This window comes from Scophthalmus maximus, chromosome 21, assembly GCF_022379125.1.
Source record: "Scophthalmus maximus strain ysfricsl-2021 chromosome 21, ASM2237912v1, whole genome shotgun sequence".
NCBI classification, from domain to species: Eukaryota; Metazoa; Chordata; class Actinopteri; order Pleuronectiformes; family Scophthalmidae; genus Scophthalmus; species Scophthalmus maximus.
Genome location: NC_061535.1, coordinates 1,785,860 through 1,907,755, shown reverse-complemented (window position 1 = coordinate 1,907,755; position 121,896 = coordinate 1,785,860). Strand labels below are relative to the sequence as shown.

Below are 121,896 nucleotides of genomic sequence, written 5' to 3'. Positions count from 1 at the left end.
AAATGGTACTGACATTTTGATCCCCTCGGAAATAAATGAATACTGGCTTATGAAGAATTATCTCAGGGAAGTCTCAAGAAAGAAACAAACAAACAAATTACAGCTGCTGGAGCTTCAGGATCCAATTATTCTCCAATTATGCCTGGTTCCTCTGAGGAACTGATAATACCACATTAAGCACACGCACACAAAAAGTTTTTTAAAAGTATTATCTGCCATAGTGCAAGTTTGATCAGGAGTGTGGATATGATGTGTGGGAAAACTGCTTTCTCACAAATATTAAGTCTTTCCCCCGTCTAACTGGATGGATATTTTTCGTGGAGTGAGGGAAATACACCAATAATCTTAGAATAACAGCATGTGATCGCTCATCGTTGTCTATAGATTAGAAGTGGATGAGCTATATGGGAAATTAACCCCTGCATATGCAATACTCTGTTTAATTAAAGTATGTGTCTTGCTAAAAGGAAAATAAAGTTATGATAAAAAATCATATTATCTGATCTGTAATTACACATAACTCATATACAAATGTGTGCGACCAGATACATCTTAAAATCTTTTGAAATGATAGAGGGAAACAATCGGACATTCCTCCTGCTTGCTTTTTTTTGGTCAGGGTGGAAGTTAAATCAAGTTAAAACAAAGAAAGGAAGCTGGAAACTTTAGGAAAGGAGGAATCCTCTACTGCTCATGCATAATTAAGAAGGCTTGCCGTAGCACAAATTTAAAGCGTTGGCTCATTTATTATTCATGGAAGTATGCGGCGCTATTTGATTTTGGTTTCAGCAATAATACAGAAAACAAAGGCGACAGGTAGCGTCATGCTGGAAAGAGGTTTGGCTTTGTCAAGTCTAACAGCCTTCACCTTTTCAACAATGATCCTTGATTAATTCAGTGGCAATCCACAGGTTTTATGTGTTAAATTTATACTCGCACATACAGTATGCACTGATCATGCTGTATGATGAAAAAATGTCAGACACACTTGATCATACTCACCCCTCAGCCCTAAAGGAGATCAAAACTAGAACCTAGCTCCTCCAAATTCTCTCACCACCCACATACAAATGGCCTATTTAAGCCACCGTCTTCCATTTATTCCACTTTATTTGCTATATGTCAGTGACGAGCCTGGTCTCACCTTCTATTTTCTCCAAATCCCTAAATGGCTCTACAAGCTTGTCAGGCAATCGACCACCGCAAGCAGTGGTAGTTTGTTGTTGTCCAATTCCAATTCCAGATACTGCATAGTTTAAATCTTTTGAGATTCAATCGTTGTCAGGTAGCCTGAGCCCCAGATGGATGATGAATGAGCCACATGTCTATAAAACAGCAACGGTGACACAGAATTCCATTTTCAGTGGAAAAGAAAAAGGAGGTTGAGACATATGAGGCGGTCATGGAGCCAGGTAAGCAATAATTGCTTGTGTCACTTTGAGTAACTTGGCTGCAAAGGTTTAGCCATCACTGAGATATGTAAAAGAAATAAATCGGCTTGTAGAAACAATGGAAATGTTTGAAATGTCAACCAAATCCAAGTCCACAGTATACCAGTTGCTGTTCAAAATCCATGAGATCATGGAATCTGCTTTTTTGTTTGGTTTCTAATCAAATAACCCTTTTAACCTATGGCCTTAACATTTCTAAATAGAAATTAGAATAGGCAATATTGTCAGTCAATTCAATTCAATTTTTATTTGTTTCGCACCAAATCACAACATATACATCATCTCAAGGCATTTTACATATTTGTTTCTGTGAGTCCTCACAGAAAAACTACAAAGTTTCAGATTACAGTTTTTTTTCTTTTTTACTGATTTAAAGTGCAATTGGACCTTTGTTATGTTGCTTATTATTTAACAGTTATGAATGCTGTATTCATATGGTCTCAAAATCAGTCCGTTGTGATGCAAAGAAGATACACTGAAACTTGCTGCATTAATGGACATCATAACAAATTTTAGTAACCCTCATCAATAGTTAGCCTTCATTGTGTTCTTTTACGTTCTTTACTTTCAATTCAATTTCAATTCAATTATATTTGTATGGCGCCATATCACAACATACATTGTCTGAAGGCACTTTACATAGTGAGGTCAATATTACAATATTACAGGGAAAACCCAACAAATCCCACAATGAGCAAAGCACTTGGCGACGGTGGAGAGAAAAAACTCCCTTTTAACAGGAAGAAATCTCTGACAGAACCAAACTCAGCTGTGGTTGATCATCTGTCTCGACCGGTTGGGGTGAGGAGAGAGAGGAGGAAGAGAGGAGAGGTGGGAGGAAAGAGGGTGAGAGACAGTAGGAGAGAAGAGAGAGAGAGGACAGTTGTACAACCGCCGCTTTAATCTCTACCAGACTGATACTTATAATTAAAAAATACAATTATGTTGTTGTTATTATTAGTGATGATATTAATCATATTAATGATAATAATAATAACAATAATAATGACTGGTTTGGGTCCTGCAGCTCCGGGGTCAGAGATACACTAGGAGAGATAGAAAACACAAACAGGGTTAGTGACATGTACTGTAAACATATCGGGGGATAGGGGGGTTGTATAACAGTTGCTTTAATTTCTACCAGACTGATACTTATAATTAGTGAAAACTTGACACTTATAAATACAATGATGTTATTAATAATAATAATAGTAATAATAATAATATTAATGACGGGTTTGGATCCTGCAGCTCTGGGGTCAGATCTACTAGGAGAGAGAGAAAACAAAGTCAGTGACATGTAATGTAGATACATGGGGGCAGAGAGAGAGAGAAAAAGAGGGAAAGGAGAGAGAGAGAGAGAGAGAGAGAGAGAGAGAGATTTGATTTTTGAAAAACAACTTTTATTAAAAAATTCACCAGCATTTTTACAAATGCACTTTAAAAGTGAACTAAAAAAATCAAAGAATGCATTAAATAAAAAAAAGTCACCAAAACACAGATTGAAATGTGCGGAAAAGGGTCTCCCGCAATCGGGGGTTCCGGTCCCATGAAGATAGTCCCGCAGCGTCCCTTTTTCTTCACTGTCCAGTCTTTTGTTTCACAAAAGAATGGTTCAGAATGGTCCTGGTGTGGCGGGCCGACCTCAGGCCCAGCAGAGAGGCTACTGCCTCCGTGTTCTGGAGACCAGGACCAGCAGCCTCCACGATCCCCTCAGCATTGTCACGCCAGCTCTCGTCCGCCTCCCGGTGAGTCTGGCTCTGCTGCCATCGTGGAGATCCAGCCGGGCCCCCCACACCAGAGGCTCCTCCAGGAGCCAGAACAGAGATGCTGCAGGTTCCAGTCTGGTCCATTTAAAAAGTTTCCATGCTTTAAAAGGTCCTTGATAAAAATGAGGCAGTTTACACAAAGGGATAAAACCACAGTCCACTAAAAACAATGAAGCATCGAGACTCAGACCTGCTACCCCCCTTAAAAAGGTGCTGGCTACTGGCCCCCAGACGACATCATCATTTCCAAAGACATGAGGAGAGAAACACAGTAAATACGATACAAAAGTTGAGACCGACAGCAGACGGACCGTCTCACGTGTCCTCATCCTCCTCAACATTTAAAAGCTCAAGTTTGATCCTCCGAATCAGATTCTTCAATTTGTAGAACTCCTGCTCTGTGAAGCCTCCTTCACCTCTAAGGTTCATCTGAGCTCTCATTGAGGAGAGAGAGAGAGAGAGAGGGAGAAGGAGAGAGCGGAAGAGGGAAAGAGATGCTCATGATTTAAGTTCCCCCAGCAGTCTAGGCCTATAGCAGCATAATAAAGAAATGGTTTATTAAACACCTGAGCAGCTCTAACTATAAGCTTTATCAAAGAGGAATATTTTAAGTTTAACTTTAAATGTAGAGAGGGTGTCTGCCTCCCTGACACAAACTGGGAGCTGGTTCCAGAGGAGAGGAGCCTGGTGGCTGAAGGCTCTGCCTCGCATTCTACTTTTACAGACTCTGGGAACCACAAGTAGTCCTGCGTTTACAGAGCAAAGTGATCTATTGGGATAATATGAAACTATGAGCTCTGTAAGATATGATGGAGATTGATTATTGAGGGCTTTGTAGGTTAGGAGCAGGATTTTGAATTCTATTCTGAATTTTACAGGAAGCCAATGCAGAGATTCTAACACTGGAGAAATATGATCTCTTTTTCTAGTTCCTGTCAGAACTTGTGCTGCGGCATTTTGGATTAGCTGGAGGCTTTTCACAGACTTATTGGGGCATCCTATCAGTAAGGAATTACAGTAGTCTAGTCTAGAAGTGACAAATGCATGGACTAGTTTTTCAGCATCCTTTTGAGATAGGATGTGTCTAATGTTCTTGATATTGCGCAGGTGAAAGAAGGCTGTCCTAGAGACTTGTTTATGTGTGAGTCAAAGGACATGTCCTGGTCAAAGGTAACTCCAAGGTTTCTCACAGTAGAGCTGGAGGCCAAGGTTAGTCTGGTTGGTCCCAGTACAGAACCATGTGGTACTCCATGTCTCACTTTTGTATGAATGGAAGATTTGTTATTAACGTTAACAAACTGAAATCTATCAGATAAGTAGGACTTAAACCATTCTAGTGCTGTTCCTTTAATACCAATGTGTTCTAGTCTCTGTAACAGAATTTTGTGATTGATGGTATCAAATGCAGCACTAAGATCCATTCCATACTAACTGACCCTGCCATATAATCAATATGACTTTAGGGGTCAGCGTTTGCCAGTGGAGCCTCTGCTAAGGCTGCCTGACTTAAAAATCAGAGGATTATGAAACACTTAATGTATTTCCAATCTCCCCGGCGATGGATGGAGATGGAACCAATTTGTTCCCCTGTTAAGTGAGAGAATTAAAAAAGCTTCTGGGTTCACTTCCTTGAGCTCCTCTTTTTTCTACAATCATGAAAACCCCACCATGAATTTATTATTGGCGCAATTATGCATCCTGCGGGTAAAATGAGAAGACAAGGCAATATTACTCAATTCAATGAGCTGTGGGGCAGTTTAGAGTTTAAAGTGTTTTTTTATTTCTGGTTTTCATACCTTGACTTATCCTTGTAGCACAGACAGTGGAGTCAATTTACAGCTTCAAACTAAACCAGGAGTTGAAGTCACATGTTGTGGGAAAACTAATGTGACCTGTTATTAGCCAAGGTGTGTGTGTGGGGGGGGGGGGGGGGGGGGGGTTAGCTAGGTTTAGCATGAAGATTGAGAGCAGGGAATCAGATAGCTTCTCTCTGTCCAAAGGTTAAAAATATCTGCATACGTTGATGAGATACATTGTGTCAGTTAATGAGCGTTATAGACGCCGATGGGTGGATTGTTTTGACATTTAGAAGCAGCCAGGCAAACCCTTGTACCCTGCTTCCCCTATTATCATTATTATTATGATTTTTTGGATACAGGTGAAAGTGGTCGATTTTATCATCTAACTCTCAGCAAGAAAGCGAATGAGAGCAAAATGTCAAACTATACACCTGTAGAGCAAGAGATTTGCCCTCATTCTGCAACACCTCAGTCACAGCAACACATTTTTATGATGATGGTAAACATGAATGTTAGGCATACTGCAACTATAACTACATAACACATCAGTATGACAAGTTAGTAAAGTTCAAGCCAATAATGCTAAACTATGCTGCGTTATTTTTGCTATACTGAAGACCCATTATCTCTTTATCTTCTGTGAAGTTGCCTTGCTCACTATTCATTTGTTCATATGATGATAAAAAGAGTATACTACTATATACTACTCGCTCGATGTAATTGTTGACAAGGTGTGGATTGCCACAGCATTACAAATCACCGTCCAATGGTTCTATTGACCAATTCAAACCTTTTAACTTCCCCCATCTTGAGAGGGCTATAAATTTCTTAAATTTATGCCTGCCTCGCGTCGACTTTGGCACAAACGAGAGGATCCCAGAGAGGATTGTGGGAATCCCAATCACCTCACGCTGTGACTCTAAATAAAGGAAAACGGGCAAACTCGTCCAGATGCATATAGGCTAATCAAAGATGGGGCCACCCGTGCCTGACCCCATCTTCGATAAGCCTATATGCATCTGAACGAATTTGCAACATTAGGTTGCAAAATATGACAGTATAAAGTGCAATTAGGCCCCAATTAGAAAGCAACAGCAGAGCATAACGTTGGCAATCTGTTTCCTTCATCGCGGCATGATTCACTCAGACAGAGAAATCTAATCTTCCTCTTGTGGCTTGGACGCACGGGTCGTAATCCTATGAACACGACGATGATGATGATGACGACGATGATGAAGATGACCGACCGTCGCACATCCATTTGTCTCCTCTGAGAGACGAAGAAGTAGGCGCAAGGGGTCTGTGGGCGGGAAGCGCTCTCGGGTAGGAGGAGCAGGGGGAGGAGAAACCTCTGGCCGTGACAGTTGCCACTCTCCCCGGGGTTCTTCTTCTTCATCACCATCATCATCAGCAGCAGCATCATCATCAGCAGCAGCTTCATCTTCACGAGCTGCTGAAAGCAAAAGCAGAGGCAGTAGGAGGGTCCGTCGACGGCTCGGGGAGCGAATTGAGCGGCACGCATCTCCGAGGGTCGCTCCACTCGAGTGGGGGCGGAGGGGGGGGGGGGGGGGGGGGGGAGATGGGGCAACAGCAGATGCGTTCAACCAAATGTGAGGATCAAGAAATCGGGGGAGATCTTTATTTATGACACGAGTTCGCGCATTCAACGGGGACTATTTAGACAGCGACAGGTAAGACATTTAACGGTATTATAAATAGGACCGTCCTAAAAATATATATACCAGTTTTTACACCAGTGATACGCTAAAAACTGCACTATAGATTTTTAAAAAATTACATGTAAATTCAATATGATCATCTAAAGGAAAAGCTATTCGCTATTCTTCGTTTTTTGGGGGGGCTCAAATCCCCCTTCCTCCCCGAAAATATCATCATTTGATCTGCTAAAAGAATGATGAAAATACAATATTTCTAATCATTGTTAATGGTTAAAAATTAACCAAATTTTCTTTTCTTTTTTCCTTTCACGCCAACAATGCCACCAAAGGATCAAGTTTTATTAATGTATCAAAAACGAGGAGCAAGAGGAGGGGGGATGAGAGTACCTATCTGCCCCCTTGTGGTTTTTGATCAACGCTTTGTCCGGTTGGCGAAATGACTGTGACTAGAAGAAAAAAAATCTTGGAAATACTAACAGTACAAACATGACAGATTATTATATTAATTTCGTTTTTTCGTGTTTATTCTAATATAGGCTATAATTAATTCCGTTTTTAAGGACATTCTGTCATCGAGTGTTTCAACCAAATGGCATTATAGTGGAAGCATCAGAAATATCTCACATGACTACTCCATACATTTTAACCCTTTAACGCAGATTTTTTTTAATCCCAGGGTTTGCTAATTTATGGTCTGCAACTCCATTCATCTTTTAAGTGGCCCACATTCTTGTATCATCCCCTCTGTGGTTTCCTGTTATGTAATTTCACCCCCATTAGACTGCATCAGCCTCAGAATGTTTGCCGCTTGAGTTTGCAGGGTATATCTATATATATATATATCTATATGTGAGTGTCTGTGGGTGTGTGTGTGTGTGTGTGTGTGTGTGTGTGTGTGTGTGTAGAGGGGTGGATAAAAAAGAAAACAAGACCAGAGGGCAAGAATATTTTATTTTGTTTTATCAAGATTTGCACTGAAACGGTTTTCACTTCATTTTCCAGATTATACACCCCCGAAGCCTAAAGAAACATGGATGTACCTTCATCCTCACTCCAGTACGGATCAAAAAAGAGAGTTAAGATTCACCCAAACACCGTGACAGTGAAATATGCCACTCACTTCCCCCAGCCTGGCGATGAAGGGTACGATGACGCACCCTCTTTTGAGGAATTCGGCGCCTTCGCAGAAGCCAATGTGGAAAAGAGACTGGTGTCGGACACCAAAGGGGGCAGGACTTTCTTTGGAACCTTGGAGACCCAGCCGAAGCAGCCAAGTGCGCAAAGGGACAAGGGGGTCGGGGGTCAGCTGGCTAGCTTCGGCGAGGCGAATGTGTTGGCCTCCAGGGTGACCTGGATGGCTTTGTTCGGGGCCGCGGCGGCTCATGGTTGCGTGGCACTGATCACTCGTTTAGCGGCCGACCGCTCTAAAGTGCCCTCCCTCGAGCTGCTCTTCATCCGCTCCGTGATCCAAGTGCTGTCCATCCTGGTCGTCTTCTACTACCAGGAGGCCCCATTTGGCCCCAAGGGCTACCGCCTGCGTCTCTTCTTCTACGGCGTCTGCAACGTAATCTCCATCACCTGCGCCTACACCTCTTTTGCCATTGTACCACCAAGTAACGGCACCATTATGTGGCGTGCCTCCACCACAGTCTTCAGTGCAATACTGGCCTTCCTGCTCCTAGATGAGAGGCTAGGCTACACCGATGTGGTCACCGTGGTGGGCAGCGTGTTTGGCCTGTGTCTGGTCATGGTGCCAAACGTTGCCGACGAGGAGAAGTCCAGGCTGAGCTTTTGGAAGGAGGCCTTTGGCTACACAATGACAGTGATGGCCGGTCTGACAGCTGCCCTCTCCATGATCGTCTACAGAGCCATTAAGGAGCGTGTAAGTATGTGGACAGCACTCTTTACCTTCGGCTGGACGGGCACAGTGTGGGGGGCCTCCACCATGTTTATCATGCAGGAGCCCATCATCCCTCTGGACGGGGAGACCTGGGGCTATTTGATCGGGATCTGTATCTGCTCCACCGTGGCATTCTTGGGAGTATACTACGCTCTGAACAAGTTTCATCCAGCCTTAGTCAGCACCGTGCAGCACCTAGAGTTCGTGGTCGCCATGCTCCTCCAGCTCATTGTTCTGAGGATGATCCCATCCGTCTACGACGTCATCGGAGGCCTGGTCATCATGATCAGTGTGTTCACGCTGACGGGAGTGAAGCTGTACAGAGTGAGCAGGGCCATTCGGCAGGATTACCAAGAGATCCTCGACTCACCCATCAAATGAGTTTAGATACGTCAGTCTGTTTGTTTACAATCGTGCTTGGTCGTGCAACTTAACGAATGTCTGGGTCTTCTCTTCATCTGATGATTTTGTATTGTTGTGTTGTTGGAAGAGTGCCAGTGGTGTAAACTAATGTCTTAATATCTGTGCGTGAACTTAATGACAAATGTAATGTGGTGACCATTTCCCCGTGATAATATTGATTTTGATGTCAAATTGTGTCACAGACCAAAATGTCAGGAAAAGGGAAAAAAAGAATCAGTTCAATTATTTTGTGTGAATTATTTTGCGCCAACCTTTTAAATCATATGGAATCTGGTCTTTTGAGTGGCAGCGTAAGAACATCGTTTTATTGATCTACACCTTTAATCATCATAACATCAACAGGGTGTGTGGCATCCCTCTGTTGTCTTGCTGCCACACTGTGTAAATGTCAGCCCAGAAATCATGCATACAACATACAAGGATTGAAAGAATAAAAAATAAATACCACCCACCTTTTCCTAAAACATCTGGCATTGATTTTGTTCTCCTCAATCTCTTGCTTGCCTCTTTACGATGTCTTCCCATGAGGCCTTTACGTGCTGGGATAGATACAAAAAGAACTTCTACATTTACAAGCAGATTCTTCACGACTCTGGGAGATCAAATAATTTCTATGCCCAAGAAAACCATGTACAATGTCCTCCCATCTATATTTTGTACACCGCCTGCACCTTTCACTGTTTTTCTCACTGCCTCTCACATATGTTCTGGCCCCATCAGCCAGTCGGTGTACTTAACACCAGTGATTACACCCCTGGACGCTGCCTCTGTTTGCTTTCAGACCCATATCAAGCTAATACCCAGAGGCAGGTGCGCTGTGTTGAATTAAAGTCTCCTTTAACAACATGAGACCGCATGTGCTTTATCCGTAGCGGGACAACTCAGTGGCTCACCGGCAACATTTTCCTTTCTCTGTGGTCGATGCAGTGCGCGGCTGCAATTTCCCTGAGGCCCAGCAACAGCGACGGTATGAAATAAGGACATAACGATGATGCAGTGTGGATGGAAGAGGACATTTTGCATGTTCAGAGCTGACACAACATGTATGTTTCACTAGTGGCCCAGCAGGTGGCATTCACAAACCTCTTCATTACTCAGGGAGCTGGAGTTAGCACAAGTAAGCTACTGTAATGCTTTATCACAGTAAATTATACATTTTTTTAGTGGTGTATCGAGTGGTTAAAAATAGTAATCTGAGGATATTTTTACATCGAATCAATTTTAACACGTGATATAGCACGCTTGATCCAAACACCTCTCATTTAGGCAGATATATTTTTACAGATATAAAGCTGATCGCACACTAAGCGTAGCCATTAATGTTGAATGTTTAACATATTCACACAGAAAGAGGAAGTAATCGGGCTTGTGGTTATGCAAGTGAAGTGCTTCTGAAATCAAATAAGTTTGTGCAATAAAATAAAGTGGTGAGTAAGCACCAATAATTTACAAACCAAAAGGTAAACCACCGCCACCGTGAAACCAATAATTATGTGAAACTGTCTTTTACTTTGGAGGCACGTTCTGTCAATTTAGTCACATTTTTCTTTAAAACCAGGGTAGCCAGTTTATATTTCAAACTAAAAAGAAGAATACGCTAAGATGGAGTGGATTCACGCTCCACTATACATTGTATTATATCATTTTGTGATAAGGTTTTGGTTGCAGAAAGCAGAATACGATGTGGAGGCCCATCTGTTTGAGCAGGAAACAGACTGCATCCTGCAGAGAGCTGCACAACCTTCCAAATTACTCTGCAACTCCTGTCACCACAAACGTGTTTATTAGACGTATCATCACGTGTGTGTGTGTGTTGCATGAGGCAGATGACAGGGTAATTTGCTCATACACACCAGGAGAACAAGACGTTGTTGGCTGCAGCAAACATTCATCATTGATTAGGAAAAGGAGGTGCTATTTGGAAAATATTTTCAAACTCAACATTATGTGATTGTCTACACATTCACGATAAGAAACTTTTCGTTATCATAATCATAATCAGGTTTATTGGCACATACAAGGACAGTTTTCTCTGGTTCAAATTGCTCTCAGTGTACTTGATAAGAAAATAGACATAAAGCTAAAAAACAAGGACAACAAAATCTGAATAAATAGGTTTTGAAAAGTGGTACAACGTACATATGGTATATAGTGCAAAGAAGCAATAGAAGTGGTGCAGTGAAATAAGGAATAAATACTGTATAAATATACGAATGGGATGGATCAATATATACCTTTTATGCTGTACACATTTATATATATTAATTGCAGCATGCAGGATTTATATTGACAATTGATGCAGTACAAATCAAGCATGTTTTTTTCATTAAAAATAAACAGACTATTTAAAAAAATATATACAGCACAAAGTCTTTGCATAAGTCCCACTCAGTGTGTATAAGGCTCGAATGTAACAGCTGACTCTGAGGCAAAAGTAAATAAACTAAACATAAAAGCCATAATAAAGTAGAAAGTAAACCATAAATGATAAGACATGTGTAAGTCTTCATACACACGTTTCGTTTCTGATGGTGATTGGCTTGATCCTTCAGCCCCTCGAAATATCTCAGCATCAAACATCAGCAGCTGCAGTGTGATTGACCGACAGCACCGCCGTCCAATCGGACGGGAGTGGATTCGTCTGCGGCCAATCGGTTGCGAGCGGGAGGGGCCCGGGGCGTCGGAACAGCTTGTGTGGCGGCTGCTGCTAGCTTTAGCCTAGCCGCGCTGCCGAGCGATGACATGCTTTGGCACAGAAATGCTATTCCACCGGGGCACCGCGGCGGCGTCTCATCGGCTAGGCTAGCTCGTAGGAATGGAAAAAAATCACCGGTTGCTTGCTAGGCGCCTAGATACCATTCAGTGTTTTTGTGTGATGCTTCTTACACATTAAATATCCCCCCCCCCCCCAAAAAAAAAGGAAATAAGAGAAGGTGGCCACCAGCAATCAGGTAAGACGTCGTACGGCTCGAGCAGGCGTATGAATCTGAGCTGGCACTTGACGGTGGAAGCTATCCGTTCCGGGGCTCCGCTTGAGCGTCCCCCTCACGAGATAGCTACGGGCTAGCCGCCTGCTACGCTTCAATTCGCCGATTGACGTTAGAACTCGCGTCGGCTAACGGGCGGACCGCGAACCCAGACAAAACCCCCGTCTGTCGCCGTGCCAACATGGCCAACCCTGCTGTTACCCGGCTGGCTAACGGTCACACTCAGGGTTTTTTTTTTTCCCTTCTTTCTCGGGCACGTTAACGTTAGCCAAGTTGGGTTAGCGCGACACGCTGTCAAAGCTCGAGTCAGAAGATAAAAGCTCAAATCCCCAAAAACACCCCAAACTGCTGCTAGACAGCCTTTCGACCGTGGGTGCGCTTCATTTCGTGTCGCGCACCACGTTAACGCTTTTTTTTTTTACTCCTGAGATCGAAACGTCCCCTGCGGCACCCGCGGTGAACTGCAAATAGCAGCATCTGATTCGCTGCATTCACAGGGTCTCGTTGTGTCTACCGATGCTTGTGCTTGGTGCTTCTTTTTTTTTTAACAAATGTATAACTAAATCTTGAAGCTAGAGCAGGTGGGGGTTGTGTACTAATTCGGGCCCATGACCATGACGTGAGCATTACAGTAACGTGATGGTTTCCTGTACCTATGTCAAAGAACCTTAAATGGTAATTGTAGTCAGTCCCATCACCTCTCCTCTCTGTCCCCCAGTATGATTGCATTTTGTTGGTGCAGTGGAAATAGGGATTGTTTTCATCATTGATCTCCCAAGCTATTACATTTTACAAATCATCATCATAATAATAATAATGATGATGATAGTGATGATGATCTATAAAATGTCAATGAAATCTATCCATCTACCTTGGACTCAGGGCGAGGTGTTCTGATGACCGACAGTGCCGAAGCCAGAGATATATTCTGTTTTATGTTGATATAAAACATCAAGAAGAAGGAAAAAAAGGCAATCTTAACATTGGCACGCTGGCGGTAAATTACTTGATTGTTTTGTTTCCCCCAGATTTTATAAATTATTTAAACGGTCGGTCAGTTCCCTTAAACTTTGGCTCATTTCATTTTCTGTCAATCAGTGAAGGCTTGTGGGAACATGTCTGTGTCTTTCCACCTACAGTATGTAGGGAAACCAGTAATATGCAGGCAGATGAACTCTGCCAATGAAGTCATTTCTGTTTTTCTTGCACATGTTTTAGATGTTTTTTCCTCCTAATATTGTTTGTGGCGTGCACAACCGAAGTCAGACTAAATGTCGTGCTGTCAGCGGCACAATGGGGCGGCGAAGCTCTAGACTCGTTGGCAAGCTCCTCTGGCTCAGGTTTGTGTAACCTGTTACAAAACCTGAAACAATTGTCAGATTGATATTCTTTGGCGGTTTTATCTCGCGGTGAATTGAAGGCATCTGGTTGGTTGGATCTGAATGATTCTAAGATGGGAGCATGTGTGTCTTTCCAAATGCCATGGGGGGGTCTTTTTTGCAGCTGCTGAATAGTAGAGTTTCTGTAATTATTGTCACACTGACAGCCCTCTTCACAGTCTCTCATTAAGGTTTCAGGGAGGTGAGAGGGGGAGAGAGACGTTTGGTTTTGCTGGAGCTCTTCTCTTGGTGGGAGTCTCGAGGGAGGGTGGCCACAGTTCGCAGGGAGAGAAATGGCGGAAACCTGCTTCACCAGCATGAGTTAGTCGAAGGCTGATTTGTGTTTTTCTCGAGACTCGAGGCCAGAGACATGAAAGTGTCCATTAAGAGATGTATGGTTCCCCCCCGAAGTAAAGCTTTAGTTATTCAGCTAATTCATGTTGATATTGCGGAGATGCAGCACCAATTCACTTCATCTGTGTCCTATTCATAGCTCCTGTTTCTCTGGGATAGACTCTAATAGCAACCTTGTTTGACTGTCATGACAGTATAATCTTATGAATATGCAGTGATGACAGTGCCTGGCTACAGTTACCAGTGGCCTCCAGCAGCCAAATCTATCCCCACAACCCGTAGGAAAGAAACCAACTGTGTATTTTCACACTGGCAAAATTACTAATGCGGCTGAAAATGTTCCTGGTCAAATGACAAGCTCGGGAATCTAGTCAGCATTTGGTTTCTAATGAAGTTGTGAAACTGGGGGGAATTTGTTTCTGCAATCATGCCTCTTCTCTCCATCTCCATCACCTCAATTATTGCTTAAGCTCTTTTCCATTTTCTCATTTTCTTTCTTGATTTTGTTTTTTTTCTCCTGTCTCACACGTTTGCCTTTGACTGCCCATGCATGATGTAGGCATATTTGAACAGTCACCGGCGACAAAGGTACTTTTTGTATGTTGGCTCATGTCACCTGTTGGAAAAAGGAACGTAGCCCCTTATCAAGGTACAAAGAGCAGGGGCAACAAGGGGAAGAATAAACAGTAAGCACTTTTTTCTTTTCTTACTGTTATCAGAATCAAGCAGACATGACAACTTAATGAAGCTACGTTCAGCTGTTAAATGCATGCAAAAGCAAAGTCAGTGATGATATTCCTCCCTACTTCTGTGAAACCTAAAATGATATTTGCTAACGTTTCTCATTTGGAGTTTCGACTTCCTTTATTAGCTCATCATGGTTCAGGGTTTTTCGTTCAGTGGTTTTTGGCAGAGATCAAAATGAGGATGCGTGCACTTGAAACCACAGCTGTCATTGTGATAACAGAAGTTGTTGTGTGACCATGACAAAAAAAAGGCAATGTTGTAAAAAATGTGTTCTTAGAAATATTGATGAAAGTAGGCTTATGAAGAGCAGTTGCAGTGTGATTTCGCTGAAGCTATATTTAGTCTGCCCACCTCTGCATATTTTCGTGTGGATCTGTTGAACCAACAGTTGGTGCAGCCTACTGTCTACTTCACTCTACCGCGTCCTTGACCACAGACTCACCAAGTGAAACTATACAGAAGGAATTTTTTTTCAGTAGCTGCAATGACCTCAGGATATTGGCGGTCCACAGGTAGCTTATGGCCCAGAGGCATGACTTGTCATGTTGATGTTCTTTTGATCTGAACACTCTGACTCCCGCTTACTGATCCCGGCTCGTTTTCTCTTGATGCTTTTTATTGGAAACTGTATGACAAGCAAGCCTACGAGAAACCGTCTAAGGCTTTGAGTCTGTGGTCCTGTCATCAAAATTGTTGGTTACATGTAGAGAACCTTCAAATGGTGGCTTCATCTTATCACATTATGTGGAAATATACCAATTAAAACATCTAAAGAACTGTTTTTTGGTAAATTGTTTAGAATAATATAACATATGGTAAATTGACTGTTTATATGGTGCTTTTCCAGTCTTACAGTACAAGTCACATTCATTCAGCGCTGCTATTTACCGCGCTTTTTCATACACTGCCAAAATAAGCGACAGAAGACATTTCGTGTTAAGTGTCTTGCCCAAGGACACGTCGGCAGGCTGACTGGGGGAAGCTGGGATCGAACCACCGACCTTTTGGTTTGTGGACGACTTCGCTAGCTCCTGTGCCACAGTAGCCCATATATGATATAATGCAAAATGTAACAAGACACTTTAAATATTCTCTATGCTATGCTAGTGCCTGGGTCCTGTTTACCAAAGATAATATTATTTATATATTTATTTGCTGTTATAATCTGAGCCTGGCTTTAATGTGTTCGGGAAACTGAATTATCGAACTGTCAAGCTACAGACAGTTTTTTAAATTTTCTTGTATAAGGGGTTAACATACACTGCACACATTGACTGGCCCTTGTGTGCGGCCAGAGCCTGTGACTTTTATGCTCTCTTTGTATTTACATTACAACATAAGAGAAGTTCAGCTGTACTCCGTGTAGTTGTTTGAATGGAAAGAAAGAAGATTAAAAGAAAAATCGATCGGCAGTAGATGCAAACAATACCATTTGTGTTATTCAATGAAGTTCAGTTTGACGGATTCTCAGTCACAACTACAGTTTTAGCCACCACATGTAAAAACAAGTGCATTACAGCTTTTGACAGCAGCTGGCAAAATCAGACTGTAGAACTGGTCAAACAACAACAAGACAGCCAACCATAAATTTTTTGACGTACTAGAAGTCCAACTGATCAGCCGGATGACTGACTTTACAGTATTGAAACCTGCCTTTGTGACGTTTCTCTAACTCAAATAACAAATAAATTCAGGCCAACTCTAAAATCAGTCAGGATTGATCGTCATTGTCAGTTTAGTTTTTTTCCTGATTATAGCATCTTAAAAATAATTTTGATAGGCTAACAGCGTTTTTCTTTGTGAAACCTCCATCCTATTCATGTCCAAGTTCTGTCCTGTGCAGGGTTTAACAACACGCAGTGTCATCTGCCAGTGTCTTGTTTGACACCATCACTTGGGGGTGCCAAAGTTGAAAATTCTCTTGCTGTGCACATGAAGGCTATAAAGTAAAACGGTACGAGAATCATACTCTCACTAGAATATTGTAAGAGAAGGCTTAGATTGATGGAGAACAGTCCTCCCAGTGTTTTAATTTGTGTTAAGGCTATCTCACTCCGGCCTCACGGAGGTAAACGTTTCTGGGCACTCGCTCTCTTTCTTGTTGTTGATTCGCACACAGACCCCAGATTTTTGTGGCATCACCATGCAATGTGGAATGCCTCCCGTTCTCGAGATGCTCATAGACGAGTTCTAACACGTGGCTCTTCCAGACTAATGTCCCAAGTGGCTTGTTTAGTCCTATCGTGACAGCACCCTAGGGCTCATATTTGCCAGGATGTACAGAGTCCAAGAGGAAGCCAGTGTATCCATTTCATCACTCTGACACTGGCTGTCTGGGATTATTATCTTGCGGTTTACAAATGATCTGCTATTTTGACTGCAGCAATAACTTTTTTTTCCAGAAGTTTGCAGTTGCAACAAGGTGTACAGCAACCAGTACATTGGGCATCATCTGTTTTACTGACTCCTTAATGCAACTAATAGTTCTAAGTAGCCCGACAGCACACAAGATCAAACCACAAACAGCTTTATTTCGCTGTAGTACTGGATGTTCGGAATCCTTCTGCTTTGTAAACTTGAATTGGTCATAGGGAAATCTCCTGGAGTTCCCAGACTTGGTGAGGCAACATGAAGGTTTATTTTGTTGCAGTTGTCTTGATCCCAGAGTGCTTGGATGTGTCCATCATTGGACCCGATAGCTCTAAGCAAATAGGCCACGCAGGGCAACAACTGGCAACAGCCGGGTGTGGATACGTATGTGTCGGCTCTGTCGGCTCTGTCGGTGTAGGTGGGGTCTGAGGAAATGGATCCTTTCTTTCACAGAGGTATAATGTTCTGGTTGGTGTCTGTTTACAGAGACGATGTAAGTATTTTCATACGGGAAGGCCTCCTGCTAGTTAGAGGTGATAATTAGTTAATATGTTAATTTTGTAAATGTCCAGTTTATTCTGGCAAATAGTTATGCTGTAATACTTTAATATTTGTGTAGTAATACATTATTCTGTGTTTCTTAAAAGCACTTTGGTGATTTTCTATGGTAGATGATAAGGATGCTTTGGTTGACTTTTCTGGACTGATTCGCATCAATAATTTTATTGTAATTTATTTTTATCAGCAAACAACCCACATAAAAAACCCAATGAAAGCCACTGCTTTTCATGTTTTGTCTTCCTTGTAATGTTGAGTTTTTCTCACCATTCCAAACTAGTAACGTGTGCGTATAAGAGCTGCAAAGACTATTCCTAATTATTCGCCAACTAATTTGATAATCGATTAATCGAAAGTAGTTTTTAGGAAATAATGAGTAAAAATTCTCTGATTTCAGCTACTTCAATGTGAATATTTTCTGGTTCTCTTTGCCTCTATGACTGTAAACTAAATATCTTTGGATTGAGGACAAAACAAAACATCATCTTGGGGTTTTGGGAAACACGATCGACATATTTGACCATTTTATGGACCAAACAACTGATCGATTAATTGAGAAAATAATCGTTAGCAGCAGCCCTAGTTCTGCTAATGCATAGCAAATGATGTGAGGTCTGTTTGAGCATGTTATTAAAAAAATGACAACGTTGCTCTTTCTCAAGAGAAAATGACCTTTGGATGACTGGATTAAACATTTGTAAGTCAGATTTTTTTGTTAAAATTTTATTATTGTCATCTGCTTCATGTTTTCTGGCATCTCGTTTTTCTTTTTTCAGTTCATCACTGCAATCTGTCTGTGCGAGTGTGGCTTCAGGCCTGTGTAATGGACAATATGCATTCGCAATGAACTGGGAAGTGAAAATGGGGAAGTGGAAACCATTTTCAGTTTTGTTTGTTTATTTGCCTTAAATTATATAATGATCGTTTTTTATGATTATTTATGTTCAGTAATGACTCTCCTCTGATGTGTGTGGGTGCTCAACCTCTCAAGCCACCCTGCAGATGTTTACAAGGACTAGTCTGTGATGAAAGTGGAAAGTACTTTGCTCTAGAGCAGGAGAGGAGGTATTAGGTTATATGTACATTTTTTGGATTAACTTCATGAATATTACTTTTAGCTTTTGAAAATAATGAATCTGTACAGTAAGTTTGAGTGGCCTGGCTAGGGACTTTTCATTTTGTGTCTAATTTTGCCATGCCACATATTTCTCGCTGTGACATTTGTGTGTGCTTCTCACAGATTTGTTTTGAATGTAGTAACCCTAACCCTAGCCTTTTGATGTGAAGTGGGCCCAAAAGAAAGCCTGAAACTTCTGGTGTTGGTTGTTGCTATGAGAGAAAATCTCTGGCAATTATCAAAGGACATGAGCCACGGTCTATTTTAGGCCATTCCCAACTACTGAGGGTGATCCCGAGGGGTGGATAACCAACTGCTTTCACACAGTCATGAGCCTTTCTGGATAGCCCAATACTCTGGAGGCCCCTCTGTCTCTGATTGAGTTTTAATATGATTCAACAATAAAGTTTTCTAATGGATAAAAAGCATGCGTTCTCTTGGCGACACCGGTCCTGGACTTGAGCTCCCATCCTTTAAATGAGATGCATCATCATCAATGCAAAACAAGGATAAGTTATCTGGACTTGGGGGGGGGGGGTCAAGCCTGCTCTCTGTCAGATTGCATCACTTTCCCATCATCCGGTCACCTTTGTGTCCACATTTCCTGTCTCACAGCTGGCCTGCCAAGTCTCCCATGACCCTTTGCTGCTATGCTGCTGTTTTGTTTTGGGAGAATCTAGGACAGCTGGGGTGAGATGCAGTCTCATGGTTTTTAGTTACCGCGGGTCGATGTGGAGAAGGGAAAAAAAAAAGAGCACAAGCATGTATTCATCGGTGTGCGTCGCCGTCCGCCACTGTCCCGTTTGCGGAGCTGCAGACCTGCCCCGAGGCTAAAATGTACGTTTTGGTGTAAGTAGGAGGAAGTGCAGCCGTGCCAGAGGGGCTGAGCGAGCAGCGAGCACACAGAGCACATTCCAGAAGGCAGCAGAGCCCTGTGATTTTAGCAGGCTGTCACAGGGATTAGGTTACTCTGTCTGCCTCCGTGAGCTCATGCTGTTGCTGTCTCAGTGCCTCAGCAATCCTGCTGAGCAGCGGTACGTTATTTGCTCTCGCGGTGAAAAGACAATGATCCACATATTGTCAGATTATACAGTATCCAGTTGTTGCAACTTCATTCTCACCAAGAACCTCTTGTCAGGCTGGTGCATATCTCTAGTGGTGTCTCTCTATCATGCATTACCAGATAGACCACTGGGTGTGCTCTCTCACTGGGTTTCCACTTGTGTGTGTTTTTTTTTTTTCCCTGCCAAGACACGAGGGGTTTGTGGGAGCAGCTGTAGACTGCAGGATGTGGTGAACTTGTTTCATAGTAACATTGAATTCGCAAAAGTTGCTCTCTGCACATCTTCGTTACGCCACCGATGTGCAGTTGTTGTGGTCTTTGGCCCGCACCGTTGTAGTGTCACCTCCTGTACATTTTATTAACTAGAAGCAGAACACCACTAACCTTTTAAAAAAAGAGTGAGAGATTTGTGGTCTTCTGCTGATGGGAAACAGTGGTGATCAGTGTTGACACTTGAGCATGAGTGGGTTACTGATTGTAACACTGGTCGACCTGTCACTGGCCCACAACTGCTGCTGTGGCAGTAGATAAGATGGACCCACTTTATCAGCTTGGTATTTGGGAGTTTACAGTACTATGTATTAAGACACAGGACTATATATAGACACATGTATATATACTCCCTTCTCCTTTGTAAACCCAATTTCTCTCATGGTATTATCGCCACGCATAGACCGCAATCTTTTGTTATCGGCAAATTTAAATCTTTTTACCATATGAGTCAGATCAAACATAAAATACAGCCTAATATCACTGAGCCTTATCATTTGAGCAAAAATGCAGAACATTGCAGTTCCAGCTTTGCGTGTGAGAATTTGCTGCTTTTCTGATTTATATCATTGTCAATTTAAATTCTGACATAACAAGAAATGTGTAGCTTTCACTTTGCCTTTGGTAAACCATCTGATATTTAGACCTAAAAAATCTGATTGATTAATCCAAAGTATAATCCAGAATTGATAATGAAAATAGTAATTAGTTGTTCAAATAAACAAATACATTAACTGTTATTAAGTTACCTGAGTCAAGTTCTCCCACCGTAGTGATCGGTGATGTGACTGGTAGTGAGACACTCATTTGCTGTGTTATGGGAGCTGTAACAAAGTCAGCTGCTGTTGAAACAGTGTTAATGCAAGTGGAAGTCTTCCTGCTGCTGTTTCAGGTGGTGCAACACTGGAAAGCTCATGTTGTGAAGCAGCTACAAGATTATATTTTTGGTTAATTAAAAACAAAATATCAGTCTGGTTTCCCTTGTCAACCACAAAGTTCACACCTACAGATCCTATTTTTGCTTAAAGTTGCAGTGCCACCCGCTAGGACGTCTCTTAAGATGTCGACGAGTGATATTTACAAACTGCACTTGCAGTGTTCTGTGGTGCGGTCGATTTACAGAGCCTGGGCTGAGTTGAAAACCCAGATTTTTTTTCGGCGCACACAGAACCGACAGCTAACGGACCGGGAGGAAATAGTTTTACAAAACGTGTTTTGCTCTAGAATCGTTAGGTGCCCCTTTAATGTTTTCTGGCCATGTTATTTTCCTTCCTCAAAACATCTTTATAAGTAGTAGGGCTAGGGCTGAACGATTTGGGGAAAATATCTAATTGAGATTCTTCTGACAGATATTGCAATTTGTGATATCACACACACAGAGAGAAACTTTCTCTGTTAGCAGTTTGTCTCTGTTGCGAGGGAAAAGTTGTGGCATTTTGTAACCTCATGGTGCCTACATGAGCCATTTCCATATGGAGTAACAGTCGCAGACGACTATGATGTGGTACTATGCTAGATGGGGCTTGGGCGTCACTACTTTCACTGACTTTTTGGCCGTACACTCATCATGTAGCGGGCTGTGGTGCTTTTTCAAGCGCTGATACATGTTGGTGGTGTTGCTTTGGGACGTTTCCACTGTTCCAAGACATGCTTTGCACAATACCTTCTTTTGTTGCACATTGTGGTGAGTGCATACGCATTCGACTTGGGGAGCCCGGGTCAGATGTGCTGCATAACATATTTGTCTTTGCGACCTGCAAATCGCTCTTTCAAATCTCAATTTCGATTTGAAAATTATTAATCGTTCAGCCCTGATAAGTAGTTGGTCATTATAAAGTTAATAAGCTATTTGAATTGAGGAAATTATTCATGACATCATTTCATCTCTGACAAATGTTTCCAAATTGGCAACTGAGTCCTGCATACTTTCAGTTCTGCATTGCCCCTGAGTTGTCTGCAATTCTGGTTTAATTTGAAGAGAACTCCTTTGATTGTGTAAAAGTGAGGACGAATAGAAGAGTAAAACAATCTAGATTTTGTTCAGACGTGGTAAACCGTCCTCTCTAAGGCGGTGGTGTGCCGTGGTGATGGATTGGGCAACCTGTTGATTCTTCTGGGCAGCAGGGTAAACGGAGACCCACAGTGGGCGCAAATGTGACACCATTTGAGCAGTTTGACCTGTCTGACCTTGTGTCTAGTGTTTTGGAGTGGCGAGCGGCCGCGGCTCAGTCTGCAGCTGCGTTATTGGCTCAGAGCATCTGTCGCCTAACTTTTTGATCCTCCCCTCACATCTGCACTGTCGTAAGTCACTGCAGTGTGAATGTGCACTTAGTGGTGAGCCACCCTAGACATAGGGGGGCGTGATGGCAATTAAAAGAAGTGAGACCGGGATGCAATGTGTTCTTTGAAACTGGGAGATAGCTGGGGAAGGGGCAGTCCTACGCTGCTGATTCTGTCATGCTCTGTTCGGGAGAGAAAAAAAGATTCTCAGGGAGGGATGTTGTAAATGGAGACGGAGTGCACATGCACACTTCTCAGCCTCTTTGGCAGACAGTTATCCAGCCCAGCCCAGGGAGTGGAGAGTTCGTTGCCTTTGTCTTAGAAGCAGCACTCGAGGAGAAAATCAGATCTTTGTTATTGTGTGCCGCTCCCTAACATGCCTCCTAGTGTTCATTAATTTAATAAGAGTTGGAAAAGGAGCAGGTAATGACATGCTGTGAGATGAAACCGCACTATACACCATTATAATGTTTTTTCTGAAATAAGTCAACAACACCCACATGGGGAATTACATTATAGCTTTGGACACACTACACTACACTACACTCTCGTGGTCTTATCTATAAATAAGGGGGATATGAGATGTGACCTAAATTTTGTTTTATGAAGAAATCGGCTCACGACCCATGCTTATGTTTTGTTTATTCTACTTCTCTCTGTGCTGCCGAGATGTTAGCTTGACCTCCCTCTCCTCCTCATGTTTGCCTAAGATCAGGTTGTGGGCCTGTCTCAGGGCCAGCTGCAGCTGAAACCAAGCCGCTGCTTAAAAAAAAAAAAGAGAGCTCTCAATCAATGAGGTCAGTGCGAAGTCAGTTAGGGGGGAAAAGGTGAAACTCCATCCACTCCCATGACATCAGAGCAGCTCGGCAGCAGCTTCAGTCGAGCCTCCCTCCCTCAGCGCCGACCCCGGGAAGCTGTAGTATTAACCAAAGCGTAGCCCGACCGCGCTGACAGCTAACGCGGGTCATGAGACCAGCTGTTGTGAATATGCTCATTGTTGAACGTGAACAAGTTTTGCTTGTGGATCACAGTGCTCTCAAGTCATAATTTCAGATAGCCCGGGGAACTTAAAATTCTCGTGTATAGCAGCACTGCAACAGTGGAGTCATGCTTTTTAATGTAGTTCACATGATCACTGCATTTGAAGGCTGCACACGTAGGATATATTTATAGGCCATAGCTAAATTTAAAATAATATCCTACCTCATTAGTGCTCAGCGTGAGCCTCACTCCATTACATATCCACACTGCTGACGCACACCGCCCCATTTTCTTTACTTCGTCTTTGACAGTAAACTTTGCCATCTTCCTGGCTCCCAGGTTCGATGCCACACACAATAGACAATTGTTGGACTGCTGCTGAGAGGAAATCATTCCGTCTGTGAATTAATGAAGAATGTGGATGCCGAGAGATTGGTGCTGTACTCTCTGGCAGCCTCCAGTGCAGAAGACCGAAAAGAATAGTCATTTCTATGTGTTATTTCAAGAATACAATTGGTGGTGGGGGGAGTTGTATCTGAGGAGACTAAACTGTGGAAGAGGAAGCTGGCATTCCGTCAGAGTTCTGGCCTGGCTGTATTGTATTTGGATAACGCTGTCTGTATCTTGGCACACTGTGAAGACCATAGACACAGTGGCTAGCTTGTGTCCGACGGTTAAGACACAGAATATGGATACGCAGACAAGTTTCTGTGTATTTTTCAGAAACATTTTTAAGATTATATTGTAATTCCCTTGCATTGTCTGTGTTGTGTTTCTAGGTCGGCAGAGACGTATCAGAGACCTTGAAGTTCTCAGCTTTGATGCAGCACAGGTACAGCCATCTTATTTCCAAACAGTTTCTAAATTTGCTTTTGGTTTGTCTCTCTTGCTGAATAATCGGGTCTGGAGCAAAACAGCAATAACATGTGTATGAAGGTTGTGCAGACCGTAGAGGATCCTGGTAGTATTAGTCCACAGTGAGGTTAATTTCTTTCTCTTGTTTATGTATTTAAATACTTATTATTGCAACAGAACTTGGGGGTAAAAACCTGCCATGCTCAACACCTACCCTGACCAGTTTCCTGAGAGAAACCCTGTTTTGTTTAACTACAGGAGAAAGTGTGCCATGGTGTTGTCCTCATTATTTTAGATGATCGAAATCGGGCCAACTTTATCACCACTTCTTCTTCTGCACATCGCCCAACAATGGCCAAGATTTCATTGTGTAGTAGAACGTTGATGCCGATCAACTATTTTAAATTGCCTATAATGCAAAACATTCATTCTCGTTGTCGTCTTCTCTGTCTCTCTCCATCAGTGTACCTAGTGCAAGATGACGGAAGAGGTGATTGTCATCGCCAAGTTTGACTACATGGCCCAGCAGGACCAGGAGCTGGACATCAAGAAAAACGAGCGCCTCTGGCTCCTCGACGACTCCAAGTCCTGGTGGAGGGTTCGGAATGCCACCAACAAAACGGGCTTTGTGCCGTCCAACTACGTGGAGAGGAAAAACAGCGCCCGGAAAGCTTCTATTGTCAAGAACCTCAAAGATACACTCGGTAAAAAAAACAAAAAACTTTTATGGCTTCTTCAATTCTACTTTTGACAGTTTAATAATCATTTTCCACCGTTCTTGTTTTTTTTTTTTATTTTCGAAGCTTACAAGACGCGGGTTAGTAATTTCTATATCTTCAGTCACTCATAACATCTTTTTGACTGTAGGCCAACTTAACTTTGTCTCATGCACAGGAACCGAAACAAAATCGTGTCACAGAGCGCCTGCTTTCTGGAACTGCTCTGCATTCGTTTGTTTCTGACCACATTGTTGTGGTATTTTGATGTACTGTCTACCAGCATCCACAGGAAGATGGTCTCAGGCAGGTGTCTGATTGGCTGAAATGCTGTAAGCTACTTTTTTTCCCCCCTTACAAAGATATAGTGTCTTGACAGGAGTGTCTATAGTTTAGTGTTTCATGCAAGGCATGACCTTGAAGGCTTGGCGCAGGTAAGGCTGTCACATTTAAAAAAAAAATTTATTTCAAAAGCCTCAATACGAATTGAATTTTAGCTTTGCAACTGTGGCACTTAAGAAAAAGAGCTAATTTGTTTTGTGTCAACAAATCTTAAATATCTCCGCTCCCTTGTTTGTGTGTACAACAGAGGATTTCCTCCCGCTCATTATATTTATGACTGGAATCTTTGCGGCACAGGTGTCGTCTCCACTGTCAACACAACGGTAATATTTCTGGGCACTGCCATTTGCTCAGGGGCTTTGTAGTGCCAAAAGCGAGCCACACGTAACTGTGTATGTAAGCCAAGGTTACCATGTGTCTCCACTCAATTCTTCTCGACATTCATGATAATTTGGGACACACTCTCTGACCACTGCTGTCCAGTCAGACAGCTTGCCGGTTGTTTTGACTATGATTTCTTTCATTTGATCGTTTCTCTTATGTTGTCCGGATAAAATGTGAAGATCTTGTTTATTAGTTTCTGACGCTTGTTTTCATACCTAACCTGTCCTCTGGACGTCGGGGAACAGTGTTTGCTTTGATACGTAATGTTTGTTTGGCTCAGATACTCATTGGATTAGGTTAAAGGTCGTGTGTGTGTACCAGCATTTACCACTGTCGACGAGTGATGTTTACAAACTGCAATGTGGCACCATTTTTTTGTTTACGAATTTACGGAGCCTGGGCTGAGCCGAAAACACCGATTTTATTTGGCATGCACACACAAAAGCGACAGCTCACAGACAGTGAGGAAATATTCACTGACTTTTACAAAATTTGTATTTCTTTAGAATCATTTACATCCCCTTTAAGTTAATCAAGCCGCGCCAAATTTCACACACTCAGTTATCAGTGTGTTCAATATGTTCTTCAAGATCAATCCTAAATCTGCCCTATGTCCAAATCCATGTAAAAATGGAATGAGTTCTTTCTAGGCCCGTATCCCTACGTTCCACCACGTTCCATGGAAATCCATTTTTTGTGTAATCCTGCTGACAAACAAACAGACAAGGGGCTATGACGTAACCTCCTTAGCCGAGGTTATAACATAAGATCAAACCGCACTTGTGAGACGGACAAAGAGTAAGCCTCATCTCCTTTTGATCATCTTTGATACAGAGGTAATGACACTCCTGCAGAGGGTGAACCCTGCAAGGAAGCCCTGGGCCCCACGGTGTCTTTTCCCCCTCAGAAAGGACTGAAAGTACCGGGGGTGTTCTGACTTCCGAGTACTGCTAACCAGAAGTGTTCCATGAATTTATAGCTGTATCGCATAAATGCAGTGTTTGCAAAAATCCTTATCTGTTGGACACGGGATCTGCGTCTTCCTGTTTGCTGCGTGTGCCAATGTTGTGGTAAGAGGAGACTGGTAACATTCAGGATTCAGGGGGTGCTGTGTGCTGAAATGCTCTGATGATAAAGAACAGGAAGAGGCCCCTTGATGGCTTTCTATTGACTGCTCGTTCATGTTTTTGACTTTAGCTGTGTTGCTGATATTACACTTTATAAAAAAAGACTTGTCATATTCGTTATCACTTGACTCAAGCATATAAATTCTTTTAACTGCTGCACTTTGAGTCTGTTTGGCGCTTAGGAGTGTACAGTACTTGTAAGTGTCTGTATCTGTCCATTTAATGTGTGTGTGTGTGTGTGTGTTTGTGGTTGCGTTTGGGGTCGTGCACCACAGCCATGAGCCTCCCAATAACTTCCCACCTGTCACTACAGCCATTGAGCAGATAACCTCAGGTAAACAGCTGCATGAAACACGTGCGCACGCGCGCACACACACACACACACACACACACACGCCTAAAAACATACAGGCTCAGGTCACACTCACTCACACGTCCAATAAAACAGACTAATGGAAAACATTAGTTAAGGCCAAACCAAGCCTTGTTAAACACTAATGCAATCGTACTTCAACTTCATGCGTCGTAGTTTATGATCTATAAGTCTGTTTAGGAGACTGTATGGGTTTTTATGTTTTTCATGTACATGTATGCAGACCTGATGACGACGACCACACTGACTTATGTTATGTGGGAGGAAAAAAACATCCATCTCCCTTTCTTCTTTTTTTTTTTAAACCGAGCCCGTTGCTGGGTGTGGAATGGTGTCATCGTTAGAAAGAATGCGCAAGGGTATGATCTGTCTGCAGATGGTTGTGTTTTGCCGTGCGAGTGCCTGTGTGTGAGGACTCATGTTCCCTGGGTTTGTTGAAGAGTTATGAGTGTGTCTCTACAAACAACTGCAGTCATGTGACTGAGCACTCACTGACTCACTCCCCACAGATCTCACACAGATCTATACATTTTTTTATTTAAACCATCACCCTCTTGTAAATATCTACTGACGCTTATTTTCTGTAAAAACAGCTCCTTTCTCTATTTCTCTCTGCTTTCATCTCTCTTCCTTTTCTCTTTCTATCAGTCTAAGTCTCAAACCCCCCTCCCTCCCTACTTCTTTCCCTCTCCATGAGGCCTCTGTACTCTGCCTTCCAGAGTTGGACCGGAGGCCTCTCTGTCCCGCTCTCTCATTGGCTAAGCACGACCACATGGTCAAGGGAGTGGGCTGTCCCTGCTCCGCTGTCCACCCAGCTCACTGGGTGTTCCAATGGAATAACTCTACAGCTGCAGTGGGAAGAGAGCGGGGCCGGGGGAAGAGACAGAGAGGGAGAGACGGCGAGCCCAAAATGGACATGGCTAACCTATTCAAACATTTCTTTCGTGAGTTTTCAACTTTCCTCGTCTCCTGTCGCGACTCAAAGTAGCTCTGTTTTCTGTGTTGTTGTTGTACAAAGTGTTGAAAAGAGCCTTTTTTCTGAACTTTGAGCAGTCCTTTTTTTTCTCTCTCTCTTGCTATGTTGGAGTGGTTTTCGGAGGGGGGTGTTTCTGATTTTTTTCTTTTCTTTTTTCCCCTCGCTTGGGTTGTTGGTTACTTTCAGCTTTAGTTTGGTCGAGCGATGTGTCACATTTAGCGCAGGCGGAAACTGAGTAATGTACTAACATGTTGTGCTGGCAGGACGGGGAGAGGGAGAGGGTGTCTTAACAGCTTTTGAGGCTGTGTCTGTGCGAGCGGCTGCAAAGACTTGGGTGGATATGCTTTTGAAAAGCCTTCTCCTGAGCTGAAGCCTGTAATTGACTCAGCAATCCTTCTCTGTCTCTTTCTTTTAAACACACACACACACACACACACACACACACACACACACACACACACACACACACTTTTGTCCTAGTGAGTGGGCTGCAACTCGGTGGATTACATTATCATGCTTGAAGACCCCGTCTCCACCCTGTTTGGGAATATCTCAAGACGTAGCCAAAGTCTGTTTTCCTTTATGCTACCCTCAGGGCGAGTTCGCTCATTCTGGGAGGGTCACACCCCCACCCACCCAACCCACCCACCTCCAGTCATGAGCTACAGTCGAAGGGACATGGGGTGCTCATGTAGAACACTGTAGTCATTGTGCTGCGAGGAGGAAGGGGTTTCATTGCTGATTGATGGGACCTGGACTCCCATCTCTCCTGCACCTCGCTTGGTTATCAGAGGAATGTCACTACTCGGGCCGCTCCATGGGCTGTGGATACTTTACAGTCACACCGCCAAACTTCTTCTTCAAAAGGCCCTGGCACGCAACCATGCTGTAATCTCGCCTTGTAACTGTCGAGTGTTACGTCCTGCCTCTGTCTGACATCCCCACTGGTGTGTGTGTGTGTGTGTGTGTGGGTGTGGGTGTGGGACCGGCCGACGGGTCTGTTGGCAGTCTAAAGGATCCAGAGAGTGACACGGAGATGAGCTAACAAACCTTTTCGCTTGTGTAAACTGAGCGCTGCCGGTCGTCTCTATCTCTTCCTCTCCCTCTGCCGATCCCCTCCCTCTCTCTGTTTTCCTGTTTCTCAGCATCCCCAGTGAGCGGAAACGCTAATTTCAGCCACATTTCTCTGTCCGCGCTGCGGAGGAGTGCCGGGCCCAGAGAGGAAGTGAGAAGTCGGGAGGAAGTTGAATCATTGTGCCGGGACGGTCCTCCGTCCCACACTCCGTCTTTTTCCCAACTCCCGCTACTTTTTCTCCAAACCACCGCTCACTATTTCCTGACAAGAAAGGCAAAAGAACCCATCGTAATATAGAGATTGGAGGGAGATTTGTCAACATCACTAAGATGTTGTTCTCCGTGTAAAGCTCCAGTCATCTTTGTTTTCCTGTGTCTTTTGACTCAGATCCTCTTGTCTATGGAATTCACTTGTCTGTGGAGCTGCAAACAATTATCCTCGTTATCAATAACTGTGCAGATTATTTTTTTCAATGAGTAGATCAATTATTCAGTCAACAGAATATATACAGAAAATATATATTTAAAAATCATCACAAGTTCTGAGTACTGTGGTCATATTGTTTTGTTTTGTTGGAGTTACAGTCTAGAAATATTTGCTATGGTCATACAAATAGTAAGGAGAACAAGAAAATATTCCCATTTGAAAAGTAAAAATTACTCGCATGATTAATGGATTAATAATGAATAATTTGACTCATCTGATTTTCTCATTTTCAGATTTTAATGCATTCGTAGCTTTCTGAAAGTAGTAACATTCTGTTAAAAGTAGAGTTAGTTTGTGTTGGGTCGAGCATTACTTTTTTTTTAGCTGAATATCAAACCGTGATACATTTTTGGAATTGATCATGTGCCCGCTGTGCCAAGTACTTGAAAATCGCCAGCTTCCGAAAACTTGCATCACGTGTCTGATCAGCGTAGTACTTTATTTTTTTTTTCAAATCAGTTAATTCCTGAATTCCTGATTCCCTTATTGACCATTTTAATGTAGCTATAGTTCATATGTGGCAGTTCTTGTTTAAACAAAATGTTACATTTAAGGACTTTAAGGAAAAAAAATTTAAGTTTCATTTTTTGTTCCGATACTATCGGCACTACCGTCGAAGAAAATCAATTATCTCTTGCTATAACTTTCACACCATTGCACCTGCTTCCACAAATACTAACAACTTAAAGTTTTTTAAGTTTGCTCTACACATACTGAAGAATGAAAACTATATCAGCAACCAAAGTTGAGTCACGAAAAGCTGAGATACAGTTATTCATTCGAGGGGAATCCCGGACCAAGTGCACCTGTGCTGGACAAATTGCACTTTAGATTTAGGTCACCAGACTAGAGGTTAAGGAAAAAAAAAAAAGTGAGAAATTACTGTCAGCAAAAACACTTTGATTGTTCGGAAACAACTGGAGCTGGACTTTCTAAAGTGAGCCCATCATTCCAGTGTTGCTGAGGTGATGCACAGCTACACATATACCGGTAACCTGTTTGTTTTACCATCAGGACAATAACCCTGCTCCGCTCCGCCACACAGACTGATGGCTGCCTGCACCTGATGACTCAGATAGCTGCAGTTGAAAGAGTTGTGCTCGTTTCCTGCGCAGCCATCAGTCAGCCATGTTAGCAGCTTGATTGAAGCTTTGGTCTTGAGAGGCGGTCCCAGCCCTTCCCCTCTGAAAAGAAAAGGCTCACTTGTGTGCAGGTTCCCTTTAGTTAGTTTGATTCACATTGTCTGACAGCATGTGTGTCATTCCATTTAATGTGCAAGTCTCATACTTCACCATATGGCGCAGGGTCACATGTCTGGAGAGGAGCGTGTCTATGTTCCCTCAGCCCTATGTTCCCTCAACCCATACATATGGCTGTTCCCTGTTTCCTCAGCCCTGTGTTTCCTCAGCCCTGTGTTCCCTCACACTAACCTAGGACCTAATTTTGATATGAAGATTTAATAGAAATGAGGGGACCCCGTCCGGAGAATATACAAGTGGCACAGTTATACTTGAGGCGTGATCGTGCTACATATTCTATACGTAGTTTAGGCAACTTGGACGTGATGGTGACGTGTTGTGCGTGGCTCTAGAACATTGAGGCGTATCACTGCTGCTGAACTTGTCCCAGTGATCGTGTTGTGTTCAAGCAGCGGGATGTTCAGGCGCTGTCAGACAGCCTGACGCGGGGTGTTGTCGTCCACAGAGGAAGAGCACTGGAATGGAGGGAAGCCGAGGGGTCGAAAGGGCCCTGGCAGACAATGGATGGCCGGCCAGTGTGGAGAGACCAGCACTTTAAAAAACAAAACAGTTCCATTCTATCACTGGTAGCCGAAAAAAATCTCCCCAGCACTTTCTTCTCCTCCTCCTCTTGTGCCTCATCTGTAAACAAAAATGTATTTCTTTTTTTTCGTAGGGGTCTTCGTCTTCCACCATCTGACGCCACGCGATTTCCCACGTCCTCCTCTCAGGAACTGCACAGGAAAAAGCATGTGACATAGAAAGAGAGAAACGATTCCAGAGAACGCAGGACTTTTCTCTCCTTTCTCTTCCTGTCTCGTAACCCCTCAGAGCGAGCAGTGGCGTAGCTTATTGTGTTTCAGAGGTAGCACCGAGCTGCCACATCTGTATACACTCATTTAACGTCGTCGTGCAGTCGGTTAGAGGTTAGGGTCACATATGAAGACCCTGCCTTCCTCTGCCAGGGAGGAGTTTGGGGTGGGGGCTAAATGTTGTGTATTTTTAGGGGGGGGTTTGGTCCTCCGCCAACTACTTTAACTTCCCTTTTCCTGACACAGTATTTGACCTCTTGTATACCGTTTAATCCTGTTCTTCTTTTTTTTTGAATGCAATACAGGGTTTATGATTGTTCTGCCAGGAGTGGCATCCTCTCTTCTTGTATGCAGTCAAACGTACTGTACAGCGTCTTGTCAATAACGGAGTGTCTTGTCGATGTCAGCGTAATTAAAAAGTCCAAAGATTCGGCGTCACTGAACTCGCTAAGCCTTGGCCACAGTATAAAGAAAGTGCACGCAACAATCACTCGCCGTCGGTCGACGTGAATGCGGCCGTGTCCAGTAACTAGCAATGGTCCGTGCTCGTGTTCTCCGGTGAGATAAGAGCCTCTCCTTTATCGTCAAAGGAAGCACTAACTGACAGTTCGTCCACTTGGCCACACAAGTGAATTGTCAGCAGTTTAACCTTCAGCCGCATGACGGATATATATATATATATATATATATATATGAGAGAGAGAGAGAGAGAGAGAGAGAGAGAGAGAGAGAGAGAGAGAGAGAGAGAGAGAGAGAGAGAGAGAGAGAGAGAGAGAGAGAGAGAGAGAGAGAGAGAGAGAGAGAGAGAGAGAGAGAGAGAGAGAGAGAGAGATTTTTAAAAACACAATGTTTATTTAAGATTTACAAGAGAACATCACGGTCCTCTACAAATGAAATGAGAAAAAAAAAAAACTTACAACAACAAAATAACAGAAAACCAGAATAAATCAGGTCATAAACACAGAGTGAAAGATGAGTTCTCCCTCCGTCACTGAATACACAGCCGTGGTGAAACACCACTGATTCAAAAACTCTTGCATGTCGTTCATCAGAGAGTGGAACCTGAAGTCCGCTCTCACTCTGGCTCTCACCAGAGACACGTACATGTGCGTCAGCTCGTGTCCGGACACATTTCCTATCTTGTCTTTCCTGCTTTTATAAATCGACAACTTGGCCTGACCAACCACAAAATTCAGCAACAGAGAGAGAGAGAGAGAGAGGAGCCAATGCCCTCAACATCAACAACCCCTTCTCTTCCCCTCGTATCATCTACCTGTAGCTGCACAATCAAATCCCAACTTCCCTTTATTACCACAGCTTACAGTAGTTTGAGCATCTAGTCAAATGCCTCTTGTGCTTTTTCAATGCAAAGCTGCCGTGTGACCATAGCAGGAAGCGGCAAATATAAATCCACGGGAAAACACTGATAAGGGCTGAGTTACATGCCAGGCGCGATTTTAAAATACAACCCATGGTCTCAGATCTCAGCCAGAGCCAAAATTAACCTTCATTTATGCAAAGGTTGACCTCTAACCTTTGTTTAGAGTGAACTAAGTCATCTCCAACTGTACACAAGACACATCCTGGGGGCTTGCACCTGCATGATGTGGTCCCTTCCCCATCGCCCAAACATGCAAGTTTATGTCTTTTTGCACTTGGCACTTTGAGTTATTAAGGCTGCACAGAGGCACAACTAGAGCTAACCCGGACCTACAGACGCCGACTCTTAACACCCCGTCTGCAGTCTGTAGTTACGCACAGCGGTGCAACTAATAACAGGCTCTACCTGGAAGCAATTTGACGTTGGACTCCTCGAAGCGCTACCGTGATATTTGTCTGCCTCTCCTTGAGTCACTGACGCGTTCGGTAACAGTTTATCTGCGGTAAAACGGATTCAGTGTGTGTACGTCGTGACACATTAGTCATATTCCGCGACAGAAAACAAACAAACACACACACATCAGCACCGTCCCAGTGACCACACCCTGCCTCCATGTGTAATTTCACACTGCTGACTTGTTGATTATTCACGTTTAATAGCCTTGCAGACATAATCAGAAACAGAATCACTGCTTTGCCCTGCTCACTGTCTGGTGTCTGTCTGACTGCTGTCCACCTACATCATCAGAGAGAGGGTACGCTCGCCGTGATAACAGTAATGCTATATTTATATTAGTTTTTGCAAGAACTAGCAAAATGGCTCACCGTTACTCATTTAAAGTATAGATCGCTCCGGCTGCGAGTATTAGAGCTGCCTTTTTTCCTCGTCTCCTGGAAAAGTAGGAAGAGGGGCGCAATCTCACCGCCGCGTCCTCTGGAAGCCCCACGCATGCGTTTTCATACAAACTGTTTGCATGTCTGCCAAGTGGAAATTCTTGTCCATCTAAGACGGTGACCACAGTCCTGCCAAAGCTGGGCCTCAGGGCTCCGTGGCCCGGGGAAGAGGCCAGAGGGCCCAGTAATACCCCTCTCAGCTTAGATGTGGTGCCACTAAGTGCGCGCCTGACAACGCGCCAAGAGGGCCGACTGCATGCGGGACGAAAATTCAGCCCATGGTCCCCGTGTAGCCGATTAACTCTCGATAAAACTTCTCTCATAATCGCTGAAGTCCGACTGTTGGCACAGTGGGGCGGCGGGCTCGGAGGAATGGGAGGTAGGGGGAGCGTTGGCAGAGATGGGACGGAGCTCTGTCCAGCTGCAGCGCAGGCAAGCCGCGGCGGCCGAGGCGATTAGCGCAATGTGATTACCCCCAATGAAATGTGACTGAACCTTTTGGCCCACAGAGTTCAGGGCCAATGTAGCTCGTACTTCATTTCAATTTTAAATACACTTTTTTTCCCTTTTCTTTATATAGCTTCACAGGATTAATTGGGCCATGCCGAAACAAGTTTTCATCCCACTCACGTTTTTCTTTTTCAACCATTCCTCCTTTCTTGTTTCCTCAGCAGCGAGGCCTAATCCCCAAGAATGGATTTGGATTTGGAATGTGGGGGGTTCATGGAAAAGGACTGATATTTAGCGCTGCCCACCCGCCCCGCCTGTGTTTCAGCACACACCCTAATGCTTATTATCGCTGCCAGGGATTTGTCTGGGATTTTTTTTCTTTTCCTCCACCGCCCTTAAATTTTCAGAGGTGTTTTTTTTAATAATGGCGTGGTTTTTTTGTTTTTCTGTTGTGGTGCGTTCCACGTCAGTGGGGAGTTTTTGAGACCTGGAACTCTGGGAATGAGTTTTAATCTACACAAAGGCACCTGACATTTTGTCTGCAGAGTCAAAATGTCAGGTGCCTTGTCAATAAATTTCTGACATTATTCACTGGACTCCATTTCAGTGTTGATGATGTTCTCTCTGTAAACTCTCACACTTGTCCTTGATTCTGTTTCTGTGTGTAGGAATTGGGAAGGTCAAGAGCAGAAAGGGCGGGATGAGAGACACGGCGTCCAATGCCGACTCAGACATGTACGCGGATAACGGAGAGCGGCTGTACGACCTCAACCTGCCCGCCCTGGTCAAGTTCAGCTACACGGCCGAGCGCGAGGACGAGCTGAGTCTGGTGAAGGGCACGCGTGTGGTGGTGATGGAGAAGTGCAGCGACGGCTGGTGGCGCGGCAGCTACAACGGGCGATCGGGCTGGTTTCCATCCAACTACGTGACGGAGGACGTGGACGGGACGGCGGGGGGCGGTGGAATGGGCGGGCTGGGCGACCCGATCGGATCGCTGACCGAGAAGCTGGCGGCGGTGGTGAACAGCACCACGAACGGGAACAGGGTGCTGCACACGGTGCAGGCGCTCTACCCGTTCAGCTCGGGCAACGACGAGGAGCTGAACTTTGAGAAGGGTGAGGTGATGGAGGTGGTGGAGAAGCCCGAGAACGACCCCGAGTGGTGGAAGTGCCGCAAAGTGGACGGACAGCTGGGCTTGGTGCCCAAGAACTACGTCACTGTGCTGGACTCCACCTCCCACAAACCCACGGCGGCGCTCACCGGGCCGCCCACACCCGACTGTGACTACATCTCGCCGTCGGGCACCGGGCGCTTCGCGGGGAAGGAGTGGTACTACGGGAAGGTGACGCGCCACCAGGCGGAGGTGGCCCTCAACCAGAGGGGCTCCGAGGGGGACTTCCTCATCCGGGACAGCGAGTCGTCGGTCAGTAGCCGCCCGCAGCTGCTTTGATTCGCTGTCTGAACACCGATCAATAACCACGTCTCCTCTTTTTTCTCTTTCCACAGCCAAACGACTTCTCCATCTCCCTGAAGGCGCAGAGCAAGAACAAGCATTTCAAAGTGCAGCTGAAGGAAAACCTTTACTGCATCGGACAGCGCAAGTTCAACTCCATGGAGGAGCTTGTTGAACACTACAAAAAAGCCCCGATCTTCACCAGTGAGCAGGGCGACAAACTGTACCTGGTCAAGGCCCTGGCAGCCTCCTGATCCCTCTGTGCCACACACACACACCTCGACACATTAACTGCATCCATACAGTATATATATGCACATACAGATACTCACACCGCAACACACACTAACACGTCAACTCCATGCCTGAGAACTTGACACATTGTCAGGACTTTGATGCCCGATCTGTGAGCATTCCAAGAGGAGGTCTGAGGCAGAAGAAAAGACTGTGGACTCCTGAGAGCCGACTACAGACCCTCTCAGTCGCCTATTTTAAATTATCCAGATGTGTTAGGTCATTAGGCAATGCCATGTATTTCCACCTTGATATCTTATTAGTTGCATTTAGTTTTCTTTTTTTTTTTTTCTTCGATAATATATAATCTTTTAACAGTTTTCTTTTTAAAATGTGATGATTTTTTTTTTTTTAACTATATTCAACACAACAACAACCGCATTTCACGTTAGCAGATTCTGACCGGATCCCGGTGAGGTCTACGTTTCAGCTCGTCTCTGTGTTGGCTGTTTTAAAGGCTGCGGACACAACCGGTCCACAACGTCTTGCTAAGTGCAAACCATGAATAAAAATTAAGTGACCAAAATATATTTATTGATACAGCTCTATTAGACATTGGAATATCACAACTGTGCATCTGTGCGTCCGCGTGTGTGAGGTGAAGATTCCTCTTCTTGTGCATTGTCGACTTCTTCTCCTCCGTACCACAGAACTGCTTGTCTCACATTTTGCTGAATCCACATTATGTGAATGTTACAGAGGAGAGTCAAAACTCCCACAACTTTTTAAATCCTCACACCATTTCAGCTGGGGGGGAGGAGATGTTGACGACGGGAGTTCATCCGTGTGTCCGAAGGTCATGTGAAGAGTCATTCCCCCCCTTGTACACTGACCAGTCCTGTGGAGCTTGGGAGGAGGAGGAAGCGTCAGGCCAAGTCCACAGGATGATGTCACTGATTGCTGGAGGGAATGGGGGAAGTAAAAGGTTGCCCAGGGGTCGCGTTTGTGTGGCTGCAGAGTATACATGTCAAACTAATGGACAGAGAGGAGGTTCAGAAAACTAATGCGTATGACTGCCGCTGGAAGAACAGTGAACTGGTTTCAATGCTTTTGATGTCTGGAAATTTTTATTTCCGAGACTTAAAGAATTGAGTCTCTGTGAACTCCCCCTGGTTCTGGGAAACGCAGCTCGGTTTTCCCCCCCGGTGTGTGTGTGTGTGTGTGTGTAGTCCGAGTCAAGTCAGAAGACATGTTTACAGCGCAACATGTGGCTTATATTCACAGAATAGTCTGTAGTGAATGGGAGTTAGTGGAGAGAAAATGGACCAAGTAGTGTTTGAATGTTGGAGGGCCGCTACAGTAGAACCAGTGCCTGCAGTGGAAGCGAGGAGATGACGACGACGATGAGGAGGAGGGGGAAGATGATTATGATGATGACGATGCCTGCGATGATGAGTTCTCCAGCTGTGGCCAGTTGGACCCGAGTGCAGAGAGAGACTCAGAGCGTGCCAGAGGGATTTCACAGAGGAGGAATGGAAAAATGAACCCGTTTTTTTTTGTTTTTTGTTTTTTGTTTTTTTATATAAAGGCAGAGAGTTAGGATCCAGGGAAGAGACTTTGGAGAATCTGTTCCACTGGATGAGAATATCTGGAATTCTGCTCCCGGTCAATACTTGGGCGGGGAAGACGAACAGAGGCCAAGGCTGAAGAGAAAAAAGATTTCTGACGGGCTTTTAAGGTCCAGTAATACCACACAACACATGGTGTGTCTGCTCTCCGTTCCCCAGGTGTTTGACAGATATTCATATTCATATTCACACAAAAGCTGTCGGAACAACAAGTGTATTTTCTCTTCTTTAGATGAGGAATTAACGGGGAAAAATAATAACCTGTCAATTTGTTTCAGGGTGGCCTCAAATTGGCAAGTTCTAATTTTACATCTACAGCACCAGTCAGAATCTCCATGTAACTGTAATCACACCATAGTATACAAGTCCAACAGTTTATATATGATACATAAATATATGTCAACATTCCAAGATGGATGGTTTCTGTCAGGCCCCACCGGATTTCTAACTACAGGATTTTTTATCATATGACTTTTTTTTTTTCATATACAGTCCTAAATCATACAAAGACTTATTCCAGTTTCACATATTATTTGGATATTTGTGCCTGTTTTTGGGATCTGACCGCGTCCCCAGTCGCCAGATACATATTTGGATATTACAAAAATCCGATTAACATTATTGTTATTTTACAACCCTATCCCCCACTGCTGTGCTGGTGCCATGTTGCTGACACTTTGTGTGCGAGACATTGTTTTGCCTGCGGTAGTAAATAGTAATCCACTGTTGTCAGCAACCCCCGTTCTTTTTTTTAAAGATGTATTTAAAAAAATGTTGGTATGTGTGCGTTTCCCTCCCTCTCCCTTCCATCTCTACACAATCTGCACTGTTACGCAGCATGAACGTGACAAACCCCAACGCCGTGTGCCCCAGTTTGAAGGATTTGGACGACAATATTTCAATGTGCCTTCACAGCTTTCTGTCAACCAAAGGTTTAGTGCCCCCCACTCCACTTTATCCAGTTCTTCCCCCTTGTCACCGCTGCCTGTTATTCTATTCAGATAAAGTTTTGCATGTGCATCAGTCGTGTCTGAAACCATCCAAAGGTATTTCCTTAAACACTCACGTTGTTGATGTAGGCTGATAATGTCATTGTCCAACTTTTTTCTTTTTTGTCATGCAATTAAAAAAAAAAGAAATGCCCATTAGTCAATACTGTGTGTAGTTTTCAAGTGACCTTATACCGTAGCTGATCTCATCAAGTATAACTTCATGTACAGTATATGAAAAATATGTGCTGATGATCTATTCGGGAAAAAAACAATAACCCCCAAGGTGTGATGTAACCAATGGCCTGAATCTGTGTGTGTGCACCTGGAGCAAACGGTATCACATGTTATTGGTTGTCAAGAAAACCGTCATGGTTTCCAAGGAAATAGTTTTTTGTTTTTTTTTTTAATGTCTGTATGTATTTCATATAAGACTATAGTGTCAGACATTCACTTTTGCAGTTTAGCCACTTAAATATGTAAAAAGAAATAACGTCAAGGATACTCCAATGTGTGACTGTATCTACAAATACAGAAGTACAGTATCTCCTTGCGTACATATTGTTATGAACTGGGATCCTTCTTTTTTTTTTTTTTCATTTTACAACGGAGGCCGCATGAGCAGAGCCTCGTCGCTGTACAGAGATGGTTTTTGAAATCTGCTTCAAAAGACACCTTGTCTGATATCATTCAAGAGATCCGTTCGTCTGACGTTGTTCTCGTGATCAAGAACCACAGTGCGCCTGCGATCATCGTGAAGCCGAAGATGGATTCGATTTGATAATATAACTGAGGGACAAATATGGGCCCAAGTTGTTTGGAGCTTTCTGGTGCTTTTTGTGCTGCTTTGACATTTCTGTGGTTGGTTGTTTTTTGTTTTTTTTTTTGTCTCGCGAGACTTTGTCGTTGTCGTCGTTGTTGAGCGAGAGTGTGACGAGAGCGGGACCCGTGCTGTGGGACGATCGAGGCGAGATGCTGTGAAACATTTAATGTCATGCTCTTTAATACTGTTCTTCTGGAGGTGGGAGATGTGTTCAGGTGTAATGATTTAGGAGAGTTTATTAGAGTGTTCAAAAGACGTAATAAACCACATTAAAAAAATGATCATGTCTGCTGGGTTTTTTTTTGTCACAATTGATGAATGCTTTCAGAATGAATGTTTGGTATTTACACTTTCATTTTATTTTTCTTAAAGCAGAGTTTTACTGTATTACATATTATCTATCTAAATGTTATCTATACAATAACAATATGCTATTCATCTACAAGCCCTTTCTATGTGAATACTGGGTAGTTTATTTTCCATCTCTCTGCTTCAGCTTTGCTGTAATGTGATAATAATGTAGTTTAAATTGGGACATTATCATTCTCCAGTGGACAGCAGATGATTTGTGCGAGGGAGACGAGAGTCGGTGGGTTTGGATGAAGCTGTGGCGCCACCTGGTGGCCAAAGGTATCTCGGCATTTACTGGCACCACCCTCAAGTGAGGAAAAACAAAAATCACATTTTTGCTCACTTTATTTCAAATCGTTCGTTGACAAGTGACACCGTGATTCAGTTAAGTTTCAAAATAAAATGCTCTATTCATTCTTATACAAAATACTCGAAAGAAAGCGAAGGAGGGGCGGCTTCCTTTTTGTCCAGGCACTGCCCATTAATCACATCAATCAACGCCACTGTCCAAGGAGCACGCAGGATCTGAAGGCGCATGTGAGACAGAGTGGGCTTGTCTCGCCGTTACGTAACTTCGGGGGCGAGTCGAGCCAAATGTTTTACAGTGGCTGACGTTGGTTTGTTTCCGGCGGCGGCCACAACAGAACAGCAGGAGATCTTCTCTTCAGCTCCGCCGGCTTCGGTCCCTGTGCCAGTTGCGGCCCCCGGAGGATTCCCAAAAAATCACAAGTATCAGGAAAAAAGAAAGACATGAGTGAGACATCTTTTTTTTCTAAAGATAACATCACCGCAAGCAATAAAGACGTTTACAGGTCGCAGTCCCGCTGACATGACATCCATGACAAAGTAGTTGCTACTTATCACTGAGTATATCTGTAAAGATAAAGTTGCGGTATTTGTAAGATGTACCAAAAAAAGCAGAGTGGAATAAGGCTGTAAGGCTTTGATCAGTGAATGATTTCAAGTGCTGAGGAATACGGAGCAGAGAGCCCTGTTCGGGATGAGAGAATCTGCTGCCGTCTGTGATCCGAGCTCTACTTCTCTTCTAGAAGTAGAGCCGGTCGGATATGGCGGCAGGCAGGTGGGTCATCATCTGAAGCCTGATCCACCAGTGTGGCTCCGACGGGTTGTATCGCGTGTGAGGACGCTTGGATACGACGGCGTCTGCGATGTCGTCCAGGACGGACGCGGCGTCCTTGACTCCGCTGCCGCAGTAGGAGCGCATCTGGGCCACGTGGCACTCGAAGTGGGCCTTCCCGTAGTCCTCCTTCACGACCGGGGGGGCCTCGCTCCACAGCTTGTTGGCCGTGGTGGCCACGGCGTCCCGGGTCAAGATGCCGGTGGCCGCGATGAAGTTCCCCGGCTCGATGATGGACACCTTAACGCCCCAGGTCTTCATCTCGTAGCGCAGGCAGTCGGAAAAGGCCTCTACGCCGTATTTGGACACGCAGTAAGGCGACCGCATGGCGTTGCCCATCCTCCCAAACATGCTCGCCACGTTCACAACTCGACCTGCAAGTCAGAGGTATAAAGGTTTACGATTTAAGACTCTTCTGCAACCAATACTCTAAACAACTACTGTATATTTTACATAGTATATGATGATTCATTTACAGTTAATGCACCACTGCAAAAAAGTGAAGCTCCAGAAACTCTGGGTCTGTTAAACCTCCAGGTCCAGAGTTCAACAAGACCTGTGACGAAATTAAAAAGAACACGGCCCGGAGCTTTTTTCAGTCAGCTGCGCCAAAACTATTCCGCTTCTCCACTGTTTGTTGATAAGTCACTGATTAAATTAAAAAGCAGTGGACAAAGCAAACATTCCAGTTTTATGTTTGTTTGCTAAACCAATTATTTTTTTTAAACATCGTCTCCCAGTTGTTATCACATCTGAACTGTGGAATACATGACCACCTAACAGTCGCCATGCACCACTCAGTCTGTAATCTGGCTTTTAAAGGATTTGCATGGATTTGAATCTCCCGGTTAAATATGATATATTTATCAATCTATCGAATTGTATCTTGTTTTTACTTTTCATCGTATGAGTCATTTACAGAATACTGTGTTTTGATGTTGTTGAAGCACTTTGTTACTATGCACTGCACACAAATTACGTTCATATGATATAGTATACAGGAAAAACATACGAGGGGAAGACTTTTAACTTGTTTTTCCATAGGCCCGTTTGCATTGTTAGCATTCCTCAGGAAACATGGGACACAGCTTATTTGTTGGCTGCATTATTTTCTTTCAAACAGGAATGTTTATAATCCATTATATTTAAAAAAAACTTCTGGACTTCTATTTCACTTTTTGAAATTGATGGTTTTCCAGCTGCTGACCTTTGGCCCGGCGGATTAACGGCAGGACAGCTTTGGTGACCCTGATGGTGCCCCACAGGTTGACCTCTGACACCTGCCTGTAGGTGTCCATAGAGGTGAACTCCACCTCGCCGAAGGTCGACACACCGGCGTTGTTCACCACCGCCCACAGACCTGCGTCAGGGACAGAGATGGAGAAGTCCCAGACGATTAAAGTCCTTGAATGAGCAACTCATCGATGTACAGTAAGGTAGTGAGGACGGCTGCTGTCGCTGCAGTTTCAGTATTAACAGTATTCACCTCTCTCGGAGTCCTCGATGTTGTCTTTGATATATTCAACCGCCTGGTTCACCTGCTCCTCGCTGCAGACGTCCAGCTGGACGACCTTCATGCGGTCCGAATTAAATTCCTCCAGCGCCTTTGCCCCCTCTCCACCTTTATGCTGCGAGGATTACAACCATTTCATATCAACAATGGTCAGGATAAATGTTAGAAATTTATCTCATGACGATGCAGTTCTACAGCGTCGAAAACAACAGCCATGAACCAAGACCTCTCTGACCTCTGACCATCGTAAACTTCCTGGTAAGACTAATGGGATTATGTTTCAGCCGTACCTTCAGAAGACATCCAGCGAAGACGGTGAGGCCGAGGCCGTGCAGATGTTTGGCGAGCGCGTGGCCGAATCCGCTGTCACAACCCGTGATGAGCACAGCCTTCCCACTCACCTGCAGAGACGGAAGAGACACTCTGCTGTCATTTGCCCCCAAGAGAAACTCCACAGGAGTCCATTTTTCTTTTCCATATACTGTATTTGAAAAACTCCAAATAATGGCTGCAGCTTTAACATGCAGCTGTTATGGCTTAGTGGGTTACACCATTGTCTTTAGGCTGGAGGTCATGGTTCGACTCCAGCTCATACAAGGCTCTAATGCTCTCCTGCCTTGATAATAAAGAGCTTTGGTGTGTACATGGGAAAGTCATCTTTGTGTGAGGTGAGGCTTTTGGTTATTCTGCAATGTACAGTAGTGAAGTTATTAAAATGATTTCAAATAAAAATCCACCAAAATTTTCTAAAAGCATTTCTTGTCCAAAATAAGCGCTGTAGTGTGACCATGGTAAGTACATCTTTGTTTGAGGTGATTGTGGTGACTATGCAATGTACAGTAGCGAGGTTATTAAAAATGATTTCAAATAAAGATTCACCAAAATTAGGCTGCAGCATTTTTTGTCCAAAAGTAAGAGCTGCAGTGTGACCATGGGAAGTTCATCTTTGTCCTCGGTGATTTTGGCAACACTACAGTAAAGAGCAGTGAACCTATTGATTTTTTTGTGGCGCTCGTGTTTTCGGCCAATGCACTTTGCAGACGGTCCCTGGGCACTCGGCTCACACTCGTCTCGCTGCCGCTGCACATAGAGACACATGTTATTCCTCCAGCCCGGAATTCAGGTCACTTGGATGAAAATGTTACTGTAGCTCATTGAGTACACAATTCTGATTGGGAAGAGGCTACGTTTATAGAACGTTTCGTTTGTAAGTTATTGAACCGAAAAGTCCGAATCTGTCAATATCTTTCGAAGCCGCCTCGTGACACATGATTGAGTGCCCCCCGATACCTTTTTTTACGAATTGCACCCTACACACACACTCACAGATGATTACATGAGGGTGAGAGAATATTGTATTTCAGTGTTCTGATTTCTCCACCCATGTTTTGTGTTCTGAGACTGTTAAGATGCATATTATCAACATTATGTTTTGTTGTTATTTTACTTGAAGTGAGAATGGAACATTATTAGAGAACTTGTTATTTATAATTCCTCCAGTTCAATATGAAACCTGACAGTTAACATTGTTGAAATGTTATTGAATTGCAGGTCTTTTTTCTTTATTCGATTTGACAGTCGGTTATTGACAATCGGGCTAGATGTCGATACAACCAAGCTTCTTCAATATGGCACTGAATCATAACGCAAGTTAGACATTATGGTTCCGGACCAACTGGACCTTCCTGAATTTTAATTGAATACCCCTGTACTAGTCCATGCCTGCAAGTTAACAGTACCTACCTGCACCGATCCTCTGGGTATTCGGGGCGTCGCGAGGCACAACACGCCAACCAAGTAGAGCACGACGATGCACTCGGTGACGCTGGTCTCCGGGAGACCCAGCGGCCTCATGAGCGCGTTGAGCAGCGCGGGCAGCCCCAAGCCGAGCAGCACGGTCAGGGAGACCGAGAACGACACGAGCAGCGCCGCTCGCAGCGACGACACCGGGGCCATTTTGGGTCTGCTGTTGGGTCTACTTTCCTGATGTTGCGGCATCGCCCGACACGGGTCACGACACACCCCCCGATTCACGTGCCCCCCCCCCCCCCCCTCACTCACCTACAACAGCGTTAACTCAAACAACATTTATACCGCCACGCTTAATACGATGTGGTTGAATTGTTGTTGTTTTTTTGTGAACACACTTACACAGTAAGTAGAACCCGTCATTTCTCTCGACCACAAGTCTGTGACGCACGATCCCCCTGTGGCTGTGAATGGGACTGAAGCGAAACCGGAAACAGCCGGGAGTGAAACATCTTGGCGCAAGAAGAGGGCACCAGTCAGTGCTTCCTGTTGTAAGAAGTGCACAATTAAAGACACATCAGCGCTCATTTACAACTAAACAGAATCATTTTAAAAGTAATTTACAAATACTGGTTATGTTGAGTAAGTTTTAATTGATGGCCTTAAGGGACATACACCAAACAAGACAATAGAAAATCTATAAAACCCACACCACAGTTGTAAACAGTTCAAGGATCAAGTTTTCACACTGACAGAAGTCCGTGGTACTCTACCTTACCTGTACTGCTATAGACATTACTGTACCAGATTATCACTTTGAATACCACTGTAAGAAAGGCACTTTTATATTTATTACAGATGTTTATTACTTCCAGCACATTGGTTGTTGTTCAGTTCACCTGTGATGCTTCCACTAGCTGCACAAAACAAACCAGTACCAGTTGTGGCTGCTTGACTTTACAGTTATATAGTCTGTCTAAAAATAAAGTATTAGAGACTGTCATCTATATTCTGAGATGTAGCTCTTTAGTTCCATTTTATCCTACAGATGTGACATAGCAGTGTTGTCAACAAAAAATGTGAGCTACACTCTTTCGTGGACAACACATTTTTCATTATCTGAAGCGTTTATCACACTCATTTATTAATTTGAATCCTACAGTCACAATGTGGACGTGGTGATGAGTTTGTCCGTCGAGGTGTCCAGAGAGCTGCAGACCTTGGCGTGCTGTGTTTGGCTGGTGGACTGTGGAGGAAAAGCCTTCTTCCACTCTGTTTCCACTCCGTGAGGAAGAGCAGCAGCCGACGTCCTCATCATCCACTGTGGTGACGACAACCTGAGGGAGATCAGTAGCATCAGGCTGGTCAACATGAAGACGACCTGCAGCAGACTCACCTCCAGCACCTTGTGAAGGGGACCTGTTACTGCTACAGTTGGCAGTGTCACTGCTATCGAATTTGGCCTTCAGGACACACTTTGTTAAGCCTAAACATGTCCCTGACTTTCATGGACAATGTTGAGTTTTTTTTATGTTCATCAATGTTGATAAAAAATACCAACTATAGCTACAACATTTATTACCTCTGCTCTTCCCCTCTCCTCCTGACCTGGGGTCAGTGCTGAAGTGATGAGTCACTGACTGATCACAACAAGTATGTTTCTGTGTCCTAATTATCTATTGTCGGTTTTAGTAAAACATATGAATCAAACTTCTTGTGTTCTTAAGTTTCATTTTAAGGTACTGTACAGTCACAATAAAAACACTCCATCACAACCCAGAACACAGCGCATCCTCTACGTTAACGGTATCTTCTGAAACAATGCTGATATGTGACATGAACACTGGTGCTGGTAGTAATATGTGAGACAGATCGTCTGTGACAGACTCTGGGTCATTCAGCTCCATCTACTGCCTTTAACGCCATTTGCCAGCATCCACCGCGCCTGAGCAAAAATCTCCAATCACAGCCAGGGGGCGTCTCACCGCTCTGTCAGTCATCCGGGTACGAGCTGGGCAGCGCTGCAGAACCTGTGCACAGCCTCACTTGCTCGGTCACGACCAAGCTCACGTCTTCGCAACAAGGAGGTCGCAGCAGAAGCAGAGTTAGTTTGAAAACACCGCGGTAGAGAAGCGCCAAGCATCGAAAAAACTGCCCGGCTCCTTTGCCAGAAACTGCATATACGACAAAGACAACGAGCTAAAAAGAAGGAAGCAGATCTCGTGACCAAATGCTCCCCCATCATACTGTTTAGTTAGCTTCACTATTTTAATCACCAACGTAGCATCCCGTGCTATGCTAAATGCTAAGTATGTGTCGCTATTCATGTGGCTTTTCTCCACAGATGTTGACTTTGCTGGGGGAACAGCTGAGGAAGGAATATTCAACACAACTACTGTATTTTAAATAAAGCTTGACAATATTACATCAATGTGTACTTTTTTATGTTTTTCTTTGAGCTACTGCATCGGTAGTACTGAACCAGAGAATCTGATTACCCCAAATTAATATATTTGTAATGCCTTGAATTGATTCAAAAGGTATATTGATAGAAGTAAGTAATCTTCACATTGTTGTATATTTATGCAATGAGAAACCAATCACTTTCAAAATACACTTTATTGCAAAGCAAATACTGAGGTTACATAAATATTAAAATGTAACTTTGAAATAAATACATTAAATGAAAAAAATATATTGCAGAGCACAGTATTTACATATAGCACAGTCTGAAGCTAAACCATCTTGGGATGAAACCAGTTCACGCTGCAGGGACCAACTGGCTGATCACATGGAGATCATCTGTGTCTTCGGCTCCCAGGTCCTCGGGTGTGGGGCCAACACGCCGACCTCTGCCCCGTCTCCCAGAGCCGCTGCCCGGTGCGCCTCGCATGCGACTCCCTCTTCTCCTCGCTCGACTGCTCGAAGCAGCCATGTTCACTTCCTCTTCGGAGTCCAGTGTACCAGTCTCAAAGCTCTAATAATGTTATAAAATATAGATATAAGCGTCAGTCATCTTGCAAAGCAACAAATTATGTATGTGAAGATAAACTGTTAATTTACAGGCATACCATGTAACACTGCAGTAGCTAACGTGCTAACTAATGCTAGGTACGTACACAAGCTTATATAAACTGATTTAAGGTCGCCCTCTTCAAAAACACTGACGATGTTATTTTCACAAAAAGTCACAGGTAATTACGTGAGGCAACGATAACTAAAAACACGTCTTATAGTCTAATCAATGTGGAAAGTAGTCCGTGTTAGCTTCAGGTTAGCTTCTTACCGGTGGGAAGGTCATGTTACGTACCTTGCCTGGCTTCGGTTGCCACGGTAGCGTGCACGGGCACGGAGGGCTGGGAGGAGCTGTGGGGGAGGAACCGAGGTGCAGCGGAGAGGGAGGGGGAGTCGTTGGATTTTGAATTCTGAGACTATGTCCACACTTCTCTCCATCCTACCGACTGCAGCTTTAATGTGCCTTGACAGTTGCATTAATGTCACGTTAACAGTGCATTGCTCGTATTTAACGTGGTGGACCATATTTACCATCCACACCCTTTACCGGCTCATGTCGTGTCATGTCGTGTTGGTCCCGCTCGCCTCGTCAGCAGAGCCTGAGTCCCGCTCGAGGCTAACCCCAGGCTAGCTGGCCGATGAGCGCTTTAGCGCGCTAAGCTAACAAGCAGGTACCGAGCGCAGACACCGACACCTGCTAATGACTGCAAACACAGAACAACACCATCATTTAACTTACCGAAACAACAGGAGTACAAGCTTCTTGGACTTCTCTGTTGGGACGACTGACCGCAGAGCAGGCGGATTATTCATCCGGTAGTAGCTGGAAATGTTCTCTGCAAGCCTCCGGCACGGCGGTCGAGAAGTCCCGTTCACTGACCGGGGATTAGCTCTAGTTACAGCTAGCTGCCAGCGGCTAGCTGCCAGAGCGACAAGCAAACAGCGGCGTCACCTGTCAATCAAGTTTCCACGCCCCTAATTATGCAGAATTTCAAACCTTAATATAATATCAATGGGAGTTATAAAAAAATTCACAATTAGCCATTGGGACCAAAACCGTTTTTTGAACCAGGCTTTAAACATGTTTAATTATACTGTACAGTTGGACATTTTAACATGGGGCTCTATGGGGATTTGCTCCTTTCTGCAGCCAGCCTCAAGCGGGCATCTAGTGAACTGCAGTTTATAGCACTTCCGCATAGGCTTCATTTCTCAGCCTCAGAGTTGGCCCCTTGCTGTGAAAGTGTCAATTCTGTATTCTGGCTGTGGCACAGAAGTTCGAAGGGGTTGTCCACTTACCAGAAGTTGATGGTTCGATTCCCCAGTTCCTCCAGTCCGCAGTGTATAAATGTGTGTGTATTATAAATCACTGGATGGTTTATAGGACTAGAGAAGCGCAGTATAAATACTGTCTCTAAATCCTTATAACCTTATTTCACACACGTGCACACACCAATTAACATACCCCAGATGTTGAAGAAAAAGCACCCGAGCAAATCCAAAACTTTTCAAGTTTTTAATACTTCCAGATGAAAGATCTTGTGGTACAGTCAACATCCTGGTCAAGTAACACCCAATTAAGTTAAAAACCTAACCGACCATCGAACAAAACTTCTAGCCGAGAGCAGATAGGAGGCAGCAGAGAGAGCAAGACACTAAGGATCTAGTATCTATATGGCTCCTACTGTAAATGAGCGTTAACGAGTGCTGTAAACATGTTTTTATAGCCATGTTAAACTGAGACAGCTCAATTTAAATGCAAGAGGAATTAAGTTAGGTATCACTGCTAGATGACGGTATCGTAAAAAAGAAAAAGAAAGAAAAAAACAGAATGTACATGCAAGTGACTGCGACACTTAGTAACAGGACATGAGGCCCAGTTCAACTCCAGTTGATGCAAAGACAAAAATACATGTTATGTTATCCGTATTTTCCTTCCACTGTAGCAGAACAAACTCAATGAATCTTACAAAGACAATTAAAGCCATTGGTGATATTTAAATGGCTCCGTCTTAGAAGTACGGAGAGTTTATTGCTGGTGTACGGAGAGACTCAACTCATTTTTAGTTGAGGACAGGTAAGAAGGGAAAAATGTGACGTGTTTTACAGTATTTTCTTGAAAAGACGTGGTGAGTGTGTTAGACAGCAAAGTGCTCTGTTGACGTCCCGCCTCACGCTCCCTTCATTTGAGAAAAGAGTCAAGCTTCCTCTTGATATTGTCAAACGAGTCCATTCCCATGTAGTCGGCCTGACCTTGCTCCCATTTCTCCTTGCGTTCCACCGAGGACAGCTCCGGTTGGGACGACACTTGTGCATGTGAGGAGTGGCCTTCATCCTGAGAAATGAAAATTATACACAACGGTGACTCAGCGGAAGAGAGCAGAAAAAGACAGAGCTGCAGAGAACACAATCCTTTTTGCGCTCATTGCTTTTTGAAAGCACTGAACTTGCCATACGTAGCTTTGTTTTTCTTAAATTAATGGCCACAGGCAAACACACGCAGAAGCTTTGGAGTTTAGAGGAAGAGCATTTGTAGCATTAAACCAGGTGCCAACAAACTGCTATTGACTGCTAAGCTGTAAAAGAAAACAAAATAATATCACCATACCTGTACACTCTCAAAAGTGACCGTGTCACAACACCGGGACTTTTTGAGATAAATAGGAAGACAGAAAATAGGTATATCATCAAGGATCAGAGCAGAATCAAAGGGAGGTGAAAAGCAAAACAAACACACGTGACAACTAAACACAAGTGTGTATATGAATACTGGAGAATCTTGATGAGTGACAGTCGACCCAACTGTAAGATGTAAAAAGTTGGTTATGTTGCACATTGGAAATCCATAACGAAGCTGACTGACTTGGCTCAGCGTTTCCGTTGACGTCTGACTATGACAACATGTTTAAGCTATAGTGAAGTTTTTTTTCCCAAGCTACACCATGAGGTGATTTAACTCAGAACGTCGGCAGTTGTAACTGAAGGGACGCAGGTTTATTCACCTCCACGCATCCGGAGTGAAACGGCTGCTCTCCGTAATGCTCATGCAGCATTGGCACCACGGCGCTGGAGTACAGGGTCCACCAGTCCAGGAGGAAAGTGGAGTGTGTGGAGGCCTCCGGCACACTCCCGGTGATCCGTTTGGCTGTGATGTCAAAGGTGTAACTCCACGGCTTGGTCTTCCCCAGGAAGTGGACAACTTTGGCGCTGCTACCAAATCTGAAATGAGCGATGTAATAAACAAGGATTAAAATGTCTTCTCTTTTTTGTATGGTTCAATTTAGTGTATAAAGTTTTTCATTTGAGTACCACAATTGTGAGTTTGTCTGAAACTTGTACTGAAATTTAGAAGGGCTATGAAAATATTTAGCTCTGGAAAACTTCATGTCGTTTCTGTGATATCCGAACGTATTATATCTAATTGTGTCTTCAGGAACGACCTCCGCAGATATGGTCGTGCATGTTTGGGAACATAAATAAACCCGAATCTAACCATGTTGGATTTGTTTCGCGGTGTTCATCAGTCCTCGGAGTGCTTGCTCTGACAACTAAATACATGTTGATCATCTGATTTGGTTGCCAGGAGATGCCAAAACCAAAAAGCCTGTTGATGAGGATTGTTTCGATGAGGAGAGTTTTAGAGGCAGAGGGAAGGGAGGAGGGGAGTGGGAGCTTAAGACGCAATGCACAATGACAAGTCCAAGAGGCGAACATAAAAGGCCTTTAAATAAACCGCTCTATTTTTAGCATCTGGTATCAGCTGTTGGGAGTGGACATCCAACCCGGAGAGACGAGGCCTGGCCGGCAGACTCTCGGGCAGAGCCGCTGGAATCTTGCTGCTCATCTCGCCTGTAACCTGATGTCATGTCACGATGTAACGACACGCTCATGTGATTGAGTGTCTGCTTACACCTCGGCTTTGCGTCCCATACACTAGGCTCTCTGCTGTGGTAAAGTACAAGTGCTTTCTCTTTTTGGATAGTACACGCATAAGTAGCTTGAACTGTAGAGACGTTTGAATCCACACCCCTGACCACAGTGAATGTCTTTCTGAAGTCTGACTCTTACTGTTTGAATGCTGGAAGGTAAGTGTAGATTGCTATGCTGCTGAGGTTGTAGATGAAAGGGAGGTGCTTCGATATGTCAGCTGTTGCCCAGTTGCTGAAGAAGCCATTCAAAACACCTTGGTCTCCACCTGAAACAGAGAAGGTGAATGAAAAAAGAAGAAAATTGAAATAGACATATTTTACTACCAACTACTAAGTAATATGTGCAGTTTTCGGAAAATTCTTTCATTTATAGGTTAACAAATCAGGCTGGTTAAGTTTTTACAATCCCAATTCTTCATCATCATTACATGGATCTTAAACATCTTTTTATATAAGGCTGGATTTTCATCCAGTGGCATATCCATCATTACCAGCTCAATTTCTTCTTTAATTTATGCAAGACAGCAATACAGTGTTGATCACACACAGCACATTAGCTTTGATTCAGAAACATTGAATCGGTTAAATCAGATATAGAGCCATAGATGAGGCTTTCAGACTTATGCAGGATTTTGTTAACAGCAGTGTAAGATTATGTTTGAAAATTCACTCTGAAGGCCATAAAAAAAAGAAGCTTTTCAGGAATAGAAAGCGTTAGGTACGTGTCAATGAAAAGACAAAAGAGAGTGGAAGTGCTTCTATCTCTGATTTATTTGCATTAGTAGTGTGGAATACTGTGAGAAACTGCTGTCGTAGTGTAAACAGCAACCTTAGCTTATGAAATGATTTGATAGGTTCAGCGTATGACTGGATGGCCTCATTGAAAGCGTGTGGTCAGATGATATTCACACCTCCAGTGCCCAGATTGAGTCTTTCCACTCACGTTGGTCTTCATACATTGGCCTTCAGTCCAGACGAGTATGGATGGTGTGATCTTTTTATTTTTAGAGCATTATTTCTTCATTCACGTTCAGATTGTGTAATATTTTCCCTCAACACTCGCTTCTCTCAAAGAGTCACGACTCGCAATCTCATTTACTCTGCACCTGTTCAATCTGCTCGTTTGCACTCGGATATTCTGTTGCCGCACAAATGTCCCGTGCTTCAGTTTTAAAGGATTTCTTCATCCTCATCATTGATTTCCCAGGGAATGATGCATAGATCTTGATGAAGACTTAAACTTCATCTTTATGAATGGTGCTTTACTTAATTAAAGCACCATTAAAATAAAATTCATGCAGGCAAGTGATCCACTGAACCTGGTAAAACACCTCTGCAAAGGATGAACACTGAGCCTACATTCTTCATGTGTCTGTAACGCTCTGCAATTACAGGACCAAACACTAGAATGCCACAGATTTTGTGTGTGTGTGTGTGTGTGTGTGTGTGTGTGTGTGTGTGTGTGTGTGTGTGTGTGTGTGTGTGTGTGTGTGTGTGTGTGTACTCAGATTCAAACTCTTAGTTACGTGTTCTTTGATCAGACATTCATTTTAACAATTTTTACTTCAAGTTCAGTTGCTTGTGTTTTGACAACATTTACCATGTAGATCATCTTCTTTTATTATATAAAAAAGGTTGTTCCTAAATAAAAAATTTCCTCAAAGTAGGGCGTCACAAAATTATCATTTCAGAATCAGTACTGAAACTCAGGTATTTAAACGATTGATCGGCTCTATTCCTGACTAGTCAACTTTGAATAATACAACTAGACACAAGCATGTGGAACTTCTCGTCTCCCTTTGTGCTGGTGATGTGAATCAACACCGCCCTTTGGGCTACACTTGTTTATCAAGTTGGCACTCGAGTTGCCTCTGGTCCTAGACACCTGGTTGGAGGGCTGGGCATTGCACTCGCACTCACCCTCGCTCAATTCGGCTAGTTTAGAAGTGGGTCGAGCCTCGACATGGAGGTGGATTATCTAAACACGGTACTCAGGACAGTTCGGGGTGCAGGGAATTTTTTGTTGATAAGTAGGGCAGTTATACTTGGAGAATACAACCAGATCAGAACTGAATTATTCAAGTGAATAGGCCTGTTAGGCCATCAAGTCTTTCACTGACCAACCAGAAAACTGTCAAGATATGACCCAAGCTGGTGAACCACAACCTCCTTCATGATAAATTGCTTCTCATACCAGTCGTATAGTACGTCTATGGACTGGCACAGGCGCACGGTGAGATTTGCGTCATTAATGGAGCTTTCACGTGTGGCTCCTGACAAGCACAGGACTGTGCTCCCTGGTAACCACAGAGTGCTGCAGCTTAAAAATAACACACATCGCTGCTCTTTGTCCAAAGCCACGACCTCCGCTGGGGATTTGAAAACCTCTGACGGGGGCAGAGTATCTTCATTTTGCGGGGATTCAGCTAGAATGTGCGTCTAACTAGGCTAGTCTGTCTTGGCAGTAGAAAGCGGTGGAAACGCAGATGCAGAAAAGCATGGAAAGCATTTTGTTGCTGTCGTCTTTTTAATATTTTTTCAGTTGCCTCAATGAGCTGTGAAAAGACGAGATGGTGATGTGCCCATGTACATCATGTACTGTATTCCTTATAGCGGAGCCGAACTAAAATGCTAAAGGTCAGAGCAGCTCAACTCATGCTCCAGTGCACATGAAAAGACCATCCGTGTCTATAAATAAGACAACGTTACTCATTAGCATACCATCAGGCTCAAAGACGCTGGCATCACACTGGAATATTGAATATGAATAACTAATAAAATGACATGAACCATTGTTGACAAAGAGAACTCCTTCCTGTGAAAAATTAAGACAATAATGACTCATCTGTGACACAGTCTGTGACTGTGAATGCAAAAATCCTTGGCAACTAGCACTTTGTGGCAGACAGAATGAGCGGTGATTCAAAGCATTGGCCACTATTCAGCAAACTAATTGTTTTTTCGCCCAACTGGCCCTGGTGGAATCTCTCTCTCACGATATCACTAGGGATAACAGTTCGCCATCTAGTTCGCTGTTACCGAAAGACAAGCCCCGGCTTTTCAGAGCTTAACTAGAAGCTCCATCTTGTTTTGGTTATTCCACAGCTGTTTCATTGTGGAGGGATTCGTGAGGCCAAAAACACCCCGAGGAAACCAGGAGTTTGTTTTGATCCCAAACAACACACCAGATTTTTTTAAGGGCCATATCAAAGCTGGTCTTAAGTTATCAAAAGAAACAAAAGTGTGATTGCATGTAGGTCATTCTTGGCCATATGTAATTGTATACTTGAGCATCGAATGCTGCATCATGGTTAAATGTTTACTGGATAACTTTGGAATGGTGTTCATTTCTGTTGTTTTCTTAGGCTGATTCAAGTTTTAGGAATCCAGCCGTTTTATGTAATGTTCATATAACAACTGCAACTTTTCCGGGTAAAACGTTGATAAATCTGCAGAATATGGGAACCACATCCCCCCCAAAAAATGTGCACCAACGATATTTTCAGCAGAGACAAGACATGTGAAGAAGGCAAAACGATGACCGCAATCTAGTCACAGTACGTCGTGCCTCACAGAGAGGAGCTGCTGAATGTCAACCAGTGCTCGGAGCAAAACAGGCCCTCTCAAATTCAACCTCCACCCCACCCCACTCCGGCGAGCCCCTGAGAATAACTCAGCAGAACTGGTTGGTCTGTGACAGGGGGGGGGCCTTGTGTCCAGGCACCGGGCTCAACAAAGGCATTACTTTACAGCAAAAAGATAAACAAGTTAAGTTTAACATCATGTTACCAAGAACACAGTGTTAGCCCAAACAGTTCAAAGCCTGAATGTTTGAGTATGACTGAAAAAAGACCAGTGGAATCCAAACTCAGCCGAGTGGTAAACCAGAAACTCTTGACACGTACTAAATTCTTTCTTGTGATACATTTGGCAATGACATGAAATGTGTATTTTGAGGGGAACTAAAAAAAGGACACCAATTCATTTCGTCTACCAACAGGTATGAATAACGATATCTTGTGTTGTTGACTTAAAGGGGATAGTTGGGGAATATTTGTGGAAATTATTCTCATCTGTCTGTTAAATATGAAGCTACGGTCAGGGTATTATGGGTAGTCTAGCTAAGTAGAAAGACTGGGTGAAGAACATGAAAAAAAAAGTACCATCACCCCCCCTACATGTGACATCTTATCTTTTTCGAGCAAATACTGAAGAGGAAAAACAACAGTTGGTTGAACCAAGAGTTGCAAGTATTAATGTCATTAACTAATCTAAGGAAAGCAAAGCATAACTGAATTTGTCAAAATATTCCTTTACATAATTTATTTCTAATTATTATTGATAAAACTAATGATAAAGTGAAAGTATTCTTAAATGTCTGTAAAATTTCAAATAAAGGGAAACACTATGCTCATTCCAAGTTCTCTGAACCCAAAGTGACGTGGTCCAATGGTTTGTTTTATCCAATTAAATCCAAAACCCAAAAGGTATTTCATTATACGGACACTGAAATTACCACCTTGTGGTCGTACAGTATGACTCCACCGACCAGGCAAGACGCAGGAACCGCAGTGTCTGCATCTGTTCCTGAGTAATGGCAATTAATATGGCCAATGAAGTTGACCTGTGAGACATTAAAACATTTTTTATCTCATCATTTTATCCGATTAGACATTTGTGTTAAATTGAGTCATAATCACCGTTGGTTAAAGCTAAAAACATGCTTTGTGAGGTCACAGTGACCTCGAACTTTGAACCATCAAATTCTAAATCAGTTCATCCTCGTGTCCGAGTGGACGTTTGTGTGTTGGGTGTAATGTAATTCCTTCCAGGTGTTCCTGGATATCACAAGAAACGGGACAGGCGGACAGACGGACTGACGGACAACCCGATAACATACTGTAACGTCTCCGGCCACGGCTGTCGCCGGCTTGGAGGCCTGATAAAATAGAAAAGCAACAAATCTCACACTTTAGAAGCTGGGAATATAACGATGAACATTTCCCTTGATAAATAACTCTTGTCTTTTGATTGACTTAAGAGCACGACATTGTGAGAAGTGGGTGGCTCCCACGTGTAAGCTTACCGTCAAAGCTGCCATGTTCCGTGCAGTACTGAAGCAGTTTGCCATACGTCTCCATCGAGGGACAAAACACAAACACCCCGGAGTTAAAGCAGTCAGGCCATCCGGGGTCAGGAGCGGCTGATAATTCTTCTCTGTCAAACAGTTCATCTATATTTGACAGAACCTACGGATGCAGACAGACAATCTTTTTCACACACACCTATGATTAGGCATACAATAATAAAGGTACAGCATGTTGGAAGTTTTTCTGCTGAAGAAAAAACTGCTCATTTTAGTCTCACCAGTGTGTCTGCATCCATGAAGACACATTTGGAGTAGTGCGTGAGGGTCCAGCAGTGGAGTTTGGTGAGGGTGACGCCCAGGTCGGGCCTCTTCATCATGGCCAGGTGCGCCGTGTCGCCACTGTCCAGCACGTCCACCGGCCTCACCTCGTCGTAGATCTTCCTCAGCACAGACCTGATGATTCACAACACTATGAAAATGTATCCCGCTGGAAAAAAACTGACAGGAGCGGTGCAGAGTTCAAAAATACCCCCCCCCCCGCCAAAAAAAACGCCGCCGTAGGGAGGTTTCTTACTGGCACGGCTCCGACACCTGTGGACCAATGAGAGCCACCAGCTTCTTGGATGTGTTGTGGTTGCGCAGGGACTTCCCCAAAACCATGGCTCCCCGAGCATAGTTGTCATGGGTAGCCAACGTCACAAAAGCCTGATCTGTGGAGGAAAGAAACAGGAGAAAAAGTTCAGCAGGGACGAATCTACCCTTGCATATAAGTATCAATGATAAGTGATGTTAAAAATTTGTGGGATGAGGTAACATCATTTACTTCATTTTTTATTTTTTTTAATTGGACAAAACCTGATGTGTTTGCAGCTAAACTTTAGATTTATGCAAACTATATTATTCAAAGTAGGTCTCATCTTTATGGCCTGATTAAATATCGTCTAACTTTGTCTAGTACACACTTGCTGATATTCTGTGTACTTTCCTTTATTTTGGATTTGCCTAGGCAACAACTTCACTTAATCAGTACAGTACACATGTCCAATAATGCCAGTAGCAAGGCAAACCAGTGAGCCCTCGCTGAGATAAAGCATATGGGGATAAATGTTAAATCAAACAAACTCGCAAGTTTGACATTGATTTTTTTTAATAGTTTAAATGTTTTCAGCGATTCTGATATCCGCTTAAATTTTCTCGGCATGACGCCACATCTTTTATGCCTGGCCAGGTATCTGCAAGATTAATAAGCAAAGTGTGACAGCAAAAGCTGTTTCCCTTCTTCAGGTACAAGAATCTGTGGGTGGAACATTTAAAGTCTGAAACAACCTAAAACAACTGGGAACTTTATGTTTTGATCAATCCACGAGCCTTAAGACAGCCGTCACTTCAATTGCTTTGGAAAAACAACAACGTAGGCAATATAGTTTGGCATCATGCAAGGATTTCTGTCTTTTTGAAAAAACGAACAGTTTAGCACTGCGTACCAGATCATAAAAAAGGTGAATTTTATTTGCAGTGTGGTGCCTACACTGTGCCACCACCACCACCACCACCACCTCCTCCTCCTCCTCCTCCTCATGGCAGAAAGGAAAAATCTGTCCGCTACCTGCCAAGTCCAGTCAGAGAACAATGACTTCCCTGTGAGAGGACATATAAACTGGGATGATGAAATCAACGGTGCAGCAGGGGACACTGAGTGTGTGTGTGTGTGTGTGTGTGTGTGTGTGTGTGTGTGTGTGTGTGTGTGTGTGTGTGTGTGCCTCACATGTGGCCCAACATGAATCCCGTGTGGATTTAACACCCCGGGCCTAACTGCACTGGGCAAAGTGACGACAGCGAGTATAAAATGTACACAGTGTTTCTGTGATTTTTTTTTTTTGCCTGGCAGCAAAACATGTTGCATCTCTCTGCCACACCTACTCTCCCCCTCACGCCCCCTTTCCCATTGGTACAACCAAGTGCTGTGGGCTTTCTTTCAGCATTTAACACAAGAGTAACTTTGAAAGAAATCGTGACAAACTGTACAGCAGGCACAGTGGTTGCTCGAACTAAGGTCCAGGGGCCTGGAAAGGATTCTCTCACTCACCCTCACACACAGTTTTGAAACAGATAACAGGTAGACATGAGATATGACAAGGCAGTATTTTTCCCCCCTCTACATTCGAGAGACACACACACACACACACACACACACACACACACAGTTTTGAAACTGATAACAGGTAGACATGAGATATGGCAAGGCAGTATTTTTCCCCCCTCTACATTCAAAAGTGCAAAAGGACCACGCAGAAAGACCAACTAGTGGTCAAATGACAAGTCACTGTAGTGTCCATTATTACACGCACTTCTTCCATGGTGACCCACGTTTGAGACATGAGCGTGTGAATATGACGGAGAAGATGAAGATGGAGACGGAACGTGCTCGTACACGGCGCCACTCTTGCTCACCCGAGGGGGGGGGGGGGAAACATTGTTAACCGACCGGCAACAGCGACACGCTGACATGTTCACGGCAGATATTGATATTATCTCCTGTCAAAGACTTGCAAACTTCGAAGAACTTCACCGACGAGTTACGGTTTGGCGCACGTGCAGCTGCTCGGCGGCGACGCGACGCGACGCGACGCTCGGGCAAGTGTCGACGTTTTGGGAAAGTTTCCAAAGTGTCAAAGAAGTGTTTCTTACGTACCAGCCATGACTGACGACGACGAAGAAGAAGAAGAAGGAGGAGAGGGAGCCGAAGCGGTGTAGCCTGGCCTCGGGGGGCTCGGTGCGTGCAGAGAAAAGGGCTGACCGAGATCCACAGAGGTACATTTATACCGGAGTGACAGCGGCCCGGGCGCCGCGTCACGTGACTCGGTCCCCACACACCCACCTTGTCTCCCCCGCGCGGGACCTCCTCCACGCCCCCTCCCACCCGCAGCTGGTCAGGGGGTTCAACTCATCACCAAGTCTCTCAACATGCCTGTTATTCTTCTCTCACTGCGCTTTGCAAAGTTACATTTTAATACAGGCGTTCTCAAGGGCGGACAGAGGGGGAAAAAAGTGGAAAAAACTTATGTTGAGTCAGACATCTTTTTTTTTTTTTCTTCCTCTTTTAAAAAATAAATAAATCCCAGGACATCATCGTGCGACCTTGACCGGTCATAAATATGCAATATGACAATATAGAGGTTGTGACGACAATGCTGTAAGTCGCTGACAGCGGGAACAAGATGTTCCAATATTTTTAGGTCTGTGCGTTTTGTCGCCATCTTGTGGGAGAGACCGAACAGCAGGAAGGGGACCGACCCGGACGAACAGGGGGCAGTTGTGGCAGCAGCCACCGGTCTTCTTCTTCTTCTTACTGTGTTACACAAACGGTGCTTTATTTATTTTAGTCGTCTCAGTAGAGCCCTTGAATACATGATCAGACCAAAAAGTGTACTGGTACTTTTGGAGACTGGTCTAATACCGAGGAGAGTGTTTATGTTTACATTTAATTGTGGTTAGTAGTTGAGTGCACTTTAAATGCACATACAATTGTTATTTGTAAGAACATTGCTAACAAAGTTTTCAACTTATCTGATTTTTTTTTTTCCAGAAATGACCAAATATGCTGAGGAGGGGTAAAGTCACCCAAGTTCACCTTTTCTACCTTCTGCCTCAGGACTCGGTGCCAGTGCAGTAAGATTCCCCGCTGATCTTTGGCTCCTTTATTCTCTCCACTCAAGCAGATGCTCTGTAGAGTGGAGACGCTGCAAAAAAAGACTGATACCCCAACCCGCCCCCAACACACAGCACGGGAACGGAGCCAGCCGAACAACAGGGATCACCTGACTCTGAACCTGGGTTCAGAGTCGGGAGCAGGGTAAATTGGTGGATCCCTTTGTTTTCCCGGAGCACTGTCTTGTTTAAAGACTAGTTCAGGGCCACATTGCCTCGTTAAAATTCAGTCTCTCACTGTGCTTTCTTGGACCATGAAATATTATTATAATTTTTTTTAATGGCAAATCATTATAATTTGCAATAAATGCAGCAGGGCTGTTATCTGGCCTATTAGTGATGGGGTACAAAGTGTAAGCATTGTTACTATACATTACTATTTTTTCCAGCAAACATTATACTGTCATATACATTTAAAAAATGGATTCAGCATGTGGGGATGGATCATTGATTTTATTGTTTGCACTCATCTTGACATTCTGTCAAGCACAGCGAGGAAACATGGCGGGTGGTGCCCGTATCCATGGCTACGGCCTGGAGATGGCTGAGAGGTTGGATGGGGCTGGGGGCTGGTACAGAGGAGCGGAGTTGGCAGGGGTCCTGGCAGTTCGACTCCTTAATAGAGGTTCTTCTGCACGTAGGCGGCGATGTACTTGACGGCCAGCATGGTCTCCTCACATGTGGGCTTGATCTGAGACTCGGGCAGCAGGAAGCCATAACGACCGGTGTCACGCAACTCGAAGGTGTAAGAATATTTCACTCCCAGGTCATAAGCCCAGTCGTCTGAGCCGCCAGCAGCAGGGTCTGAGGGCAAATAAATAGAGGGGAATTATTCAGAGAATCACATGCTGATGACTTGGGTCAGTCTGGGTGTGTTTTCATACAAATGCTGCTTGAGGGGGCCAAAAAAATCCTTTGTTCGCAGGGAATAACTTTGGCTCCTTATTTCCTTTTGTTGCCTCTGGAGGCAAAAAAAAGGGTTTGTGTATCATGAACGCAACCGAATCCATAATATCAGGGGTAAAAATAGACTATCAAGATTCGTTTCAATGCTGTATTTCCCAGTGGAGAGGAATGCGGCCATGCTTTTCGCTGTACTTACAGATGGTTGCAGCACCAGGTCCGCTGGTGTAGCGGGTACCGTACAGACTACGCAGGGCAGCAGATGCTCCCTCAGCAACCTTCAGCTACAATATGGCGAGGAGACAAAAAAATTGATCTGTTAAAAAGCAAATCAGTAGTTCTCTGTCCATATAAAATAGGGTAAGATATATTCATATATATATATAAATATACAGTAAACGTACTCCTGAATTTACAGCCCAGCAATATCTAATGTTTGCTACAATTAGCCACCATAAGCTGCTGGTCATACCAGACCAAGTATTGTTGAACCCCTATGTGTAATGAGTTGACCAACAGCAGCATTCACCATCCACTGCTCTGGCTCAAGCAAAACCATATTTTACAGATATCGCAGCGAATAGCAAAGAGCTTTGGTGAGCTCCGGCAGGAAATGAAACCCTCGGAGAAATGCACGAGCAGGAAATGATATTTCTGGATGGACAGATGAGTTATGGCGCGTCCCGGGAGTTCATTTGTTCTGCGAAGTGTCAGGAGAGGGTGTAAATTACGAGTGAGGAGGCATGTGATCTGCCCTAAGTTGGTGTGAGAGCTGGAGCAGGGGTGTGAGCGTTAACTACGCCGCCCTTGGACACCCCCGGTGAGAAGTAAAAGAGCCACGAGAGTGAGGCCTGAGAGCAGGGAGGAAATGATTTGCAGCAGCCGAGTGTGTCCGTTAGACGAGACAGAATTTTTTCCGCTACAGCTTTTGGAAACACCTCGGTGGTGTTGAGGTGTTAATATTTCAATTATATTCATGTCATATATTGAACATATAACCATATTTAAGACAATTTGTCCTGAAAGTTTACACACATCTTACTGGACATGCCCCCCCCACGATGAAGACACTTTCCATGCTTTACACAGGTCTAGTCTGTATCTAATGGATATAATTTCTTTATATGTAACGCATTAAATTAATGATTTCCATCTTCTGTCAAAATAATCCATATAGATGCCACTTTTACCTTTAATACTTCTCTGACAACTATAATATGAGGAGCTGGATTTATCTAAAATCTCTCTGATGCAGTAAATCCAGTGGTACTGCATTCCAGAAATAAATAGTAAAGTAAAGTAAATATTTCCCACAAGGCAATATATAGCTGCGCACTGTAGCGATGCATGTGACACGGTCCTGATGAATAATGATGTAGTCAGAACATGTGAGTTAACATAGTCACTATCTTTTTTCCTAGCCTAATGCACTCGTCGTCCTTTATGGAATACGATTAGGACTCACCAGCTCACTGTGATCTGCGGCCAGCTCGTAGGTGTAGGAGTAGGGGAAGAGCAGCAGCTGGGAGTAGGAGTGGATGGTGATGTAGGCCTTCATGATGGACTTGTTCCTGCGGATGAATTCTGCGACATTCTTGACCTCGATCTCAGACTCAGGGGTGTACCCACAGAAGGTGTCGCTGCAGGGGTTGCTGGAGGCTCCCAGGGCTGAAATTAAAATTGCATGAGCGGAAAGCCGCACAGTAGATACAGAGAATACCACACAGTCTGTGAAAACACTTTGATACTGTCTTCTGTGGCCCTGGAGGAAATGTTCGATGTCTTGCACTTTCATCAGGGTTATGATTGAGAATGAAAATTTATGACAGAAAACCTACAAATGTGAGGAGTTGAGTTTGAAAAATGTGAGTGTTTACCCGGATTTAAACTTGAATTTTGGGGAATTAACGATCCAAGTTTTTTTGGGGGGGGGGTATGACTGATACTAGGAACACAGATTTTAATCATTTCCCCCCTTTTTTTGCCCCCCACCCAGACTTTATGCAAGTGCAATGTTTTAATATATAACTTTGTATATATTAGACTTACAGCACCAGCCAGCGTCGAAGTTCCTGTTGGGATCGGCTCCAATGCAGCTGGATCCAGACCTCCTGGAACGAGTTTTCCTCCACATCCTGTTCTGAAGTTTCCCAAGTGGATAAAACAAACGCGTTTGTGCTTTAACAAATCGACAAATTCTTCAGGATCACAATACAGAATGGTCTCCACGAGGCCGAACTATAAAAATTGCAACATACGCTCTTGTGGGTGTAGTCGTAGCCATCAATATTAAAGACTGGCAGAACAAAAACATCCATCTGGTCGAGCAGGCTGGTCATCTGAGAATCGCTGCCATAGGTGGACAGAGCCTGAGGAAGAAAGAGGTCTGTGTTGTAATCTGTGGAGGCCTCTATAAATGCTTGGCATGCCTGTCCAAGTATCCTGTCCCCTTTACCTCCTTCACAAACCACTGGCAGAAAGCAGTGGAGATCCACTCTCTGGCGTGGATGCCGCAGTCCAAGAAGATGGCGGGCTTTGTGGAGCTGGACTTCTTACCGAGCTGTAGTTGTTCAAGGTCATAGTGAAACGCGTGTCAGATGGAATTATACGACGAGTTACAAACAGAACACTGTGTAAGTCCTGGAATAATACCTTGAGAACGTTCATGGGGCGTCCCTCGTAGGTGTTTCCGATCACCTGCCTACTGATGAGATTGGGATTGGAGGAGGAAACGGAAGCGATCCAGGACTGGATCTGAGATCAAAAGAGGGACAGATGAGAACAACATAAGAAATAACAAAACAATTGCAGTTGAGGTTGTGACCGATCATGTTTTGGCCTCGTACTTTGTCCCAGCTGTTGTACTTGGTGTAGCTGTGGGTTCTGGGAGTGGGCCCACTGTCAGCCTGGGCTTCGACAGCAGTCTGCAGATCCTCAATAAGGACTCTGGAGAGGGATTCAGTAGAAGCAGTGTCAAAACATCTTACGTAAACTGGGAACAAAACTTTGGACTTTGAGATGTTCTACTTTCATGCTGGTTGATTATACGTTTATGTATTTCTTTGTCGTGTGACCTACTCGTGCTCCATGTCACTCTGCTGCAGGATGGTGTACAGCATGTCGAGGTAGATGGCGGACACGCGGATGTCCACATCGATGTCAATGGTCAGCAGCTCAGGGCTCTCGGGCCTCCAGAAGTCGACCTGCAGATGGCGCCAAAGACAAACACTTCAGTAAGTTGAGGTACTCGGATATGAAATCCAAATAGAGCACTCTCGTTTGTCGAGCTGAAAAAAAATTCTTGTTCATGAAGGAATATAAGGTGTGAAAATGCCGGAGGAATAATCTGATCGAACGATATAACTGAATAGCTGGAGAGACACTGAGCAAATTGGCAGAATGTAGTTTATCCATTCCCACCACTGTCACACCAGTGAAGGCCCTGCAGTGAGCGAGGATAGTGCTGTTAAGGTGGGGATGTGTGTGTGAGTGTGTGTGAAAGCAGATAGGTACCTCGATGCTCTTGGCCAGGTCCTTAATGACGGTCACATGCTCGTCAAGCACAGGCTTCAGACGGAAGACCTTCTCTCTGGTGGAAAAAAAGGGAGGGATCACACATTCAGGACAATAGACACAATAATTGTGGTTCACATTACAGGGGGCAAATTTCAAGCTACACTCCATAAACTCAATAACTCGTCTTTTGTTGTTGTTTTTGACCACGCTAAAGCCCACCTCTGAACTACCATAAATAATTGCTTGTAAATTGGATTGTTCGAGTATAAATGTTACAGCCTTCTAACAGCTGATTGGCCACGTCGACAACAACGCACGACACCGCCGAAGCCCCTCTGAGCAAAGTTTTTGCCTTTTCCTGTGAAGACCAACGCTTCATAAATATGTCAACATCTCGCTCAGCTGCAGTTTAGAAATGTGTACAAATATTGACATTTAACTACATACAAACAGAATGCTGGCTTTCACAGTCCTTACTTGGTTAACTAGTTCACATCACCTTCCTATAGTGGTACGATGCAAAGCATCAGGTGTCATAAGTCATAATCAGTCCTGCAAATTTTATCATTAGTTATAGTGTCTCTATAGAGAATTGCAGTATTTTTTTTTTTTGCTTAGACAAAGATGCAAAAGTTTACCCTTCAAAGCGAGTGATGTCACCCAGGGCAACAGCCACCAATCCCAAGAGCAGGAGGACCTTCATGTCGGCAGTAACGCCGGTGCCACTCCCGGACTGCACTTATAACACCCCGACCTGCGTCCCCTCAGCCAATCCCCGTCTCTGATGGAGCAAATGTCAAGCATCCTCCCTGTTTTGCGCACCTGTTATTTTTAGGTGCTACGTGGAGAACCAGGGCCCTGCATGATGCACAGTCAATGATTAATAGGTGCTGGAGGTGCTTTGGGAGAACGTTCTAAACCTCATAATCAGTTATTTTAGGACACATTTTCTTGACAATTTTTAACGCACAGGTAATCCAAAAAAAAAAATCAACTTAGACCTGTACTTTTTTTTCTCCTTCATTTTATTCATATATTCACAAACTGTACACATAGAGAGTAGAAAAAAATCTATCAACATGTTTAAATATACCACAAATACAACCACCATAGATATTGACATTGATCACCCAACAAGGAGTTATTTGTGTACCACTCTTATTTATATAGTGTGTTACATGGAAACATCATTACAGTCAGTTATGGAAACACTTATTATACATTTTCACATCATTTGACAACTCTATATAGCATACAGGCACTAATTGTGAAAATCAAATGTGTTGATAGCTGATAAAAAAATTATGTCCAATTTTAGCTGCACGTATCCAATTGTTCCATGTAATTCTTGTGGGGAGGAACATGAATGGTTTATGATTTTTTTTGTAGCTCTGGCTCTTTTTTTTGATAACTGGTGGTTATCACTAAACAATACATCACTGCACCGCATCCTTAAGGTATAATGGTGAAATAATAATGGCAAAATCCTGCAGCACAAGCATATCTTATATATAAATAGTGGGAAAAAGGCGAACTGTAATCACAAATAGCTTTTCGATAGCAGGGAACTTCTCCGTTAGTATACAGTAGTCACATTTTTTTTTTACTTTGCAACACTGACTGACAATTTTTGCCTGCATGAACGTGACAAGCATGCGAGTGTGTGGTGATGGTTCATAAATAATTATTCTGAAGATTGTATAAGGGAGTGACTTACTCACATGACATGATTACAACATTGCAGCCTTTCTCATGGTTCAGTGCTTAGTAATACAGTTGGGGGTTTTAAAAGCATGGAATGTCTCCATCTCTGGACTCTTAACCTCAGACCAAAAGACCAGGGAGAGTGGATTTGAACCCTCTTTAATATTTAATTTTTTCATGACTTTACATCAGAAGAGGCCTTGCTCTTGGATGTAAGACTCAGCGCCTCTGAGGCACGGTAGGACAGGGCGCTCATCTTGGAGCTGATGCTCGGGTGAGGCCCAGTGGGTCCACCTGGTGAGCAGCGCAACAGCCGCAGTAGGTTTTTGCGAAAGTTCTGCCCCACGAAGCCGTACACAATGGGGTTGACACAGCTGTTGAAGTAGGCGATGCAGATGGTGAAGGGCATGGCGGTGTCGATGATGTCCAGGATGGCGCAGTTCTCCACCACTGTCAGCTGGGTGAGCACCTGCATGAAATGGAACACCTGGTGGGGCATCCAACACAGGAAGAATGCCAGGACAGCTGCCGCGAGCATGCGCAGCACCTCGTCCTCCCGGGAGCGGGAGCTTTTCTGGATGAGTCTCGCCCCCCCCAGCAGCGCTCGGCCGATGAGGCAGTAACAGGTGATGATGATGATGAAGGGCACCAGGAAGCCCAGCAAGCTTTTCATTAGGCTGATGGCCAGCAGGAGCTCTCTCAACCTCATGGCATTTTCGATGTTTGCGTGCAGAATGCCACACACTGTGTTGTTGGAGTCTGTGATGTTGTGGACATCCCGGGTCAGCGCTGTGGGCACGCTTAGCACAAAGGCAAAGAGCCAGATCACAACACACGTGATTCGTGCATACACCACGGTGCGAAACCGGCGTGATCGCACCGGGTGCACGATGGCGAGGTACCGGTCGATGCTGAGCGCTGTGAGGAAGAAGATGCTGGTGTAGAGGTTGAAGATCACCAGCCCTGCACTGGCCTTGCACAGGAAGCCTCCAAAGGGCCAGTGGTAGCCTGTGGCGGCGAAGGTCGCCCACATGGGCAGCGTGATGAGGAAGGTGAGGTCCGAAACAGCAAGGTTGAGGACAAAAATGTTGGCCACCGTCTTGAGCTTCATGTAACAGTAGATGACAGCCACCACCATGCTGTTCCCGACAATGCCGATGACAAAGTTACAGCCATAAACGATGGGGATCAGGGTGAAGATGAACTTGTGGCTTCCAGACATGCCGCATGTCAGAGCTATCCCACCCTTCTCTGCAGCAGTTATATTCTGCATTTTCCTTTTTAGTGCCAGATCCTAGGACGTTTCAAAGAGAGGGTCCTGTCAGCAGGGTGCGTCTGCGGTGACTGATACAGGCCTTGGGCGAGGGGCCTCCGCGAGTCCTATAAAAAAAGCACAACAAAAATGTCACAGGCAGTCTAGGAGAAGAGCCGTCGTTACCGCTGGCATGGCCCATAAACGCTAATCCACACGAGCGCTCATGAACGTGCTCACCCTACACCAGCTCATTAAAGACCCGCACATTAAAGCCATCCTGACGCTTTATGTTATTTCTGTAAAATAAGAAGCCATGAAAAACAGATGTGATATGTTATTCAGTATTCCAAAAAATGCACTTTGAAGCATCATTATTCAGACCATCTTCTTCAAACCGCCTCTCCGCTAATGAACGGCAACAGTTAAAAACCGTACAGTGTTTATCAAGTGGCCCGTCCGTCTGGGTGGACTGTAAGCACCCGGAAGGTGAGCTTTTATGCCTCGTGTGTTATGACCTGTGTTAATGAAGACTGTATGGCAAAGTGCGAGCGTGGATAACAACGCCATTAAAAACTGAGGAACTGAGGGAAGCAGGAAGGAAAAGTAAGCGAGAGGGTTGAGGATACCAGTCCCTGTAAAAGACTTGTCACGTTGTCAAACCCTCGGTGTGCAGCGATACACTGTACCCAGCATGAGAACTTCTAATCAGCACACACCTAAACAAACAGGACAGCAGGGCTTCGGCTCGGCGGAAAACTTTGCTCTGTGAGAAAATAAAACCTGCGTGCTGCGGAAAATTTGCCTCAGGGCTAGGTTTTTTTTGTGTGACGTTGTTGCTCCATTTGTATGAGCAGAATGTGAAGGGGGGGGGGGGGGGGGGGGGGAATTTCATTTGTTTGGAGCCTTTAGGTTTAATAGAACAGCATCATTAGTGGAGCTGATGTAATAATATTTACAATAAGTAAATATAAGTCTCATACTATTGCTATAGCAGCAAAGATAGCTTATGTTCCTTTTAACAATAAAATGATAACATGTTGGTGGTTACATTGAAACCAAACATGCCTGGAACTCAACAAATATTATATTATCGAATATCACATGATCAAATATGACCAAACATTTTTCGGGCTGTTTTTAGTGCGAGAAGTTGGCTATTTTGTGCATCATTGTTTTTCATATCATAAGAGTAGAAATGTAAATCGCCAGTGCCAGTGAACTGAGCGGGCGTCTTGCCACAAGGTGGCATCCTCACTTCATACTCTCGGTCCAGCTCAGCGGCATCATGAAGTCAAACGTGCCAGCGAGTCAATAGATGTTACAGCTTCTGACGACTTCTTATTGAAAGCCTTTTTGAAAAGAAAATCTTCCCCGTCTGCATTCCTGCTGCCCTCTGGTTGGCATTAGGACAGTCTGAGCCCCTATTTTTAAAGTATTTTATCTCCAAGTCAAAGATCTCCTCATCACATTCCTCAAGTTTTCAGTGGATGAATTCTTTGAAACAACAACAAAAAAAAAATCCTCCCCGCACTAAGGTAACAACTGCATCGCTTGCAGATGTGGGGATTGTTGAGTGTGGAAGACGTGTGGACGCCAAGGGCAACACAATAATGAAATATCTGTGAGAGTTTCCTGCACAGTCACAAGTGTAGTGCTTGTACTGTAGGTAGGGTAGAGTACCAACACAGATGTCATCGCCTAGATTTGCTGTACGAGGGTTGTCTGGCTCTAACGACTATAACAGCATGCGACTGTAAACGTAAACTACACAGAAGAGAGCAACAAAACACCTATCGTTTTCACAATTTGAGGATTTGAAAACTGTTTGACAGAAAACTCTTGTACCTAAGTGGCCGTCTGTTGGCCCACAAATGGAAATATGGCAGAAAATCGACACTGCGCGCCTTTTTACCTTTATCGGAAGGCATGGCATTTCAAACCGCCAGTGTTTTTCCATGAGGGACGTGCTGCAGGCGAGGGGACATGTGTCGGGAGTGAATATAAACAGGGCTGAAACAAGTTATTGCTGCCTATATATGTAAGTGAGTCCCGTAATAAAAGGTGAGGTGGCGCAGGCAGAGTGTGACTCGGAAGCAGGCGATTAAGTGGGGCTGTGTCCAGTGAGCTATATGCTCGCACATCACTGAATGACAGCCATAAACCCTGAGTGACCACAAACAGGAAGTAGCTCCACAAGGTCTGCGGGCGAGCTGCATCCTTTTGGGACCAGACAATGGGAACGTGAGGCCCTGCGCTATTTGCAAACACAATGAATGGAATCACGTTTAGGAACACGGGCTATTATGCGGCACAGAGGCTGACCTCTGAATGACACTGCAGTGGCAATATCTATAATTCTAAAAAACAACCTCCTCCTGGGATTTCACCAAAAAAGCTATATCTAGAAAAGTGAGAAAGTCCCAGCCGAGGTGGACTGAGTTCCCATCAACGGAGCTATCTGCGGCCGCCCTCGGCCCGTGCACCTGACATGAGCACCACCATCTGGCTGCCCAGAGAGAGAGCCACTAAAATGTCTAGTTGATGGAGTTAATGATTTATATCGGCCCATTATAAAGTGAGGTTCATCTTACTGGGAACACACCACCATGTGTCCGTTCACTCTTTTAGTCCTTTAGGTCAACAGAGTGTTCGGCGACAACTGCCGCTTCCCTTTGTTGTAAACTCAGCCTTCACTTCCCTGTGTCGTCAGACAGTTTACAGGAATACTAATTCACCAGCCGTATGCCCAACATCAACGCATGCCAGTTTCAAAATTGCATTACAAGTTCTGATATAGCCGCTCGAGTGTGCAGCGTAGTGCACCTCAGCAGCAGCCTCCTGCATCTCACTTCAGCTTCAGAGGAAATTTGACCAACAGCAACTTCACTGAGTGCTGACGGAACTCTTTCGGGTCCAACGGTGTCACGCGTTTCAGTTTATTGCCATTTCTTTTTCTTTTTTTTAAACACCAAAAATATGCATTTTGCTCATGTGTGTTCAGTAAGAGGAAAGTGTGTGTGTGTGTGTGTGTGTGTGTGTGTGTGTGTGTGTGTGTGTGACACAGAGAGTATGAGAGTGTCCCGTCGGAGAAATATTGACTTCAGGAACCATGCCTGCATTTTGCTGATACAAAACTGCGCTTTCATGTGACATATACAATTAACCAGCACCGACTTCTGCCTGTGAAGCCTTCCACTCATTTCCTGTGATGCACGTCGCCCCCTGCACTTTGACGTATCAGTAGTGCTAACAATAACAGTTGTCATAGAACCTGAGACAATGTTAAATAACATTTAGGAACATTATTGGGGAAAATAAGCCACGATAAAGGTGAAACATAACTTTTGGTTTAAGAGCAGTGTCCACAGCAGATCTCCCCTCTCTGCAACATGTCCGATCTCCAATATCAACAGCCCTCTCTCTCGATGGCAAAGCGGACGATTCAATTTCACCTGTTGTTCTGTTCTTTTCTACAGTTACCCTTCACTGTTATTCCGCAGCCACCCTGCCTTCTTTACTCTCTCCCCCTTTTCTTCCTGTCTGTCTTGGGTTATTCCATTTTTCATCAGGGAGGATTTTTCAAAGTGCGCAGAGCTACCGTTTGTCGGGCGAGTGGGGTCCAGTTATTAATAGGCATACGAGGCCCGGCATGTCAGAGTAAACTGTGGCACGATCTCCATCCCTCTCTTCGTATACAGTGTGCCTGTTGCAGATCGGGACTCTTCCCGTCCCTGCTGCACGGCAGCTTAAGTAGTTGTTTTTAAAAGGCTCTGCGCACACAGGACTTTCACATGAACAAGTTGAACAAACAGCAACAACAGGCGGCAGCCGTGAATTTATCTAACATGTCACTTTCTTCTTCTCCTTTGCCTTAATTCGCTGACGGGTATGGGTTCCCGTGGCAACATCGGTGGTTTTCAACAAAAGGACTTGTGAGATAAAGAATTACAGAAAGTGTCTTTTTTTGTTTTCGGCGTTAGATCATTGCAGACGCCTGCAAAAAATGAAATGTTGCGTGTAAAGTTACATTTCCTGAGAATAAGATGACGTGTGATCGTATCTTACCTGTGGGTGCTGAACCTGGAGGCGGTTGATGCTTTCAGAGCAGGACGGTCAGAGAGGGAGAGAGTGAGAGACCACCGCAGTGTGCCAGTGACTGCCTCTGATTTGACTTAACTGGAGGAGCGAGACGAGCAGGAATACCGTCTGACACACCAACGCACACACACACACACACACACACACACACACACCCACCCACTATGCTTTCTCTTGCTCTCTCTCTCTCTCTCTCACACTCACACACATACCACAATTTTGAATGAATTACACTTGAGGGAGTCAGCTACGTATTGTCCTTGCCCAGCTCTCTATTGCCGACAGTCTGCGCACACACACACACACACACACACACACACACACACACGGGCACACACACACACAAACAAACTCACGCCAAGATCTTACACAACAGCAAGTCTCCTCCGCCTCCTCCTCCTCTCCTACGCCCCCCCCCCATCCCCTTCTCCCAGAGCACCATCTCCCCTCTCTTACTCTTAATGTCTGCTTTTAATCACACACTTTCTTTTTCGTATGAAATTTATTGCTGCTCGTGACAGGTGAAGCCGATTAAAGTGCCAAATCTGGGCCTGCTGCACAACCTTTTGAGGGCATTTAATTCGGCGTTGCAGTTTAATTAACCAGACACATACACACACACACACACACACACACACACAAACACACATGCACTCGCACATCCTAGACTGCACTTTCTCACTGCACTTAGTCAACTTTACTTTATCATCTCAACCACCTCTCTTCTTCCACTAGTATCATCTCTCATCCCTTGACAGTCCCCTGTCCATTGTCTTCTGCACAGCATGAAAGGGACGGCCGGGCTCTTGATTGTGATTGGACCTGTCCACACACTGTATTAATAGCCGCCACACGCTCGCCCTTGGCTTGGATCAGGGGCTAGGAGGGGGGATTTGGGAGGGTGGAGCGTTGAGATGCCACTTTTGTTTCACTCTTTGCTGGGCTTCCTATGAAATTTCCCCTTTTTCCACTGTGTGATTCAGTTGTCACTCATTGGTAGACTTTTTTTTCTTCTTCCTTCAAGGTGGATGAATTGTTGGGAGTGAGTGAATGTGTGTGTAACTCCCCTTGGTCAAGCTGGCTTTGTCAAGGCTATTTTAGACTGAGGCACATGCTGATGAATGTGACTTGTGCAACTCTACTAAAAAGAATAATTTCATGTGTGATTAAAGAATTTGATTGGCGCGAAAATGGAGCGATTTGAGGCCTGCATACGGTTGTGTAAGTCAGCTGTTATAGGAAGGGATCTCTATTTTTGGAAACTGCAAACATCCATCAGACAAAGTTTGGTGCTAAAGGTATTTGTCTCTCACTATTCTTCTCTTTCTCAAGGTCCTGACAAGTGTTGAGAAGTAGGTCACATCCTCACCTCTCTGCGGCAGTCGATTGCAGCTGTCATGGCGATGGATAGTGATGGATGAGGCGGCGTGGCTGTCACCCCCTAAATCCCCCTCAGTTTCAGTGTCCGCACTGTTGACGGTGAAGAAAGCCATCACCTGAGATAAAGACAAACGGGGAATAGAAAGGAAAAACAAACACGTTGGGCTAAGTGGAGGTCCTGTTTGGTGGCTTTTACTCAGTCAGACGTGACCTAGTCATTCGAGAGTGATCACTTTTACCGAGCTTTCTATGGCTCGGAGCCTCCTGGAGGGCACATGGGGTCAAAAGGCAACAGGTACAAAGATCTGGTAAACTTTCTGAGACTACATGACATGCACGTGAGAGCTCTTCAGACTTTATCCATGTCGTTTTTCAGTAGGCGCAGGTTGTGGAGCAGAGTAACTCACTTTGCACAGCAACACAGCTATTTACACCTCTGGGGGATTATGATCCTGCATTATGTCTTCAATTACTGTGGATGATAAGAATCATCCATTTTGCAAATGTTTTCTTATTGCATATCCTGTCACAGCAATGAAAATCTGTACGGTATATCATATCGTCTGCACAACCTCTGCCACGAGGATCAACAATCTATATCTGACCCACAAGACCACTCAGGAAATGAGGAGGGAGTCGTGTATCAAGCTTCAAATCGCCGTTTTCCACAAAACAAATAATTCTCCGTAGGGGACAGGATGTTGTTGCAACACCCGGCACTACAACATTGATTCACACTCCTCCGAGTACAAGCAGAAACAGATGTTGACGATTTAAAAAATGAAGATCTGGGGGGAGAAGATTGGGTGGGAAGTGACATTTCAAATGGGACTGTACCTTTTCAGAATGGATGGGTGGTGTTTATTTCAAGCTGTGGTTTGCAATGTAAAACTCCATGTCCTGAAAATGATCTCCATAACTCACTCTAAAAAAAACACAGATAGTTTTTTTCCAAGAGTGTTTCTACATTTATGTTGTGCAACATTTTGGAATCTGATGTGACTATAGCAGAATCCAAGGAATATGGTCATCAATCATTCGATTGGGTAATATACAATTTCTGCGTGAGTAAGGCCAGAAAAAAGGCCAAGGCCTCATCTGAAGTGCTCGTGCCCCGGAGCTGTGATAGTGGGTGATGTTCTTGCTAATCAAATTACTCTAACAAGATTAGCTGTGTTAGCACTTAAGCGGTAGTAGAATGAATTGATGACTGGGGTAATTACTGGCAGCACACAGCGCTGCGATGGGGGAAAGGATGCACCTTTTACACCAGCACAACACGGGCACTAAAATGCTAAGCACAGCCACCTGCCGAAGAAAGACAATTCTCTGTGAGGTCTGGAGAAGGAGCTTGGACTGTAAACCGCTGACCAGCACTGACTGCTGTGTCATCTTAATACGTCTATAAATATATCTGACGTGTTTACAGGGTCAGGGGCTGCATGGTTTCCATCAAAAAAACCCACGTGTGAATCTGTTCCATTTTAACTAGTAACAAGGGGCCAAGCTGAATTTGATTAGAATAAAGTCATCGTGGGGGGAACATTTTTCCAGCCTCACATGTTGCTCATTAGTTTCAAAGCTCAACTTTTGCCTAAACTGACAGTGTACTTATGCAAAAAAAATAAAAAAAATAAAAATATTCAGCAGTGAACTTGAGAGTGAACCCGCCTTAATATTTTGCTCTTGGCTGTTTTGCATGTTTGTCCGACTTCTACTCCATATGTTCTGTTAGCCCATAATCATTTTTCCTCACTGTTCCCATATACAATGCAAACATTTCTCTTTTTTTCATGCTGGACATTTTGTCTCATCGTAGCAGAAAAAAAAGAAGAAGCTCAGGAATGATAATAACTGTGGCCCCTCTCCAACTATCACTGCAATGGTATGAAACAATTCATAAGGTTATGGGATACACCTGCGTTTGACAGGTTATATTATATGCACAGGAAAAGGGTCTTTTCAACGTTACCTTTTTGGGAATTGCCAAAGTTCCTTTTTGAGTGATCCACAGGGATTTCTCTTTCAGAAAAACACATGCCGGCCCCCTGAATAAAATATAATGCAACTCAAGAGGCACAAACTACATAAGAAATGCAAGGAAGTTCATACGTGGGTACAAAATAATGCTGTGAAACTAATGTAAGCTGACAGCTGGCGTTGCAGCGGCAGTCACAGTTGCGAAACAAAAAAAATCCAGATGCGGCAACATACATTGAATGGGTCCTTATATGTGGAGCCGGTCGATTTCAACCTCAACTCTCGCCATGACAGTACCGGTTAGCGGCGAACTAGTCTCTTTTCAGTGGCCCGTGTCCTAACCTTTTTCTAGATGCTAGATGCTGCTTTCACCCGTATGTTTTTATTTCGGACTGGTTGTGGTTCCATGCTGTTGCTTTGCATGTTGATGATGAACTCATATTGGTGTTGGCTGTGTGCTGAAGTGATATTGCAGCATGTCTGTGGAGATCCTCATTCATCCAGGTCATCCACGAGGTTGTAGAATCAATTTGCAACTGAACTTGGTTGTAGTTTGTTGAAGTTTCACCTCTCGTCCAAGAGGCTTCTTCAGAACTGACTAAGTTGTGTGGTGAATCCCAGGTCAGAGGGCAGTGTTTGTTAAAAGGATAGTTCAGTATTTTTTAAGTGGGGTCGTATGGAGTACTTACGCATATTTAATATGTTATCTTATGGAGATGGTGATCGCCGCTGTCATTTTACAGAGTTTTGGAGGAGTGGATCCGTTCAATTTTCACTGCTTTAGTTTGCCACCAGGCATCCGTTTATTTTTGCACTTTTTTTCAGGCGTACTACCATGTATTACTACACCGACTCTCTGATTCAAGAGACACAAGAAAACAAAAGTGAGTGATTATGAAAGCTACGAAGACGTAAGAGGACACCTTCATGAACTCTGAGTCTGATTCTCTGCACCGGCGCTAGTTGGTGTGGTAATAAATGGCCGAAGTACACTTGGAAAAAAAAGTGCAAAATAAACGGTTGTCTGGCGGCAAATAAGCAATGAAAAAAATACATTATTAAGCATACAATTGAACAGATTTGTTTTTTTTAGTTAAGCATTTAAAAATGTGGCGAAAAAGACCCTCTGCAACAGTAGGACTCAGACTTTCGCTACATCCACTTCTCCTCCAAACTCCACAAGAGTGTCCACAAGAACTGAAATAGTTTTGAAGTCTCCTCGGAAGAGACGAGAGGAAGAAGAATCTTAAGTGGGAGAAAGATGGTGTCTCAGGCCTCTTCATCTGCTGAGAGTTAGGGTGCGTTTGAATTGTCCTTCCCATCTACTATTCCTACGGCCGATGTTATTGACGTGCGTCTGCCGTGGTGACACTACAAATTTCCAAATATGAACTATAAAAAACGCAGCGGCTCCTTCCAGCATGTTTCAGTGTGTTTTACCACAGTGTGACATGTAAATTATTCATATGCAATGGAAACTTACATGATGACGTGCGTCTCTCCTGGGTCATATTCATTCTCTCCTACTCTTCTACTTCTATTTCGGATTTGAATCATTTACGTTCGTGCATGGCACGTCACGGTAAACATCGCTGCCGCAATGAATTGTGAGGCGTGTATATCTCCTTTCCTGTCACAGAGGAAGGTCCAGCGGTCTATGCTAAAGGGGGATAGGAAAGGAAGCGTTGAAACTCCTTTCCTATGCATTTAGAGAATCCGAACAGCTCTTATCATGGCTGCTGATCAAATTATTCCGGGTCACTTCAAGATTTAGGAAACTTCCTAAGCCAATTTGACAATTGACCGTACCCATAGTTTCTCCATTTTAACAAAGATGGCTTTCTTAACTCCTTTTTCAAACCACGTATCTTCCCTGTCCAGAATTAGTACATCTTTGTCTCAACTCAGGCGTAATCAGTGGACATATTTTTATGAGTCTTGGTTAGGTTTGATTGGATTCAAGGACCGTTGGGCCTTGGTGGAGGTAAAAGATGTAAAAGATTGTCTAAAATTATTTTATTTCCTAAAAATGCTGAGGACATTGTCTGCCCCTGTTGCTGTTCAAATACGCCGTACTGCTGTTCATATATACTGTATGTTGTGTTTCATGAGCTCCACTACCATCCCAGCATCCACAGCTAAATTCCCCTGTGTTGACGAAAGTTTATTATCATTGCTGCCCATTCCCTGCCTTGTTGAACTTGGTGAATACTAGCGGAGATTGATGAGGTCAGAGTGTGGATGCCACCGATGAACTCTGTGTTCACATGAATCCATGGCAAATCACTTTGCAAACAGAACTGCTAATCTCTGCCGTCTAAGTTGCCCTGAAACCATTAATTTTGGGGAAATCTGATTTTTACATATTTTACAACACCAATCAATAATTAGAAATCAAGAGTATATATATAGAGATGCTTATGTTAGGTGAAAAACAATATAAAATAGGCTCCTAAAATGATGGTGGTGTTTTATTAACTTGTTTTTTTTTACTTGTAGTGTAACTAATGTAGACTGGACTCCCTGGTAAGTCACCGGAACACCTTTTTTATAACATGTGTTTTGTTTAATGGACCCGCAACACTCCCATGCTTTGTAGAGACCTAACAAACCTCCATCTGTACAGAACTAATTTCTTGGCTCTTGACAGGCCTAAATATCCAGCACTACATAAATCACCCTGGGATGGCCCATAAAGGACCTGTCAATGTGACTTTAACAAGCATTTTATTTTCTCTGTGTGCTGCGTAGGTGTCAAGGACACTCTCTTGCAACATCCCTCTGGCGCAGTCAAGGCTCAGAAAATATTTACTGCATCTCACACATTGAATGGACCTGCCTTGTTAGTGTTGTTGCAGCCTGACTCAAAAACTGTACTTATGTGGGAGGACGAGAGGGTGAGTGTGTTTTGACACATAAGCTGTCTTCTTTTTTTTTCAATTTGTTACTGTAAGGAGTCAGGAATACGTGCACAACCTGTAATCACACTGGTTTCGGATTGACCTTTTGCCCGATTGAATTTCAATTCCTGCTCAGCGTCATGGAAATCGCCGACCCCAGAGGTTGACCCCGGTGATGTAAAATTATATGGCTGCCACAATCCTCTCGATCGGGGCAAAAGCACAGATATGTCAAAGACAAATCTTTTACACAAACAGGAAGTGTCCGAGCGATGGTGGGAGAAAGTGGTGGGGAGGCCTCCGACGGGCCTCTAAGAGTCACATTGTTTTGGCCTGAGCTCCCCAAGGTTGCCTTTTTACATGTACACAGGGAGGGATGGGAAAATACTGGGTGGCGGGGGGGGTCTCTCTCCTTTCAGTGTAACCTCTCCCATGAATATTTTTAAGCATGTTATTAGATCTCAATTGTATTAAGAAGAAAAACACAGATGGCATTTGTACTTCTGCCCAGTCCTGCAATGTTTATCAGTCGTATGACATTTGGATTAAATGAGACAATGAGCTGCCATGAAGACTAATTTTGTCTGCATGTGGTACGATCTGTTGAGCCAAAGGTGCATTACAGATTAAGGCAATGGAGGAAGAGGCAATGTTGCCTTCAAGCAAGGAAGTGAGTGACCTGCTCTCAAGGTTTTATGAAAGCAATGTGTCATTACGTTCAGTTGCTCAGACAGCGGTGTAAACAAATACATTTGCCCTAACGTTCTCTCCTTCTAATGGTTCCTTGTTGACTGTCTTTTCAAGTTAATTGCTCAGTTTCATTACAACTGTTATATTTACCCTGAGGTTTTTTGGCACGCTTTTTTTCTTTGTGTCGATATAAGGCTATGGTTGTGTACTTTGGCTGTTATTGTATGTGTTCCTGCAGGAAAGTTCTGTGTGTGTGTGTGCGTGTAAGACAGCAAAGTTTCACTCACACAAAGGTGCACTAAGGGTCTGGAACCTGTTCTTATCCCCAGCCAGACTTTCCTTATGTAAACAGCATGTGAACAGCATTGAGTTTTCTTTCTCACCCATGACCCTCTCTTGTAAAACATCCATAACCAGGCAGGGGACCATTACTGAGGAGCTGTGAAGTGAATTCAACTCAATTCAACAGCATTTCTGCTTTTAAGATGTATGTGTGTGTCAATACATCCGAGACTTTATGTACTGTATCTCAATTTGTACCCACTGTCCTTTTATAAACCACCCTGTTTCTGCTTCTGCTGTTTCTCAGTGGGGCTGCCGGGGAATTTGCGCTCAGCTGAGTCAATAGCCCTGGGGCCCTCTCGACCGTATAAACACCCCCGTCCTCCGGGAAGAGGGTGACTCGCGCCACGCTGGCGAGGTTTTGTCATGTCCTCATCTCTGTAGTAACAAACAGATTGGTCTTTGACAGATGTGTTTGGAGGCAGCGGGTCAGTCTTCGTCAACCTGTTGTATAACAAATAAACAGGCTTTCTTTATTATAACAGGATTTTTTTTTATTTGAGCCATGAGTAATAGTAAACTTCATAACCTGGAACAAGAACATAAGGCAATCCACCCAAAATATTCTTTGCAAAGATCACCTTGTGTAGGTTTAAAACATTGATCCAAACTTTTGTCGTTTTCCTAAAGAACAGTGGATTTGCTTTGGTTGACAGCCAAAAATACAAATATGACCCATTTTAGTGCCAACAAAAGAATAACATGTAAAATACTCTTTTCTGTTCTCCACCCATACACTTGTGTTCCAAACAGTCATATATTAACCAAAATATGGCTAAAGACAAAGTTTATATCTCAAGCATTGAAGTATGACCATGTTTGCAAGCATTGGTTTCTGCATGTTAAAATTCTTCTGGTTAAGTTAAGGAGAACTGCTGCGTATAGCATTTTCATGGACATTCTACATAACTACTATGTGATTGGAAAGCGATCAAAGAAGTAGTCGTACGTTTTTCAATTTAATGAATGATTTCAGCCAAAAACTAAAGAAGTCTAAAAACATTTACTTCAGTTGTGTTGAAATACAGCGAATTTACCGGCTGACTGGTTGGGATGACGCCAAAACTGACAATCGCGATGTCTGTTAACATCCAGTGATGGACATGTTCATACAGGCACATTGCCATAAAAAGAAACTCAAGATTATGATTTCACTGCGTTCTTTGCTTTCAAACTCTCTATATGGTAATTAGTTCCATAGAACTGCTCCAGTACCTGGTATTTATGGCATATTTTCCCGCAATTCCTCTTCAGAACCATGTCCCCTTTGTGTTATAAAGCCAAGACTAAATTGAAGCATTTATATTTTACAAGACCATAGTGTATTACTATAACACAATTCTTATCCAGGCTGTGCTTATGTGCAAACAAGAACTTTTAATAAAAAAAAAAAAAAACAGACTTTAAATGGTCTGAAGTCGTGTCTTTCAGTCATCTGCCTGTTCGTCATCAGGTTCCTGAGAGTTTGTTCCGTATTCTTGGATGCTGTTCACTTGACCTAAGGTAGGCAACAGGTCAAGAACTTCCAGCTAACTCAAGGAGTCCTCTGGCCATCCCCTAAGTCCCGTTTTGTGCACTGATCTACAGGAAAAAAAAAAAATTCACTACATGAAATACAGTATGCGCGTTCAGTCATGTCAGAATCAGAATCAGAAATTGGGTGAGTCTTAATTCCGTTACTGCAGATGTTTGATCCTGTTCTGTCTGCCGACTTTTCCGCATGACAGTACATTTACATCAATGTTTTGGCCGCCTTCCGGTTCCCAGCATTTTTTCTACCGAGGTGGCCTTGCTGAAGCAGTTTGTTTTGGCTGTGTTTTAAAGGAGTGCCAGTTAGTGGATGGCACCAAGGCCTCGTAATCAGCACTAGTCCCTGGAAAAGGAGGAGTTCATTTCGCTTTCTAATTCTGTCTTCTGTGCTGTTTTTCTATTCGGATACTTAGAGATGGGGATAAATGACAGAACGTATTTTAGCTTCTGTAATGTGGAATATGCTGGCATGGGATATTTCCAGGAGGGATGAGGACAAAGCGTTCAGGGAATTGATTCGGCTGCCTGGAAGTGCGCGTTCCATAGGGAGCATGAATCCCTAGAGAACAGCAGTACGCTCAGAGCTGGACGCGATCATTTGAGGACTCTTGGCCTCCACCCACAGCTCCCAGGAGAAATAAATACATTGCCATGAGCCATGTTCCTAACTAACCAATGCTCTTTTCAGACTTGAAATTTGTAAAACTGCTTGTTTCATCTGTCTGTCTAGCTATATTGTCATTCAGACATTGTTCCTTACAGTTTTATTCAGACATGACAAGACATTTGGCATTTATCATCCCTGGAAAACATCTATTTTATTACTGTTGTGAGGGTAAGAAAAATCTTCAGAACTTGACCAGCGTTTCATAGTTTCTCAAAAATATTAAATTTTTCTCTGTGCATAAGAGATAAAGTTTTAGTTTATTAGCATTCAGATCAGACTTGCTTTATGCAGAAATGTTACTCGTTCCCGTCCACAGTGAGAAAGTAAGCAGGGCAAGCCACCATGTTCCCTGCTACATAACAGATGAAGAGCGTTTAGTGTGTATCTTTTAAATCAATGGAATTAAACTTATTTCATTGCAGTTAAACTCTACCTGGTATTTATGAAGCAAAATCACAATATACATAATGCTCATGCTAAGCAGTCTGATAAACATTCAACCACCCATCCTGAAGAATGAAATAATGAACTCCAAATGAAATATCAAAACTCATACACACAGTGTTTGGATAAGTGAAGTTCTTTTAGATGCTGAGCACATTGAGCATGTCTCCTCCGTTCAATGAACAGCTTGGTCAGAGTTTCAGAAACCAAGCCAAGGAATTCCCCAACTGGAGCCAAAACCCCCAGTGAGTTTTTTATGGTGACATGTTCTCCCCAATGATAGTACATCATTTGACAGAGCCCATTTAAACGCAGGGAAAAATGGAAAATATTTTTAATTTTAATACATGGCATTTAAATTTTTTCTCTTCCTTTTTTTATATTCCTGATGCATTCCTTCATATAAGCTTCAGTTTATCATTAACCATAAATGGCTTGCAGAACAGCCCTTATTAAATATCAGCACAGCAGAATATTGCATTATTTGCGTAAATCATTGGACTCAAGAGTTAATTAATAAACACAGATGCTAGTCCTAGAGCTCAAGAAGAGAAATATTTGCTTTCATATCATATGCTGTTATAATGGATTGGAATCCAGGTCTCCTAAATTGGTCGTAAGAAGCATGTACTTTGTGATTATCAGGGGGAATAGCAGAGGCATTCAGCTGCCCCATGGGTGCTCGCACTGTGTGTTTTGTTAGGTCAGTGAACCCCTGCTGAGGGAGCTACAGTAGATGGGAGGAGGAGTACAGCCAGAGGAATTAACACAGCATGCCAATCAGCATATAGCAAAGCGAGGAACGCCAGCCCAAAGACTGGTTCTGATACCGATTTTTCCCAAGACTTTGTGGGTTGATGTGTTTACCCTTGAGATGAAGGAGGGGCTTTAGCTCGAATCATATCGCCTCTGTGGCGTTATGCTTTGGTTCCTCAGATATTTTACACCATATACTCTACTCAAGCGCGTCATGTTCTTGGGCCTTTGCGTTCCCATAATTGTTTGACTCTCTTCACTTGGCAGGGTTGAATCTATAAGCAATTGAGGACGATTTTCCGCCCCGACTGTCAGTGTCATTACGGTGTTTAACATGGTTGCCATGGGACTTGACATTCGGGGTCAAGTTTCAGAGCACTCCCACTCTGTCGGCACGAAGAGAGGGGAGGCTACTCGCCACAAGGCAACTCCTAATGAAATCCCTTCCTGGGAGCTCTGTAAATATTTTCATCCTCTCCCTCTGCCTGTTGATAGACTAATTCCACTCGCTTTACTTATTAATCAGCGAGGAGTGGAGAGAGGCTGAGATGGGAGGACCTGGATAAGTGGACACATGGCTGTTGTTGGAAACTGTCCATATCAACACCCTGTGATGCAACTCTATCATGTCCTCTACTCAGATACATGGGTTAAAATAGCTTTTTGTGTTGCACAGTATTGTCGGCAAGACGTTTGTTATGGTCATTCATTTTTTTGTAGCCTAAGATTCATCAACTTGTTTTGTGATTTTCTCTGTCGTATATTTTGGTGACTGAGTAACTTTTCTTTATTGTTGCTTGGATGAGACAAGCTATTTTTAAATGACATAGCCTTGGGTATTAAAGCGTGTAATATTTAGAAGAACTTATTCACAGAAAGTGAATATATTGTCCATAACTATGTGTTCATATATGTAAAATCAACTGCGACAAAGAAACAATGTTTTTTCGTCAACTTTGAATGAGTGAAATGTAGTTATATCAGGTGGACCCGACCTCCGTGTTAAGTCATGGTTGCTATGTCGTGTTGAACACGGTTGCACAAAACGGTCCAGAATACGTGACATTCGCGTTGAATTTTCAGTGCTGCCCGAAACCGGAAATGGTATTAGCGGTGCCCCGCCATAAAGTGTCCCCTGTCGGGTCCTCAGTTGGTTGCAGTTTGCAACTTTATCACCAGAACATTACCAAAATTACAAACTGGGGTTTTTAAATAGTTGTGTTTTAAGGTTTCCTGACACTTTATAGAACAGGTGATTAACCAAGAAAATAATTGGTAGATTCATCGGTTCATAATTGAATCAATCGTTGCAGCTTTAACTTCACCTTTTGGTCTGAGACATAGAGAAAACCATCTCTACCTGCAGGCTCAGAGAAAACGAAAGTAATGTTTATTGGATGCTATTGGATTACATCGTAAACGAGTTAAGGTCCTAATTTAAAACGGATCAATATCTCTTAATCCTTGTTAATGAAGCAATGGCTTTTAAAGTTAAGTTAAACATGTGTCTCAACACTCACATATGTGATTTATGAATTTCCGGTAGTTCGTAGTACACTGGGTGATACAGATAAAACCTCTTTACGGCAGCATAGGGACGTTTATAGCATCATTGTTATTTTCATAACTTTTTTTAAATTGTTCACTTCCCGGGAATTAAATCGGAAGACTATTTTCACATTGCATGACCAGATAGGAATGCTTGTCTTAGTTTATACCACTTGATGCCCCAAAATAATCATCACTTTGCTGCAAATTAAGTATTTCCATGATGCAGTCCTGCTCACTGATTTGCACAGTGACCCATTCCAACCATATACAACCATTTATTATAGATTTAACCATAGATATTCAAAGGATTGCTGCCTTGTTATGGAAAACCCCCTCCACCCTCTCACTACACTCATATCTCTCAACCCCAGTGAGTCTGTTATACTCCCTGTCACATTAGTCTTATCATGCAGTGACTATTTATTAAGAACATGCTGTTCTGAGATTGGAAATCTTGCTTTAGTTTCTTTCCCAAACAAAATTTGTAGTATTTAATGAAACAATTATCACCATAATAAGCAGCTGATAGGCGCACATAGGGGAAAAACTATCCTCTGATTATAAGATGATGCTGTTTTCTTTAATGAAGATGAATCTGTTAGGGGATGTAGCAGAACCAAGATAATTATTACAGCACGGCACGCTGGAACACAGTAATTCCAGATTTTATTGCTAAAAATGAATCATTGCACTCGCAATTGAAATAATATACTGATTTTGTCACGGTTATACCCTTGGACTCATCTCTGGACGGCGTGTAAATACACACCCCCGCACACATAATCGGTCACAGGTGAGATTCACAAGTCATGCCGAGGAGACGGTCGAATCTCCTTTCCAAAACCTTTGCGGAGCCTAAACTTTGTCAGTCATCCTGGTTATTTGAAAAGCATTACTTACTGATGGCAGTGATACTGATTGATGAGGTTGAGTTTCCACGAGCCGACTTGGAGCCACACCACAGATGGATACAATTTGGATCTTCATCATACGTGAAGGAAACCGCTCTTCTTACTTTCAAATTTTCCAGTCGCTCCTATATTCTGCAATCCACAATTGTTATAACCTCCTCCAAGGAGGTTATGTTTTCACCCCTGTCAATTTGTTGTTGAAAAATTGATGCATATTTAGGGCACTGATATCTCAGTGTGAACACTGAGTGTGTGCAATTTGGTTTGGTGTGGCCTGATTGGATTTAAGAGGACTGTTGGCCATGGGTGGAGGTATGTGCTCTACTGGATGCCATTGTGTTGTCATCGCTGTTTGTTTTCCTGTCCTCTTCCGCCCGGGGTGTATTCCAGAAAGAGGGTTTTTTTGCCAAAACTCTGAGTTTGTTAACCCTGAGAAGAGGGATACTCTGGGTTTTCTGTTTCCAGAAAGAGAGTGAACATAAACTTTAGGTTCTGTTACCATGGTAACTGGATCTTTGACCCTGATCGGTTTTCTTTAACAAACCTAACTTTCTCCCTACCTCCTCCCTTTGACGGTACCTGAACCAGCTGTCGAACAATGTGGTATCCTTCCCTTGTCAATCGATATGGAAGCATAATTGATTCAGTAGCCTTACGTCGAGAGAGGAATTTGAGACCCTGTGTAGATCTGCTTTCATTCCCCGACGACTACTTAGTAGAACTTTACCATTTTTTCTGACAACCGATGACATATCTGACAAAATATTCTCCGGCCTTACATTTCCAGCATTTTAATGTCAGCTTCCAACCATGTATTATTTATGTGCGATGGTGCCGCTGTGTTTTAATGTGCTGGGTAATGTCATTTTTCCTGCCGTGCGCTACATTTAAATCAATGCGACACACCTTAGAAAAAGCGTGGAGGTTGTCGATATGACTAGGTAAGATGCATGTAAATTGTTGCGCCCAACACTGTTGAAATTTACAGCTATATTTTGATTTCTTTGTGGGAACACCGCCTTCACCTGCCATTATCGGCTCGCTTTCGGGTCTGAACTTTACGCGAAGCTTACGCAGAGATCAACTGCGCAACTGGGTTATAGGTTGCCAGGTTGAGGTGACAAACGGATTGAAATATTAGGTGTGTGGATTGTGTGAATAGGATGCGTTTCATACAAGATCTGGCAACTGGTCAACATTAGACAAACATACTGGTCCGATTATTTATAAAGGAGTTTGGTCCATGCAAATTACAGGAGTTTCCCGGGAGAAATAACAAACCGGGAGGGGTCCGGGAGATAGGGCTAAAAAACGGGAGAAACCCGGGAAAAACGGGAGCGTTGGCAGGTATGCACCAAGGAGTTACACAAAGAACCTGCAATGAAAATATCATGAAGTTTTAAATCAACTGACTATTTCATCCTGTCTTACTCGTTGCCTCGGGCAGCAATTGCCCGCCACGCCAACTGGCTCTCCTTTGCAGTTGCAGCTGTGATGCTCCACTTTCTCAGAATGTGCTCAATTTCTCCAAAACCATGAAGTACAATCTACGACTCTATGAGTATTGGAGCTCCATCGGTGGTGGCTTTTTATAGTGGGCGGGCCCTGGCGTAACTCAAGAGTGAACATACTCAGAGTTGATTGAACTAACTCACCTATCCAAAAACTCTTGAGTTTCCCATCTCAGGGATGGTCACCTCAGAGTTCAGGGTCAGGGTCAGTCGTCCACTGACCAGAGGGTTGACGGTTTGATCCCCGCTTCCCCCAGTCTGCATGCCGATGTGTCCTTGGGCAAGACAAATTTCCTCTGACGACCTGTGCCGGCTCTGACCTCCCTGGGGCCCTTTGCAAAATTCTGCTTGCCATTGCCCTACACCTGACACCTGCGTGCTCCCACTTAAATCCTCTTTCCTTTAAAAACCGTTTGCTCCATCTGTCAGTCTAAGAATAAATAGATCTACAGTACACAGAAAAAAGTGAGGTATAAAACAAACAATATCTACTGACGATCATGCATCTCTACTGACAAATTTAAGCAAAGCAACTGTAAATTATAGATTTATATAGCAATATTCATTAATTATAAATGTTATCAGCTCCATCAGGCCCATTCAAACTGACTCCACCAGATTTCTTAAAATACATTTCAAATGTAAAATATTTATATGACCTGCTCATCGTCATGTTTGATCATTAGTATTATTTTATTGAAAATTTGCTTTGACATAAGGGGGAGTTGGGGCCTTCCTTAATTTGTGAGGGGCCCTACACAACGTGCGCAGTGAGCGTATAGGGAGATCCGGCTCTGCTGACGACTCTTACGGCAGTGTATGAATGTCCGTGTGAATGGGTGAATGTGACTCCTACTGTAAAGCGCTGTGAATGATCGACAAAACTACAAAAGCATTATATATACAGTCCATTTACCTTTTACACAAAAACTACTGAACCAATTTTCATGACATTTTTTGGAGGGGTGGGGCATGACCCAAGTAAGAAGCCCTAAACTGCGGATCTGGATAAACATTTTTTCTATAATGGCGAAATATGGCGCTAGCCTTGGCGGAGTTATAAGTAGGCCAATATTTCATATTTTGAAAGTAAGCGAGCCATGAAAATGTACGAGCAAAGGTCACACCCTCAGAGTGTAAAACCCCACATTTGATGGTGATAGGGTATGCTGTTATACAAGTGCATACTAAACAGATGTCATAGTTAATAGGTTTTCAGAAAACTGTCCATCATGTTTATTTAATCACTCTTGATGGGCTTTTGGGTGATGCGGAGAGATATTGCTTTCAGAGGTAGCACAGTGCAAATCAGGTTAGCTCTTACACTGAATGTGGAGGAGGCCTGCAAATCTGGCCCCTGTTCCATTTCCCCTGGCTGCATTACCCACTTCTAACAAAGTTAGCGCACACTTCTCATTTTTCATTGGATTAAAAGGGCTGTATAGATTTGGACATGAGACACCGTGGTACATCAACCCCCAAGTGCATCTGCCATACTGTTCAGATCGACACACACGCACGCGCGCACACACACACACACCTCCCCTTTATCTCTCGTTCACACACGCTTTCTCACTTTTTCCTTCAATCTGGGTTGAGTTTGCCGGCGACCTCCCTCACAACCAGACGCTGCTCATTAACCTTTTGTCTGTGTCGGCCATCAGCAGAAGGACAACCGCTCTAATAATGGTTGACAATGACTCGGCGCCATTAACAGCTACAACAAGGCAGACCAATGAGAGTGAAACCACTAATGAAAGCACAATTGAAAAGAAAGTTTTCATCTGAAGTGTGGCTGGGGAGTGTGATTGTATGTATTAAACGTTGACAAATGCGTGTGACGTGACAGGAATGAGTTGCTGTTCTGAATTCACTGTATATGTGGTTGAATTCTGTTGTCCCTGCTTCACGTATACTTCCCTTCCGATGGGCAACAATTCAATTGTTTGGCACACAATTGCATTAGTATGTTTCTTCATGTCGATTTATTTCCGATTAATTACTTTTGACTTCCCTAAGCGATGCATTCTTAATACCTTTATAGGCATTTCTGTCAAGATTCAAATTCCAATTTCTTGTTCATTTACTCGTCCCTCACTGTCATCATTCATGAGATGTTAAAGCAGCCTGTTGGAATGAGACAAGAGTTCATCAAAGGACAGTAACTCTAAGTGGATTCTATACATTCAAGCAAACTTTAAATAAATTCAGTTACTCCCTGCCTCATTTCCTTCACTGTACATCTGTTTTATATTTTGTGTAGCATAAGTCACATTCCCCGGGGCAAATTACCATGATAGATCCTTTGACAGTTCAAGTGTTCATGTGACATTTGAGGGACATCTTCCCATATTCTCCTCAGCAACTTACATTTTAGACTTTGTTATCGCAACCTCTGCATTTCCTCAGGGACATAAGTCAACCATTCATGAGAAACCGCCCCCCTCCCTGTACAAAGGGAACATGGGGGATGTACTTCTTGTGCTTCCAGCAGGTTGCATGACCAACTATGAACTGCAGAGAATTCTGACACTCGGGTCAGGCAAGTTTAGATGTAAGATGCGAGTCTAATGATTCGATGATCAATTATTATAGATCTTATTTGGCGCGTTAAAATTGTATTGAATGTTTTGCCCAAAGCCAAAAAACACATTGCGTGACATAAAAGCTGATGGTAAAAGCTCAACAAGAACCTGACCGGTCTTCCCTATATTTTTTTTGTGTGTTTGTTTTACAAAAAAAAGGAAGTTCAGCATAGATGTTGGGGAAGAAATGAAAGAAATGAATGAAGGAAGGATTAGGGAAAGAGTGAAGGAGTTAAGTAGGGAAAGAATTAACCTAAAACAGGGTAAAAATAAGGAACTGAGAAATTAATAATTAGGAAATGGATTAAGGATTTGAGGCGGTTCAGATGGAAGAAAATAAAGCTAATGTGTCAGATTCTCCTCACTTCATATTTGTCTTTGTTCTAACCCTATGACTTTGATTTGACGGCCATTTTGTTAGGTTGTCCAGGAAAAGATGTCATACTTGTTGGATGATGAGTGTCCACTGAATTATTTTCGATAACATACATTATCATGATATTTTGGGGGTTCTACTGTGTCATAGCTAGGCTAAATATTGTCAAACCCCGTTGTACCTTTTTGTCATGAGTCACACATTATACCATTATATAGTGCCAGTGAGGGCCATCTGCTCGGAGCACGCACACTGTAATAAACATGGGCTCATCTAAAGGCCCTTTAAGTCTGGATCATGAAAGGGCCATACTGTTTTTTTCTATTTTTAGAGAAGCTTTACATCCATTAAGCCCACTCGCCTGGAGCCCACTGACACACGGAGAAGCAAAGCCGTCACCAGAAAAGGTTGTTAACTGCGTAACCAGGCTGTGCTGATGTCACCACGGAGGATGTGCACGGCACTACGGCTCAGATTCGCAGAAACACCGCCTTCGGAGAAAACAGGTTCTGTACAGTGGGCAACTTCTACGTCATGGCCGAACTGGCACTCTGTCGTCTCCCTCTGATAAGATTTGTAACGTTTCCACATTGTCTCCCATGTTCCCCGTTTTATTTGGGCTACTGCCGCTATGAAGAAAGATAAGGTCTGATGCCTTTCCTTTTTCACGTTTGGAGCATATGAATCATAAAGCTTGTTTCACTTCTCTATACATGATTTTTGATTCATTTGTGTGATGTGCTGTTGTTGTTGTTTTTTTTGTCCAGCACAGTGATATTTTAATTTATGAAAATGAACCAGTTTGACTCTTTTTCTTGATCCCCTCTTGAATGAAGTCCTTCCTACGTGTCAACTCTGCCCCATGGTGGACGTCTGAATGAACAGCTGAGAGCGTCTGGATTCTGTAAAGACTTTGTCAAGTTCACGCGAGTTACAAATAGAAATCCTCAAATTTCTGCTATTTACCTTTGGAAATGTGGTCTGATATTTGAAAACAGGTCATTTGAATGCATTATTTTTGATTTGAATACACAAAACAATATGAAACTATTGGATATTGGTAATTAGGTCCAGCTATTGCATCCATAAACATTTGTCAAAATGAAACCCAGTTTTTTTTCAGCCCTGACAGTCTGCATATCGATAAAAAACAGGAGTACTCACAGGGTAATTAATATCCTCATCCGCGGTGAAGTGATCACGACAGCCTGTTGTTCAATATGGAGCAAAGCAGCCATTACATTTTTAAGATGTGAACTGGATGAGTGCCATCTTGTGGTCTGCAATCTCTATTACACACTTCACAGAGAGAGGTCATTTTATGAAACCAAAGAAACAGAATGTACAGGCGGTGCCGTGAACTAATGTCACTCACGTGGCTTTTAAAATGAAGCTTGACTCCACATTTAGACTTTATTTGACAGTCGGCAGAATAAAGACTGGAATAAAGATCTTATAAACCAGAAACTGTGAATTCAGCGTTGCAGGTGAGCCACCAGGACAGACTCATTCCTCTTCTTCTTCTTTTTTTTAAAAGTGAGTTGAATTAGATTTTTTTTTTTTTTTTTAATCACGGATAGTTCAGAGTAAGTTTGACTTTATTGTATTTATAACTATAACCTATTATAACTTATAACCCTATCTGTCTATCATTAAGAATCCTGGGACATGTCTCGTGACACACACACACATGCTTTTCTGCTCCATCAAATCTCTCTACAACTGGGAAATTCTTTCTAAAAAATGATGGTGACGCACAAATGACGACACCTTTTAAAACTGTGCTTGGCGACAAAGCGGCAGCTGAATCGCTGGGGGTGCGCACAGCCGCAACCATTAGGTCTGACCACGCCACTGGAGCTCAATTGATACGTCGTTGTAGCGTGCAGTCAGTGCCTGAATGTTTGCAAGTCCCGCGGTGAGAAGTTAGGGATGCTAAGTCTGCATGCCGCACACACCAAGCACATCAACTAGGTAGCCTTGGGCAAAGGAAGCAAACACGCCGGAGTGTTTGAGTCAGTTTGCATCCCTAATGTCGGAGCAAATCGGTAGCCCCGGCGGTAACGCGCAGCGCTTTACTTGCTCATTTATTTCTGTACTTTTGCCCCCCTCCTAATCTCCTGTTCCCCGAATTAATTACTCAATTAGCATAGTAAATTAGCGAAACAATTATGATGCATGGAAAACTTCCAGCGCACACCATCACAGCCAGCCTGGATACAGTCGAAAGAAGAAAAGGAAGAAGAAGAAAGAAGCCGGAACGAAAGCAGGCAGGGTGGTGCAGGGACTGAAACCAGAGAATTAAGAGACTTTGTAGTGAAATGAAAACATTTTAACAAACAGTCCTGCCCAATGAAATGTGATATCCTCCTCTCAGTGTGAGATGTAATAAAAAAAATAGCAGTGCTAAATTTATCAGCGATGCATAAAAGTAGCGAGGAATTCATTCTTCATGCTTCTCAGGAGGTTGCAGGGAGTGCACAGAGAGCAAAGTGCCCTCCATAGCTGAAGCTGAGAAAAAGGGTTGATCCGAATCCCTTTATTCTTACGTGTAACGTAAATGCATCATGTGTGCTTTAAAATGTAAATCATGCCAATGGCTTTTGTTTGCAAAATGCCACATCTGAGCCTTCTGGGAATCCGGCGGAGCAGTGGGAAACACTGGCCCTCTGTCATCCATGTGTCGCACAAGTGGAAGACTGACCCCCCCCCCTTTTTCTAAAGAAATGGTTGAATATTTCAGCGTAAGATTCCTCCTGGCATCGCAGATATAGTGACACAGGTTGTAACAACATGTCCCTGAACAGTCTGACATGAACAAAAAAATGCCTCTTGAGCCAAAGAGATCCGGCTTTTGGCTCTATGGACTGGTGAATCCCCCATCTGGAAAGCTAGAAGAGACGATTGGCAATGTCGAATCCCATTCTCCAGAAGCCTGCTCTCAGCTCCCGCAGCGACGCACGCACAGGACACACACTTCGCTCCACACCCACATTCAGGAGAGTCGGCTTGATAGAATAGTTTTTGTCCTTTTTGTCGTGGGCGTATTATTTTTTTACTGGTCCTTAAGGGAAAGCGCGTGCAACTCCGCTGAACACCGAATTGCTGTTCAACGTTTTATTTTCCCGGTGACTTGTTTGTTGGCCGTCAACCTTCAGAGAATTCTAACTTCCCTTATTTCAAGGAGCCTCATGTCTGCGTGCTGTTTGACTCGGTGTGATGCGGGCCCGTCTCCGAGCTCTTACTCTCGGCCTCACCGTCAATTGCCACAGCATGTAAACTCGAAATTGGCTCTTCCTCTTTTAGCGTGATCGTGTAGCCTCAGTCGTTCCTGAAAAGTTTGTAGTTTGTACATAAAAGCCGGCTATTTCACTGTCCTCCTTTTTTGGGAGAACGTGCACTGACTAGGTTGTTTCTATGGGAACATCATTACTGAATTTCCATTTGATTAGAATGTAGGCCTGACATATTCAACACAACCACTGTTTAAGAGAATATTTCTGAATTTGAAATGAAATAGCACTGCTTGAACCGGCCTCTTGTGTGACACTGCAGTCACCTTGTGTGTGTGTGTGTGTGTGTGTGTGTGTGTGTTTATCTAAAGCATCTGATAAAGTGTGGTGTTCCCATTGACCTTTGATTAGGACACGACCGTAGGCTGTTTGGACTGTCTTCGGCACAGGAATTGCCGACCTATACACAGAGAAATAGGTTGAAGATTTAAGCAAAATTGAATTACATTTTTTTCTGCTTATGACAATTTCAGCTTTGTGCTTAAGACATTGGCTGACAGGTGATCACTGGTGGCTGGGCTATGAACAAAAGTAGTTAATGTGGCAGTGGCGCAACATGAATGGCATCAAATCTCAAAGTCGTGATCCTCGACGTGTTTTCAAACTAAACAGAAAAAGTGTATGTGGATTTTGCTCTTTTCCCCTCCAGCAGAACAGCAAGAGCAGGTTACACCAACTGCTCGGACAGTTCTGGGGCGAAAAAAAGCACATTGTGTTTTTCACTGAATCCGGGAGTTTCGGGCAGGTGTGTGGAAATGTGGCGTCGCGAATTTCCATTGGCGTGATCCCAGTGGCATGAGTTCCTTGTGGATATCACATAGCTCATTACGCTCCACTCAGTTTAGGTTCAATGTGTAATTAGTTTAATGAGTGTTGTCCACCGAGAGCGCTGTGGAGGGACGCATCTCCGCGCCTAATGTATTTGCATGACAATATGAGAGGCGAGCAGATTGCACATCATAGTCTTAACAGTAGGCTAGTCTCCTACGTGTGATAAACCATCAAGAAGTCACTGATGGTTGGAGTGGACTAACACAACATACTCTACAGCTCTCTCCTCTTTAATTGCATTACATTGCTTGGCAAATATCTGCTTTCATTCATCCAAATTTGTGTTTTCTTTCTCTTCTCCTTTCATTTATGTTTTCCAAGGCCGACGCAATCTGTTCGGTCTTGTTATGTAAATAAAAGCGGCATCTTGAACAGAGGGGAAATTAGATCCAAAGTATCCCACTGGCTGCCTGGCAGCTACATCAAATGGCTGAAACGAGAACCTCTGTCGTCCCCTTCACTGTTGTCGCGTTCTTGCTCGGGAGTTTAAAGCCACTGTGGGCACAAAGGAGGGTTTCGGTGGAAGTCCAAGGTCGAAGGGAAGGGGGGACGGGGCACGTGGCTTTTGATGGCGCAGGACGATTCATGTAGCAAGTGCGCTCGGTCTGTACGTTTTGGCACAACGTCCAGCATAATGACATGTTTTCAAAGGTTTCGATGCACTAATATGTGATATGACTGGCAGTCTTGCGGAGGCATAGCTTTTACATTCATTCAGGTCTGGAAAAGTATGAGACGTTGTACATATTTTGGGACTTAATAATCAAAGGTGTCTTCTTGTTGGAAAGAGACAGTCTATTACACGTAAATTCAAAACCCCTCTGTCTCGTTTAACTGCCTTTTCCACTCCATATTTGAAATTCTCCTCATTCTTTAATTTTATTTTGGGGATGGAGGGGAGGGGTGGGTGGGTCAGCAGTCGGAACGTCACCCGTCTCCGCCTGTCAAGGGCTGCCGCAGCTGGACTCCGCTTGTGAGTTGATTAAAATAGGAGCGTCCACAGCTAATTAAAAAGCTCTTCCCTTTTAATGCGAGAGTGTTAAATAAAGGAGCGGGAGCGGGGATATAAACAGCCTCCTGACGGATCGCTCATTTGCAGAAACTCCAGGCTCCCCTGTTGGCCTGAGCGGAGTGTTGATTCGCGGGGTGGAAATGCAGTGTCAAAGGTCACCTCGACGGCGACAACATTGCCAACCTTTTAATTGAGTGTCCGTCCCGGGGTCTCCCCAGGGCGTTAAAAAGTTTTATTCTGTGATTTCATTTCAGGTTTTGACATTATAATATTCGTTTTATGTTATCGCTTTCCCCTACCCCACGGTGAAGATGGGGAAACGAGTTAAAAAGCCGCAGTCTGCATTTCCTCCCTCCCGGCTCGAAGGGCAGGTAAAGTCTTCAGCCTGAATTTTGTGTTTATTTTTACGAGCGACCCCCACCGCTGCTGCTGCTGGTTAGAGCTTCCCCTGGAGGTGGAGATAATGATGGGGTGGGCGGGGAGGGGCAGGTAGGGAATGTTTTCCAGTGTAAAGTTACAGTATTCTTGGACCCTGGTCTCAGCTTTGTGCTGAAGTCCCTCCCTCCATGCGACGCAAGAATGATGCTTTTTACATCCATGCAACAGTTAATCGATTAATCGACTAGTAATCCCCGACTAAATTATCCGGCAACTATTTTGATTAATTGATTCAAGTAGTTTTTAATCAAAATGTTATGATTTCAGCTTCTTAAATGTGAATATTTTCTGGTTTCATTACTCTTCTATGATGGTAAACTAAATATCTTGGACAAAACAAAACATCATCTTGGGATTTTGGAAACACAAGGAATCGATTAATCGAGAAAATAATCAACAGATTAATCGATAATGGAAAATTAATCGTTAGTTGCCGTCCTACTACACTGTTTCTATTTCGTGAAGCCACATTTTCCAGATTCGTGGCATTGCACAGCCAGGAATCCATGCTGAGACCCAAATAGAAATATACCGTAACTTGTTTGGATTTCCAAACGCCCTCCTTCCCTGGGAAAAGTGAATATGATGTATGGCTTATGGTTGGCCGTGAACTTTGTCATTTTCAACACTTAAAGTGCCACTAGTCACCCAAGTGGCCGCGAGTAACCGGGTGGAACTTGAGCGTTGAGATCATTATTCAGCACAGTGGTCGTTTTTTTTTTCCATTGCTCACTTTAGAGTCGAGGTTGACCCAACGTTCTCCTTTGAGGGAGGGATTTTTGCGACGACGGTAAAAGAAAGCTGCTTTCATTTCTGATCAAATAGAAAAAGTCTTGCATGATTTGAAAAAAAAATAATAGATCAGGCAGATGTTTGTTCAGTTCATTGAGTCTTCCAGGTGACGATGACCTGCAAGAGACATGTCACCGTGCACTCGCTTGCCGTACAGCGTTGTGTGCCTGGATTCCTACGGTTGAGCCAAGAAAATACACAATACACCGTGGAAAAACATGTTGTATTACTCAGAGACGATGGCAACAGTGCAGAAATATTTTCGAGTCATAAATCTTTTGCAGTCGTCAGAGCTACAAAGCTGCGCAAGAAAGGAAATATTGTTTTGAACGAAAAGGGAAAAAAAGCGGACAACTCGACTTGCAGTTGCATAAATAGAGCCGTGGCTCACAAAACAGTGTTCCTTGGGAGCTTTTGTGTGGCCGTCGGAGTTTTACGATCCTAATTCTTTCGCATATATTGCCAACATAAATATGGCACTTCACCGTGGGATGCTCCGCTGAGGGCCGTTAGGACCGGGGCTCGGCAGCAACAGGTTTTCGGATACACAACGTTTACTGCGGGCCCTGTGAATTTTTCCCATCAGTTCCTCCTTAGCATGTCTGGGTGTGAGGAGGAGCCATGCGGGGGTAAAAAAAATCTGGATTTCTCTCACTGATGTACTCTGCCTATCTGACCACATTTCTGTGGTATGAAATTTGAAATGGTTTGATTCACTACAACGACGATTTGGTGTGAGACAAATGTCTTGATTCAACCTGGACAACCGGGACTTTAATTTTCTATTCCGTTCTAAACCAAACCTGTGCTGACAACACGATATCAAGATATTGATTTATCCATCTAAGTTTTGTCATCTGGTGCATTGTGCATGTTTAATCAAGCTTTTTTAATAATCTGCTAGGATTGGATATATGGGACAGGAGACTGTCACTATTAACAAGAAATATTGGGTCAAAAATGTTGGGGGGGAAAAAAAACTACAACAACAACAAAAAAAAGATTAATATTTCCACTCCGTCCAAGATGTTTACCATCGTAGGAAGCAGAATACGAGAAGCTCAAAAGGCTGTGATGCACAACAGGGAAAAAAAGCAGTTGACTATATCATCGTAACCCTTTGGCAACAACACTGTGGTGGGTGATTCGGAAACATGTGCTGCCATTTCATCACGCCGAGGGCCAAGTTTTGGAGCCTTAAACACCCCGCCAAGGCTTGATAGATCTGGCTTGAAAAATCTCATTTGCAAGGGAGTTCGGCATCTGCAACAATATTTATCTTCTTCCCTGTCCAAGGGTAATGGGTTAGGCAGGATGGATGAGGGCCTAGTCCTCTTGCCTTCAGGTGCAGCGGGCTCACAGAGGACCCGTAGACAGGCTGCTTATGACGGGGCGAAACGAAACACATCAACTCCCTCAGTAAACATATCACCACGGTTGAACAATTGGCTATTAGCATAATTAGCCTGATCTCAGACTTTTTATGCGTGTGTGTGTGTGTGTGTGTGTGTGTGTGTGTGTGTGTGTGTGTGTGTGTGTGTGTGTTTCAAGGGGGGCGGGTGTTTTGGTGTTGTTCCACAGCAATTAAACCCATCTAATTTCAAGAAGAACAAACATTCTTTTTGGCGGCTGGGGGAAAGCTTGGGGGCGCAGAAACTTCAGGAAAAACAAAGTCCTCCGTGGCATCAAGTCTCGTCTGAGGATGTGTGCTAATTACGCAGCCAGGCACTTCCTGGGAAAAACACAAAGTAATGGGCAAGGGTCTGCGCCCGAAGCTTATCGAGAAACACGCAGGCAACCCTATCCGGGTGTGGCCCTTTTGTCTCTTGGGCGGAAAAGATGTAGGGGGTACGGAGCATGTAAACTGAAAGTCTTAAAAGGGTTGATTTCCAGCGAAGGACTCGCGTCTCAGATGTAATTAACCTTTTTGATTTAGGACACACTGTCTCGTAAGTCAACCGCCAATTAGTTTATTTGGCTATCATATGATGGTAATGACTCTCATTAGCATGAAGTGACCTCCTCTAATCTGTCGCCTCCCAGACTCTTTGCTGGATTTCTTGTCTTGCCCTCGTAAAACTCGCCTGTGATGACTGCCGATGTGTTCCCACTGATCCAGAACACACGAGTCCAATGTAAAAGGAAGTGTTGCTGTGAAGTCAGCACTTCTCTCATCTCATCTTTCCGCCGCACACAAATCACACTTTCTGTCCCTATCTGGGATCGCGTCTTATCTACAGAAAGTGGGCTTTTTTGGCATTTTCTTTTAATGGGAAACACTGTAACTTCTTTCCCTTTCCCCCCCAAAAAAGTAACTTGGTAAACAAAGTCGCACGGATAGCAATCAAGAACAACGGAGCGAGTCGTCTTTTTCCCACTGTCGGGTCTGACCGAGAGTTAACGAGGCAGAGCGCACAGGAAAATGTGGAGAACATGGACCCGGAGACTGTACGCCAGGAGACTGCGGGGTGGTAAGATGTGTGAAACGGTCTTCCCCATGCAGCCTCGCTCAGCGAGGGCCGCAGATGTAAAAATATGGCCCGTTTTACAGCACACTGACTTTATTGGTGAATTTTGATGTGCACGGTGGCGGCGGCGGCAGCGGGCGCCTCAGCTTGGAGCTTGTGCACTTTTCTCAAGGGTTTGAAAAGCTTTCATGAAGCTGCTCACTTTCATTTTCTGCAAAACTACAAAACTACAACCCTGGGCACGATTTGGTGTCTGTCACACTTAAAAATGACGCAAGGCGACCTAATAAACTCACGATGATTGATACGGTTTTACATATTTCAATCACCGAACGGGCAATGTGTATACAGTAAAAAAATAAAACGCTGCTCAAAGAAGAAAGGGAGAACTCTTTGCTGTAAAGTGTGCGCAATATATCACTGAATGCTTTGGGGTGACAAGCTGCAATTAACCGTGGACCGAGAAGACATTCATAAGCATTTCATATCTCATTAAATACATTTATTTTGCACAAAGGGGGGGGGGGGGGGGGGGGGGTTATAACATCTAACAAATAAGATTTATATTGAGACAGGCACTGGACTGATTTACTGTATTAAAAAAAACATATCTGTGAGCACTCATCCGTTTCTTTCTGTCCACATCACCTTAGTGTTAGCTCTGAAATAGTCGTCCGATATGGAATTCCAATAAGCAGCTGTGGGGAAAACAGCTGGATGAGGAACAGAAGGTAGCGGCACATATCCGGTGCTTAAGCAAACGTCAGAGCCACTAAACGGCCGGGATTACGGCCCTAAAGCCCCGTCCCCCTGGCAACATTGAAACAACAATGCTCATAACAGTTTAAGAGGTGACTAATCTCTGCTGAAAAGACTAGGGATCATCAAATCATAACCCTCGCCGACAAAAGTCCCAAAAGAGACACTGATGGACAAATAATGTCTTGCACTTAGAGATCTCAACCACCTCGTGCCAACGAGCACGTTTTCTTGGTACAGTGGATAAATACCTGCAATTATTCTTCTAATTGTGTTCCACTCGTTTGCTCCTTTGATTCAAAAAAGCTGAGAAAGAGGGAAAGATCATGTTTCATCATCCTGAGACACCTTCACACAGTGGAAGTGGCTCAATCAGTTCAAACACCACCAGGGGAGATGATCTTTCCACAGGAATGACAATATGTAGTGCGCGTATATGGAGGTCGCAAAAAAATGAAGTCCGTCTCTGAGAAACCATGAGACATGCCTACGTCGGGAGACAAAGATCACAAAGGTCTTCTTTGAACCACCTCGCGAAGGAGCAGCATTGAGGCTCTGTGACAAAAGAAAGTCATACAGATCTGATTGGAAACAGTTGGTCCAAAGAAGAAGAAGAAGAAAGAAAAGAAGGTGTCTCTCTCTCTGTGTTACTTCAGAGTAACCCGCTCGGGCATGTTTGCATTGGCTCCGGCTTCGGTGTCCAGATCATCGTCCTCAAACATCAAAGGCGTCTAGCTCCAGCTGAGATGTTTATCTGTGTCCGAGTCTCGAAGCCACTCGGGCCAACAATAGTGTTTTCTCACCACCTCGGAGTCCCATGCTCGCCGGCTACACCGCGAAAAAGCGATCAATATCGCCGAGTTCGTAGCCAGTGCAGCCACTGAAACATGCCTGCGACGGGAGAGAGCTACGTCAACTGTGTTGCAGAACAACTTAAAAGCTTTTCTCTTCCATAAGCGCCCTGAGCAAAAGAGAAAAGGGGAACTTCCTCATGTGTTTGGGTCCAACTATGTTTCCAGATGTGCTCAGGGGGGTCAGGGGTTAAAGATGAAAGTACCAGGATGTGGCGTACCCCGACGTTTGCAGTGTGTGCATTCCACACTGGAGGGGGGCGACGAGCAGAGTGCCGCGTGTTTCTTCTCTCCACCGCGTCCCAGTGAGCGGCCTCATTTTGCGGTGGTGTATTATGAAACCGCAACTTTCCCGCTTGCTATACTCTAGCAATGTTTACCAGTGGCACCGGGGGCGAAAATATCGACTTCAAAAACAAGTGGGGGAACTGGTTTTCCAGCAAGAGCACAGGGTCGAAGACACGCCTCGGACCTTTCTCCACATGGAGTCGCTGGAAGTGTTAAAATATTCCATATCTTCTCTTTCCAGGAGCAAAATTGAATCATTTAGCGCCACATCTTTGATTAGAAACATTTAAAACGGGAACTCTGAGTGCCTGCACGCAGACCAAGCAGAGAGCAAGGTTTTGACTGATGGCTCTGACTCGCCCAGGCCTTTCCACCCCCTGCCTGGTGCTGAGCAGCAATAGAGACATCACAAGTTATGTATAAGAGTCTATTACGTCGTATCAAGAATGTCTCCCAGAAATTGGGCTAATTTCACCCCAAAAAGAAAAAGAAAAAAAATCGCTAATACGATTATTTCAAGTGTGTCAGAGGCTTAATAAGTGTGGAAATTGGCCTGTCATATAAGACCTGGGAGTGGTGGTAAATTGTGTCATTACGGTTGCAAAGCCTTGGCCTCGCTCATTGTTTCTTTACATATCGTAATCTGCTAAATGAAAACGGACTGGACAACTTCATTAGAATTCCGAGAGAAGGAGGAAAAAAAGAGTGGGTACCATTAATGTGACAGAGACAACTTTATTGTGGCATTATGGTTATAATGAGCTTTAGAGGATGTGCAAAGATTACACGTCCCTCGAGATGGCTTCTTTTATTGTTAGGCTCCGAAAAACTGTTTTATTAACCCCGGCCTCTGGCACCTTGGTCTTGCAGAGGCACAACCACAGTGCCCCTGCTTTATTTCCAAGGCGGGGGGGGACCACCCCAGAATAATTTAAAGTCTTTATGAAGATGCAAAAACTCTGTAGATATGAGGGCTAGAAAAGTTCGTCGAGGGTTAAGCAGATATTTGAAAATTGTATCCAGGAGGCAAAATGGTGTGCATACAGCATACGGGTTGTCTGGATTTGAGTGGTTGGTCGATGCTGAAGAGAGCACGCAGGGCCACTAGATGGAGTTAGATCCTACACTAGAGCTCTGGGACCTTGTCTGAAACAAGACAATAACACCAGAAGTGAAGCCCCTTCATGCGCCCCGACCCTCGGAAGGCCAGGGTGCACAGTGACCCCAGAACAAGCTTCCAGTGGCCTGGTCGTAGCTGGTGTCCTCGGAGCACGCGTAATTCACAAATGGACAACACACACACCCACACACACACACACACACACACACACACACACACCCATACACACACACACACACACACACACACACAGACCATGGGGAGCAGCTACCTTTTAGTAAAACAAAAATGATAATCACCTCGAGCGCATCCCCCAGCTTTCAACCTCCCTCGCACAGTGAGCTAATTACCTAAGATATTGTGTAGATTGCCCGTACTGCTATATGTGCAAGTGGGCCCTGTGTGACCAGGATTGTGTTTTCTCACTGTAAATGTTGGAAAATGAACGCCGCTCCCCCCCCCTTTTTAAGTATTAAAACTGCACAGCACCATCTGAACTCCAAGTTTGTTAATTTTAATAAAAATAAAATGTGTAAATCTACTCCTCTGGAGGGCCTGCAGGTTGTGAGATTGTTGTAATTTCGCATGGTTTTCAGTGAGTTAAATCACAGGTTCCATCCTTATCATGATTCAGGTGATTTATAAAATCTTTTTTTTGAGGCACAGATGGAGCAAAGGAGAAGGGGGGAAAAAAGGAATCAAATGCATCATGAAATTGGCTGACGGCATGCCTCACTGTGTGATATGATAATGCTGATACCGAAGCATGTCCCAGTCTCTAATGGAGAGAAAATTATATAGTTTGATACACCGATAAGGGGAAAGTGGCATGCTATTCTTTTTAATCCTTTCTCTCCTTGCGCTTTGAATCCAAGAGTGGCATTTTAGCTTTTAATGGTGGATAAAGGAGAGAAAAAAAAAATTGTAATTAAAGCGCATTATTAGCCTAGCTTTCACACGGATATAAACAGTACAGCACAATCTGTTCCAAAAGAATTATACAGTTATTTAAATTTAGTTGCATTGGTTTATCTGCAGAAAAAAAAACATATTTTTAGCGGCACCACGTCTATTTGAATGTGATGTACATTAAGTCTGTGGCCTCCATATGTCACTCCTCGTACGGAAGAGTATTCTGTGACTTGACACGACGTCGATGTAAGATTGAGGGCGAAACAAATTTAACTGCTGGTCCCTCAGGAGTAAACATGAACTCTGTCAACAAATGTGTAAAGCTGTGAACGTGGAGAAAAATGTTATAATTCTCTTCGTCTCTCATGTGAATTCAACCATTTAGCATGTAGCAGTGGGGACAAGTAATTGACTTTAGAATGCAAGGGAGGAATATTTTTATCAGGGTAAATAATGCATTGTTTCAGTGCCTTTATGAATATTTATAGGTGATGCAGATTGAAAGACACAAATATATATCTACAAGATCAGTCTTATTGAAAAGCCATTTTTACTTCTGAACATCCCCTTCTCAGTTCAGCTGGCATGTCTGTTCGGTGGAGGGTCCGCTCCAGCAGCTGATACATTTACAACACTGCGATGAATTAACCATTGTTGTTGGATGATCTCATTTGCGCTCCTGCTTTTGAGCTCAAACTTCTAATTCTCCTTGCATACTGAAATATTAAAAAGCCTAATATGTCACCTGTCACGACTGCCATTTATCATCATATAGCTGCGGCTATGTCCTGTGCGCCTGAACAAGACTCCCCTTCCGATCACTTTTTAAATCTTTTTTATTAAATTGCCAGCATTTGTTCCTGTTCATTTCAAACCTCAGCAGCTGCCTATATATCTCCATCTCGAGGCTTTTGCCCCTCCGCGCCTTCATCCTGTCTGGATCAGACAGCTGAGCTGATTAAGAAGTTGCCTTTTGAACACTAATTTATTCCACTCCACCATTTTGTTATATGGGCATTGTCTCGTTTAAAGTTTACCGTGGTTCTTCCTCGGATGGAGGTCACACTAACACTGGTTTCCTGTTTTTTGGAAAAGCCATTTAAGTCTCACAATGTATGATGGATCTGATTAGTCATTCAGGCCGGTCTCTGCTTTTATACTTACATTAACTAACACAAAGAGCCCCCCTACAGGTTAAAGTTTAAATGTGGATTAGCAGATGAAAAAAAAAGAGCCCCTCCTGATTAGGTTACTGTGGGGCTCAGAGGGAAAAATGGATTTTCTCTGCACATTATTGCACAAACATCTTCACTCTTCCTCCTTTCTCTCCCCTCTTCTTTTCTTCTCCGGGCTCCATCCTGTCACACTGACTCCCAGCATGGATATCTATTTTGGCGCAAAATCTTTGAACAATTATGCAAATGCGTGCACGGCAATGCACAATACAGTATGGAAATGGCTCGGAGAGAAAATGGACTCATTAAGGACAGATGGCATGAGTGCGAAAAGCCATTTGTCATGGATGCAGGACGACATTTTCAGACGGCGTCAGAACCTGAGAGAGATCAGATATGTTTTTCATACCAAGCACTATTTGTTGTGGTGGCGTAGCTCTTGATTATTTCGGCATGTTGATGGTTATAAATGAGCTGCTGCCAAAGCGAGACGCGGCGGAGGCTGTCTCTTAATGTGTCAAGCCTATACTGTAGATCTATGGAACACACATTTGCCTTTTTTTGTTTATCTAACGACAGACTTGTTAACATTTCATCATCTCGCCACGTTTCCTTTTGACTGTTCTGGTAAGTAATACCATTGATCACTGCGAGACCTTGTTGCAAAATGATATACGTCTGAGCCAAAGCAGCCATATGATAAATACGGAAGCGTGTCGCGATAAGATCACAGAGGCCAAATTGAAGGGGATGTATAAAAGCGGTCGCGACATAAGCTCGTGAAATTCCATGCGCCGTGTTGCATGACTTGTGCGCTGATATCAGACACCAGCTCCGCTGCCACTTTGTACAACATGCATTAGAACTGCATATGAAAGGGAAATCTAAACGTGAGAGATTACAGTGTTCTAGTAAAGGATAAAATGTTTCCCCATCGCCGAGGCCAGTGTCAACCCCGGGTGGGAGGCAATTATTCGCAGCAATGACTAAGATTAAGAGTCCGTCGCAGACGGCAGCGTAAACACAACAGCACGGACGCAGGATTCAGCGCGAAGACCTGCAACCGTAACGTGTGTGAAGGGGGGTGGGGGGGGGAAACGTGGGCTCTGACTTGGCCACTGTTTATTTGGTTCTTAGCTCTCTGTGGGCTTCCCCAGCACCACTGTCTGGACCTTTGATGTCACCAGGGTTATTGTTGACTGTTCTCCGCTGTCTGCCTCGATATTCATCCGGGCTTCACATTGGGACACCGAGGAGAGGGGGGGGGGGGAGGGGCAGGGACCGCCGTTTATTTCTACAATAATTTTCCATTGTGATGGATGGCTTTCTTATTGTGTCATTTGCGCCTTTTGGAAGGAAAAAAAAAGCTCCTCGGAGCGGAAGAAATGACCAGCTTCCAAATCATACAATCAAGCACAGTTTTCTGAAGAATAAAAAGAAAGGAGAAAAAAAAAAAGGAGAAAGAGGAAGCGTGTGGGTGGGACAAAGACGACCAAAATGGTGTAAATTCGGGGGGAAAAAAACCATACTGATATGTTTGGTTTCAAAGTGCTTTTTCTGTTTGGAATTAACACATTAAAAAAAAAATCTGTAAAGAATAAAGCTTAACTACACATACGTTGGAGTCCAGTAGACTGAGACCGCTTTCCCATTACTTTGAATGTGAAAGTGGTCTCAGACTTTTGATCCCAAGTACATGTCAATAACATGACACATACAGTACAACTCCTCAGTCATAAAGTATTGTAAGAAATCATCTGTCAAAAACTGTCATTTTACTGTACATGTACTGTACAAATCGCATGTATGATAAAAATGGTAAATGTACACCCATGATACGTGTGGACATGAATATGAACTAAAACATATTTTAGAAAAATTCGGATGCTAACCTTTTTCTACACTCTAATCCAAACTGAAAATTGTGAAATCCAGTCATTTGACACTCGCATAACCAAAGTGTGTAGCTGCAAAATCAAACATTTCAGCACGAAAGTCTGTCACGAAAAACAAAAAAAGAGAGGCACTGAACAAATAAATGAAGGGTATCAAAGGCTTCCATAGTCAGGACTTCCTCTTTGTTGTATGCAAGCCGTCTTTTGGTCCGTCCGCCGACTATTGTGACAGGACACAGAGACTCCCAAAGGGCAAAGTTTCTTATTAAATTATTTCTGGGTGAGATGAACAGGGGCTGAATAGAATCATTAAACTTCACCAGTTGTAGGAATGCATGCGCCGCGCCGCCGTCTGCTGCGAGATGAAAAGATGCGCATTTCCATGCTCCTTCCAAACCTTTAACTCGCCATGAAAAGATATGACATCAATCCTGGCAGAAACACAGGCGAGAAATGAATGTCACCATTGTGGTCCCTAAACATCAATCATGCTCAATACTTTGGAGAGAGGAAAAAAAAAACAAACAATGCATTTTTGTTTGCATTTCAGAGGTGACAAACAACACTTTTGACTGGCTTAACGTTGTCAATTCCCATTACTCAAAAACCTGAGGCAAATCAGTAGTAAACTGTGGCCCTGTTGCTAGGCAGCTGAGTTCTCTTGACATGGTGGTTAGTTTTTCTTTCACTGCTTGACAAGAGCGTCGGTGAAAGGGAGTTTAGAAAAACTTGCTTAAGGCGCTCAGACGAAGGGGATAATTGGAGTCTGCGGATTGTGTAGTGGCCCTTGTGTGGAAACTTCCCGAGCCGGAGACAGAGAGAGTTGGACGAAACAAAATTTTAACTCTTGTACACAAACTTGACCCCGGCGACTACTGCAGGGGCTTTCCACACTTCATTTGCGGAGTGTTTGCCCCGCAGTGTGGCCCAGGCCCCCTGTGTCAACAGCGCGGCGCATACAGAAACAGGTTAGGGGGCAACGTTGCAGAGAGCGAGTCGCGGCAAACAACCACAGCACTTCATGTTTTATCCACACGCAGCGGATAAAAAGTGTTAAAAGAAGCAAACTTTGCGGACTTGGGACCATTTTTACAGAATGTTTTTGGGTGCTGGGTGAAAACACACACACACACATATGCACACATCATAGCCCAGATTTTATTATACACGCTCTCTGTCGGAACAAAACAGGATCAAGCGAGGTCACCTTGATACTGTAGCCTTGGTCAACTTTATTAGTCCGCGTCTTGACATTTAGAAGAAGCTCGTTAAGTGCACAATGAGAACGGGGGTCTGCGCCTGTGATGACCCGCGGAGGAGCCCCGGTCTGTGAAAGTGCACACCCAGTTTAAGAGGGAACCAATTAATGCTGGATTAACATTCATGGTTATTTACAGTTGCTTTTGTGCTTGTTTCTGCACTCCGACTTCCACGCGGAGGCGAGGCAGAGAGGGCGAGAGAGGGAGGGAGGGTGGGAGGCAGGGGGAGAGGGGGAGAGAGAGAGGGAGAGCGCGCCAAGGGGCTCGGAGAATGGGGGGTTGTTTGGACGCAAGAGGTGCAGCGAGGTGGCCGGGTCCATTGTGAGGACACCACCTCTCTCATTATGCCCTCTCAATCAACACTCCTGCTCACAGGAAGCCCCTGTAAAGCCCATCTGCCATAGCTAATCTACAGGCAGCCCCGCGCCTGCGTCTGGGCCTACTACCCTCAGCCGCATTATTCTCAGATCCAAGGCTTCGCCAGGGATCAGCCAAAGCCCATTAAAGTAAATAATAGCCAGAAATGACAGGCTTAGTGAGGATTGGGGAGGAAGTTGAAGACCAGTTTGAGCTGTGAGCTCTGATTAATAGAGAAAAGCATTTTGGGGGGGGGGAGCAGGTTAGATGGAGAGAGAAAGTGAAGGGAGGGAAGGGGGGCAGAGAATGAAGGAGGCGGGTGGGGGGGTAAAAATGACCTTAGCCCGCTGCAAAGAATTCCTCAACCTCCGGGTTGTTAGAAACCAGTGCTACCGTCTGAAGCATTAGCAATCCTTGAGCTACTTTTGCTTTGATGAAGCCCAAACGGGATGGGGCGGAAGGGGAGGGGGGGGGGGGGGGGGGGGGGGGGGGGGGTTGGTGAGGCTGGGGGGTGGGATGCATGCCACGGTCCGCAGAGGGCCCCAACACCGAGACACGTCAAAAGTCAAGTCTCAGCAGTGGAAATACAAAAAAAACAGAAGTTTGTGGGTGTACATATATCATGAATAACACATACACACACGTTAAAAAGTCAACTATTTTTTTTTGGTCATTTTTTTATACAGTTGGTGTTAAAATCAAGTTAATATTCTCATTTGATTTCTGCCAAATGTTCGTGTTAAAAATTAGAGCTACAGTTTTGATAATTAGCAAATCGTTCGCGTCAGTCACGAAGCAAAGATCTTTTACATTGTCATGTCATTGTTAATTGAATTGTGTTATGGACTTGGACTGTTTGTTGGACAAAAAAAAAGCTATTCGAGGTCGCGCATGGGAATCTGGGAAATTGTGAATGCCTTTTTTTTCTTTGCTATTTCCTAAAATTTTCTAAATGATGCAACTTATTAAGTTATTATCTAAAAAGGGAAGTAATAACATAATTTGTAATTAGAAATAATCATTAGTTGCAATGACATGTTGCTGAGTATAACCAGGATGTGCATGTGGCAGATGACTACAAAGATGGATGAAAGAATGATCCCATGTTCAAAAGGAACAATAAACAATAAATTCAACACATGAAATACTCAATTTTAAAGCAAATCATTCTGCACGAGATGTAAAAAATTCACATTTGATCTTTTCAGTGTCCCGTCGCTGTGTTTTTTGTAACTCTGGGTGTGGGTGTTGTTTGTTTTTTTGTTCTTTTCTCACTACAACATTGTTATTTGTGGTGGAAGTAAGCCTGTTGGCTAGTTTGAAAGGGCGACTTTGTCATGGTCAGCTTGAGGTTAAACAATTAAAGCTGCTCCCCAGACTCAAGTTAGTGTCAAGTTAGGCACGGAGACCAACGGTTAAGTTGGTAACAGAGGAGAAAAAGGAAGTTAACTGACCCGCCGACGCCCCCGGGCATCACACCAGACGCGACCCCGTGATAGTTTGAGTTTCGCAGCTTAATGCCACCGACCAAATCCAGGGCAACACAAATGTGAATGTTGGTTCATCTATGAATCATAGTTCGGTCACATTTGATAAGTCAAGTCAGTCTCAGTCTTTCATGCCACACGTAGCTGTATTGCAAGCTGTGAATTGCCGGGTAGAAGATGTTTTGGCGCACTGAAAGGAGGGATAACATCGATCGCAGGAGTGTTTTTTCGGTGTCCGTACGCGGATGTTTATTGCCGCACACGAAAAAAAAAAAAGGAAAAAAAGCTTATTCCACTTTGTGCTTCAGCTCAGCCCGGGATTTAACATGATTTGTCACTGGGCCGACAGTGGAGACGGTCTGAGCGAGATTATGTGAAGCAGTTCCACCTCTGCTTAACTACTGTAAAAATTGCTTATACGCCTGTGAAGGAATTGGAATGCATTCAGGAAGCGAACGATCAGTGCTCGCGGTCAGTCGGGCCGCCCTCTTATGGGTATCCTCCTGATTGGACAGGGGGGGGGGGGGGGGGGGGCGCACCAGACAGCCGGGGCACAGGAAGAAACAAGTTAGCGCTGCATGAAAGGTAAACTCACTCCTCTCAGAATATCGTCCATTGATCCCTTGGTTACCTGAATCTTCAAAACGTCGGAGAGGGGGGGAGGGGGAAAAGATGTGCGGAGAGACGTCGGCCTCAGAGATGTAATGAAGAATTTAAGATCCTCCCTGTTTTATTGACAAGAGTCTGTAAAAAAGATATGATACATAGAAACTGACAAGGCCTCTCGGGACGCACTTAAGGTTTCTTAAAGAAGTGTTTAATGGTATCGATCTCTATTGTTCGGCGAACAGTGTGAAGCCTTTGACTGTTTTATTGAGCGGGTTTAGACACATGCTCTTAAACACAGAGAGGAAGAAGACTTTCCAGTTCTTACATTTCATCCATCAGAGAATGTGTGCATTGAATTTTAATAAGCTCCCCGACTGTATGCCACGCTGTACACAGCTGCGCTTGGAGTTCATGTGTTGCTGTCGTGTTTATTTTACAGTAGCTGCCCCCCCCCACCCCCCCCCCCCCACCGTGTGGGATGTGGTTTGTTTCCCCATTAACACGACAGTTGTTAGGACCTCGGCAGCCAGTAGAGGCCTCTCATGTCTTATACAACCCTTGATATGAGTTGGAGGATTGAATGAGTCAAAGCTAAATAGCCATTTCAGCATGATAAAATTTAAGTTCCCCTCACTGTTGACTCTGAATCTTTGGATAAAAGGTTAGTAAAACATGAGGACTTCTGTGTTTTTTACAGATGCTCAGAAAAAAAGCTGGAGCTCTCGACAGGCTTGTTTGACTATTTTAGGAATGAATGAATCGGTCACCTTTCTCTTTCCGCCTGGTGAATTCAGGGGTCGGAGCCGCATCGCAGCTCTTTGACCAAGGCCTTCCCCCCCAACTCCCCCTTTCTCTGTCCAGCCTGATCTCTCCTCTTCACAGGGCTGAATGCTCATCCTTGACCGGCTCGGCCTAAATGAACCCGGCTCTCCTCGTGTGTACCACAAAAGTGCCACTGTGCGGTGTCGCCCTGGCTCTTTTCCCAGGAGTCGGTGTGATTTCTATATCCGTTGTCATGGTGATGTGGAGAGGAGGGAGGAAAATGGAGCTCTAACCTCTGGCTTTAGCCGGCTCCCAGGCCAGAGGGTTCATTTGGGGAGAGCCGGAAACGGCACTCTGCCTGTTTGTCTGACAATAGTGGCACTTGAATAGGTGAAACAAGGACACGGAGGCACTATCTGTGAAACATTATTTTGCGATCATGAGGCCGTACTCTGTGACACTGTACATGGCAATGAGGACTGATGGAGAATTATAAAGTAGGTCTCATTAACAACCAATCGTGAAAGCAAAACACCGAGGCACTTTATCTCAACAAAGACATGAAACGTCATCGCCGCGCGGAGAGAGGCTCACTCTATTTCAACACCCCTCAGTGAAAGCAAACTCTATGTCAAGGAAGCTAATACAATTCCTCAATTTCAGAGGATTGCTTTCCAACACTCCTGCCAGATACACCTGATACTCCTCGAGCAGGGGATCCAAAGAAGTGAGAGTTTAGTTTTTTTATTCTTAAATGGGAAATTGGAGTGGATGCATTTTATCACCCCTCCCGGCATTTAAGGCTGGGAGGCCAAATGAAGACACGGGCATTATTAACATCAAATCCGGAATGGCTCACATTCCCTCCCCTTCTAATGACGAGGGAGTGCCATGGCCAGTCGAGAGGAAGAGAACACCATTTTCTATTAATTTGGCAGTGTGCCCAGATCCCATTCAACCAAGAAGTCTTCTCAATCCAAACTTAATCCCAGCCAATTAAGATGGCGTCGCTTTGCCTCCTCCGTCGTTACGTGCTGATGAGGCAGCAGTTCATCACCAGGAACGCAGAGTTTCTGTTTGTTCGCGGGGCAGACTATATGGGAGAATTTTACAAAGCTTGAAAATATATATAAAAAAATTTCAAAATGGTCATTTCTGTATGCCCAATGTGTCGCGATGTAATGATTCACTTGAGAGGGAATTGGTGCGAGACGAAGATGAATATTATTACTACTATTACTATTGATGTAGAAAAGTATGCTTTGTGTTTATCCCCGGCTCCCGGGGGGAAGGTGTGAAATCTAATAAAGCCATTCTCAGGAGAGGCGGCTTTGATCGGAGATTCTCTAAACAAGCAGCGCGTCCCATGTGAACGTCAGATCTATACGCTCCATCGTGTGCCGTCTTTACATCTTCACTTCTGTTTTTGGTAAAGGAGAACTGTTATATTGGAAACAGCTGAACCATTTCAATTTCGGCCCCGAGGCAACGTTCCCCTCCCAAAGAAGTGTTGATGCACCGCGTGTCAGAGATGTTTCCACAAAGTCTTTTTGATCCACGGGCTTCGTTTCCCCTGGCGCACGTGTTATTTTTTCAGAAAAAAACATGCTTGTATGTTAATGAGCTCCGATTTGTATTGTGATTGTTTTCTATTTTTAACAACCAAACTCTGTGGAAAGTACTCGAGGATTGTTTACTTTTGTAAACGATGTCAAATAATGTGTTTCTGTGGAGATTATGAAACACGCATAAATATGTTCATGCAGTTCATTTTTCACACAAAACAACACAAGGTTCACATACTAATTAGTGAAAAACAATAATAGAGGTGGAAAATATAAAGTCATGCTCTGGAATGTATCACCAAACTGAGCTTATAAATAATGCAAAAAAGATGAATACTTTTATATCTTCCTTATTTCAAATTACATAAATTATAAGAGACAAAAGGAGCAGGAGTCGGACCAGTCAGTGTCAAAAAGCATATATATAGAAATATAGTAAAATAATGTGATGAGGGTGATGGAGCAGAAGTGGAGGGATACGCTGATGCAGAGTGGGCAGCGCTGGCTGTTTCCCCATGCCAAGTCCTCTCACACAACGGCTCCCCAAAATCGGACCCAAATAATATTGACTTTTCACAAAGATGATGTCTGTCATTTCAGTTATCACATCGATGTATGTTCAAGTGTAAAGGTCTCCTCCTAGATTGGTTGGAATTGGTTATTTGAAGCTATAAAAACATGGGGAAAGGTCACGATTGACATCTGAGACTGATACACGATTGGTAGAGCGAGTGTATCGGCCGGACCACGATGCCGCAGCTCCACACCTCGATCACCACCGCGCAGACTCCGGCTCCAACCGACATCAAAAGCTCAATATGGCGGCACCCGTATTCAGAATATTCTAGCTTCACAGGAGGAAGTGGAGATGCATCGTCCATGGTTACACATAGTGCTGCAAAGGGTGGCTGTGGCTCAGGATCTAGTTGGTCATACGCTAACCCGAAGGTTGGCGGTTCGATCCCAACTTCTCCTAGTCCGCATGCTATTGTGTCCTTGGGCAAGACACTTAACCCTAAAAAACTAACTAGCTCCAGTTGTGATACATGTTTCCATTACATATAAGGTCTTATCAATCAGTTTACAATACACAACAAAATATACACCATGAAATAAAGCCAGCGCAAGGGACTGAGGAAAAAACTAAAGCAGCCACAGAACATGTTCCAGTGGGATAGCCATGCAGGCGTGTGACAGGGCAAACACACTTAACTAACAACTTCCTTCACATTGGATGCACTTTGACAAACAGCCCTGCTCCTCACCGCTTATGCCATGTGCCTCAGCATTAACGCTAACACACTGTGGTATGGTCGGCTGGACAGGCACTTGACTGATGGCTCTATTAGAGCCCCCCACCACGGAACCTAGTCCTATACTGGTCCTTCCTCCGGACTGGATGTGCTGCTGACAGTGCACTGATGGGCTAAGGGGAAGACTAAATGGGCTCTAAACACACCAACAACCCCATTCAGAGACATGCCAACAGACCAACACACATAAAAACACACCCAGGCACTTGTGTGTGTGGGAAGGGAGATACATGGATGCGGCTGTGCGCACACACACACACACAAGAACCACACAAGGAAGTAGAAAGGATTTAGCCATGCTTCACCTTTTGTATTTGGTTGGAACAATGGCTTGCTCAAATGCGACACACAGCTGATCTGCGCCCCTCCGATTCTGTCTCTTTGGTGGCTTTTTCCTGAGACCACCATGAAAAATGGAGGCCACTGAAAGGCTGGCTCTTGATAATCAGCTCTGAAGGGGGGTGGAAAATACAATTCATATCTCTACTCTTCTTAATAAAGCAACCACTGGAGCAGGAAATGACAGTGGATGTTTTAATCTTCAAACGGTGAGCACCACGCTCCCTCAGGCTACATGGAAGGATCTGCTCAAATGTGACGGAGCCGCCTCCCGATTTGAGCAGCCTGCTCACTACATCAGCTCAGACCGTTTTTTTTTTCTTAAATGTTCCAAAAATCAGATGTCTTTCTAGTAAACCCATACTCTATGGCATTCATGACTGTGTGGAGTGTCTAAGGCTGTAATTTGAGGTAGCTCTTCGGCTAAGACAGGCAGACAGCACTGTCTCTTGAGGCCCAGGCCGACACTACTCTCCTGGGCGACACTATAAACACCTCGCCCCCCTGGCACCTGTCATCCACGGCTGCCTGCTCCCTTCCAACCGGACTCATAGGGAATTTGAAAGGTGCATACGCAAATGACATGACAAACAATTATATCCCAACACCTCTCGGCGAGTATTGTTGCTCCTTTCATGACTTCAGTCCTAAAAAGGATTAAATGTTTACTGTACATAGCTCGAAGATGGCGGAAAAACAAAGAAAGAAGTGAGGGGAGAAAAAGTATAACAGGTGACGTTCAACCAAATGGAGTGTCTCTGGTCCAAATTCGGATCAAAATTAGCTCAATTTATCAATGTCAATAACGGCGGCAAACCCGGGATAGAAAGGCATACATATTAATTGAAAATAACGAGATTAAGCCACTTGAATTTGACATTTTGAAATGGGCACTTTATCTTCAGGCTTGGAGGGACACAAGATTGCCTGCGTACAAATCAGAGAACATTTCTTAATTGCATGTTATCACCCTATGATTGCCTTGGCATTATATAAAACAGTATGGTAATTACTCCAAAGATAGTGATGTAAATAGCCTCAGGCTGCTGCTCCCATGAGAGGGAGTGAAGAAGGGGCAAAGGGCTGAACATCTGGGCGAAGAGGTAGCACAGTTACAACTATAGTCAGGTGATTCTACGGCCCTGGATCCCCCCCCCCCCACAATAGGCCGCACCACCACTAAATTTTTGTTTGATATGCAACACCATAAGAATTGGCAAATCCCGCTGTTTGTTTTGATGTGCAGTATGATATTATTTTGTGACCTGTTCCTGAGCAATTTAAATGGGGACGAATTGGAATGAATTTGGATGTTGGCGGGGCTAAATTACACGATCCAAAGAATTGCAATAACTCAACTTGTCTTCATTCATTTTACTGCAGCGTTGTTCAGGGTGCGATTTGTGAAAAGAACAAACAAAAGTGAAGAAGACTACCATGTGTCACGGGTCGGATACAAACTCACAACCTTTGGTACATGAGACAGACCAAAGGTCTATGGCGCTCATTTTTGTTGCTAGCACGCTTTCTTATGTGTCGGCACACAACTGGCGGACCACCGTTACGCATGCACAACAAAACAAAAGATTTAAGAATTAATTTGACTCTCCAAATGTCAGCCAGGCCGACGCTCGTCAGGCCGATGGCCGTTTTGGACTTCTCCAGATGGCCAGTCAGCCCCAGGCTACATCTCAGAGGTGTCTGGAGAAACACATACTTGACAGCAACATTCACACTCAGGACGAACACTTGACCTACAGTGTCGACTTCCAGAGATTCCCTGAATGTACACAAACACGAGTTAAAAACTGGAATCTTTAGGAGGACGTGTACGTGAGAGCTCAGTGGAGAAGAATGTAAGTGGCCCTCATGGTGTCACTGCTGCCCAGCCCAGTGAACAGATGCACAACGGGGCCAGCTGGAGGTCTCCCTCCTTCAGCAGAGGCCCCCACAGCCCCCGAGGAAACACAGCTCTGAGGGGCTGGTGTCATATGTTTTCAACGTTTGTACAACGCCTGATAAATGTAATGTAAAAGGGGCTTTGTGTGCGGGGGGCAGTGGGGGTTGACTGTGATTGCTGGTAATAACTGACTAATAGAATAAAGCAATAACGCACAGCCTCGGGGCGAGGGCCCTGTACCGACGATTTCATACCAGAGATTTATCATAGTGTGGAAAATTAGCATTTCAGTCTGTTCACTTTCCCATCTGAGGGCGCTCCGTCACGAGACTTGTGTGCCCACGAAAAGATCCGTCGACTTCAGGTCCCCTCCGTCACGACACTCCTTAACTCTGCTCACATCCCATGGAGAAAGACGTCTCCAAGTTGATGGGGAACAATCACGATGGAGATTTGCATCATGGCTTTGTTAAGCAGTTCATAAACAACAGAGTATTAAAACACAATTATAATATTGGAAAAGTATAATTGGTTGCTTTGCAGCAATACTTATATCACTGAAAGCTCTTTTATATATTTACTTATATTTATGAAATTATTTCCTCTTGGGTACTAAAAATGACTTATTAGACACTTGATGTAATGAAATATTTTGAAGGTATTACTTCAAGGAACTCTTTAACAACACTGCTTATTTAAGCATACATAGTGAAATGAGATTTGCTTATAAGAGAAACATGAGTTCTGCTCACTGTTGGCCATTGGAGCTCGATTAGGACAAATGACTGACAGATGTTTTAATCGGTGAAAACCACACTAAAATTCCACCATCCTCGTTCCCTCGACGCCATTTAGTGTTGAATTGATGTTAAATGTTTATCCCTTCGCTTTTGATGCACTCACGTCAAAATCACAGCAGAGATGTAAAAGATAATTTTGTCTTTGAAAAGACTTTGAAAAGACGAGCGGAGCCTGAATGAGCCAGCGGCACTCAGTGGATGATTTTGCTTACAATGTTCCGGAGGCCTATGATTAGAATATTAATTAGGCCCATCTATGACAGTCAGATAATAACAATGTCAGTGGCCTGAATGGATTCTGTGACCTGTAAAAGGCCCATTCACAATCTCCAGTCTGCCATAGTTCATTCTTTTGGCCACAGGCAGCAGACTTTTTCACACCCTTTCTAAACATTCCGATTGTCCCTCACTTGAAACACTGTGGAGGGAGGATGTTAAGAAATACAAATATGTCTGGAAATAAAAGTTGAAAATCCCTGCTCTTTTGGAACTTTTCTTTTCTGAAAAGATGTCAATCAATGTCTGTCCTCTCTGTGATTTAGTTGACTTGGTCTATTTGGGCTTAAATGACATGACATGGATCAAAAACCCCAAAACAGGGGAAACGTCCTACCACACCCACAGCCGATGTTCACTTGTCCCACTGATGAATCCTTAATGCCTTTCTTCAAACTTCATGCTTGACTACCAGGACTGAAAGATTTCAAAGAGAAGTGGGGGAAAAAAAAGTGACATTACATTACATCAATCATAAAATGCAGCCAGAAGAATGCAAGATCTTTTCAATTAAAAGTTCCCATGTAAAAAGTGTATCCCTTGTTTACCCTGTTAATGTTCAAACATTACTCAAGTTGTGTCTCCTGGGATGTTGGCGTAGATGCATCTGTTCAGACATCCTGATGCCTCGGTTTAGGAAGCCTAAGACAATTTTCTCTACAGGCTTCTTACAGCAATCGGAGCACTTAAGTAGCACAACCAATAAAATACAACAAGTCCACACGGACTAAAAAGAAGCGTTTCAGGGGTCAGTGGGTTCTTTGTGTGTATTTTTGTTAAGTCTCTAGGGAAAAGGCAGGATAAGCTTTTGTTGTTCCTTGTTGAGCTCAATGACAACATCCCATGAAACGAGATAGGTCAGCCATCTTAATCCACGTGCAATTAGTGGGTTTTCCCTAGTTTTTTTTGAAGTGATATTAAGTGAAGCTCAGTTATGCGTATCTGGATTTATTTAATTTGTAGATATTCAGACAGACAATCTTATTATTCACATTTTATAACACTTCATGGATTTTGAGTATGAATTAAAACCTGGCATTGTGGATAAATGCCAACGCTAATAAAAGACAAACAATATCCCTTTACACAGGGTATGTTGTAATAAGACGTAGGACTGTCACAAGAATTACATTATCGACTTATTGTACGTTAAATGAATATGAACCTAATAATTTTTATTGACCTCAATAACAGCCATTGTGTTTACATGCATGTTGGTTGACATAAGAATGATCGTCAACAACAGTCCAGCAAGTCTTGCTGCTTCTGTTTTCCATCTGTTCTCATCGTGTTATTAATCAGTTACTGGTTTGGTCTATGAATGTCAGAAAATATGGATTTCCTAGTATTTTTCATGAGGCACCATGTCTTCAAATTGCTTGATTTGTCTGAGGCCAGTGTAAAATTTGGATAACAAATCTCTGTGCGGCAACACAAATCGTGTAGGACTTGCTTACGCAACAAGCAAGCTCACATGATTCAGTATCAAAAAATGGTCTTAAAATGACAATTATACTGTTTATAGCTATTATTTCTGGGACAATATATCGTGCAACAAACAGTAATTATTGTGACAGGCCTAATAAGACGCCTCCCATGTTATCACAGCAGTGTCCTAGTTTCAATAAAGTCAACACTAATGGTTGTTTATCAGAACTTCAGATCTCTAGAGTGGTTAGAAATGATTCCACAGGTGATAATGACAACCGGAAGCTGTTGTACCATTGTATATCATAACAGTGCAAAAAGCATAGGCACTAAAATATTGTTTTCTGGCAATGTAAGAAAAGTATGAACACAAACGATCAAGGTTTCAACCTTCTCTGTTGCTTCATAGAGGTCCAGGTGGCAACACATTACAACATTCCACAAAACTGAATGGACCATCATGCAGCAAATTTTAAGAGAATAAATATATATATATCCATCTTTAATTTGGTTTTAGATCTTGATCCTTTAATCGGGTTTATATGAACAAGCAACAACAAACAAAGCCCTAAGACCGCCACAGTGAAACAATTTTCTTTTCAATTTCATCTGCAGATTACTTTCCTAATTGTTTCATCTATGAAATATCAAATGCAACTGGTCACAATTTTTCTAAAATCCCAAACTGACGTCTCCAAATTGTTCGTTTTGTCTGACCAATCGTCCAAAACCCAGAGATGTTCAGTTTAATGTGACATGAGACAAAAGGGAAGCAAATCCTCACAATGAACTCTGTGATATATGATATGTTTGCTTTTTTAAATACATTTTCAATCAACTAAGCATTCCATTACAAATGTATTCACCAAACGGAGGAAAAGCAAATAAAACAGAAAGTGGAAGATATACAATGGGATGTTGAACTCTGAGCTACATTTCTTCAAGATTAACTCCATGGTGAGTAAATCAAGCCACCCCCCCCCCCCCCCCCCCCCCCCCCCCGCCAAAAAAATGCAATATTTGTGAATCGAGTCAAAGAGGCATTTTGTCTCCTGGTTTCAGGAACACTTAGTGTTGTGTTAGAATCACTGGGCTGGCAGGCATGTGGCTAGTGGCAGTGGACTGCGGTGAATGAGTTAAATCAGCCCCTCGTGAACTCGACCCTGTGTCGTCATGAGAGGGAAAGAGGCCAAAGACTCACGCAACGAGGGGTAATCCAACAGTGAGCCGGTGTGGCAGCGCCGCTTCCCGCTGGTCCCAGAAAGGCTCAAATAACTCCCATGTGCACCCAAGGAGAGCAGAGGACAGGCATACATCAGAGGGGGAGCTGGAGGCTGGAGGAGTGTGGATTTATTCCGGCGTTTCGAGAGAGATGCTCTCCCTCTGTAGTGGCCCTGGTGTCATCAATTCTGCCAATGGTGGAGTCATCGACCGCTGAGGTGATGGCTCGGTGTACCGTCTGCTGTCACAAAGATCGGTTACCATGAGGCTATGATACGGCCAACTCTTTTTATATATACACACACACACACACACACACACACAATAGAATATCAAATACTGATTTGAACTGAGTTTTAAGTCTGTCTGATGGATTTAACGCGTAACAGTGGACAACACTGAATAGTAGTAAAACATATTTCATTAATTTACATGTGATGTCGACAATGAGGTTAATGAAGACGACAACAAACATACACTTGACACCAATAACACGTTCCTCAAGTTTTCAGCTTTTACATTTTTATTGAAAGTAATATCTTCCCATGCTCACATTTTTTTAAATAACACATAATATAAGCATATTTGACAAGCAACACTTTTTTTAAAGTTCTAGATATGTTCTCTATAAGACATTTGACATTTGGAACATGAATTCAAGTCTTTTACACTTAACTTTCCATTTCAATTCTGCATTTTCTTGTTTTCCTGTCGTCTGACTCTCTGTAATGAGATAACAATGACCGTTATGTTTTGTATCGGCAAATAAAAGTGGTCAGACGCTCAGTGTATTGCAAATTAACCGACCCTCAACAAAGATTAGCCCTTGTACGAAATACTGTTAATACGGTGACACAAATCATGCTGTCAAAAAGAATCTCCTAATGGCTCCGAATGTTATTTTCCAATAATTTATCCTCTGCAGTCAAGTGTCTACAGTGTATTGACTTGGCAGACTAATTAATTTGAACTGAAGATTTCCCCGGGCTGCTTTTGCTTCTTAATGAGAGACAAGTGCCAGTCAAACTGGGAGCCATGCCGCTGTCCAACATTAAAACAGAAGCCTTCAGCAGTTTTTGTGTGGGCCGTGACGGGGGTTGGAGGGGTGAACGCTCCGACCAGCAGCCACCACCTGCTTTGCTTGTTCACGCTGTCATTGGTGCCCTTTTTTTTTCTTTTTTGGTGCGAGCAGAGTCTTTAAGAGTTTAGCTATGCCTTTGAAGCCCTCTTTGATTTTTAGAATATGCACAGGATCAATAAGGAGCACAGACTTCAAAGCTCGCATCCCCCCCACTCACCTGCTGCCGGTCACCAGTTCTGAAGTGTTTCCAATCGTGTACGCAGACTTTAGAAAAACAGCCAGGAGGGGCAGGATGGGAGCTGACTGATCATGATCAATAAAAACTAATACCATACTCGCAGAAATTTGGCAGTGTGATCAGACTAAACAAAGTATTTTCTCCACTTGAGGGTTTCCCTTTTCTTTTAAACATGATACAAAAAAAGAGCAGGGGAAAGGAACTGCAGTCAATTTCAAAGTGCCTAAATATCATTTATAGCAAATGCCTTAATTTATGAGCCAAGATGTATGCTCATAATTCTAAAGTAGAAACACACACACATACATACACTAACACACACTAACACACACACTTCAAAGTGCTTAGATTAATGCGTAATAATCTCCAAGAGCCATAACGGTTTAATAACTCACTCAGACGTCTCTAATGCGTCAATCAAGTCTCAAACACTAAACATTTTGGTAATAATGCCCTTTTTTTCCCCCTACAAATCTGGTAACCTAAGTGGCAGCAAAGTTCAAAGAAGCAGATTGTAATGCATGTTATGGAAATAAACCCAGGACTGATTATCCTTTAAATCTCCGGCTGCCCCAACCCCCTCTGAAAATGGCTGTCATGATGAAATGACTATCCTTTATTACATTCTTCTCCCTTAATCCTACTCAATTTATTAGAGGGGGAGAGCCTTGGCACAACAATGCCAAAACACATTTCCATGGGAGCTCACACGGCATGATGTCCATGAAGGCAGAGACAACTGATTTCCTATGCAAAGGGTCCTTTTGAATGGGGGGGGGGGGGGGGGGGGGGGGGACACAAATGATTCTTTTATTGCAAATGACAGTGTTTTGTTTAGGGGGGCTGAGTGTAGCGAAGCCAGCATGACTTCTGCTCGCACACTTTAATTTAGCCGATGCAGGTGCATGGCTAATTGCAGGTGTGGCGGTGGCCGGCCTCCACCACCTCTCCGTGTGTCCCTGTCCGCACCCACAGACACACGCTCGGACTTCCTGTACAGACATTAGCCAGGTATGGGAAGAATAGATCAGCGAGTCTGGAGAGAAACCGAAGGGCCCCCATTCAGACATCCTAATAGTCCAGTGGATATCACAGCGTGGGAAAAGCTAAGCACAAACTCTTTCGGTGTGACCAAAATTTACAAAAGACTTACTGTGAACTGTAAGCTTATTGTCCCGCAAATTAATAATGGGAGGAAATTCGGTTAGCAGTTCCTAAAGGAGAGGCTGAAATATGGCAAACGCCAAATCCAGCAGCAAATGTGAAGGTGAATGCAAATGCAATGATGGGACGCATTGATTTCCATTTTGGCTGTTAAGCAAGCCTTTGCTCTTTATGCTCTTGAGAAAATGTGAGGTGAAAAACACTGTTCAAATGAGAGTGGAGGTCAGAGTGGAAGACCAAAAAAAAAAAAAGAAAGAAAGAAAGAAAGAAACTTCCAAATTAAACCTCTCTCTCCAAAATCTCAAATGCGAGGGGGAAATTACTCATCAAGTGATTATGAAACAGTTGACATTATAGAAATCAGAGTGAAAGAATAGAGTCAGGGGGAAGTGGAGGAGGGGGGTTGGCAATTTCTTCTCAATGGACAGCGGATGAAGAGGTGGCAAGTTAGTCTCCGATGTGAAGGGTCTCCTAATTCCAGTTAATGGCCAGGGGAACAAGGCTTCACTAACCCACTGTATCTGACATCCCGGCTCCAGGCAATCAGACTGACATTAACGCAGGCTCCAAAAGAGACAACCTCGTCATCAGGAATTTTCCTCATTGGCACCGAAAATGCCAGGCTGCACACCTCTGAGTGCGTGGCCCCCACATCCATTAACCTCATTGATTTGGAGCCCCGCTGAGCCCCTCCAGAGCTCCTGCCCCCCTGCTGCCGGACTGAAGTGAATCAATCCTGCGCCAGGGGCCACAACTCGATAGCAGCCCCGGTGCTGCCGGAGACCACTGTTTACACCGTGAAATGAATAAACACACAGAGATGCTGCTCCTTTATGTCTACTGCTCATCTGACCCCATCTTGTCTGAAGATTGTTTAAAAAGTTGTAAATCATATCTATATGAAGATTTGGTTTCATAGCGATATTGGACATGGAACCACTAGTATTCACCCAGTGTCCAGTTGTGTTATTTTGAAAAAGAAAAAATGCCAAAATATTACATGAAAGATGGTTTATTTGTCTGAAGGAGCACACCTCTGCTCCTACAGGAACGGTGCTACAAATGAATCCATTTATTGATTTTTCGGTTAATTCACACTAACAAAGTGCCCTCCAGAGTAAATATGCTGCATCCAGCACTTGAGGCAATCAGCATACTTTGCCCTACAATTCCACACTTAAAGTTTAATCAATGCAAATGATATGCAACAAACAACTTAATTTTTTTTTCTTCCGCTTGGCACCATTGGGACAATCGCTGGTGGCGTATCACTTTTGGTATTTTAAGGCAGCGGTACGCCAAGTGACCGC

At 43.7% G+C, this 121,896-nt stretch overlaps 6 protein-coding genes and 1 long non-coding RNA gene across 14 annotated transcripts; 2 read left to right on the top strand and 5 right to left on the bottom strand.

Annotated features, from left to right (window-relative positions):
* Positions 1-6,569: 6,569 nt before the first annotated feature.
* On the top strand, positions 6,570-9,487 carry slc35g2b (solute carrier family 35 member G2b). Of its 3 annotated transcripts, XM_035619783.2 has the most exons (3): positions 6,588-6,710; positions 7,028-7,176; positions 7,701-9,487. In XM_035619783.2, the coding sequence occupies exon 3, from the start codon at positions 7,729-7,731 to the stop codon at positions 8,977-8,979; it is 1,251 nt and encodes a 416-aa protein (XP_035475676.1). In that variant the 5' UTR covers positions 6,588-6,710; positions 7,028-7,176; positions 7,701-7,728; the 3' UTR covers positions 8,980-9,487. The 3 variants fall into 3 exon arrangements, with proteins under 3 accessions (XP_035475675.1, XP_035475676.1, XP_035475677.1); XM_035619782.2 differs by lacking the exon at positions 7,028-7,176 and having other exon boundaries at positions 6,570-6,710; XM_035619784.2 differs by lacking the exons at positions 6,588-6,710; positions 7,028-7,176 and adding an exon at positions 7,215-7,519.
* Positions 9,488-11,731: 2,244 nt separating this feature from the next.
* On the top strand, positions 11,732-39,643 carry nck1b (NCK adaptor protein 1b). Of its 3 annotated transcripts, XM_035619192.2 has the most exons (5): positions 11,732-11,972; positions 23,907-23,959; positions 24,446-24,686; positions 34,904-35,658; positions 35,742-39,643. In XM_035619192.2, the coding sequence occupies exons 3-5, from the start codon at positions 24,461-24,463 to the stop codon at positions 35,940-35,942; spliced, it is 1,182 nt and encodes a 393-aa protein (XP_035475085.2). In that variant the 5' UTR covers positions 11,732-11,972; positions 23,907-23,959; positions 24,446-24,460; the 3' UTR covers positions 35,943-39,643. The 3 variants fall into 3 exon arrangements, with proteins under 3 accessions (XP_035475085.2, XP_047185693.1, XP_035475086.2); XM_047329737.1 differs by lacking the exon at positions 23,907-23,959; XM_035619193.2 differs by lacking the exons at positions 11,732-11,972; positions 23,907-23,959; positions 24,446-24,686 and adding an exon at positions 27,741-27,868.
* Positions 39,644-40,040: 397 nt separating this feature from the next.
* On the bottom strand, positions 40,041-44,420 carry bdh1 (3-hydroxybutyrate dehydrogenase, type 1). 2 transcript variants are annotated; one of them, XM_035619566.2, is made up of 6 exons: positions 44,108-44,420; positions 43,244-43,444; positions 42,655-42,765; positions 42,338-42,479; positions 42,059-42,211; positions 40,041-41,225 (listed from the first exon to the last, which is right to left on the bottom strand). In XM_035619566.2, exons 1-6 carry the CDS (start codon positions 44,360-44,362, stop codon positions 40,759-40,761), a joined length of 1,329 nt encoding a protein of 442 aa, XP_035475459.2. In that variant the 5' UTR covers positions 44,363-44,420; the 3' UTR covers positions 40,041-40,758. The 2 variants fall into 2 exon arrangements, with proteins under 2 accessions (XP_035475459.2, XP_035475458.2); XM_035619565.2 differs by lacking the exon at positions 43,244-43,444 and having other exon boundaries at positions 44,108-44,415.
* Positions 44,421-48,630: 4,210 nt separating this feature from the next.
* gyg1b (glycogenin 1b) lies at positions 48,631-59,001 on the bottom strand. Of its 2 annotated transcripts, XM_035619650.2 has the most exons (8): positions 58,839-59,001; positions 56,721-56,856; positions 56,425-56,599; positions 56,144-56,306; positions 51,197-51,323; positions 50,131-50,347; positions 49,737-49,775; positions 48,631-49,463 (listed from the first exon to the last, which is right to left on the bottom strand). In XM_035619650.2, exons 1-8 carry the CDS (start codon positions 58,843-58,845, stop codon positions 49,311-49,313), a joined length of 1,017 nt encoding a protein of 338 aa, XP_035475543.1. In that variant the 5' UTR covers positions 58,846-59,001; the 3' UTR covers positions 48,631-49,310. The 2 variants fall into 2 exon arrangements, with proteins under 2 accessions (XP_035475543.1, XP_035475544.1); XM_035619651.2 differs by lacking the exon at positions 49,737-49,775 and having other exon boundaries at positions 58,839-58,999.
* Positions 59,002-60,288: 1,287 nt separating this feature from the next.
* cpb1 (carboxypeptidase B1 (tissue)) lies at positions 60,289-65,069 on the bottom strand. Its single transcript, XM_035619451.2, has 11 exons — positions 64,912-65,069; positions 64,271-64,346; positions 63,836-63,960; positions 63,604-63,703; positions 63,410-63,511; positions 63,213-63,317; positions 63,016-63,126; positions 62,807-62,897; positions 62,223-62,425; positions 60,957-61,041; positions 60,289-60,658 (listed from the first exon to the last, which is right to left on the bottom strand). The coding sequence occupies exons 1-11, from the start codon at positions 64,974-64,976 to the stop codon at positions 60,471-60,473; spliced, it is 1,251 nt and encodes a 416-aa protein (XP_035475344.2). The 5' UTR covers positions 64,977-65,069; the 3' UTR covers positions 60,289-60,470.
* Positions 65,070-65,277: 208 nt separating this feature from the next.
* Positions 65,278-71,596, bottom strand: agtr1b (angiotensin II receptor, type 1b). The gene is made up of 2 exons (XM_035619452.2): positions 71,298-71,596; positions 65,278-67,357 (listed from the first exon to the last, which is right to left on the bottom strand). Exon 2 carries the CDS (start codon positions 67,248-67,250, stop codon positions 66,153-66,155), a length of 1,098 nt encoding a protein of 365 aa, XP_035475345.1. The 5' UTR covers positions 67,251-67,357; positions 71,298-71,596; the 3' UTR covers positions 65,278-66,152.
* Positions 71,597-104,662: 33,066 nt separating this feature from the next.
* On the bottom strand, positions 104,663-118,337 carry LOC118291299. 2 transcript variants are annotated; one of them, XR_004786600.2, is made up of 3 exons: positions 118,084-118,337; positions 115,792-115,871; positions 104,663-105,218 (listed from the first exon to the last, which is right to left on the bottom strand). It is a non-coding gene; the product is annotated as an uncharacterized LOC118291299 (long non-coding RNA). The 2 variants fall into 2 exon arrangements; XR_004786599.1 differs by lacking the exon at positions 104,663-105,218 and having other exon boundaries at positions 115,716-115,871.
* Between the last annotated feature and the right edge of the window lie 3,559 nt (positions 118,338-121,896).

What these genes read in the sequence shown, in the direction of transcription:
- agtr1b (XM_035619452.2), bottom strand. Translation starts at nt 67,250, where the DNA reads ATGCAGAATATAACTGCTGCAGAGAAGGGTGGGATAGCTCTGACATGC.
- slc35g2b (XM_035619782.2), top strand. Translation starts at nt 7,729, where the DNA reads ATGGATGTACCTTCATCCTCACTCCAGTACGGATCAAAAAAGAGAGTT.
- gyg1b (XM_035619650.2), bottom strand. An exon ending in GGAACATGGCAGCTTTGACG is followed by an intron (nt 51,324 to 56,143) that starts GTAAGCTTACAC and finishes TCTCTGTTTCAG; the next exon opens with GTGGAGACCAAGGTGTTTTG. An exon ending in TACCTTCCAGCATTCAAACA is followed by an intron (nt 50,348 to 51,196) that starts GTAAGAGTCAGA and finishes CGCTCATTTCAG; the next exon opens with ATTTGGTAGCAGCGCCAAAG.
- nck1b (XM_047329737.1), top strand. Translation starts at nt 24,461, where the DNA reads ATGACGGAAGAGGTGATTGTCATCGCCAAGTTTGACTACATGGCCCAG. An exon ending in GAACCTCAAAGATACACTCG is followed by an intron (nt 24,687 to 34,903) that starts GTAAAAAAAACA and finishes TTCTGTGTGTAG; the next exon opens with GAATTGGGAAGGTCAAGAGC. An exon ending in TCCGGGACAGCGAGTCGTCG is followed by an intron (nt 35,659 to 35,741) that starts GTCAGTAGCCGC and finishes CTCTTTCCACAG; the next exon opens with CCAAACGACTTCTCCATCTC.
- bdh1 (XM_035619566.2), bottom strand. Translation starts at nt 44,362, where the DNA reads ATGCCGCAACATCAGGAAAGTAGACCCAACAGCAGACCCAAAATGGCC. An exon ending in TACCCAGAGGATCGGTGCAG is followed by an intron (nt 43,445 to 44,107) that starts GTAGGTACTGTT and finishes CTCTATGTGCAG; the next exon opens with CGGCAGCGAGACGAGTGTGA. An exon ending in AATGCTGCAGCCTAATTTTG is followed by an intron (nt 42,766 to 43,243) that starts GTGAATCTTTAT and finishes CCGTCTCTGCAG; the next exon opens with GTGAGTGGGAAGGCTGTGCT.
- cpb1 (XM_035619451.2), bottom strand. Translation starts at nt 64,976, where the DNA reads ATGAAGGTCCTCCTGCTCTTGGGATTGGTGGCTGTTGCCCTGGGTGAC. An exon ending in CAGAGTGACATGGAGCACGA is followed by an intron (nt 63,704 to 63,835) that starts GTAGGTCACACG and finishes ATCCCTCTCCAG; the next exon opens with AGTCCTTATTGAGGATCTGC. An exon ending in ACCTGGTGCTGCAACCATCT is followed by an intron (nt 60,659 to 60,956) that starts GTAAGTACAGCG and finishes ATTTGCCCTCAG; the next exon opens with ACCCTGCTGCTGGCGGCTCA.